This window comes from Emys orbicularis, chromosome 1, assembly GCF_028017835.1.
Source record: "Emys orbicularis isolate rEmyOrb1 chromosome 1, rEmyOrb1.hap1, whole genome shotgun sequence".
NCBI lineage: Eukaryota > Metazoa > Chordata > Testudines > Emydidae > Emys > Emys orbicularis.
In genome coordinates, this window is record NC_088683.1 from 178,977,936 (window position 1) to 179,122,114 (window position 144,179).

The 144,179-nt window shown below is 44.0% G+C and overlaps 1 protein-coding gene across 1 annotated transcript; it reads right to left on the reverse strand.

Moving 5' to 3' along the window:
• Positions 1-10,385: 10,385 nt before the first annotated feature.
• Positions 10,386-113,140, reverse strand: POU2F1 (POU class 2 homeobox 1). The gene is made up of 16 exons (XM_065408319.1): positions 113,113-113,140; positions 107,102-107,167; positions 91,457-91,557; positions 88,247-88,300; positions 86,495-86,614; positions 84,474-84,653; positions 75,837-75,963; positions 46,903-46,997; positions 43,885-44,058; positions 31,604-31,745; positions 22,540-22,685; positions 19,580-19,759; positions 17,037-17,142; positions 15,760-16,105; positions 14,850-14,938; positions 10,386-10,932 (listed from the first exon to the last, which is right to left on the reverse strand). Exons 1-16 carry the CDS (start codon positions 113,138-113,140, stop codon positions 10,622-10,624), a joined length of 2,265 nt encoding a protein of 754 aa, XP_065264391.1. The 3' UTR covers positions 10,386-10,621.
• Positions 113,141-144,179: the final 31,039 nt, after the last annotated feature.

A 144,179-nucleotide genomic window follows, 5' to 3' on the forward strand; every position in this document is an offset into this window, starting at 1 on the left:
ACCAATGACGGGCAGTTCTGCAGTGCCCCTTTCCTCTCCCTGTTGCAAAATGAGGGTCCAATCCTGCTCCCAGTTCTCAAAAGGTAGCAGAGCTGGGCTATGAGTCTGCATAGGTGTCTCAGCTTGCTGAGATTTCATCCTTCAGCTCACTTGTGCAAAGAAGGTACCAGGACCAACACAGTGAGGGAGACCAGGGGGAAGGACTGATTTTTTTTTTTTTTAAATCTAAACTGCCTTGTTCTGAAGGACACTATCAAGGGTGCTGTGTTTGATTTTTATAAGAGCTTTCATTTCTCAAGGGGGCTGTGTGATTTCCATGGTTTATGACTTGGCATAAATAGTTTCCAGTGTCCTGGATGGAGCCAAAACAGGATCCTCTGTTTAATAATTAGGATTTCTATAGCACCATAGCATGCCAGCGCCATCCATAACATTAGCACAGCTCAGAGAATAATGTTTGTTAACTAGATGCCGCTACAAAAATCAGCAGGGGGCAATACATAATTTTAGTGGGTCCCACAATATTAGATTGAGAATTTTGGGGGAGGAGGAGGAGGTGGTTTAGTTCTTGGGGACAGAGTGGAGGATTAAACATTATTTTATGGTCTATATAAAACTTTGGAAGGAAAAATTCCCCAGCAGACTAGAACAATTTTAAGGTAAATTACATTTTTGGCCTGAGCTATTTGACAATGTCTTGCTTGGTAGAGAGATGAAATAAGGCAGAGGGGGTGCTCCAGTCCTGGGGCAGAACAACTCAGTAGCACTAAGGAATCCCAAAGGATATCACCCTCCCTTCCCTCGCCCAGGTTGTTTCATTTCCTTCCTCAGATTTGTTTACCTTAAAGCACACCTTGTTTTCCACATCTTTTGTTCCAAGTGCTCTTATAATTGAGAAGTCATTTCTTCAATATCCCTATTACCTACCTATAAATCTATCTAGCTCTTTGAAAAGTCACACAATATTAATACCACTTTTACATAATGTCAGAACAACAATTCTATTAGTAAAGCTTTCAGTGAAGTTCTGCAACCCGATTGGTTTCCGGAGGAAGAGTAGCTGGACAATTCATCTATTTTCCACCCTTTCCCTTTCTTCACAAGCGTTCGCCAGGTTCACTGATAAAACAACTCAACCCAATAGCACAATACATGACAATGTACATGGCTATTTTGGGGAGTAAAGAAAGGAGTTTCCTGGGTCCCCCATCTTTAGAAGAGAAAGACAACACATGCAGGATGTTGGAAGGGATTCTGACCTTGGTACCACTGCTTCCATATTTGAAGGGAAGAAACAGTTTTTCCTATTTCCAGCAGCAGCTGAGACCTAGGCTGCTGCATTGAGCAATCCCCATATGCAGTTTGTCCTCACAGAGCCAAGACATCCCTGTGCACAAAAAGGTGGCAACACCCACAGGAGACGAGATCCTTACAGAAAGGGACATCCACCCAAAGCGCGAAAAAGGCCCAGCTTTTCCTCTTATCTGCTCTGACAACAGCAGAGCTGACGACTCATCAGTGCCTTTGGTTCCCTACCAAGCCATTGGAAATTCTCCCATCCCAATGGAGCTCTGAGCTCCTTAGAAATTCACCTCTTTAGATCCACACAACCACTCAAAAACTCACTCACTCGCTCACTCACCTCCTCACCCCCACCCCCCCTTTAGGGAAGTTGGAAGAATGGAAGGGATGCCTTGAAGTCAGGATGGAAGAGGCTAGGAATTCCTCCCAAGTCATCACCACTTCCCCCAGTACTCCCACCCAAAGCCAAGACAAACACCATGAGAGGAATGCACCTCCCTCCTCCCCAAACACCCCTCCCCCCAGACTCACTCACAGTATTTCGATCCTTTCAGGTACACCAGCCAGGTGCTAGGAGCAGGTTAGCTTTCACTTCTCAGTTTGGTTTTTCTTTTGTAGTTTTTGGTCTAGACAGGATTAGCATTGCTATTAGAAAAGGAAGTGTTTAAAAAGTTTTCCACCTATTATCAAGCACTACAAGCCCTACATTCAGTAACAAGACAAGGGGGATAAAAGGAACCTGTTTCATTTTTGCTCTCTCAGTTAGATTAAGATGCAACAACTGTTCTCTCTTTCCCAAACTTAAATGCCATGGCCCCAATTCAGCCCTGGTGCAACTCCACTGGCTAAAATGGATTTATACCTGGGCTGAATCTGACCCAATATCTCCATCTCCTCTCTCCCAAGCTCCCAATATATACACACCTTGCCTAATCTTTAGATCCCTACAAAGGCCCTTATTATTCGTAAGGAAAAGGCAGGAAGGGAGGGGAAAGCAGGTGTGCACCTAAAGGACCTTGAACAGCCACCCAATCAGTAACCTGCATGCCATCATGTGCTGTGCTGCAGATTAGACCACAGATAAACCAACCAAACAACAATCCCAAACCCAGGAGCAACAAAATGTTTCCTTTGGCAAGACAGATACAAGGAAAAAAATTCATGAGCAACATTTTCCTTCTAACAGAGTCAACTCCCTTCGCTCCGCCCCCACCGAACATCCACCCCCCCCCACCCAACCCTATAAAGTTGTAACCTATCAACAGGATCTCAAATACATACAGCATAATCATGTTTATCAATCATAATAAACATCAGTTCAACTAAACTCTACAGCTAGAATTATCTCCACTATTTATAAAGTTTGTTTTTCTCTTCTGATTTTTCAGTTTAAAACCAGTTATGTGACAATGCTAAGCTATGCTGAGGTATTTTATGAAGGTGCCAGAAGCCAGCTGCTACCCACAAGCATTGTTCTCACAGCTCTGTGGTGCTACCTCTTACTGAAGGAGGGGGAGGGAAGGGCAGGAGTGGGACCCAGATTATTCCAGTTGGGGACCCTCCACTTACTCAGGGACAGGAACTGAAATGTCTCCCAAGGAGATTCACCCAAGCAAAGCATGCTTTGCAGGGAGTATTGGCATAAAGCCCAGGAGATGCTCCATGAACAGAAATTTAGTCAGAAAAGCTATATCTGGTGCATTTGACATACCTGACCACACCAATCTATTCTGTCAAACCACATACTCTCTCCTCCCCAAGAATAAAACTATCTGTAGTTCCACTGCAGTCTCTAAAACCCTCCAGATGGAGTCCCCAGGGAATGAATGAAAGAGTAGTCTGTTCATTCAGGGTATGGGCATGCATATGAGAGAAAGAAAAAGGAGGACAGAGTTGGATTAGTACAAGTATGCAATCAGATTGACATCTGAATTGTACTGGTTAGGGATGAAAGCAGGAATGTGTGTACATAGCAAACTGATAGGAAGAATAAATGAAGGCTCAACATTACTACCACCTTAATCATAGACAGGATAGAGTCACAAAGCAAGTGGTAATTATTCCATTTATCCTCCTCGTTGATGATGAAAGTCAGAAGAGAACAATCATGTTTTTATATTGTACTGTCCGTGTGTATAGCTATATGGGTGCATGCACGTGTATACACATTTCATTCCTTTCAATGCTCTTTGACGTAAACTGCTTTTAGGTTTATAGAATCTGATCCTATTCTGAATGGGTGGCAATACATAAGATACTGAACATAATAATTTGCAAATCATGAGTCAAACAAACAACAGATTTGCATTAGATTAGAAAAAAGAGCAGATGACACTATATCCACATGCAATGCCTGTATCTTAACAATACACAAAAAGAAGGGTGGTTGTACCAAAGACATATGCATGTTAAATGCTCTGTAAGATAGGAGATCCATTGTCAAGTGCCAAAGACACTCTATGATCTGATCCAACTCCCACTGGAGGCAAGGGAGACTCCTACTGACATCAATGGGAGTTGATTTTGACTCCTCTAAAGAGCAGAACCAGTGCAACTGAACTTCTTGAAGTGTGAATTGTTTTAACAACTTTCTGGGTCATATTTTTGTAACAACTGGCTAACAAATCCAGAGCAGGCTGGTTACAGATGGATAACTATATAATGGATGTATTCATCAACCAGTCAGATTCCTCCTTTGATAATGTCCAAGAGAGAGTATATAAAAGACAGAACTGAATTTATTCTCAATATATGTGTGTGTGTACACACACACGTACATACAAACTTAAGATAATCCTATTTTTCCTCAAGACAGTAGAATTCAGTTTAACTGGCTATAACACAGTTAAATGGACATGTTAAGCGTTTATATTTAGGATTTTGCCCAAAGATAACCATAAGATAATTGGAAATGCTATTTTTTTTAACCAAATGTCATCAATAGCTAGGATCTGATGTAGTATTTAGTTTGTCCCAAAGCCTCTATTTCCATTACAAAAAGAGCTCCTTTCTGACAATTTTGTAAAGTACGGTTTCAAATTGGGACGAGAACAATTTTATTTAGTAAAATATTAGGTGTTGACAATTAAGGTAAATTGGAAGTTGTTTTAATGGTGCCTCCATTATATGGCTCCAGCTGCAATGGAGCTAAGATGTTCTGTTCTTTTATGAAAAAAATGGTCTCTGTTTTATTGAATGTTACTCTACTCCAAGAATGTGCTTCACAGAGGACTTAGCACTTCTGCACTTTCAACACCTCAATCAGGAGGAAAAATGGAATCTGCTCCAGTGGACTGTTGGGTACCTTCTACTTAAACCAATAGAGGAACAACAAAAATCTAACTCTTCAGTGATGTTCTTTATAATAGTAGCTACTTATTTTCAGAGGCCACAACTTAAAGGTCTGGATGAACCTATGTTTTATGCTGTGTGACCTCAGAGAAAACAGTAAATCACTATCACTGACCTAATCATTGTTACTGATGTGCAGGGAGAATTCTCTCAAGTTGTTTTGGTAACAGACACTCTTCTGCTGCCCCCTGAGAACAAGGAGAGTCTCTTAGGCAACTTTAAAAAAAAATGGAGTAAGTTATTTTGATTTTTAAGAAGTCCATTGGAAAGACACCACCCATAGATCCAAGTTACATTGTTTTCATTTAATCTATAGACTAAAATAACCTCCTCCCACGCTGTACGGGGAAGAAGATCAAGAAAGGGATGAGGGTGGAGGGGCAGTGGAATGCTCAATCAGCACAAAGGGAAGGCCATTATAACGTGAGTTCATATATTGTTCCTACTTCTCTTGAGATTAATATCAAGATTTGTTACCCCAAAAGGGATAACAAATGATTAAATGCATTTCCAAGTAAGTTAACATATGTATTACATACATCCTGAATGTTTTCTTTAGAAATCTCTCCATTATGGCCATAACAGCCAGTTCACTTCCAGGTGAAATTTAAAGGTGTAATTTTTGAAGCCTACAAGGGTATGTGATTCAAATTACTGAAGAGAATGTCTCCATTTCTGGTCTCTATCACAACAGTTAAAATCTGGTGGATGGTTTTATTAGTGACTTGAACACAGATGTCCAGTATTACCACCAGAGCATTTTCATATGAGGACCCTCTACTTTCCATTGTGTTCCCACTGATAGTCCATCAGAGCCCAAGTCTTATGGTCTTCATGGCAAAGTGGTTTTTGGGGTCTGATATGGCTTTTAATTAATTTGTGTGACTTTACTTATTGAAGGCAGAGGATTTGTTTGAGTAGGTCTGGGGCAATGATGTGTTGTCATGAGTCTCCCAATTAAAACAATTTTTTAAATGTAAACTATATTGTACTTAGGCTCTGAGCACGATACAAAACTATTATAAACCAGGATTTTTCTTATGTAGGGAGTATATCTCAGTACTAACTGGTACAGGGCATGTGTATACATACACACACATGCATGTTATATGTAGCATTCCTGCATATACACTAGGTAACAAGTCAGTAAAGAAATGAATACTTTTTTAACTGGCTTAGGATTCCTCACAAAATTCACATTTGACAGGAGACTCCATCTAAGGGTGAGTATGTGCATGTGTGTGAACAGTACATGAATCTTTCATCCCCTAACTACTGGGGCAGAGGTCAACTGGGTGGGTCAGATTTGTCTGAACCAAACCTGAATGAGTTCTCTACCAAAATTCATATGACCACCACCTTTTAAGACTTTTTCCTGAAGAAACATTTGTGTAGCTCCCCTTCTCCATTTGGGAAGGTGTTTATTTCTTGTGTTTCTTCATACATATGTCCCTCCCCGGGCCTAATATACAGATCCTAATTGTCCTTGGAGATGATAAATTGAATTGGTCTCTCACTAGCTTTTACCTGCCATGAGATATGCTTGGAAATGAGAAAACAAGCCCAGACACCTACATATATGGAGTTTTATGGAGTTGTGGTAGAGAAAGATGCACTAGATAACTTGCAATTTTCCCTTCCATGTACAAGGGCTTTAAGGAATTTCTTCTGGTCCTGGCCAACAAAGCCTGATTTTATTTTATTTCAATTTATATATATATTTATATATGTGTGTGTGTGAAATTCTATTGAATTCAAAATTCTCAGAGATAATCCCATAAAACAACAAAGGACCAGTTTGTTCACTCAGTGATGGATTTAAGACAAGGACTATGACATTTGTGGGCAACAGAAAACCATTTTTGCTAAGACATCTATACTGACTTGTATTTTTGGATTATAAAGAGTAAACTATCGTCCTTTGGGGTGGAAAAGTGACCACAACTGCAAAATAATGCCCTCAGCCGCTGTTGGCTAATTTTTGAATCTGCAGGACAATATTTTTCCACTCCAATCCTTAAATCTTCAGTCTCTAATTCTCCAAGTCCATAAATCACCAATCACTATTGAATCTCCTTGTAGACACTTCAGTTTCTGTTGCAGTCATGATTAAGGTTTAAAACAGCAATTTCCACTACATTCCAACACCCGATCATTCATCAATCTCAAGTTCTGAAAGAGTGTGCATGTATAGTCTTACTAGGCAAATATAATGCCGCTGCAACCTCATCTCTGGGTTCTTCTCTTCTCTCCTTTAACTAAAATAGTAGAGGTGACCAACGTTCACAAGAGGAAACAATACTACCAATGAGGAGCAGGGTCCAGGCAGATCAACTGAACAAAAGGGCTACAATCAGACATTGACATGTTCAATGATAGGAAATAAAAACACACTGGGCTTGAGCCAAGGAGGGAGTGGAGGGTGTGGTAGGATATGACAATCTACTGCCAGTTCCCCAGGGCAAAAAGAAGAGCATTTCAGCCAAGCCTCCCTGGACATGTGGCTACTTAAAGTTTCCAGTTTCTTTCAGAAAAGACAACTAAGAAGCTCCCTGGAGTCTGGGGCCCTTAGAGGGTGATTGGGTAGCAGAGGATGAGGGAGGGAGAGTTTAAGGTGCTCACACCAAAGCCATGTGACCAATGCAAAAGGAATCAGGAAAAAAACAATTTTTTTTATAATAAATAACCATCCAAGCTGCATTAGTGTTCCAGATATGTATGCATCACACCCCCCTCTCAACCACAAACCAACAAGAATGGGAAGTTAAAAACCATCCAGACAACTGATGGCGCAGTCCCCTTGAACTGTGGAGAGAGGTTCTGATGCTGATTTAAGGCCCACATTCTTTGTATTTCCTAGATAAATGCACAGGACCCACTCCCCAGTCTCAGATCCATCAGAAAACAGAGGATACAGTGGAGAGGATATCATCCAAATGCCCTTTAACAAAAAGGCTCTTGGTAAATTTTACTTTTACGAGTGTCTGGAGGTGACTGGGAATTTTCAGACCCAAGTGCAAGCATTGTAGCTGCAGCATTTCCTGCCCTCTTACTTGGCTGACTACAAGTCCCATGGGACTGATATTTCCTTTGGTAGAAACTATAGTCAATGCGATCGCCTCTAGACCAACACAGTGGGTAACCAGCATCTCCCCTTCCACTTCTCCCTCCCTGAATCATACCCATCTATACCTTTTACTGCTCCAAAGCTGTTACACTATGGGCAATTTATATTCTATATTATTCATAGCCCTAAAATCTTCTGCACAGACTGAAGTCACAGAGACTTCAGTCACACCAGAATATTTAGATTTATTTAACTGGTAGGGTGGAGGAGTGGGGGACCACTTGGATTAGTAATCACCTGACATTGCCATTCTATTTACACTCCAAAACAAACAAACAAACAAACAAAAAAACTACTTAAAAAAAATCAAGTTAAGAGTCTGCCCCAAGGATATACAAATTATCAATCCCCCCAAAAAAGATTAAAACAAGCAGCAACTTTTATATAAAATTAATAAAAAACAAGACAAATGAAAAAGAAATTGTCAGTAGCATCTATCGCCTCTCTGCGTCTGAACTGCACTTATACAAACTAGTCCATTAGTACAGCAGCTTGCTAGAAATTGACTTTGGTTCAAGCTTAGTTTTAAAAAACAAAAACAAACAAACAAAAAAAAAACCAAAGAACACATTAAAAATGGTGGACGGACATTTGTTAGTTTCCCTGCTTGCAGTTCACTAGTTTTGAAATCTTATGGATAATTATTTTAAATAATCTGTGAAACAGGAAGGTGGAGAGAGAGTCAGACGTGAACAGAGAAAAACATGAGGGGAAGAAGAGATAAGAGTTTCTGCCATTTGAGTATAAATGTAAATCCCACACACTTGGGTCACAGACCAAAATGTATGTTGGGTTTAAGTTGCTGTCTTATTGATCTCTGGTGGTGAGAGATTCCAAGATCCCCCTTGATGATCAGCAAAAGCGAACATAACTGCATAAACTTGCTATCTTGAAACTCCCTGGTGACACCCCCTCGTCCCCCTCCAAAAAACCAAAACCAAACCCAGAGGGGGCGCTTGTGACACCCTCCCTAGCGGAGTTCAAATGTGTTTTAAACACATGGCAGAAACTTTTAAATCCAACAGGAATGAAAAGTTCAAAGTGAACTGCACTGCAGCGATCCAGTCTTCTCTTTAGAAATCTTTTTGGTTCAGATACTCGATTGGTATATTAAAGAATATACATCACTAACCTCTGGAAACCCACTATTCTTCCTCATCCATTCTCATAAGCTCTCTGTTCTCAAATGCTCCTTGCTATGTGGATTGGAAACAACCCTGGAAACACAGCTACGTCAGCAAGCCAACACTGAGTCTTTAGTCAGAGATGCTTATTGCCATTTTGATCAAGGTAGCAACATCACTCCTCAGAGACCACACGAGAACACCAAGATGTGTGCAAAGTCCCAGTGTTGACTAGATTGGTGCTATTTCCCACATCAGGCTGGACAATTCCAGCTGATTGGTCACTGTCTCCTATTTCCAAAGCACCAAGCAGGGTGGTAGAGAAAAAACCTACAAGCTATTTAAAACAGAACAAAGGCGCAAGGAAGTCAAGAGTACTTTCTTATGGTTGTGTTGGCATGAAATTGCAGCAACTTCTGTTCCAATAGACCTGACATCTATCCCTGTAGATAGAAGCACTTGACAGTGGAAAACTGTTCCAATGCAGCTCCCTGTACACAACAAAAAACATGCAAAGAAATATTCCTTTGATTAGAGAAGCCAGTTTCACCTCTCAAAATCCTGTGCCAAGTTAGTTGGTAGGAAGCTTGGACTGTGGATGCCTTTAGATATTAGTGATATTGGCATCCTCAGGTAACTTTGCATTTCTAGGATTTTTTTTTTTTAAAGGGGCAAAATCCTAACAATACAGTAGAACCACCAAAACAGGTGTCTGAAATAGTCTGGGCTCTAAGTGCCAAATCCTGCTCTCTGAAGTCAATATGAGCAATGCACATGCAACTTAGAGCAAAATTTGGCCCTTTAGCCTAAGTAGCTGGGTGAAGGAGAGCTGCAGTATAGAAGTTATCTCTACCTCCCTCACCATAAAAGCACAGACTAGCCTGGAGATTTGCACACAACTTGCTGCCTCTATACCGAGATTCCTGCAAAAGTGGTGAAAATAATCTCTCTTGATACCTCTGTACAAGTCACTGTAAAACAAGTTCAAGGATGAGGAAACTGAGGAACGCTCCCAGGAGATTAGGACAGGAAGCCTCCTTATGTTCCCCTCTCTCTCTCCCCCCTCCTCATGGTGTGGGAGCTCACTGAAAACAATCCAGGAGCAAAGACAAATGCGTCCAAACCATATATATAAAAATAATAATAATAATAATAATAATAACCATAATAATAATAGAGATACACCAGTAATACAGGCCTGCCTAAATTGTACCAGTTAAGAAAGGAACCCCCAACACGATTGATACGATTATAAACACCTTGTATGACATAACGGCCTGTACAACAGACCTATAAAATGATAATTAAAAAAAAAAAAAAAAAAGATATTTAGACCAAAAGAACTAAGAAATCCCCTTCCTATGTTTGAGTTGATAACCCACCTTAACTTGTCATTGTGACTGCTGGAAATGATAAGTAGTCCTTTCACTTTTTTTTTTGTTTTTGTTTTTTGTTTTTTGTTTTTTTACATTTTTGGTTAGAAAGCTCTCCGATCCATGAAGCGATCCTGAAAAGACAGTGTTTATTATAAAATTAGGCAAATGTCTGTCCCAGCTTTAAATCCTTCCTGTTTTGTTTTTATATTTTCCGTCTCTCTCCCTTGTCCCCAGCAACATGGCGAGAGGAAGCCGATCACATTTTTCAGTTTATAAACCCAGCTGGCAGCCAATCCCACTGCAGAGTGAAACAGGCTGGTGGTAGCACAGCTCAGCCCGGCTCACTGTGCCTTGGAGGCAGTAGTGGTGGTGGAAGTGGCCCCACTGGCAGAGGCCACTGTGAAGAGAGAGTTCTGGATGGACTCAGCTGAGGTGGAGGTGGCATGAAGGCTGGCGACTGGTCCAGAGGCCCCTGCGGAGGCGGCAGCTGCAGAGACCAAGCTAACTGGGTTGCTGGTGAGCAGAGAAAGGTTCTGAGGGTTCAGGAACAACGGGGCAGTGACGATGTTAGGAGTACCTCCAGCATTGGCAAACACCAAGTTCCCAGTTGCATCCAGTGATGTTATTGGAAGAGAGCCACCAGATGCAAGAGCTAAAAAGGGAGAAAAGTGCAGGGAAGAGAACATTAGCATTAACAGCACAAAGGAATGCAGCAAAGTGCAACAGAACTTTAGTTTTCCCTCTTATGAGCATAACCTTCTTCCCATGACTAAAGGTTCCTTCCTCTTGCTTCAACCCAACATAAAAATATTCAGAAATCAGTTGAAAATGGGATTTGGCATTATCGAGGCTGGCAGAACTAAGCACGTAAGAGGGAGGATCCTCTCACTATCCCAAAAGAATAGAGAAGGGTCGAAAAGTTTTTTGCTATTCATTTTTACCTATATCTCCCTAACACATTTCTCTATATAAAAGTATTCCAGAGTTTGTTTTAACAAGATATGTCACATAAAAGAAAAGAATAGATGTTATGAAATATTTTAATGCATTATATAGTGTATAATCCTAACTCATTTTCAGACTATCTGCAAAAAACTGCTTTTATCTGCTTCTGAAAAACCAGGATCTGTTCTACAGTAACTGTTTGTTGTCAACCTCACACAGCTAAGTAACTGCGCAAGCATGTGGCATAATTCAACCATGTGGTACCAGATGTTTTTGGAGCATCACTTCACACTACCCAGATCAGCTGCAGTTGGATTTTGGCTGGCAAAGGCTGAGCAGCTGAAGCTAAGCACAAGCTGTTTCTAATTTTTGTAAAAATATAAAAATAAAGTTCCTATCTAGAATAAAAATTAAAGGCATCTCACTGAATACTTTGAAATCTTAAAAATATAAACCCAAGCACGAGTCATCTGATTGTTCTCAGAATTTCCCATCTGAATGTACTCAAAGCATAAGCACAGGGTGAAATGTCTGGCACCAGGGAAACTGCCCTCCACTGTTCTGTCACCCTATAACAGGAGCCAGTACTTATTGAGAGAAAGCTCCCTGAGAGCACTGGATAAGATTTTGCAGAAATTGAAATGGCTCTAAGGGACTGATCCAAAACCAATTGAAACTGAAGGGAGTCTTTCCATTGACTTCAATGTGCTTTGGATCAGGACCTAAGTGGGGACACACTGCTCCATCCTACTGGCCAGAGAAAGGCCTATTCAAGGAACCTAGAAGCGAAAAGGGGTGTAGCACGTATTCACACAGAATGGGAGCCACTACAGTATTTCTACATAGAGTGCTTCTGCTGACATGCACGAGCTGAAACTGTGGAAAAGCAACATTACTTGCCCCATAACCTCAGCTATGCAAAACACAATGCAATCCACAGCCTCAGAAACAACTCTGACATCATAACAAAAAAGGCTGACAAAGGGGGTGCTGTAGTCATCATGAATAGGTCGGAATACGAACAAAAGGCTGCTAGACAACTCTGACGCCACATTCTACAGGCCATTACCCTCTGACCCCACTGAGGATTACCAAAAGAAACTACACCACCTGCTCAAGAAACTCCCTAAAGCAGCACAGGAACGAATCTACACTGACACACCCCTAGAGCCTCTACCTGGCGTATTCTATCTGCTACCCAAAATCCATAAACCTGGTAACCCTGGACGCCCCATCATCTCAGGCATTGGCACCCTGACAGCAGGATTATCTGGCTATGTAGACTCTCTCCTCAGGCCCTATGCTACCAGCACTCCCAGCTATCTTCGAGACACCACTGACTTCCTGAGGAAACTACAATCCATTGGTGATCTTCCAGAAAAAAACATCCTAGCCACTATGGATGTAGAAGCTCTCTACAAGAACATTCCACACAAAGATGGACTACAAGCCATCAGGAACAGCATCCCCGATACCATCACGGCAAACCTGGTGGCTGAACTTTGTGACTTTGTCCTCACCCACAACTATTTCAGATTTGGGGACAATTTATACCTTCAAGCCAGCGGGACTGCTATGGGTACCCGCATGGCCCCACAGTATGCCAACATTTTTATGGCTGACTTAGAACAACGCTTCCTAAGCTCTCGTCCCCTCACGCCCCTACTCTACTTGCGCTACACTGATGACATCTTCATCATCTGGACCCATGGGAAGGAGGCCCTTGAGGAATTCCACCAATATTTCAACAATTTCCACCCCACCATCAACTTCAGGCTGGACTAGTCCACACAAGAGGTTCACTTCCTAAGCACTACAGTGCTAATAAGCGATGGTCAGATAAACACCACCCTATACCGGAAGCCTACTGACAGCTATAATTACCTACATGCCTCAAGCTTTCATCCAGACCACATCACACGATCCATTGTCTACAGCCAAGCTCTAAGATACAACCGCATTTGCTCTGATCCCTCAGACAGAGGCAAAGACCTACAGGATCTCTATCAAGCGTTCTTAAAATTACAATACCCACCTGGTGAAGTGAAGAAACAGATTGACAGAGCCAGAAGGGTACCCAGAACTCACCTACTACAAAACAGGCCCAACAAAGAAAGTAACAGAACGCCACTAGCCGTCACCTACAGCCCCCAGCTAAAACCTCTCCAGCGCATTATTCACGATCGACAACCTATCCTGGAAAATGATCCCTCACTCTCACAGACCTTGGGAGGCAGGCCAGTCCTCGCTTACAGACAACCCCCCCAACCTGAAGCAAATACTCACCAGCAACTACACACCACACAACAAAAACACCAACCCAGGAACCAAACCCTGCAACAAACCCCGGTGCCAACTCTGTCCACATATCTATTCAAGGGACACTATCATAGGACCTAATCACATTAGCCACACCATCAGGGGCTTGTTCACCTGCACATCTACCAATGTGATATATGCCATCATGTGCCAGCAATGCCCCTCTGCCATGTACACTGGCCAAACCGGACAGTGTCTACACAAATCTGACATTAGGAATCATAACATGCAAAAACCAGTAGGAGAACACTTCAATCTCTCTGGTCACTCAATAACAGACCTAAAAGTGGCAATTCTTCAACAAAAAAACTTCAAAAACAGACTCCAACGTGAAACTGCAGAACTGGAATTAATTTGCAAACTGGACACTATCAGATTAAGCCTGAATAAAGACTGGGAGTGCTTGGGTCATTACAAAACCTAAACCTATTTTCCCCAATACTAATTTCCCCCTACTGTTGACAAGAAGGTGTGAGTAACTGTCTGAAATAGACCACTCTCATTACCACTTCAAAAGTTATCTTTCCTCCCTTGGTATCCTGCTGTTAAGTGAATTGTCTCATTAGACTGACCTCACACTTTTTTGCCATGAAATCTGCCCTCAAAGTAACATTCTTCTCTGCTCTTTGTGCACTTGGTACAAGATTTTTTTTTTTTTTAACTGAATAGCTAAATTTAGTTGATAAATAAATGGCCTGATTTTCAGAGGTGATAAGTACCCAAATGGTTCTCAGTAAAGTCAATGGAAATTGCTGGATGCTCCACACACCAAAAAAATCAGGCCACTCACTTAGACATTTAAAAAAGGAATTAACTCCTTATTTTATGGATTTATAGCTCCTAATTAAGGACTTTAGATACACATTTTGAAAGTCTATCTTGGATCTGTGTGTTCAGGTTTCTTGTTCTCTGAACTGTTCTGCTATCGGCCTCGATCAAGGCAACTACACTAAAGCATCTGCTAAATGAGCTGTAAAAAGTAGATCTCTAAACAGCCTGTTAAAATTGTCCCTCCATGTCCACTGAGGGAGGGGAGCAAAACTAATGCAGCACCCACCCACTCCCCGCACCACATTCTTCCTTAACGTCACCACCAAATCCCTGAGATTGTATACTGTCCTAACCTGCCTCCCAACTTTATATCTTACCATTCACAATTCTAAAAAAAAATCTCTGTGCCATCTTTGTAAAGCTTCTGTCCCTGACTACTGAATGTTGGAGTTCAGGAATGTTGCCTCTCTTTTTTTGGTGAGTAAAACACACAAGTAACAAAATCAGTTATATATTAAAAGGAATTTTACTAACCTTGAATAGTTGCCAGTGTACTGTTGCTCATCAGAGCTGGGCTGAGAGCACCGCCTAGCGTCCCTGGATTGAGACTGAGTAAGGCACCTCTGTGATACCAAGAAAATAGGACAGGAGACAGGTCAAGGGAGGTTGTGTTACTATTCAGAGACCATCATACAGAGAAAGAAGGTAGAATTCAAGGGTCTGATTTTTTAAACCTTTCCTGTAGTATTTTAATTTCTCTCATACCACAATGTGGTCTTGGATAAACCCTTCACAGTTGCCTTTCAACACTGTGCTTAACAACAAGCCTGAAGAACAGGCACCCAAAAAGCACAAATTGTAGTGTATTACTGCTGTGAATTACACTCAAAGTGACTTCTTAGGACACTGCAACTCTTTAGAGAGCTATCGGAAGGAAATGAGAATAAAGAGAAACTGAAAGAACTACAAAGCATTTACAGCAATATTTTTTTAGTCACACAGCGTCAACAGAATGATTTCCAATAAATATTCAGGTGTTCTCCATCTCGCTCTCGGTCCAAAGGAACAGAACTGAACATAGGGGAATGAAGGGACTCTAAGATGCCAATTCAATTTAAAGTTAGCAGCATGGGTAGTGTAGTTTAATGGCTACAGCAAGGAAATAGTAGTCAGAGCTCCTTGGCTCTACACCCAGCTCGGCCACTGACTTAATGTATGACTGATCAAGTCACTAAACCTTCCTCATCTATAAAATGGGGATAACATCCCTATAGGGGTGTTGCAGGGCTTAATCCATTAGTATTTGTAAACCCTTTGAGAGGTGTAGGTGAAAGATGCTAAAGTGCAAAACACAGTATTAAAAAATCATGATGAACAGAGCCCAATAATTCTAAGTATTGCTATTTTCTTCATTTATCATCTAAAATGCAAAGACAATCCTTACCCAGCTGCAAACTGTGAGGGTGCCATCAAGCCTGGGTTTAGTCCTGCTGCAGCAGCCATGGCAGCGAGACTTGCATTTGCAGGCAACTGTGCAGCGCCTTGTAGTGCGGCTGCTGCCGCTGTTTGCAACCCTGATGCCGTCACCATCACCTGGCTGGTCCCAAGAGGGGAGGACAAGGGAGTAGAGGTTGTCTGTGTTGTGCTGGTCTCACTGGCACTGGATGCCTCGGAAGTGGAGGCTGAGGCAGAAGGGGAAGGACTCAGAGAGGGTGAAGTCACTGCTGAGGAAGCTGGAGGTGCTGTAGAGATCACGGTTGCTGTGTTGTTGGAGGTGGTTTCTGTTGTGCCTGGAAGGAGGATTCCAGTTAGAACAGTGCAAAGCGCAGGCATGCCTGAACAGAAACCTCTACCACCCGGACTGGACAGCATAGGAAAGAGGAAGTGAGACAGACATGTCTCTGTGGGACTGAAGGGCACAGTGAATTCAAGAGAGGGGGACTGGTGAATGTGGATCTCAGATCACAACGGTCTCTTCAGGAGGAGGCTGGGTGGCTCAGGTGGATAATGGGAGTGCCTTTCGCTTCTAGGTCACCAGGGGGTGCTGGTCTCAGCAGAGAGGCCAGACTGAACAGCCATGAAAAATGAATTACTCCAACATAGGACTGAGGCACATTGGCAGGGCAGTGTAACGGAAGCTTGCATGGCAGTTGCCCACACTGTCATTTCAGTGGCAAAACAGAGGACTTCACTCTCTAGGACTGTCAGTCCAGAGTCTTCCATCAGCACTGAATTGCTTTTTGATTAAAATGTTTAAAAGGGCAAGGTGAGAGTGAGATGAGAGGAAGGAAATCAGACTGAAGTCAAATTGAGTATCTGGGCAGCGAGTAGGGAAATCCTCCGTATTGTTTCTTTGCACCTGTATACCTAAGCTATATTTGTGAGTTCCCAGAGAATCCTTTGCTCCCCACAAAGCACTTCTTTTGTTCTCTATTTTTCACCTTCAGCTAGGCAGGTTATGGGCATCTGAGAATCCTATACAACATGTCTTACAAGGATACAGCAAATCCAAGAGCCAGTTCTCTACAGAGATTTTAGACTGCAACACAGGAACATCAAAAATCTCAAAAGATTGTTGACCTTAAAATCTTTATCTGTTTGATATGTAGACGCCACCAGTAATCCACTGGACTTCCATGCTATTATCTGAATTGGTTATCCCTGACTGCAGGAGTTTTCTGAAAAACCTGCTGTGCTGATGCAGCTTGGGTTATATCTTACCTGTGACTGACAGACTAGTGACAGCAGCACTAGTTAGAGGGAGCACAGGGTTGACAGTCAGAGTAGTAGCTGCACTGCTTGTCACAAGGCTTGGCGTGGTTGCCACCTAGAGGTTAGAAGAGAACATAACTGTGCAACTCATAAGAAGGAAAAGAGTTACCTGACTTGGGTTCTTATCTCCTCATCCTCAACCGAAGATGAGAATGGGAAATGCTATACACTTTTAAAAATTTCATTCAATTGCTTTAGTGCTTCAACAAGCAGAGTCTGGGACCACATTAGTGACATTTGCTCCACTCACGGACCTGACAACGAACAGCAGCAAACCCACCACACACATACTGTCCCAATAGCTGAGTGGTGGTTCATCAGGAACTAACCATCAACATGCAGCATCTCAGGATTTTCAAATATCCTCATTTAACAAGAGGCAAGTGTTCAAGGAGACTCTCTCAGAGAGAGGAAACTTAGGGGACCCAAAAAAATCGTTGTACATGCTTTTTCTGATACTTCTCAAGCTCCAATTCACTTCCTCTGATTGAAGGCACTCCACGCACCAATGCATCCTAGCCTAATTTGTCGTATAGGTGTTTTACCGTAGTGTCTTGTTTCACCTTTATCGACCAAATTATCTGAACTTTTGTGTATTTCCTTGGTTTGAAGGACCTCTTTCAGAGCATTCAAATGAAATGAACTGCCTTTACTTCTGGACAACTTAATGGAAGAAAGCTATAAATAAACTGAAGGGAATTCAGAGAAAATCAATCAATGTGATTAATTGGCTGGAGGGATTGATTTATTAGGAAAGACTAAAAATCAAATATCCATATCAAGGACTAGAAGTGTATGTATGTGCATCCAAGACATGCTAATTGTCTATAAGTATATGAAGCATATATACATCAATGAGGAAAAGTTATCATCAGTTATACCCTCTTGGACAACCCAAAATAAGAATAAGAGATAGCACTAAACAAAATAAAATGTATGTAAATTATCAGGAAATCTTTCTAATAGGGAAATCTGTAAGATTGATGAATATTCTCTTAAAGGAAGTGATTACGGTCGCTTGACATGTTTAAAACTAGGTTGGAGAAGGATGAACCTGTTAGCATTTTGCTCTAACATACTATGAACAAAAAAAAATCCAGCTAAAGCTGCAGCACATCTTCTCATCAACACAGGCTACTGTGAGCACATCAAACCTGTCCACCATGCTCTACACTGGATTCCTATAGAACACAGAGTCAAGTTCAAGGTCTTGATCCTTATCTTCAAGGCTCTCACTGGCCTGGGCCCAACATATCTACAATAGTGCCTAAAACTCCCAGATGAAAAACCAGGGTTGACACTTCGACTCCTCAGGCATAATGTAACTTTACCCCACAAGGTAAAACTTGTGGTTGCAGGCAACAGAATTTTCTCAAGGGCTTGTCTGAGACTGTGGAATGAACTCCCACAGGAACTAAAACCATCACAAACCTCACCACCTTCTGCTCCAAGTGCAACGTGCACGTCTTCCACCTTGCCTTCTCTAACATAAATACACAGCAACATGTACAAAACCAGAAGAAAACCCCTTCTAAAACAACTACATTACACTGCACACACAATTTCATCCCTGAGGAGAGGATGACAAAAAGAACAAACCACACATGACAGATGTTAGTCATGACATTTAATACACTGCTGGATGGTGCTCAGATACTACAGTGATGAGGGCAGTATGAAATCATATGTAGAATAGACTAGCTAGAGGCTACATGAAATCCACAGACTTCATATTATCAGAAGCACAGCTACCATCTCCAGTTAACAACAGACCTCCCTGAACAATGGTGGCGTGGAGCTCAAGGAACCTTGATGAATGCACTTTGTTTACTTACGTTTTCAGTAAGTTTGTGTTTACCTTAGCCAAATATAAGGTTTAGAATATGAGTTACAAAGATTAGCTAAACTCTTTTTTCACTTTGATATACATTAACCCTGCCCAAAAGGGACAAAAATAGTAGAATCAGGTTTGGGTGACTTAGTCTGCCAACTACTGCCTAAAAACTGATAGGATCTATTGCTGATTCAATGCATTAATGTGACTGGAACAAGATGGAAAGGGTGGAACTGGGTAGCATTTTTTTCCTTTTACAGAAAGGAGTTTGGATGAGTACGCCAATCTGGAAAAGAATTCAAACATGAATTATGATTTCTTAGCATATGTCCAAAGCAGTAATATAAACTGCATCTTTGTGAGTTGTATTCAGTCAGTTGTGAATTACTTCCAGATCAAGTTAGGAGTTCAGTTTGGGCATTTAAATAATGCATTCACACTGGCTGATTTGTAACATTTACCTTTTGTTTATAGTACACAGTGGGAACCAGTAAATATAGTATTGAAAATGCCAATTAAGTATCTCAGTTACATTTGTGAACACAAGTCTGCTGCACAGAGCAGATGAAAAATGTGTGTAATTCCCATTATTGGCAGGAGGAGAGGAGTGGCTGATCTTTTCCAATGTGCTGAGCCATCTTCATTTCTTGATTCTTACCAGTGAGGTTGGGCAAGGGAAAATTGCTTTGATGGGAGAGCTGCTGGTTCCACCACTACTGGGTGGGTTGATCCTTTTCTCCTTCTGGCGCCGGTTACAGAACCAAACGCGGATCACCTCCTTCTCCATGTTCAGCTGGTCAGCTATCAGGGTGATCTCCTCCGAGGTAGGCTTTTGGTTCTGAAAAATGAGAAATATTTGAAAATCATGGAAATTACTTTGATGAGTGTTGCATTATGTGTCCAGCATAGCAGGATTCTAAACTAAAGAACTGGAGGAAGGAATTACATATAACTGGAATAGGCCTTCCTGTTTTATCAAAGCAGATGTTGTCAGGAAAGGATTACGCAAAAGTGGGACCTGATGGACCATCCTCCCAATCCCCTAATCTCAGATGGACCCTTCCTTCTTGTTCAGCATCCCCAACACTCAGAACTCCCTTCTTCTCATCCAGCCCCTCCCCAACTAAACAGACCGTTTTTTCTTCCTAGCTGCCAACTCCCAAGTTTGTCATTTTACAGTTCTCGCCCAGCTCCCCAAATGCTCCTTCCTCTAAGGCCTGGTCCACACTACCCCCCCACTTTGGACTAAGGTACGCAAATTCAGCTACGTTAATAACGTAGCTGAATTCGAAGTACCTTAGTCCGAATTTACCGCGGGTCCAGACGCTGCAGGCAGGCTCCCCCGTCGACTCCGCGTACTCCTCTCGCTGAGCTGGAGTACCGGCGTTGACGGCGAGCACTTCCGGGATCGATCCGGGATCATCGATCCCAGAACACCGATTGCCTGCCGTCGGACCCGGAGATAAGTGTAGACATACTATAAGTTGCACCCAAAACCTCTTCTGCTTTGTCAGGAGTAAGCCTTCTCCCTGAAATGCCTCCTTACTACACTTTCCCAACATGACTGCTACTGAACATGGATGTTTCCTCTAGCACTTCCTGAGCTAGTTTCTCTTTTGGGTTCAAGCAGACGGGGTGCCACTTACTGCTCCCTGACATGGGGGCTGGTCTATGCCAGCCCCATCGTTAGTGCGAGATACCTTGGGCCTGCACTAACCTACACCACTTGCCTAGGGACTCTAAGGGACCCTGGGCCAGAGGAGGTCCAGCAAAGTGAAGCTCTGCTATGCACCCGACATGTGCCCTAAACATGTCCTTTCAGAGAGAAGGGAATAACCATAATTTTGGCAAGGCAGAAAGCCAGGGATGAAGCCTGAGACCTTGCAGTAAGGGGAGAGTCTTTTATCATCTCATGGGGAAGGGGGAGATAAAAAGGGCTAGCATCAGTGATGATCAGATGATCTGCAAGTTGTCTGCACCAAGAGCACAACAAAATGATGTTCAGGAGGCACCTGCAGAGGTGAGACTTGGACTCTAATTTATCCTGCACTGTACTGTGACTACAGTACTTAAATTACCAAAGTTACATATAGTCAACTAAGAGTCTAAACATAAATGATGTTTGGTTCTCTTTCCGCCTTTCCCAAGTACACAGACACTTATTTCCTTTCCTTTCCCCCTTCCTGGTGTGCACAATGTCATGGCTTAATCCACTGCTTGATATCCTTGAGTAAGAAACTAAGGGGAAACAGAGCACCAAGAGCCAATGGGACAGCACTTCCATTTTTTAATTTATTAAAATTAGGTGAATACAGATCATTCTGCTTGGTACAATATTTACTATTCCCCTTTCCTTGGTACATACACTTTACTAAGTGGATTGAAAGATTGCCTAAGTATGGCCCTCTCTGAGCCTCTCGCGAAATGATACTCTCATGGGGGCTGGGCCTTGAAGGGAAGTCAGGGACCAGACTACTCATGACAGGCTCCTGTAAGGGAGAATGAGCTAATTTAGTTGCTTGTAGGTAATTAAATCCCTTGGTGGTTGGTTGGCAGCTAATTAATGAGAACGATAAAGGGTTGGCTCCTAGAGACAGAAAGCTTCATGAGAGCTATTTTCCTCAGAGAGCTCAACAGAGCCAGGGGCCTGGAAGGCATGGTCTGAGGGACAGGGAGCTCCCAAACAGTGGCAGGAAGCCCAACTACATGTTGCCCCAGAAAAGAGGTGCAGTTGACAGATAGCCACAGACCTCTGGCTCTGGGGAAGGATTATTCCCAGATAGCGTCAAGAAGTCTAACTCCAAGGAAAGGAGTTCAGCCGACAGAACCTTGCTGTAGGGGAATGGTGGATCCAGAAGTGGAGTGAAGTTTTGCTTGTATTTTCATTGAGCCTTTGGTTAATAAACAGACCTCTCAGTAGAGGTATTGTTTCCTATGTAAAGCTTCATTGAACTTGTTGATGACATTAGGGGAAACTGACGGAGCAACTACAGCACCACACTTGGCCAGTGGAAGCGCTATAGGGCAAGTACACCCTGTGACAGATCTGTTGTAACTGTTTTGCAATACACTTTCACAACTCACTACAGATTTCCCCACCCTTTGACAGGAACAATCTGCCCACAACATACAGATTGATACACCTGCAAATGTATGAACACACAGACCAACACAGCTAAAGATATCAGCAGATGCACACAACAGCGAACTTATATTGTGCTTTTCAGTTGAGGATTTTACAAACCTTGTTTTATATCTGAGGAAACAGAGGCAGAGCGATTATATGATTTGCCTAAGGTATCACAGCAAATCTGCGACAGAACATGAGGGATGAGAACTGAAGAGTTCTGACTCCCAGTCCCCCGTTCCAACAACTAGATGACAGACACAGATTGAAGATATACTAATTTAAATATTTAATGTCTATTATGTTTAATATGCATCTTAAATATATTATTTCTTATATTGTATCCATAACAATCATTGCATATCTTACAATGTCTGCTTAGTGAAACTCCTAGCTGCAGAATTCTTTTCACCTTAATGGACATGTTCTTGAGCAAAGCCACTATTCTTCTTTATTACAAATTGGCTGAGTAGAGCAACTGATTCACTGACCTCCAGAAAACTCTTCTCTAAGGCCACACGTATGTTGGTCTCTATGCTGGTGCGTTTCTTCCTCCTACGGTTCAAGCCCTCAATCCCCAGCCCCGGGGAATTCAGGGCACTTGGGCTGGAGAGAGCTGAATCAGATGAGAGATTTTCTGAAATAGAACAGAAGAGAGCACGTATCAGCAAGAGACTGTGTGTCAGTGCACTGCAATCCAATTAAAGGATCCCACACATTCTACCTGTGTAAGATGGCAGAACGTATCCCATATTCATTCCAGACCTGGGTGGGCTCCTTCACAGCAGAGGTATTAACCTGGTATTACCACTTATATCTGCAATTTACAAGCTATGAATAGGGCCCTGTGTCCTTTATGACAAACAAAAAATGGCTGCTCACCTTGTGCAGTAACTGTGGTTCTTCAAGATGTGTCCCCCTATGGGTGCTCCACTCTTAGGTGTGACAGAGCCTCCCACACCTTTGATTAGAGAGTTCTCATAGCAGCGTCTGTTCGTCCCATGCTTGCGTGACAGTCAGTCTTGTGCCCCATCCCGTCGTTATATAGCACTGCACGGGTGAACTGCCTTCAGTTCCTTCTCTACCATGAAGCCCCATAGCAGAGAGCTCTGAAGCAGATGGAAAGGAGGGCAAGTGGTGGAGCACCTATAGGGGGACACATCTCAAAGAACCAGTTATTGCACAGGATGAGTAACCCATTTCTTCTTCTTCTTCTAGTAGTGTCCCTAAGGGTGCACCACTATAGGTGATTACTGAGCAGTACCATCTAAGGTGGAAGGGGCTTTGGAGTCGAATCCAGTACAGCAGAGAGTACAGTCAAGCCAAATATCATATCGGAGGCAGAGTTGTGGGTGATTGCATAGTGTTCAGAGAATGCATGCACAGAAGCCCAGGTGGCAGCTTTGCATATTTCAATGATCGGTACGTTTTTGAGGAAGGCCATGGAAGTGGCAATGGACCTTGTCAAATGGGTGCATATGAGTGAGAGTGGCTCAATGTTATGAGATCGGTTATAAGAGTCTGAAATCTTCTTGGATGCAGTCTGAAATCCATTTGGAAAGTCTCTGGCTGGAGATTGCAGAACCCTTTGATGTGTGTGCAAAAGATGAATATCTTCTCGGTCTTTCTGAAGAGTTTTGTTCTGTCTAGATAGGAGGTCAGAGCTCTTCTGACATACAGGGTATGTAGTATTGCGTCCTGGGGATTCATATGCTGATGGGGTAGAAGTCAGGGAAGTGAGTGGTCTGACTGATGTAAAATGCAGAAGAGATCGTAGGTAAACATTTGGAGTGAGGTCAAAGCATGACCTTTATCCTTAAAAAACACTGTGAATGGGCTGTATGCAGTCGGGGTCCCTAGTTCACCAACCCATTGCGCTGACGTGATGGCTATCAGGAATGCTGTCTTCATAGACAAATGGAGTAGCAAGCAAGAAGCCAGGAGGTTCAAAGGGTGGTCTTGTGAGGCATTTAAGCACCAGGTTGAGGCCCCATATTGGAGGTGGACACTGGACTGGTGGGTAGAGGTTTCCCAGCCCTTTGAGAAACCTTGTTATGGTCAGGTGGATAAAGATGGACTAGCCCCCTATACAGGGGTGAAAGGTCATGATGGCTGCCAGGTGGACTCTTATTGAGCTCATTGACAAACCAAAAATGTTTAGGGCTTAGGTGCAGTCTAGTATATCTGGAAGTGATGCAGTCCATTGGTGAAAGCTGTCTACAGCCACACCAACAGGCAAAAGGAGACCATTTCTGACAATACGTATAGCAAGCAGGTTGTTTCCCGCTGTCTAGTAGCACTCTTTTTACATTGTCTGAACAGGTTGTCTCTACCCCGTGAGCCATCAAATTAACCACGCTTTGAGATGAAGTGTCTGGAGATTGGAGTGAAGAATCCTCCTGTGCTAGTGGGAGAGGGAGGTGGGGAGTGTTGCGAAGAATGATCGGAGGGCAAGGAAGGTAGCTGTAGGAAGTAAGAAAACAACGTTTGCCTGGGCCATGTGGGGGGCTATTAGGATGACTCTGGCCCTGTCTCTCTCTTGGCTATTAGGGGAGTCGGCGGGAATGTACATGGTAGGTTTGACGACCACTGAAGTTGAAAAACATCCCCTAAGGATTGGTGGCCCAATCCGTCTTTGAGCAGAAGTGGGTGCATTTTTTGTTTGCCTCTGTGGCAAAAAGATCTATCTGGGGGGTGCCCCATTGGTGGAATATGTGGGATCTATTTCCCATTCATGGTCTTGGAAGAATTGTCGGCTGAGTGCATCTGCAGTCACATTCTGGATACCTGGGAGACAGGCTGCTGTGACAGTAATCTGGGTTTGTATGCAAAGTTTGAGTGCCTCATTATAAAGGGAGGGAGATCTGGCTCCTCCCAGGCAGCTGATGTAAAACATGCATGATATATTGTCCATCATGATTTTTATGTGCTTTCCTTTTATTAGTGGTAGGAATCAGAGATAAGCATATCTGACTGCCTTGAGTTCCAGGAGACTGATAGGTAGCGTCGTCTCCTGCGACGTCCACTTGCCTTGGATCACCTAAGCGTCTAGATGCACTCCCCAGCCTAGCAGAGAGGCGTCTGTCATTATAATGACTGTAGGGGAAGGATATGTGAAAGGAACTCCTGTGCACACGTTGTGATGGTTCTTCCACCAATCAAGGTATTGTTTCACGAAGGCAGGTACACAAAGGAGCATATGTAGACTGTTTGGTGGGCAAATAAATGGTTCTGAGCCATCCATGGAGGCAGCATATTCTAAGTCAGGCATGCTCTGTCACAAAGGTCATGGCCGCCATGTGGCCCAGTAATTGAATGCAGTTCCTGACCATGGTGTGTGGACTGAGTTGAATCATGTTCGCTATGTTGGAGGGGGCCATGAACCTGTGCTGAGGAAGGTAGGCTCTTGCTGTCACTGAATCGAAATGTGCCCCTGTGAACTCTAGGCTCTGTACTGGGGTCAATGTGGATTTATGTATATTCAGTTGTAGACCCAATTGGAGGAAGAGGTCTATGGCCTTGGAAGTTACCCAAGACACCATCTCTATGGAGCAGCCTTTTAGTAACCAATTATCTAGGCAAGGGAATACGAAAATATCTTTCTTGTGGAGTTAGGCTGCTACCACCAACATGACCTTCGAAAAGACCCTGGGGCAGATGACAGATCTAAGGAGAGCACTCAATATTGGAAGTGATTCTGGCCAACAATAAAACGAAGGAATCATTTGTGGGATGGGTAGATAGCAATGGGGAAATACACATCTTGAGTGTCGAGGACTGGAAACCAATCCCCTTCCTCTAGTGAGGGAATTATCCTCTACTGTGGGCATCACCATTTTGAATTTCTACACCTTTACATACGTGTGGAGTAGTCACAGGTCTAGGATGGGTCTCCAGTCTCCACTCTTTTTTGGTACCAGGAAGTACCTTGAATAAAACCTCTGTGCTGCATGGGGACTGGTTTTATAGCTCCCCAACATAAGAGAACACTTATTTCTTGACACAGTACACTCTCATGAGTGGGGTCCCTGCAGAGGGATGAGGAATGGGGGTGGTTGGTGGAAGTTCGAAGTGGATTGCGTAATCTGTGGAGACAATCTCCAAGATCCACTTGTCCATAGTGATCAACTCCCAAGACCGCATGAAGTGGTGAAGGCGGTCACCTGGGAGGGGTGGAGGGAGGGGGGCAGGTGCAGTGGGAGAGGATGAGGATGGTAATTCAGACCCTTGACCAACATGTCAAAATTGCTGCTTGAAGATGGACAGGTCCAAGGCAGAAGGCTGAGAAGCGGATGGTTTCCTTCTCTGGAACCTTTGCCTTCTTTGGTTCATATGCCTTCTAAGGGAGGAGGAATTGGGTTGGGGGGGATCTCTGGGCTGTTTGGGACTTGATGAGTTTGCTCTTGTATGAAGGGGCGTAAATGTCAAGAGAATGCAGTCGCTCTGGAATCCTTCAATGTTCACAGAAACTCATCCATCGATCTGCGAACAATTTAGAACCGTTGAAATGAAGGTCCTCGACTGTGATCTGAACCTCCTTAGGCAAATGAGAGAGCTGGAGCCAGGAGACTTCTCATTACCAATGCTTTAGCCATCAAACAAGCGGTGGTGTCAGCAGCATTGAGGGAGGCATGCAACATTGTTCTGGCCAATAGCTGGCCTTCCGCCATAAACGCTTGAAACTGCTCCCTGTGTTTTGCAGATAGGTGGTCGACAAAGGATGCGAGTTTGATATGGTTATATTTTGCCATCAAGGCCTGATAATTGGCAATTCTGAATTGAAGTGAGGCTGAGGAGTAAGACTTTCTCCCGAATAGGTCCAGATGCTTGCGGCCTTTATTGTGAGATGTTGATTTCGTGTGGTGCTGCCTAAAGCTTTCATTCACCACATCTACTACCAGGGAGTTAGATCAGGGGTGGAAAAATGAAAACTCCAAGTGCTTTGCTGGGACATAACGCTTTTTGTCCGTTCTTTTACACGTAGGCGGAATGGACACTGTACTGGTGTGTGCCAAACAATCTTTGCTGGATGTAAAAGCCTCATTAACAGGTAATGCTATACAGGCCACTGACGGTGAATGGAGGATATCGAGCAGCTTATGATGAGGTTCCGTAACCTCCTCAAGTGGAATCTGTAAGGAGTCTGCAAGTCTCTTGATCAGATCCTGGAAGTGTTTAAAATCATCCACCAGGGATGAGGGGAGACATAGCTGCTTCATCCGGGGATGAAGAGGAGATATTGGCTGCACACGAAACCTCTTCATCAGCTCTAGCCTCTGGCTCCTCAAAAGATTCCTCCTGAGGGTCAGGTCTTCTTGGAGGGAGTAGGTGATGCCAACTGTTCTTGCCCATGGTGGGTAGTACTGGATGTCCTGGAGAACTGTTGACTATAAACAGCCCGAAGTCCCAATATGGCCAAGGAGGAGAAGCATAAGGCATTGGTGGAGGCACCCAAAGGTGCTCATACCAGTAAGGCACTGGTGGTAATCATGGGCCGTGAACAATTGCAGCTTCAGTCAAAGCCTCTGGAAAGGGACCTCTGAAGGAGTGAGGAAGAGAGCCCTGGACTGACACTTGTCAGATTGAGGTGAGGTCCTCAACAGAAGCCTTTTCCTCTGGTTCACTCAGGAATGATGGAGCGCCTAGAGAAATCTGAGGTGAAATAATCGATGCCAGGAACACCTCAGGTGATCTGGATGTCCTCGATATCGAGAGCATGTCGGAGCTGAGCAGTCTCCGATACAAGCAGGTCCCGAGGAACATGGAACTCCTGCACTACTGCGAGGGGCATCAGTACTGAGGCTGACAAGTGTAGTACAGTAGTTGTGGCTGGGGGTGTTGTCGGTGCTGTAGACTTTGATGGTGCCAAGTGCTTTGTGCACTCTGAGGGAGGCGCAGTTGGAGTCCGAGCAGGCTTCTTCGGTACTGAGGGAGCAGAGGAAGAGCTCTTCTTCCTGCCTTTGTCGGATGCTGGTACCAAGGGTGTCTCTGAAGCTGAAGCCCTGCTGCCATGCAGGCTAGCTGTGCTCTGGGTACCAGTGGGACCAGGAGTCTCGTTAGTACCTAACTGGAAAGCCGGTGGTGCCAGGGTAGCAACAACCTCGGCTTTTTAGAGGTAGAATCTCTACCAGGCGAACCTGGGGCATGTTCCTTCGAGAGCTTGTGAGAGGAGTCCTGTATCTTCCTCTTGGCATCCTGGAAGTGTGGTGCTCCAAGACAGCAGACTTACCTGGGGACTGGTGTACAGTGGGGGTCCCTTGACCTGTATCAGAGGCTGGACGTAGAGAGCTCCCCATCATAAGGAGGCGAAGCTTAATTTCTCTGTTTTTCCTGGCTCTTGATTTCAATGCCAGGCAAAAGTTATACTTTTGAGTGACGTGCGACTTCGCAAGGCCCCGGATACATCATGAATGTCTGATGCTAACTAGGATCACCTCCTGGCATGATAAACAGCGTTTAAAGCCTGGACAACCAGGCATCGTCATGCAGACAGAAAATGTCTAACCACCTAAAACTTATCTAAATATAGTATAGAAAAGAGATTTTTTTTTTTAAGGAAAGGAAATTATTGACTATGATGAAGTAACATTAATATTAACACAACCACTAACTAACAGTAAGGTTGAGGAGATCTGAAGGGACAACTACTAGAGGTCAGTCTCAGGCCAAGGTGATTGAGAAGGAACTGAGGGTGGTTTGCCTGCACAGTGCTATATAACAGGACGGGGCGCAAGATTAATGCACACATAGTCTGAACAGACATTGCTATGAAAAATCTCTGATTGAAGGCACAGTGGGTGCTATTGCACCTAGAGTGGAGCACCTGTAGGTACACTACTTGAAGAAGAACCCCTACATTCCACAGCAAAGTTAATTCATTGAATCTCCATGAAATATCCTTCATTCCCATCCCTCATGCTTCAAACACACATTACTATGGCAGTTAAAATATTCATTGATGTACAATTCATCAGTGATTATTTTCAGCAATAATTCTTAATAATTATGGATTTTTTTCACTATTCCCCACAGCCCAGCTCTATGAGCTTCAGCAGTTGTCTGAACAGCCTAGCACAGAATCTCCTTCCCCTGCTCCACGTGTGTTTGGGAAGGAGGGAACTAGTAGTCAGCTTCAGTGGCTCATCTCAGCTATCAAGGTGTTGTCTGATGCTATATTCGCTAGACCAGGGGTTCTCAACCTTTTTCTTGCTGAGGTCCCCTTCAACAAACTATAAAAATGCCAGGGGCGGACGGCGGGGAGAGCGCGGGGCTCCAGGGACCCTTGGGCATAGGCATAGTTTTACTTCTATTGGGGTTGGGGGAGGGCAAGGGCTGGTGGGGCTCGAGCCAACTCCGCTTGAGTTAAATGCTGGGGCTTGGGGGAAACCGGGTTTTAGCCGTGGGGCTCCACGGCCCCCCTGAAAGGGCTCATGGATGCCCAGGGGGCTGCAGACCCCCGGTTGAGAACCGCTGCTCTAGATAGCCCAGATGGCCATCACACACTTCTGGCTCTCTCCCTCTCTCACTGAAAGCTGGACTTGAGCTCTGGCTCCCTGACCTCCCTACCCGCCTGATTCTATAGAACAGTGAAGGAAGCACTGTAATCCAGTTAATTCCCCATTGTTGGAAAGGGTGCAGGACAAGAGGCAGCTGAAGGCAGGTCAGGTCAGGTCAGCTAGGAAGCAAAATGCTGAAATAATAATAAATAATGAATTCAGCTGCAGAATCATGGAGTTCACAAGCCCCGAGTGAGATGAAAAGGGCAGCTCACACCACTCAGAACTACTGTTCTAGGTTCCTTGCAGACTCAGATGGGCATCAATTACATTCAGTTCATGTTTCCAAGATTATCTTTGCAACTATGAGGGCCAGAAACTTTCATTTAAAAAAAAAAAAAATGTAAGCTGAAATCCTGGAGTACAATTTTGTAGCAAGTTGCACAATCATGGAATACACAGGGCCCTGGCTGAGATGCTACATCCTTCTATGTACTTCTACTTAGGTTCCAATTAAACTACTGTTGAAGTCAATGGGAGTCTTTCAACTGACTTTAATTGTAGCTGGATAAAATTCTAATGCAGGGGTTCCCAAACTTTTTGCCAGCATGACCCCATTTTAATGAAGTATTTCCTGCCAGGACCCCAGACAACATGGAGGATGCCATTTTGCTCTACAAAATGGCATCCTCTGCATAGCGTGACCTCACACATCTGGTGTGTGCAAAATCACGCCGCATGGAGGATGCCATTTTGTAGAGCAAATTGGTGTCCTCCACACAGCGTGACCTTGTATGTATGGTGCACGTGAAGTCACACTGTACAGCGCATGCCATTTTGTAGAACAAAATAGTGTCCTCTACGCACCGTGACCTTGCATGCAATGTAGGTGTGAGGACATGCTCTGTGGAGCAAAATGGCATAATCTGCACACTCGGGATTGCTGCAACACCATCTGCTGATGGTGCGACCACATTTGGGGTCACAACCCACAGTTTGGGAACCGCTGCCCTAGGGGCTTGGAGCACCCTCTGAGAAACCTTGGTGTTGGATGCCACAGAACCAGCCAGAAAAACTTTTTGCTGACATTTCTTTGTTCACCAAGCAAAGTGAGGCCCTACATTAAACTGGATGGCATTTTTGTTTGTCTGTAATGCAATAGCTTTTGAATACTGCATTCAATCAATTCCAAAATTTCAAGTAACGTTCTAGGCATGAGTGAGTAGAATTCCATTGATTTTGATGAAATCAAAACTAGAAGGAAATGGGGGACAAATGGTTAGAAGACCTCTCAGCTTCAACCAGGTCTGTTATTGTCTACAGATTAAAGAACTAGTTCATAGCAGCCATTAACAACCTCAAACATAACAATGCCCCCATCTCAGCTCTGCTCACTGTCTGAGTTTAAAATGTCAACACCCTGAATGACTTATCTCCCATAGAGAAAGAAAAGGAGAAATAATATTATGTGGTGGATGGTGTGTGTGTGTGTGGGTGGGTGGGTGGGGGCACACAGAGCCCCTAGCACGGAGAGGGGGAGAAATGGAGGGGGCACAGAGTCCATGGTATGGGAAGGAGGGTGGCACACAGGGAGCTTGTGGAGGGACTGGATGAATCTAGAGAGCTGCTGGTGTATGCAGTGAGCTTGGCCTGCACTAGCTATGAAGTGTGCAACCCTCCTGTAACTACCCAACTGGGAAAGGAATCTAGAGGACAGTTAGAAGTTATATGCATGCGCGCGCGCACACACACACACACACACACACAGCATGTGGTGTACACTCTTCCCTCACGCCAGCCAATGATTCCACTGACTGCAGAGCACATATCCAAAAGCTATATGGCAATTGCTTCAAAGGCCTGTTGACCCTTGGAGTGGTTACCAATGCTATTATTACTCTTATCCTTGTGAATTACCTGTCCCAAGAAGAGATAGGGAAGCTTGATGGAATTTGTAACAAGTGACTTAAGGCCCAAACCAAAAAGAAGAGTAAAGCAATTTTTCAAAATCCCACTGGATTTGTGGTGGGATTGTGAAGAAGTTCACAGACTCATTCACCTGCATCATTGAGCCACTTTTCCAGAAGTGGCTTTAACTTGCACATGTTTTTAAAGCTGAGGTTCAAGGCTTCAAAGCGAGAGATGGTAGTTTGGCTGAAGTCATTTCCATAGAGTTTGCCCATAGCGAGCCCAACATCACCCTGCACAGAGAGAAAGATAGAGGGATTCATTAACATATGCCAATCCAGATGATGATAAAAAAGATTCAGTCTTTCCAAGTCTCACACTCTTTAATCTGAACTCTTTCCAGGATATCTCAGGTGTCTTTGGATAGGTCTCTACATTATCACGGAGCACCACATCCCACCAAATATTAATTCAAGCATTTACAGCAAACACTATAACTCCTGGGAGCAGAATTGAAGATGTACCTACTTAACCCCAAAAAAGAGAAATTCAAATAAAAGAATTGGGAAATACTAATTATTTCAAGGCAACAATTCAGTGTAACATCCTGGAGATGGTGAGAGGATCAGATCTGTCCATAAACCAAGGTGCTCATCTCAACTTTTACTGGATTTTATATTTTGAGGTTCAAACTGAGCCTCTCCAGCAGATCTGTTTCAGAAAAGTTAAACTGTTCTCAATAATGGTCAACTATTCCATCAACATCACATGTCTGTCCAAAGAGAAGTCAGGAAATTTGCAGCCAGCCAGACCATCATTACCACTACATCTGGAGTTATTACTTTTCCAAACACAGGGTTTTGACTCTGTATCAAGCATTCTGCTTGCACTAGCATTTATACATAAAAGGATCTTAAAGTGTTTTACGCACAGGGGTGGGCTCTTATCAAATTCAATTAAATAGTAGGGAGTCCCATCAGTAATTGGACTGGAGACCTCCAAAGAAAACCCAGTGTGGCCTGATGCCTCAGAAGAAGATGTCTCTATCCTTTTAGTAAGTAGTGAGTTACCCATCTTGCAGGTGGCTCAAGAGCACTATTCTTCAGCAGCTATCATTTTAAAGTTTCATTGGAAAATTTAATTCCTGTTTGTGGTCACTAAAAATCCTTTGGCAGTTTTTGCAAGGGCAAAGGTCCTGCCCATGGTATATACTTTAAACCACCTTAAAGAAAACAGCATGGTATAGGAGTAGTTAATATAGTTTAAATCTACAAAATTTAAAACCCGTTTTACAACAGAGCTGAAAAATCCTTAAAAAAAATAAATAAATAAAAAAATAAAAAATAAGAGATTGAGGGGGTTGGTTGGGTTGAACACACTGTAGTTTAAAAGTAGTTTAGTTGGATTGTGAACAGTGCTTACTGTATTCTCCTCTAAAGCTAGTCCCACAACCCAGCCTCATACCAACAAACCTAGGGAATGAAGAGTAGCTACTTCCAAGCCAGGGAAAAAGAACAGGCAGTCTGGTAAATTGCACAATGCATGTAAAGGGAAAAAAAAAAAGATACCAATGTGGATTTGAAACGTAGACTAAAACGACTGATGGTTCACCAAGCTACGTGGTCAGAAGAGGAAACCTGTATGAATTGTGAGATGCTACCTCATATGTCCCATAACTCTGTGTATTCCAAAGCCCATTAACTGGCTCCCACAGAGGCAATGTGGATGCTCTAGCAGTGTTTATGCAGCTGAAACCTTGCTATTTCAACCATTTTGGAGATGGCTCTGATCTGTGCTTAGATTGGACAGATTTATTAGGAGGTTTGTGACAGTCCCCTGAACAACTTCCAACTCTGCTATTTATGCTCTTCCTACCAATATTTGCCCTTTGGTTTAACTTAAATAAGGAATGGTTACCTACCTTGTACAGTATCTGGAGTTCTTTGAGATGTGCGTCCGTATGGGTGCTCCACTTCAGATGTGCACACATTTGTGCACTCTTTACTGGTGATTTTCATCAGCAGTGTCTGTGGGTCTGCACCTGTGCCCTAGATATCCTTATGCTATGGTACAAGGATATATGGGGGGTGGACCCACTGCCACTCCTGTTCCTTCTCAACCAAGGAAGTCCAATGAGAAGAGACTGAGACAGACAGGAAGTAGGGTGGGTAGTGAAGAATCCACAGGGGGGGACATCTTGAAGAACTCCAGTTACCGCACAAGGTAAGTAACCTCTCCTCCTTCTTTGAATAGAGTCCCTATGGGTACTCCACTTCAGGAGTTCCTTGAGCAGTACCTCAGTTATGGAGGAGGGTGCTGATGAGATAGAATGAGTACAGACTATAGAATGGCATCACTGAAAGCCACATCAGCTCTGGAAGCAGGCACGATAGCATACTGCTGGGAAAACGTGCACTGGAGATCAGAGGACTGCGCTGCAAATGTGAGAAATGCTTTTCTCACATTTGCAGAGCATGCTTTTCGGTAGGGCCACAGAAGCAGACTCAGCCTTGGTGAAACAGGCAAACACTCTAGAAGAGGGACAGGTTCCTGAAGCATTATAACAGGTCAAGTTACATCCCAAAACGTATTTGGACAGTCTTTGCGTAGAGATAGGATGCCTCTTCATTCATTCTGTGATCAAGATTAGCTTAAAGGGTTTAGTCTGGTTGAGGTAGAAGGCGAGAGTTTTTCCTACACTGAGTATGGAGGCTTGCTTCTTCTCTTGACGAGTGAGACTTGGGATAAAACACCAGTAGGTGAATTTCCTGATTAATGTGGAACTGTGAGTAAAGATTGAAAACCTTTTGGGGAGGGGGAAGTGAAAGACTGCATGGCAGCCAGGTGAACCTTAATCAAGCTCAGCAATAAATGAGTGTTTTTTAAATTTGGAATGTAATCGAGAATGTGGGTCAGGCAGGACTGGAGAGGAGCCTGGAAGCATTTCCACTTCTGCAGACAAGTCTTCTTTGTTGTGGGTTTTCTACTATTAAGCAGTACTGTTTGTACACATCTGGGGAGCAGTCCTGTTCTATACGAGAGCACCATTTAGAAGCCAGGTCTTGAGGTGCATGATGAAGCATGACTCCTACATGAGGAGATTCGCTGTCCAGGAAGGCAGAGAGAGGTGGTTGCCAAGACACGTAAACCAACTCTGAGAACCACATCTATCACAATCACAATGGTGCTATAAGAATGGCTACTAATGTTTCCTGTTTCAATCTGTTTAGGATCTTGAGAAGTAAAGATGTTGGGGGATAAGTGTATAGCAATACATGAGGCAAAAGGATGACTAGGGCATCTCTCGTTGAGTTGCGTCTGTGCCCTCCCCTTGAAGAGAAACATCTGCACTTTGCACTGGATGATATCATGGAGAGATCTATCTCCGGATGACCCATGGTAAGACATATCCTTTTGAATACCTCATTATTCAGCTCCCACTTGTGGTTGATGTGGATATGGCTACGGAGAGAGTCCACCATTGTGTTCTGCAGTTCTGGTAGATAAACCGCTAAGATCTACATGCACTGTGATATGCACCAGTTCCATAGTCTTATGGATATGGCACATAATGACTGGGATCTTGCTTCTCCCTGTTGACTGATATAGTACCTTGCTGCTCTGTTCAGTATTATTTGTATTGTGTAGCCCCTGATGTGGAGTAGGAAGATCTGGCAACATAGTGAACCGCTCTGAGCTCTAGTATGTTGATATGAAGGATTGGCTCCTGAGAGGTCCATATGCCCATAGTTGCTAAGTTCTAAAAGCGTGGGCCTCAACTTATCAGAGAGGCGTCCATTTGTGATGATCGCTGTGGGCAGAGGCTGCAAGAACAGAACTCTCACACATACTTTTTGTGGCTCCTTCCATCAGTTTAAATAGAACCAAGAACCCTTGAAGGTATGGACACCTGCTTGGATAGACTATGCTTGTTGGGAGATTGTAGACAGTTCTCAGCCACACTTGAAGACATCGGGAGTGTAATCTTGCTAAGGCTATCACAAAGTACAGGATACCAGAGGGCTCAGAAGTTGTAGGCAAGTAGTTGCTGTGGTTTGAAGGCTGGACTTTGGGGGCAAACTTATCTGTGTGCAAGTATGCTCTGACAGTGGATGAGTCCAGAGTGGCCCCAATGAAGTCAATGCATTCAGTGGGTGAGTGACGATTTTTCCACATTGAGGCGGAGGCCCAGGGAGTGAACTGAAATAGGAGCTTGCTGGTTGCTTTCTGTATCTCAAGAAATGAATGACCTTTTTAGGAGCCAATTGTTTATGTAGGAAAAGAAGATTATTCCCATCTGGAGAAGATGGGCTGCATCTGTTGAGAGAACTTTGCTAAAGATCCTTAGGGCAGTGGAGAGGCTGAAGGACATGACGCAATACTAGTAGTGGTCCCTGCCCATCACGAAATGTAGGAAAAACCTCTGCAAGGGGCCCATGGCTATGTGAAAATAAGCATCGTGAAGACTGAAGAAGAAACCAATCTCCCAGATCCAGGGAGGGAATTGTCCCTGCTAGGGTTACCGTTCTGAACAACTGTGCATAGATGAAGGTGTTCAAAGTCCCAAAGTCCAGAACTGGTCTACATCCCATTCTTATTCGGAACGAGGAAGTATCAGTTATACAACCATTTCATGATAAAGTCCAGTGGAACAGGTTCTATCACCCCTATTGTTAGGAGGGACTGGATCTCCTGCCTCAAGAGACACTCGTCAGAAGGGCCCTGAAGAGGGATGGGGAAGGATGGGGCAAGCGGGAAGGAGATGAACTGAATGGAAAAATGTACAGAAATCACCTCCAAGGTCCATCTGTCTGAGGCGATGAGCTCCCAGGAAGGTAGAAAATTGGAAAGATGCCCCTCATAGTGTTGGAGGGGAGATAGACGCAGTGTAGGATCTGGAGCAAGAGACAGTTCATGACACTAGACCAATAGGTCAAAATAGTTGTTTTGAGGATGTTGCCCACTGGCAAGTCATTGTAGAGGTTGCCCTCTTTCTTAGTGACTCTAGGCTTATTTTTGCCAGGTTGAACTGGTTTCATGAGCTGGTAGTGGACTGGGCGAGAGAGCTGAGCCATCTGTGATACACCACATTTTTTCTTTGTTGCAGGTGTATAAATGCCCAGAGATCATAGTGTCACCTAGGAGTCTCTAAGTGAATGAAGAGACTCGTTTGTGGCATGACTGAACAACTTGGGCTCCTTGAAGGGGTGGTATTTTTGTACCTCCCTGGGGAGACTGGAGGACTACAGTCAGGAAGCTCAGTGCAGGACTACTGCTATAGTTATGGAACGTGCAGCTGTATTGGTGGCATCAAATGAGGCTTAGAGAGAAGCCTTGGTGATTGTCTGGCCTGTTATGAGGGCTTGGAATTGTTCCCTCTGGTCCTTTAGCAGGTGTTCAATAAAAAAAGAAACCTTGGAATAGTTTGCAAAAATCGCATTTTGCCATCAGGTCTTGATAATTGGCTACTCTGAACTGCAAAAAGGCACAGGATTAGCTTTTGCAGCCCAATGGTCTAGCTGTTTTAGCTCCTTCTCAGATGGAATCAAATGGGATCGATGTTGTCTATTTCATTTGTTGACAGGACAAAGGGGGCCAGTCATGAGAAAACCCCTAGTTACCACCTGAGATGGCTGCTGGAACTAACAAGGACAGTACCTAGGGAAAGGATTGGACCAGACTAGGAAGGAGTTTAGTCTGTGAAAGAAGCTTATTGGAACACCTCTGAGGGTGAGATATTATTTGTAATCAGTTTCTTAATGTATTAGGTTTAGACTTGCGTGTTTTTGCTTTATTTTGCTTGGTAACTTACTTTGTTCTGTCTGTTATTACTTGGAACCACTTAAATCCTACTTTTTATAACTTAATAAAATCACTTTTGTTTATTAGTAAACCCAGAGTATGTGATTAAGACCTGGGGGAGCAAACAGCTTTTCATATCTCTCTATCAGTGTTATAGAGGGCAGATAATTTATGAGTTTACCCTGTATAAGCTTTATACACAGTAAAACAGATTTATTTGAGGTTTGGATGCCACTGGGAGCTGGATGTCTGGGTGCTGGAGTCAGGTAACCTGCAGAGTTGTTTTCACTTAAAGCCTGCAGCCTTGGGGACGTGGCCCAGACCATGCGTCTGTGTTGCAGCAGGCTAGCGTGTCTGGCTCAACAAGACAGGATTCTGGAGTCCCAAGCTGGCAAGGAAAACGGGCTCAGAGGTAATTTCAGCACATCAGGTGACAGTCCCAAGGGGGTCTCTGTGACCGAACCCATCATAGTGGTGTTTCTTCTTCCCCTGCTGTCACTAGCTCTTCTACAAGTTGTTCCTGTGGAGCAGGGTCCAAGGATGGTGGTGGTGGTTTTTGGTGCGTCCTCTTATGAAACGGAACATTGTAGGAGTTAGTCGCCATAAGAGACCGATGAGCTCCAATAAGACCACTGAGATAGGTCATAAGAGAAGGGGCAGTACCCAGGGTTCTCCTTGCCAGGTTTGCCAGCTGTATGTCCTGCAGGGGGTTTCTTGCTCAGGGTGCATCTCAAGGGAGGGAGGCTTATTGGGGAAAAACTGATTTCAAGGCCCTAAAATAAAAGGCGCCCCTCAAAAATGCAACAGGTAAAATTACTAGCAAGGCTTTTTAATAATTTACAAGCATGATGCTAGAACTCTTGAGCAAAAAAATCCCCTAAAAACCGATGTTTGAAGATGACAAGAAATGCTGACAGAAGTCATTGTGTTCCCTCATAACTTACCCATTGAAATAAAAAAATAAAGGTTAACGAATCATGTAGAATGGCATGCTTGATACACATATGCTGATTTATGATACTGAAATATTAAGATGAAGAATGGTTGAACGGTAAAAATAGGTTGAATAGGTTGAGTTTGGATATGATAATATTTGTGCCAAGGTCTTGGCCTAGCTTTTGCCTGTGTGAGTGTTGCCTCTCTTTCTATTATATAGATTTGTTTAGATAATACTTCTTGCTGATTGGACAAAGGTGATGTTTTGTTAGTGTGCTGGAGGAAGTTAAATAGCGTAATAGAGTGGTTTTCAACCTGTGGTCCGCAGACTCCTGGGGGTCCGCAGACTATGTCTAAGATTTTCAAAGGGGTCTGCACCTCCACTTGACATTTTTTAAGGGGTCCGCAAATGAAAAAAGGTTGAAAAGCACTGGTATAATAAATACACAAAATGCAATGCTAAAAGTCCCTATTACTGGGACAAACAAGAGCAAGGTGATATGAGGACATAATGACATAAAAATAGTATAAACAGCGAAAGTTGTGTAAAAAGCTTTCACATGCATATTGTATGGATTATGCAAGATACAATGCTTAATGTTGATTGGGGGAAAGCTGATGAATACATAATATGAAAAGGTATAAAAAACCAAGTGAATAAGGGCCCAAGTCCAGATTGCCAGTTCAGAAACTAAAGGAATGAGACTGAAGGACTGGACCGGAGAACAGGGACTGACCATGAAGTGCAGGAGAGCTTCCTAGTACCCCAGAACTTGGTAACTTGGGTCCCTACCTGTTCTGTCTTATCTGTTTGTTGTCTGGCATAAATATATGTTGAGAAACTGTCAGAATTATTGTCACTTATAATTTATAAATAAAGATGAAAATTAATTAAGCCTAAGTCGGGTGTACTCGGGATGCTGTTACTCACTTCTTACAGGCTGGACCAGGAAAGTAGAGGAGCATTGTATGGCCACCTCAAAATCAGATGAGATGTCATCCCTGTGTCCATCAGAGGGGCAAGTGGTGTTGGTACCAGGGACGCCGGAACCTACATAGAAGTAGAGGGCCCCACTGGCGTCGGGACAGTGGCCCAGCCCCCATTCTTCCTCTTCTCCTGGAGCCCTGTCCCCTGCTCCTCCTCCTCCCCTTGAGGCCCCAACCCCGGCCAAGCCGGAAGCCAGAGCTGGGACGTGGTAAGAGCTGCCCCGGGAGCCAGTACTGCTGTGGGGAGCCCTGGACCCTCCATTTGCCCTTGACGGGGAGCTGGGGTGCGCTGCCCAAGGCACAAGGAGGGTCCAGGGCTCCCCACAGCAGCTTGGGTTCTCTGGATGGCTTTTACCATGGTATGGCTCTGGCTTATGGCCTGGCCGGGGGGTGGGGCCTCAGGGGGAGGAGGACCCATGGTGGTGGTGGTGGGGGGCCGCTAAAGCCCACCTCAGCCCCCTACCGGGAAGAGACTGGGGATCACTTTATCAGCTCTCCTGCTGTGAAGCATAGCCCCCTGCCACCGCCACTCCACGCCTGCCCATGTTAAAAAATGGGCAGGCATGGCCCTTCCACTTTTAAAAGTAGGGGGGCTATAGTAGTCCCCCTGGAGTCCCCTCCCAACCCCGGTATAGGCACCTGTGGCTGGGTACAAGGGATCAAGTGGGCACTGCAGACCAGAGAGGATCTTGTAACTGCATCAGTACCAGAAGTAGAACCTTGGTTGGCTGGTGAGACAGTACTGGAGGATATGTCTGTACCAGCCAGAAACTCTTCTCAGTATGCTCCATGGGTTTGTGTGGAACCAGTGACCACGTCAGTACTGAGGATGAGTCACCATTATAGATAGTAGGGTAGGTCAATTCCAGGAGGTAAGTTGGTACTAGCAGAGAGTATCTCTTAGTAACTCTGAGCAATGACGACTCAGGTTCTTCTAGGATCCAAAGATCCTTGTGGAAAAGGAGCCTGGACGGTACCGGAGACTCCAAGTAAGGACCGTCAGGTGGCACTGGCACTGGGTGGCACTGGAAATGGTACTGAAGTGCTATCTGTGCACTCTTCTCTGCTGGCTGTGGAAGGTAGTATCAATGAAGATTTCAGCTTAACTTTAAAGTCATTGTGTTTCAGAGGTGCTGGGTCCAGTGCCAACTCTGGTGTTTACAACATGGCTTCTCAGTACGTGGTGTGGTTTTCCTAGCCAGTACCAGGGTCTTGGTACCAGAGGAGACAGGGGCCTCAGAAGAACCCTTGTTTGGATGCAAGGTCTCCTGAGAGCTGAATCAACAGGGTGAATTTTTCCTTCTTTGACCCCATTTTGGGGAACAGAATCTCTTGGTTTTTTATGATCTGAGCAGTTCTGAGGGGTCCCCAAGATGTTTGTTTACTGCAGGAGCGGTGATGGTCGCCGGGGCTCTTTGAGTAACTGAATCCAATATATAGCAGGGGGAAAGGCAGTCTGACTCAGACCCTGCAGGTCCCAGGCAGGGGAGTTTTAGCCTGTCGTCCCTCAATTTTTAGGTCTACTTTTAAATCTTGAGCAGATACATTTGGAGGGGATGAGAGTCTCTCCAAGGCAGCGGAGGCAGAAGCATCTGTTGCTGCAGGGAAAAAGACCTATGGCATGCGTGGCAGGGCTTGAAGCCCAGGATCATGGACATAACCTGTTACTCAAGACCATGAATTGAGGCCTAAGAAAAAACAAACGAGAATGGAAGGAGCACTCCCCCAAATACAAACTGTGCTAATACCAGAAAAACAAACAAAATAAACTACTAACAGAGTAAGAAAAAATAAGCAAGAGAAATAGCAAACAGCTTGGCAAGCTAACAGATTCTACAACATTCTCTCAAGCTGCAGGCACTTGAGAAGGACCTGCAGTGGTGGTGACTCTGCTCCCCCAAATATCCCCATACCGGAGCAGAGGGATATCTAGGGCACAGACAATCTCCAATCACGAGTGCACGTGTAAGTGCACATTCTGAAGTGGAGCACACATGGGGATACTACCTGAAGAAGTAGTTATTCATTTCTTTGTGAACAATTTCCCCCAAAGCTGGTATCATTTCAGTGATAGGTGAAAGCATTACTGTATGGGAATTAGCAAAGAGTCACCCACCTCTGAAGTAGAGGATAAAGATACTTTGCAATAAACAAGTTTGATCCACTTCATAGAACGACTGAATCCTCTTACAGACCAATGGAAACAAATATGGAGCACAATATGAGCAGTTACACTTCATTAAAATAGCGTCATTCGTGCCAGAAGAGAGGTGACAAGAGATAATATTCCAATCCGTTTGTATTACATCACAAGATATTATAACATGTCAAATCATAAGTTTCCATAATAGGAACACATCTAAACTAGTCAGTGTGGATGTAGGTATTGTCTGTATTTCCAGGATTATCAGCTATCTCAGATGGAATACTTTGCTTGGATTTAAATGCATCAAACATGCAGCTATTTTTAAAAGAAATTGAATTATATAAAACCCCTAAATTAATCTGTTTTGGACACTTACTTTAAAATGATAAAGAACTATCGCAAGTCAAAACCAGTTTATTATATTACCCCAAAATGGAATGTAATAGGAAATTAATGTACAATGCAAACTAGATCCTTGTAATCATTTTTGAAAAGAACAAAAGTAAATCCGATGAGTTTGAAAATAACCTACTATGTCATTGGCAATGAATTTTTCTGTTATCCTTTGGCATGCAATCTAATTATGTGACTATAGGAAACCTTAGTAATAAAATCCTTAATTACTACACAATTATGTAATTAGGTAATAGTTATCATTAAACACTGCCTAAATTATGTACATATTTACTCAAAGAATAAGAATGGATCAATCAAGTAAATACTATGCCATTTAGAACAGGTTTTTTTTGTTTTGTTTGTTTTTATTTAAACAAAGGGAAATTTAATACAAAGAGCTGCCTTTGTATTATACTGGAATTGTGATACTAAGCTCAAAAGCCAGGGCTGATCTAGAATCCTTGAGTTATTGTATCTGCTTTTTCCTCCACAGTACAAATTCAGGACAGTGTCAGTAAGGAGAGTTAACCCTTAACTTAAAAATCCTGGTTTCTTCTGCATAATCATTTCACAATGACACAGCAAGGCAGGCTAATTGTCACAATTGTGGGATGAGCACAAACTAGAAATCCTCGGTCAAGCAACAGAAGCTACTCTATTCAATATAGGTTCTTATACCATGCTTATCACCATAATATCTGAGTAACTCCTTCACCTCATGAGGGAGAGACTGAAGTATGCTCATGCCAACAAAACACTCTTCATCTTACGAAAAACAACCTGTTCTTGTGCGGTAATGAAAATTCTGGCAGGAACTTGTATTATGAACCCAGATTTTTCAGGCATTTAGAATGTTGTCGGAAAAATAAATCTGACCTTAGACATATGCTTTCAGCTACAGCTGGTTCACTTATTCTGAATTCACAAAAAATTGGATTGGCTGATTTGAATTCAGACTTCTGATTTTTGTTTGCTCCTTCCTCTAGCAAAACATGCTAATGTTTAACAGCATGCTACCAGACTTGTTGATAGGGACAGAGGATTTTAATTTTTAAGGGGAAAAAACATTTAATTTTGATATTTTCAAGAAGGAACTCCTGGATCCAAGCACAGTGTCACTTAGCAACAAGAAAATAGAACATATAATCATACTTTGCACTACTAATAGCACCTTTCATCCAAACATATTCAACATATTCAAAATTACTTTCTTCAGCCTCACCCTGATGGGTTCTTGTGTTCTGACTCCACCCACCTAATGGATTTCACCATCAGGCTTTAGGTAAGCAGACAAGTGAACCTTTGCTCTGATGAGCCCTATAAGGTGGAAGTTGCTTTCCCTTAATTTTGCTTTATCCTCACTTAAACACTGCTAAATACTTAATGGCAAAAGTGGGTTTTGTTTTGTTTTTTAAGGTGGGTTTTTAAGAACTCAGGAGTCCGGGCACCTACTTCTTTGCTCTAACCCTAAAACAGTTCCTTCCTTATCATCAATTGTTTACATATGAACTTGGTGAAAGAAAGATGATTGATAAGCTTGTCTTCAGAGTATTCAATGTGGACACTATTCCAGAGTGGTGATCAAACCTCATATGCTTTCTTCAAGTTTATTATTTTCTTATTCAACTTGTCTTTTCAAAACTTGTTTCTGAATCATCTTTTAAGATTTCTCCTCTGCCATTTGAGTTCTCATTTGCGGATCCTTGCAAGCCTTAAACCTCAAATACAGAATCACTAATATTTAATAGGAAAATTAGTTCAAATGATAAAATTATTTAAAAACATTTAAAGCAGCTTTAAACACTTAGAACGGTGCAGTGTGCTATATGACTTTAGAGGTTGCATTTCTGAGGGCAGCTTTTAAAGTGTTTTGACCTATTCTTTTTAAATCTTCTAGGCCGAACAGCGCACATTCAATGACAGCCTGAGCTGGTAAATGCATGCACCTGCTGGGAAAATGGCTACCTTTTGAAACCAACAAGGGAGCAAGTAAGATGTGTATGGCCTTTTCTGTTCTTTCCTAGAACCCTCATACAGAAGGGAAAGACAAGAACTTAATTCTATTTAAGAAGGCACTGCTAAGAGGGGGTGCTATTGTCCCCTCTCTTCAGATCTGAAAACTGATTTAACCCTATACTGGGAGGTATAGTGTTACTCAATTTTACCTGAGTGAATCCAAGTTTGATCCGTCTTTGTTTGAAAGTCTTGGCAAACTGCTCAAGCTCCTCAAGGTCACTGGGCTCCTCCAAGCTGGGAGTGTCAATTCGCTTTGGTGTTGATTGGCTCTGTGGAAGTGGCTGAATGGGGGTTGCTGCTATTGTGCGTGTTGGGGTTGCTGGCTGTTGAGGGCAGGAGACAGGAAGAGGAAAAAAACAAACGAAAAGATTTTTTTTTAAACACGAAATAGTGGAAATAAATCTCACTCGGGAGTCCAGATTCCCACAGGAGACAGGTTAGATACTAATATATCTACCATTTCTAATAAATCCCAAAGTGCTCTCAAATTTATTGACATTGGTCAAATAAAGGCCATCACAATCCACTGTACTGTATTAGTATACAATCTTTCAAGAAGGACTCTGTCAAAACCAGCCAAGGAAAAACAAAAGATACACTGTACCGGTTTACCAATGCCTTCTACCTGCTCCAAGAACAGTTCAACATTACTCTTAATACATTTCAATACTTTTGGAGAGTTTGGCATTCATCCCCTTTAATTATTTTAAAATTCAATTTACTGTGGGTGCAGTATCAAGTTGACAGCTCTACAGACTCAAGTCCTCTATTTATCCTCAGAACAAGCTCAGCAAAGGCAGCAGCAGCACAAATATCCCTAACATTTCCCCTTGTGAATGTGACACAACCTTGACCAGGAGGAACCACTTTGGGGAGGGGGTTGGGGAGGGGAGAAGTTTGTTCTCCTTGGCACCTCTGCTGAGGCTGCTCACAAGAAGAGTATTTATAATGGTGACATTATATGGCAATAATTCCTCTTAAAAAATAAATAAAACAACTCGCAGAAAGGAATTTCTTTTAGGTCTCTGATTTTCCCAGCATAACCAGATAGTTTCCTAGGAAACTACTGAAAAGTTTGCTATTCCTGACAATTAGGCTATAAAGATCATTTCCCAATATAAAAGTAGGAATACAGGGCTTCAGTAAGAGCCTGATATATGTCTGTGCGCTATGGAAACCACACTCAGGCTAGGTTTCACACAATCAAAATATATTAAGAGAACATCAGGGTTGCACAGTTAAGGTTTTGCACACAATCTGAATGTTGGAATTTCCTGAAGTTTGGGTGCTTTACTCCACCTCCTTCGGTGTATGCTTTGTTAAAATGCAGAGCTGAATCCTCTTCTTTGGCCAAATTCTGTTCAGTGCAGCTGAGGGGCTTGGGCAAAGATGGTTTTATGCCATTTTATGCCCTCGGCCCAATTCTGATGCTGTTTATGCCCCCAGTGCAACACAGAGAAGCCTCAATATCGCTCTAAATTGCGTTGGTTGGTAATAGCCCCCAAATGGCCATTCCATAGCGCTTCAGTGCTACAGCCATATCTCCTACAAAGCTGAACCTCCAACTGGCTCACTAAGGTGGCTTTCTACTTGGGTTAGCGCTAGTGATATTCTGCAATGCAGAACAGGTGGTTCGGGGGGGGAGAGGGGAGGAGAGAGGATTTAGCCCACTGTCTTTAATTACACAATCACGTATTATTGCTCAGATAATATACAATCTTTTCAAGAAGTGTAGATACATATGTCGCACACTTTCCCCCCCCCCCCCAGTATTTTAAACTTACTTAAGCTATATTGGACTATACAAACATGTCTGACTTCAATTTTTATTGAAGTTCTTTTTTTCCCTATGTTACATATTAGAGCAAATCTTTGTTAGGGACACGTGAAGCTCCCCAAGCTGTGAACTAGAATAGCTAATTTCCACTATTCTGCATTGTATATAGAAAATGTAGTAAGCAATACAAGTACAGTTACTATGTACTTTTCATATATGGGACTTTCACAGACTGTAACAGACGCAATAGTATGTGCTACAAAATACTACCTGCGTTAAAAGAAAAACATGTGATAGTTATTCTGTTATTTCAGAAATAATATGTGATCATATAATTAGAGACTATTGTAACGCACAAACACAAGCAAGCAGAGTTAAAGCTGCAGGCACTTTAACATTACTTTTCCAGAGTTTTGAAAGCTTAACCGTAGAGCTTGAATAGGCTATTAAAACAATTTTTTAAATGTTTTTCTTCTTTTTTTTTTTTTTAAAGAAATAAATAATGGAAAAACAGCTAAAAATTAGCTTTACTCTTCTGCTGACTTGCAAAAGATTGGCAACAATATAGAATTCTTCAGCTAGAAAACAGACCACTTTGCCCCAGGATCTTTGGAAAACTTCCAGGAGAAACCCTCTCTTGCACACTTTAGGAAGCCCTCAGCCCTTTTCCTGCAAGTTTTAGGAACTCTGAGAACCTTATAAAGAAGTGGAGGAATTGATGCTAATGTTCCTATGGACATGTTGCCTTAAACCCCACACATCTGCCAAGTAAGCAGCTAAATTAACTGCACACTCCTGAATAGTATAGCCTCTTTTAGCTGTGTAAAGTATATGCAAAAATTATTCTAACTATAGAACATGAAGTCTTCAGTCTTATAATTTAGTCAAATCAAAAATATTTTTCACTAGAACAGTTCAAGGCACTTTTACTCAATGAGGGCTATTTCCATGCCAAATATCAATATATAGCCCTTAGGTTTTAAATCTATTAAAAACAAGGTTGCAAAAATGTTTAATATAATGGGAAAAGGGTATTGTTCCACCACTCTACTTGTACTCAAAATTGACTCAACCATTTTTCTTCAAACTACTAAAAACTTCCACCTTTAGGAAAAGGCCAAGCATGGAAAATTTCAGTCCAAAGAGTAAAAGTTTTGGTAAATTATGAGTGAATGAAAACAGGGAAATCTGAAGGGAAACTATTCTGCAGCCTTAATATGAAGATAACTATCACTGCAGCTGGCACTTCTGTTGTATTGTAGTCATCTAGAAAAGTTAGAAGACTAAGTAGCTTAAATTCCATTCTTAAAACAAATATATATGTGCCCCTCTTGCACATTAGTTTGAGTCCCCCAAAGAACTGCTGAAAAGCTGCAGGAGGAAAACTGACCTGTGAGGTGAGGGTGATGCTTGGCTGAGACTGCAGGAGGTTGGCTTGGCTTTGCTGAGGTAGTTGCGTTAAGAGATTCTGCGCTTGCAGGAGACCTGAAAAGAGGTGGTTTGGCAAATAGTTTCAGAAACTTTAGAAGCAGACTGATATGAAACACTCTTAAAAAAAAAAAAAAAAAAATAGACGAGAGGCTGACATCTCCAGTGTCTTTAATTCTCAGTCCACAATTCCCCTGCATTCCTCTAAAGCATAGGGAAATTCAGCATTACTTTGGCTGTGATGCAGACACAGTAAGTGCTGACTGGGGCTGCGCTTATATTATATGTCGGAAGTGTTTCATCTAATGACAGTACTATCAGCTTAATGCCTGGGAGGTGTCACTTGGCCTTCCCTTTCTGGTTTGGTACTTAAACAGTTAGTAGACAGCTGAGGGTTGAAGAGCCAAGTAAAAATAAACTGAAGCCACTGATGAAGGTGATTAAATGTTACACTCTGCACAATACATTTCAGCTGTTGGAACATCCTTTTAGAATGAATGAAGAATGAAATAGCTTTAGCAGACTAAAGTAGTATAACACACACAAGAAACATATCCAATCACTTGCAAATACAAAACAGAGAAATAATTACTCCTTTCTAAAGAGTCAGTCTATCTCAAATGTTAGGCCTTGGCTACACTTGCAGATGTACAGCGCTGTGAGTTAAACCTGACTTCGTGCAGCTGAGTAGGGAAAGCGCTGCACTCTGTCCACACTGACAGCTGCCCAGCGCACTGTTGTGGCCACATTTGCGGCAATTGCAGCGCTATTGGGAGCGGTGCATTATGGGCAGCTATCCCACAGAGCACCTTTTCCCATTCTGGCGCCGTGGGTTGTGGGAAGGGGCCGTGGGTGCGGGGGATTCTGGGTCCTGTCCCAATGCCCCGTGATGCATCGCTTCGCATCCCAGAAATCTCTTTGTTTCCGTCCACCTTTGGCGCCATCTTTCAACGGTTCTGTGCAGCGCGATCTGTCTGCGGGAAATGGAGTCCGAACTGCTGAGGCGTATGCTGACGAGTCTCGCCAGCACGTCACGTTTGGTTGTCGAACTATTCCTTAAGATCCAAAGTGAGAGTGAGGGTGAGGAGTCCGACGATGCTATCGAGCCGCGTAACGCGTACGACACGAAATTGCTTGTGGCATTCACAGACATGCTCAGCACCGTGGAACGCCGCTTTTGGGCTCGGGAAACAAGCACCGAGTGGTGGGATCACATCGTCATGGAAGTCTGGGATGACGAGCAGTGGCTGCAGAACTTTTGGATGAGAAAAGCCACTTTCATGGGACTGTGTGAGGAGCTTGCCCCCACCCTGCGGCGCAAGGACACGAGATGGAGAGCTGCCCTGCCAGTGGAGAAGCGGGTGGCTATTGCAATCTGGAAGCTGGCAACTCCAGACAGCTACTGGTCGGTCGCAAACCAGTTTGGAGTGGGAAAGTCGACCGTTGGAATCGTGTTGATGTAAGTTTGCAAGGCCATTAATCGCATCCTACTCAGAAGAACCGTGACTCTGGGTAACGTGCAGGAAATATTGGATGGCTTTGCACAAATGGGGTTCCCTAACTGTGGAGGGGCAATAGATGGGACGCACATTCCTATTCTGGCACCACCCCACCTAGGATCCGAGTACGTTAATCGGAAGGGGTATTTCTCTATGGTTCTCCAGGCGCTTGTGGATCACCGTGGGCGTTTCATTGACATTAACACAGGCTGGCCCGGAAAGGTGCATGACGCACGCATCTTTTGGAACACTTGGCTGTTCAGGAAGATGCAGGCCGGGACTTTTTTCCCAGAGCGGAAGATCACGGTAGGGGAAGTTGAAATGCCTATTGTGATCCTTGGAGATCCCGCTTACCCGTTAATGCCGTGGATCATGAAACCCTACACAGGGAGCCTTGACAGCAGCAAGGAATGGTTCAACTACAGGCTGAGCCAGTGCCGAATGACTGTGGAGTGTGCCTTTGGCCGTTTAAAGGGCCGCTGGCGATCTCTGTATGGGAAGCTGGACTTGGCCGAAAACAGCATCCCCGTGGTTATATCCACGTGCTGTGCCCTCCATAATATTTGTGAAGGGAAGGGTGAAAGCTTCACTCAGGCATGGACCTCCGAGGTTCAACACCTGGAGGCTGAATTTGCACAGCCAGAGAGCAGGGCTATTACAGGGGCCCAGCGCGGGGCTGCAAGGATTAGGGATGCCTTGAGGGAGCAATTTGAGGCTGAAAACCAGCAGTGATATCTGGTGCCCTGCACGGGAGTGAAGTGCAGTAGTTCCAATCTTTAGGAATCAGTGTCTGCTTAGCAGACAAGCAGACTTGCAGTGCCTGTTTATTTCCTGGGCTAAGGAGTCTTTTACTTTATGCAATAATAAAGAATGTTTTCAAAGCCAAAGAATCCATTTATTGAAAAGAAAAAAAATTTATTTATTGAAAAGAAACAAGGGGGTGGAGTGGGGAACAGTACAATCACAGATTCGCGTATGTCCTGTCTGGTGTGCTGTGAAGTGAGTGCTGCACTTCAGGACAGCTATACTGCATGGTGATGGGGGTTGAGTGCAGAGGGTAAGGGTCGTGGTTTTCAGGGCTGGGTGGTGAAGATACTGGTGTTGGAGGCAGCGGGTGGCGTGAAGAACACGGAAGTTGGGGAAAGTGGGTTGGAGGTGACAGTGGGGCACAATGGAAAGAGTTTTGGGACAAGGGCTGTAGGGGGGGGTGGCGTTTGCATTTGCGGTACTGCTCCTCTTTCTGCATGGCTACCAGCTCCTGGATAGCATCTGCTTGGCGCTCCAGGATGCCTATGAGCCTATCAGTGCTTTGCCGCCGGTGCGCGGTGCTTTGCCGCCGGTGCGCTGCTTTCTCTCTCCCTCCAGTCCTGTGCTTTCTCATTCTCTTTAATAGATTACCGCATCACTTCTTGCAGCATGTCTTCTTTGCTTTTTCGCGGTCTCTTCCTGAGTCTTTGCAGTCTCTGAGCAGGCGATAAGAGGGACGGCTGAGGTCTCAAGGTTGATGCAGCTGTATAGGCAAAATGCAACATTTAACAGAGGCAGTATTGTTTATACCAGACAGAGTAATGATTCCCCCCGCACTTAAGGAGTAGAAAACACACAGGGTCTACACAATAGCATAATTTCCCCGTCCGAAACAGAACACACATATCCCACGGGAGCCTCAAAATGGTGAGTAAGGGGGACTGATTGTTTCAGGGCTGCACTGTCCTCTGGGTTTCTGTGCCTTGGGGAGAGCCAACAGCTTCAGGGGGCACCTACACTGAACGCTGTCCCAACATTTTCCACAGGAGTTCGTCCTGGACGACATCTCGCTGCTGAGGGTGACCTGGGAAGCAAGGGAGGGTCTTCTACTGCAATGCGGCTTCCGCCCTGGCCCATATGCAGCTTGCCTGTGTGCAGCAATGGTCCCCCCGCCCCTCGCGGCACGGACACGTTAGCCTGGCTGGGACAAGGACCACGGTGGCTCTCCCGATAAACCTGCGCAAGCGCATTGCACACGTTCTGGATGAGACATTCAAGGAGATTACCGAGGCCGATTACCACAATGTGATAAACCACATCAATGCACTATTCCGCATCTAGGCATGCATGCCTAACCCTCCTCTCCCAAAGAGCCCGCACCGAAAAAATTCCTTCCCGAAAAAAAATCGCTTACCGGGAACCTGCTCTTCTGTTTGTCCTCCACCAAGTACCAGCCGCTGCGACTGGCTACCTTCCTCCTGGCTCGAGAAGAGCTCCTGGCTGCATGGCTCCAGGGATTCCGGGGTGTCTCCATCCGGCCCACCACCATCACTCCCGTTTTCCTCCTCCTCTTCCTCCTCCCCCCCCCACCGGCTCTGAAGTGTCCATATGGTGGTGCCCCAAGTATCGCATCCAGCTCTTTGTAGAATCGGCAGGTCACGGGGGGAGCACCCGAGCGGCTGTTTGCGTCACGGGCTTTGCGTTAAGCACTCCGCAGCTCCTTCACTTTAATCCTGCACTGCAGGGCGTCCCGGTCATGGCCCCTTTCCATCATGTCCTTTGATACCCGAAGGTATCGTAATTCCTATGGCTGGAGCGCAGCTGGGACTGTACAGCTTCCTCCCCCCAAACACTGATGAGTCCAGCAACTCGCCATTGCTCCATGCTGGGGCTCGCTTGGCGCGGGGAGGCATGGTCACCTGGAAAGATTCACTGATAGCACTCCACACCATGCCGGGCTGAGCAAACAGGAAGGGGATTTTTAAAATTCCCGGGGAATGTAAAGGGTCGGTCACATGGTTGGTTACCTGAGACCAGGGCAGTAGAGTTTGAACTGATGACCAGAGTGGCTAGAACAGGAATTGTGGGATACTGCCGAATAATTCTGGAGGCCATTTACAGCGCATTGGGCGGCCACACTGGCGCCGCAGCGCTGCAGCGGTAGCGCAATACTTGCTATTCCTCTCGGAGAGGTGGAGTACATGCAGCGCTGCAACCACGGAGATACAGCGCAGCAAATGCCTTGCCAGTGTGGACGGGGAGTGAGTTACAGCGCTGGGGGAGCCTTTACAGCACTAACTCGCAAGTGTAGCCAAGGCCTTAGATAAGGTACTGAACATTCTTTAGGTTGCACCACAAAAATTGAGGTTACTTATCTGTAACTGGAGGTTCTTTGAGATGTGTGGGCCCTATCTGTATTTCACAGGTGGGATACGCATGTGCACCATGAGTCCGAGTTCAGAATATTTTGCAAATAGTGTCCATGGGCCCACATGTGCACCATAGCTCTCCTCATGCTCCGAACCAAGGGCATAAAAGATGGCGTGGGCCAATGCCTCTCCAGTTTCCAACCTTACCACTGTTCAAACAATCCGCAGCAGAGGGGATGGAGGGTGTGTACTGGAATACAGATAGGGACCACATACCTCAAAGAATGTCCACAGTTACAGATAAGAAACCTCCATTTCTTCTTCGAGTTAAGGTCACTATGTGTATTCCACATGCGGGAGATTAACAAGCAACAGTCAACAGGGGGTGGGTACGAGGACACGGAAGTGATGGCTGATTGTAAGCACTGCTGTCCCCACAGCTATATACACAGTTGACGACAGGAACAGAGTGTAATATCTTGTGAAGGTGTGGAAGCAGAAAAAGGAACTGTCAGAAAAGAGTGAGAACTCAGTTTTTCTCCGACAAAGGTATGCAAAGAGTTCCAAGTAGCTGCCCTATACATCTCTAGGAGAGGTAAATCTCTCAGCTATGCAGTCTAAGTAGCTTGCCCTCTAATGGAATGAGTCCCTCAGGTGTGTGTGTGTGTGTGTGTGAGGGGGAGATATGAGCTAGTTGGTAACAACCAGCTCATATCCATTTTGAAAGTCTCTGTGCCAATACAGCTCGACCCCTTGATCACACTGCTATGGAAACAAATAGTTTAAGGGGTCTTCTAAAATCTTTTGTTCTTTGCAGATAAAAGTTCGAAGCCCTTCACACATCTAGAATCTGTCCGTCTCTCTCCGTCTGAGGCATGTGGGAAAAATACTTATAAGTGGATTACCTGACTCATATGAAACTCTGAAACTACTTTAGGAATGAATCTAGGGCGGAGTTGTAATGACACCTTTTCTTTTTAGAATGTAGTATATGGTGAGACCACCATGAGCGCTCCCAGCTCACTGATTCTTCTGGCTGATATTGTGGCTATTAGAAAGGCCACCTGCATGGACAGATGGGCCATAGACCATATGGCTGGAGGCTCAAAGGGGGGTTTAGTGAACAGTGATAATATAAAATTGAGGTCCCACTGAGATGTGAACTTCACAAATAGTGTTAAGGATCTGAGAATCCCCTTCAGAAATCTAAATGTGACAGCGTGAGTGAATATTGTACCGTTATCCACAGGAGGATGGAAAGTGCTGATCGTTGCTAAATACAGTTGCAGAGAACTGAGAGTGTGAGACCCAAAGATTTAAGGGTAAGTAGATACTCTAAGACAGGGGTAGGCAACCTATGGCATGTGTGCCACAGGCAGTACGTGAGCTGATTTTCAGTGGCACTCACGCTGCCCGGGTCCTGGTCACCGGTCCTGGCCACCGGTTCGGGGGGCTCTGCATTTTAATTTAATTTTAAATGAAGCTTCTTAAGGTTTTTAAAATGTTTATTTACTTTACATACAACAATAGTTTAGTTATATATTATAGACTTATAGAAAGGGACTTTCTAAAAACGTTAAAATGTATTACTGGCATGCGAAACCTTAAATTAGAGTGAATAAATGAAGACTCAACACACCACTTCTGAAAGGTTGCCGACCCGTGCTCTAAGATGATAGGAATCCTGGTGGATTCTGGAGACAGTTGAATTGGTGAGCCCAAGAGGAGAAACATTTCCATTTTGCTGAGTAACAGCTCCTTGTAGAGACTTTTCTGCTTTGGTTAAGGATGTATTGCACCCTTTTAGAACATGAGTGCTCTATTTCTGATACCCATTCAAATATCAGGCCTTGAGTTGCAGCGGTCCTGGACTGACGTGCTTGAACCTGCCCTTGTGCTATGTTAGAAGGTCCAGCAACATGAACCGAGAGCTTCAACAGATCCGTAACGAGAACTGCCTCGGCTAGTTGGGTGCAATCAGGCTGACTCAAACTCAGCCCCGGTGGATCTTCCATAGAACTTGTGGTATCAATGGGACGGGAGGGAAGGCATACCCCGGGCAACCCTTCCATGACACCACCATGGCATCTCCCATTGAGCCTTGGCTCAGGGCAGCTCTGGAGCAATGCCAAGGAAGTTTCCTGTTCTCCCACAAGGCGAAAAGGTCCCAGGTTGGTGTGCCCCATTGGGCAAAGGCATCATCGAGAACCAAATTATGTATTGCCCATTCCTGATTTACAGCAAAATGTCTGCTTAGGCAGTCTGCTAAGGAGTTTTGCACCTCTGATAAATATGCTGCTGACAGGGTTACGCGATGGCTGATACACCAATTCCAGATGAATCTTCTCCAGTTTTGTTCTCTGGATGAGTGTCAAACTTTGGGCAGAACTGTCACTTTGCTGTTTATTTTGAACTTCTCTAGTGAGTACACAGAGAGAAGCCAGGCTTGTAGGCAGCGAAGATAAAGCCTGACAAATGGTGTCATGTGTGCATGAGGCCAAGTGGGCGAGGAGTGAAAGGCAAGTTCTGATTGACGTCCTAGGTCTGACAGTGACCTGATTCATGAGAGTGCTAATGGCATGAAACCTCTCAAGAGGTAGATACGCTCTTTCTGTAGTCAAATTCAACTTCACCCTATAAAATGTATGAACCTCATGGCGGTCAATGTGGATTTTTCATGACTGACAGATACCCCGGGAAGGCAGAAGACTGAGCAGAACACTGGTTGCTCGCTGGACTGTCTAGAAAGAACTGCCCATCAGAAGCCAGTTGTTAAGATAAGGGAAGACTATAAATCCCTCTCTTCTCATCGAAGCTGACACTACTGAAAAAACTGTTGTAAAGACCCTTGCTAGACCAATAAAGAGGACTCTGAATTGGCAAAGCTCTTGACAGAAGAGGAACTTCCAGTGAGAAAATGGAGGTTTGTGAGAAAATATGCATCTTTCATATCAAGAGCAGCGAACCGTGTGTTCTCCAACAAGGAAATTATTGATGCCAAGGATATGTGAAATTTTAGTTTTTGAATGAACCTGTTCAGCTGTCTCATATCGAGAACTGGCCTCCATCCCCCATTCTTATTAGGGATGAAGTAGGGGTAGGATTTTACATTTGTATTAAAGGTCATAATGTAGTACGTATTAAATGTATTAATGTATATCTTGAGTTCATCCTGCCAGCCACCCTTTTTGAATAGCAGAAAGGAATGACTCTCTGGGGCACTGGTAGAAACGCATCTGCCAGACTGTCAGTGTCTGTACTGACGTTAAGGCAGGAACAGACCAGAACAGTCCTTATGACTGATTATGGTCACCCTTTGTTTTAGGATAAGTTGTATCATAAAAGATGGGGTCTTGTTTCCTATATGCATTACAAACTAGGCCCTCTGGTCATTTCTTTGTTTAAAGGTTTAGCGAGTAAAAGACAGGACCCTTTTATTGTGTCTATGTTAATTAGATTGGAGGAACACTGATGGCCCAGGCCACAATGTGAACTGTTTTGACCACAAGATTTAGTAAAGTTTAATTTACAATGCCTTTCTTGCTCAATATAAAACACTGCTGTTTGTATACCTTTGAAGGTCTCTGTAAAAGACTGTTTGTGTGAATAAGGAGTGTATGCATCAGGAAAAGATAAGGTGCGAAGGCCATTGTTGGAGCCAGATGGTCAAGGGAGGAGGAGGGAAGAGACTTAACAAGACTTATCGACACCAGAGAACCATCAACGCGCATCCATGACTGAAGGAAGGCAGATTGACGACCCTGAGGCGGAGACTGGCACCTCTAAAGACAAGACAATTGATTAAATCAAAACCAGGACAGGATGACCCTCTCGGAGGTGCTTTGGAATGTTAACGTCAGAAGATAACACCAATTAAGGAGTAACCAGTCATAAACTGACACAGCAAAATCCACAGACTTCAACGGAGAAAAAGGACTATAAGAACCGGGTGCTTTGCCATGGGGCTTTCGGTTCATCTTGCCACAACTCCAGGACCATCGGATCGCGACCGACAGAGCCCGGCTCCCCTCTGCGACCAATCTGGCTGGCCACTAGATTGATGCAGACTCGGGACTGGTAACTTTAAACATCGACTGGCAGGACTCTCTCTCTCTGTGTGTGTGTGTGTGTGTGTGTGTGTGTGTGTGTGTGTGTGTGTGTGTGTGTGTGTGTGTGTGTGTGTGAAAAGCATATGCTAACTGCTGTATTCTCAATAAATGTGGCATGTTGCCTTCTCCCCTATAAAAGATCTTGTGTACTTTGTATAAGCATAACATCATAATGGCCTCGCTGATGGGGAGGGCCACTCAACTAGGACTGGAAGGCTGCAGAATGTCTAAAACTGTGGTGAGGCTCCTGGACTTCTTCAAGCTGAATCTGTAGTTCTGCAGCCACCCTATCCATGAGCTCTTGATACTGTTTAAAGTCATCTGGAAGGGACAGAGAAGACGGAATAACCACCTCATTTGGTGAAGATGATGAGACTGCTCCCAGAACTGCTGGACCTGACTCACCTTCCCCTTCCAAATATTCCAGTAGGGTTGGCTGTGGATGTCCAGGCGATGGCAAATAGAACTCCTGCATGAATCCTGGGTGTCACTACAATGGATTAACTAGTGGAGATGGACCTCTTGGCATAAGGTACCACCTCTCTCTTGGCCAACTGTATTTGGTCGGAGTGTGGAACCCTGATCTTCTGGGGCTCCTGTCTCATACCACCTCTGTCTGATGTTGAAGACACTCCTGCAGGGGCTCAGCCTCATTTGAAGAGAAAGCTGGATCCCTTATCTTTGGCAGAACTGATGGTACTGTTAGTTGCGCCTCAAGACTGGGAGGCGGGATAGGAGAATGACTTTGCCTGATTGGGAAATTCCTTTCTTTTGGTGTATTAATGTCCTGGAATAGAGACTGTTTCAATCGGAGGGTTGAAGGCAGACAGAAAAGACCAATATGTCCTCTGGGGGGATGCAGGTCTCTGATCACCCTGAGGTATGAGAAGAGTCCATTGGTGGAGCTGTCAGAACTGGAGCTTCCCTGGTCACTGTGGCAGTTGGCTCCCTCCAGGGCAGGGTTGCTACTAGTATCACATTGGCAATAGAAATAGATGGGAACACCAGGAGCTGTTTATCCCAAACCTTCACCATTGGAGCTGACATCAGAATCATTGGATTCATACCTTTGAGTGCCTCCTGTTCCTGTTGAGAGGATTTACTCATGACAAAGGTCTTAGTGCCCATATGCGCTCCCGATTCTGATGGGGTTGGGGAGGGACCCTCTCTCTTTTGGAGCAGTTTTAGATGAAGATGCTCAGATGCCTTGTCCTTATGCCTATGAAAGTGACCTTTGCTGTGATGTGAAGCCTTCTTCTTAGGTGTAACAGTCTTAGCCTCTGTTCCTGCGCTCATGCTCAGCAGTGCACTACCAGCCTGGTGACACTTATGCACCGGGCAGGGTCCCTGGCCCAAATCTCATGGGGCCTCATTGCCTTCTCCATGAGGTGTTTTCTGAGTCTCAGTTCCTGACCCTCATGAGCTCTGGGAGGAAAAGAGTGGCGGATGCTGCACTTCGCAGAAATATGAACCTCACCCAGACAGCAGAGGTACCACTGATGTTTGTCGCTCACTGTAAAGGAGCGAGGGCAGGAAACAGTTTTTGAACCCTGGAAATAAACCCAGACTTTTTGGGGGATGGGGGGAATCCCCAAGTGGGAAAGAAAACTTTTTAAAAATGAAAATGTAATTGGAGAATGTTTAATTTGTTAATTAAAACAAATTAAATATACAGTGGCGATGAAATGTTCAGGGCTGATATTCATGGAGAACAAAGCCCTCTGCTTATGCGTAGAAGAGGTTCAGCATAAGCAGCAGCGATCCAAACTTCCCCAAACACCTAGTCAACGTGCTTCAACCCTGCCCCTCAAGGACCACTGAGAGCAAGAGGGCGCAATTAATCCATCGTGCCTTTGTTGAGACTGTCCAATTAGCTCTAATTGTGGTGGTGGTTTCTATGATGTGGATATCTGTCTAAAAATTTGACTGAAACTCCAGTTGCAATTAATAAATCACTCAGCCAGCTGACAGTAATGGACTTTTCATTTTTACTGACCTGCAATGAATTCCAACTGGTGACCTAAAGATGAAAGGCTCAGACTGGTCTGGTGATGCCACCTGCCGATATACTGATGACGGATAAAAATTAGGTGTCCATGCTGACGTCATCAGATCTCTTAACTGCCTTTAACACCACTGACCATGAGTAGAGTTGGCAAAAAAAAAAATTGTGAATATATAATTTGCTGAAAAATGCATTTTTCAGAGCACCAAAACTAATCACAAATTCAGGTTCAATTTGGCAAAAGTTTCGGTGACAAAAATTCTGAATGTTTTGTTTCAAAATGTAGCTAATTTAAAAACAAAGCTAAGGTAAAACACACCCCAAAACAACCTGAAATGACCCACTGAAAAAAATTAATTTTGGGTTAAATTAAATGTTTTGTTCAACCCAAAACATTTTTGATTTTTTTCAATTTCAGCAAGAAAAACTAAAAAAAAAATAAAAAATCAGTTTTGGTTTAGAAACAAACCAAGGTAGCTGGTTTTTCCCCACCCCCTCAGATTTTTGGTTCAGTCCCCAAACAACAACAAAACAAATCAATTATTCACTCCGTCATAATCATGAGGCTTTTACTCATCTGGTGACTGTAGAAGTAGATTGTACTCGTCTTTTGGTGATTATGTTATTTTCTCTCAAAAGAAATCCTGGGGATTAGGCCTGGTCTACACTACAGAGTTTTGTTGACGAAAGTCAGCTTTCATTGACAAAACAGTGGTGGTGAACACATGACAATGCTTTTGCTGGCAAAACTCTCCTGCTTTGCCGACAAAATAAAACAACCTCGACAAGAGATGTAGAGCTTTTTGTGGCAAAAGTTGTATAGACAAAGTGTCAGTGTAGACACTGTGCTTGGCTATGTCGCTGTAAATGGCCTCCAAGAGTTGTCCCACAATGCCCATCCTGACCACTTTGATCAGCAGTTCGAACTTTGCTGCCCTGCACCCAGGTACATAGGCTTCTACCCCTCCCCCCTTGAAGGCCCGGGAATTTTTGAATTGCCACTTTTTGTTTGCTCGGCGTGGACAGCTCACATCGCATCTTCCCAGGTGACCATGGCAGTTCCACGCAGCAAACGCTCACCTGCTTCAAGCACACTTGAGTTCTTGGATCTGCTAGCACTGTGGGGAGAGGAGGCTGTTAAGTCCCAGCTCAGCTCCAGGCATAGGATCTTCAAAACCTACAGTCAGATTTCTCATGGCATGTTGGATAAGGGCTATGAATGGGACACACATCAGTGCCATGCGAAGATAAAGGAGCTGAGGCAGGCATACCAGAAGGCAAGGTAGTCAAACCGTCACTTTGATGCTGCGCAGAAGACCTGCCACTTCTATAAGGAGCTGGACACCATCCTCAGCGGCGACCTCACCTACATCACCAAGAGCCCCGTGGATACTTTGGTGGGGCTGGAGACAGCGGACTCAACCCCAAGGACGAAGTCGTGGACGAGGAGGTCGAGTTGGAGGATGATGTGGAGCACATGTCAGGGTCATCTGGTGGTGTGGCGAGTCAGGACCTCTTTTCCACTCCGAAGGGTCTAGTCAGTCCCAGCAGTCGTCTCTGGTGCATGTGATGCAGGAGAGGAGAGCTGTGGTAAGTGATCTTTTTGAGTTGTTGCTGCTCGGTTAACGAGGTAGAGCTGTCCTTTGCTTTGTATATTCTAGACGTGGATGATAGGATAGAAATGTAAAGACTAGCTGTGTTGCGTGTACTTCACATTCCCCTGTGTAGCTAAGCAGTGCAGCGGAACAGCATGTTAATGCACACCAAGATTTCACAAGAATCTTCCAGAAAGATCTCTAGGAAACTCTCTGGAGGCATGCGCCAATCCTCTGCTGAAGGTTCCTTGGCAGAGTTGCTTTGTTCCTTCCCCCGTTTCAGGAAACTTTCCAGTGCCAATTGGCAATCACTTGTGCAAGGATCAAACCGGCACACAGGTGAGAAGTATAGGGACCTGGTCTGAAGCCGCACACATGCAGGAGATGCACACTTGCATCCTTGCTTACCCTTAGGAGTGAGATATCAGCTTCAATGACTCCCACCAGTGGAAAATGGTGGCAGAATTTACAATATTGTCCCTAGTTGCCTGCAGTGATCCCCTTAAAAAAATCTGAGATCTTTTGCCCTATCTTGAGCGCTCCCCAGGCCTAACTCACCATGTTTAGGGCGTTCGCCAAGCTCTCTGCTTGCCAAGGGACAGTGAGAAACTGATTTGTATTTAAAAAAAGGTGCATTTTACTATAATGATTCGATGCTGTGTGCACACTAGCAATCATGCTTCTGTTTATTGTTTCTTGTGCTTCTGCAGATGTGGCCTTCAGGGGAACCCCCTAAACACTGGCCGAGTGCCTCCGCCAGATAAGGAAGCGACCAAGGAGGACATGTTTCGAGAGGTGCTCTAAATAATCCTCAAAGGCTGAAAACCAAGAACACAGGGTGTGGAGAGAGAGAGAGAGAGAGAGAGAGAGAGAGAGAGATTTTAGAAGAAAATTGTAAAATAGACAGGCAGGAGAGAAAGGAAAGCCAGGAGCGAATTTTAATGGGCCAGGAGAGGATGATAAAAGTGATGGAGGAGCAAATGGAAATGTTGAAGTCCCTAATCATGCTGCAGACTGTGCTCAGTGCCCCCTGCAGCCGATACAGAACTGCTTTCCATGCCCTCCCCAAACTCCTCCTACACATTCCTTGCAACTTCCCGGCCCGTCTCGGTATTCCATTCACTTCACCCCTTTGGACAGCTTCCAAAATGATAGCTGGACTTACACACAGCTATAAGAGCAGACCCTGCCCTTCATTGTTATCTCCCTTCCCACCAAGCCTTGTGTGTGTGTTGTTAATTGGTATTTAATAAAAACACTCTGAAAGATAACCAACCTTTATTTGTCTCCTACACACAGTGGATGCTGATGGAATGAATACACAGTGGCAATTTGATTATTTGCTGAGTACAAATCATGGTCAGGAATCATCAAAATTTTCATACAAGATGGTAATTAACAAAGCATGGCTGAGTGCTGTATAGAAAGACATATTACTGGAGCTCATTGTCAAAATGGTGTCTCAAAGCCTTCCTGATTCAAATAGCTCCCTGTTGTGCCCCTCTAATAGCCCTCGTTCTGGCTGCTAAAAATCAGCCACCAGACAATCCACACTCCATGCCAAGGGAAACTCTTCACACTTAGCCTCACAAATATTATGCAGCACGCAACAGGCTGCTATGACCATGGTAATATTTTCCTCATTTAGGTCTAACCTGTGATAAAGGCAGCGCCAGTGTGCTTTTAATCTGCCAAAGGAACATTCTATGATTATTCTGTACCTCCTCAGCCTATGGTTGAAGAGCTCCTTGCTGCTGTCCAGGTTTCCCATGTAATGCTTCATGAGTCATGGGAGTAAGGGGTACACTGGGTCTCCAAGGATGGACATTTCAACATCTCCAATTGGAATCTTCTGGTCAAAAGAAAGTCCCTACTTGCAGCTTTCTGTACAGGCCAGTATTCCTGAAGATGCATGCGTCATGAACCTTCCCTGACCATTCCGCTCTGATGTCAGTGAAACGGCCATGGTGATCCACACGCATGTGCAATACTATAGAGAAGTACCTCTTTCTATTGATGTACTCCGTTGCAAGATGGTGTGGGGCCAAAATTGAGATACGAGTGCCATCTATCGCCCTGCTGCAGTTAGGGAATCCCATTGCCACAAAGCCATCCACTATTTCACGCACATTGCCGAGAGTCACAGTTCTTCATAGCAGAATATGATTACTGGCTCTGCACACTTGCGTTAATGCAGCCCCAACAGTGGATTTCCTGACTCCAAGCTGATGACCGACTGGTAGCAATATGGAGTTGCCAAGTTCCATGCAGCAATCGCCATGCCCTTCTCCACCAAGAGGGCAGCTCTCATTTTGGTATCCTTGCGCTACCGTGCTGGAGCGAGCTCCGCACACAGTTCCAGGAAGGTGGCTTTCCGTATCCAAAGGTTCTACAGTCATTGATCATCCCAGACCTGCATAATGATGTGATCCCACAACTCAGTGCTTGTTTCGTGAGCCCAAAGCGATGTTCCACCGTGTTCAGCTGCTCCGTGAATGCCAAAAGTAATCTGGTGTTGTTTTTTTCCATGGCACACAGAAGGTCAGGCACCTCTGCTTCCTGTTCAGATTGGGTACTCATAATATACTGCATGACTAGCCACGATGTCTTCATAACAGTGACCACAACAGTAGACAGCAGCGCAGGATTCATCCTTCCAGACAGAGATGGCGGGCGCACAGTAATCTGGGATAATTGAAAAATGCCGCAAAATGCAGTCAGAAGCCCGTGGAATGATGGGACTGAAAAAACTGCATCATGGGATGTTGAGCCAGCACCCATGATGCACTGCAATCTATTCTGCCTTCCCACAACTTCTAGCTATAGAAGGTGGTGAGTAGCACAGTGGGATAGCTATCCACAGTGCACTGCTCTCTCTGTCAATGCTAGAGCACCAACCCTGGATGCACTCTGCTGACAGAAAAGCGTTGTGTGAACATACACAAGCAATGTAATTATACTGGTTTTTGATCGTTGGCATATGTAGCCTTATAGGGCTAGCCTGCTTGCTTGCCTATATATCTTTTCTTATAGGTTTCTTATTTTCTTATGGGTTTGATTTTCGTTTTATTATAATAGGTTTATATTAGAGTATGTTTTGGCTGTAATGCAAGGGATCTACAGGCCACATCCTATATGTTGATCTAAGGCAAAGTTAGTGTACATGTGTTTGGGACCTTTCACTTAAATAGGTGGTGATGAGCTAAACCATAAGGTCCATATAGAACTGCGACCTTTAACACAGATAGATATAGGATGAGTTGAAGCAGGGTGGCATAGGGGGCTTACTAAGTTCATATCCTCTTTCAACTTAACAGGTACACAAGGAAAGAACCAGAATAACCTATTAGGACAGAAATAACACATGTGAGAATGAGCCAATGTCATTAATATGTATGTACAATACGTACAAATGTACCAGCCTATGGAGTAAGTGTACCCTAACATTTTGTGGGTGAGGCAATTAAGTATGGACACAGAAGGAGGGCTCAAGTGCTTGAGGTCTATAAGACCCACTATGCCAACTGAAGGTTTCAGTTTTCTAAGCTTCTGAGCTTCAAAGCTTCTTCGGTCTTAGTTCTTTGTTTACTAGTCTATTAGTCTGTTAGTTCTTAACTAACTAACAAACTTACAATTAAGTAAAACTCTAAGTTAGCTTCTTTAGCTCTTAGCTCTTCAGCGTCACCTAAACTCTGCACCTCCCACTCAAGAATTGAGGAACCTGGACCTGAACTCTTTTGGCATGCCAGAGGCGAGGCTGGTCCTTTGTCTCTTACCACCAAGTTATCAAGGGTGTGAGCATATTAATCAAAAGCTTTATTGTACATATCATCACATGTACTTCAACAATATTATTGCCTTTGTAACTCTGATTTTACCATTTGATTACTATTTCATTTACCTTAATAGAAGTCTTTAAGGCTATATTTGTCATACATGTTCTTGTCATACATCCCGAGGGTCCTTCCCAACTGTGTGTAGCCTAATTCTGGGACAAGAACCTTATCTTCTGATCAGATTAATTGGTGAGCCTATAATCCATATTATCCAAAATAATAATATTAACCTCCTAAAATCAGGCAACACAACTTGTATTGACAAATCTTTGTAGCGTAGACAAGGCTGGTTTTGGGCAATATATCTTCTGCTTCAAGGACATTCTACTGAAGGGTTCAACACAATGCCACTCTCTCCCTCATCTTGTTCTTATCTGCATATGATAGAAGAGTTAGTGAGGAGGCATGAACTGAATGTTTTGAGTATACTGAGTACACCTAAGCTTTCTATATTCACTTTATCCAACCCAAAAGATGTGATCGAGCATTTCTTTGTTTCTGGTAGAGACGGAGAATGAGAGAGAGCAAGCTGGTTGAAGCTGTCTGGATAAGACTAAAGAAATAATGGTAGGATGGGGGAAGCAACCAAAGAGTATGAAAAAGATTATACCTGTCCCTTTGACTGAGGATCTTTCAATCAGTTGTCATGAATTCACAATTTGGGGGTCTTGTTAGAGTCTCTGGTCAGGAAACTAACTCATCTTTCGGATATCAACCTCACTACCATCAATCCAGTCCTTTATTACCTTGAGATTAGATTACTGCAACACATTCTGCACAGAGCTACACCTAAAAGCCATTCAGAACCTGAAGCTGAGCAGAAGGTGACACTGTACTTGTTAAGTGGAGCATCTTGCCATGAACAGTAACTATACCAGCACTGCAGGATCAGCACTAAATGCCTGTTGATTTCTGGCATTTAAAGTTCTGTCTTGACCTATAAAGACAAAACAGACTAGGACATGTCTGCTTGTGAGACTGGCCTCTCTTTACACAATATTGCCTCACTTGCAATCAGCATAGATTCAAGAGCTCAGCCCTTTGGATATGAAGAGTGAGCTGCTAGCAGGGCATTCTCCAGGAGGGCCTTTCAACATTGAAATTAATTTCCCACTTTGGTCTGAAATGGCATACATTTACTGACCTTTGGGGCACACTGCAAAATCCATCTGTTTGAGACGACATTCTGGGAAGGCTTAAGGTGTGTGAAACACCGGGCTTTCTGGAAGCAGTTTTGTAGATGTTTTGCTTTTTGACTGCCAGTTCCTCTGCTACTATTTTTGTTTTTGTTGCAGTTTGCATTTTAAAGAATTTGTAAGGGTCTAGAGCCTTGTGTCATTTGTTGAAACCAAAATAAACAAGATGTTTGTCAAGCATTCAGATTCTCTAATTAATGGCATTTAATTATGTACAAAATATTACTAGTAGTATTACATTCTGGAAATTTCAGGGAATCGGGTTATTTTAAATTTATTTGTTGGTGGTTTGTCTTTTGGATCCACACAAGTTTTCAGTCAGCTTATTTGACTGTATGATTTATTTAATCTTTTAGGAGATAACGTATGTAACAAAATGCACCCTTTATGTAACTGCTGTGATCCTGTGCATTTCAAACTCTCCTGTATGCTTTAGGTAGTTTAAAAGTAGGAAAAAATCTTCCCAAAAGAAGAGCAAATTAAGATTTTCAAAGACACATCATTAGGCTTTTCACTTAAAAATGAATACTCCAACTCTAACATAAGATTAGAAACACAAACCGTTTTTGATTAGCTCTCACCACAGATGTTAAGAGCATGATGGTGTGATTGCCATTACAGTAGCAATGCCTATCATAATACATATGGTGCTCTAATAGAATGAATGTGCTTGGGAAGGTGAGGGTGTTTGAGAGATCCTTACTTTTCATTTTAAAAGAATTAAAACAAATTTAGCTACCTCAGCTCACAAAATTTCCTGGAACAGTTAATGACCAGTGGGAATTAATAGCCCAAGGCAAAAACTCTCCCTGCCAGCTAGCAATCCCCAAGGAACAATCTGAAACTCAGTTGTTACTGTCTAAAATTAACACAGGAAAATTAAACTCATTCTTCTGTAGATTTTCATAGAGTAATTTTTTAAAAGGTAGCCCAGATGTGTAATACATATAATTCACATATCTAACTGATCTCGTAACAGAGGGATATTTTCCATCTAAAAAGGAAAAAATCCCCTCCCCCTTCCTCTGTAAAGCCACTAGATTTCCTAGTGGTCATATCCCAGAGGTTAGCTTTCAAGACAGCATTGTGAGATTGATTCACAACAAAATTGGGAAATATCTGGTGGGAAAAGAGGTTCTGTAGTACACTTTATACATTAGACACTTATCTGAAGCATCTCTGCTGAGTGTAGTCGTGTTTCAGGGTGAAGAAAGTGGTGGCCTTTGCTCTAACTAGGTTCCCTATTCCATTAAGGTATGTCAAGATTAGGACCAGGTCCTTGAACAACCATATCTGGGACTGTATTGGGAGCCAGATAGAGGAGCAGAGTACTGATCTGATGTGTTCCCATCAATCTGCTCCACTGAGTTGACAAACTATTACATGCTGCACGATTTCCAATTTACAAGTGTCCTTTAGGATCAGATCCTGGCAGAACGTGTTGCAGCAGTCCAGCCCAAAGATGAAGAACTGCTTTTTGATGGAGACCCAAATACAATGCAAAGGGAGAAGTTGCATTGCCAATCTAAGATGAAAGGCAGCATTTCTAGCCACTGATACAATGTGGATGCCTAGAAGCAGTGAGGATTCCAGCAGGACTCCAACACTGAGCACCTCTTTGAAGACTTGAGGCAGGGGGATAAAAAAGCACCTAAAATAATCTTTTTTTTTGTTTAGATCAGATTTTTGTTTAAATTAACTACAGATTTTTTTAAATAAACCTATGTAAAATTGATTTTGAAATTATGCCAACTTATGTTAAGACCTAAACTTATTTAAATGATTTATTACATTATAGTAAAATATTAAGCAGTGCATCTTTGCTAACAAGTTTTAAAGAAAGTTAAACTACTGAACTGATAGAGATCACTGGCTGCTTCTTCTTGTGTTCTCATACTGCTTCCTGCTACATCTGTGCATATGTGATTGCCTGATCATTGAACTCCAGCATGTCACTGGAAGAGCACTCACGCTCAAGCACATGGCATTGCATGAGATACTTCACATTTTGAGGGTCTCTGCTGCCATCACAGGTATTGGGGCCAGTGGTGTAGCCCCACTTGTCCACCGTGTCACCAACCAACTCCAGTGCAGAGTCGATTGAGGCAACACCGTATAGTCCAGGGTTGATGTGCACCAGGTGGTATGTGCTCAACAGGCAAGAGCCAGAGTTCACAAGCTACAGGGTCATTCTCTACTTGTTTGCCATAACTGATCCTTTGTGGGGGACAATATTAGGGATTTAATGGTGGCAAGAAAACTTTGCCAAGACTTCAGTTGACTCAGTCAGTGTTATATCATACACTGTATGTCTTGGATCTATGCAATATCTTGTGATCTCCACACTAGTAGTAACTTCCTGGTGTATATCAGGAGGAGCAACACCTATGAGGATGTAGAGGCTGTTGATGTGAGTAGGCTTAAGGCATCCTGTAATATAGCAGCAGACAATGTCAAGTAGAGGGTCTAGCTTCCTTGCGTGAGGGGATCTTGCCAACATTGCAAAGGCATATTCAGCAGAGAAGCAGCAAAGTGACAGTGCTGTTGGATCAGATTGGACATGTCTGCACCTCACTTTTATGTAAACAACTTGCTGAGAATGTTGTTTGGTATGCTAACCTTGGGTTCAGTTTTCTTGATGTGAGCTCTAAAGAAGAGTATGTGGTCAAGAATAACATCAAGATATTCAGGATTTATGGAATAAGTAAGTTTCATATCAAGTCCTCTGATGTTGAGTTCACGTTTGGCCTCTCAGTTTTTGAGATGGAATGCACTGACTTGGCATCTTAGTCACTGGCTAAGCACCTAGAACTAGTAGATAAAGCACTAAGCCAGCTTTTGCTAGCAGAAGCCTCTTCTGCAGGAACAGACTATTTTCTTTATTTCAATTTATTCAACTAGTTCAGTTCAATGACTAATTCATACAAAATTAAATTGGCAGTTGAAAAAGCAGAAAAGTTTGTTTTCCTCTTCCAACCTATGAATTAAAAACTAGGTATGAGAGAATGAGATCTACTAGTTCTAAAATCTTGACAACATGGTGACCAGAAGTAATCTGTTCAACTTCCTAACTACAAAAAAGTAAGTCCTTTGTTTAATAAATCAATTAGTTTTAAATGCAAATCAGGTTTTGATAAACTCATACTTTTTTTCTTGTGCATCCAGTACATTTAAGGGAGTTTTATTTAGCTAATAAAAGTCACATTTTAAAATGCCAGTTTTGTGCATTTTTAATTGAATTTGACTTTTCATCTAACTAGAGCTTGACAGAAATCAAGTAAAAAAATAATCTAGTAAATAAATGATAATTTTCTAATGCAATAAACAATGTAAAAATTAAGAATCTGAATAAATGTAAAATTAAGCTATATAATTGCTTAAATGTGTATAGCTATAGCATATCCTCCTGGTTAGCAAAAAGAAGCACCAAATCTAGTGTAAAACCAATATGTTTTAATGGTTACGGATCCAATCAGAAGTCAACCTCTCTAGCAAAATAACTAAAAAGTACAAATGCAAAACAGATTAAAAGTGATGCTTTAAATTAAGATTTCTCACTTGCTGATTTAAATCATGACTGAAATTGATGATTTTAAATTGCTCTAATTTAAATCAATCCACTCTGCTTGAAGATAGGTGCCTTCAGTGATAGGAGAGGTCAAAATTTAAGCAATTTCTTCCAAGTGCTTCCTCTTTCCATTTAACACCTCCTTCATTTTACTTGTAATGATCTTGAGCCACTACTTTTCATCCAGGTTCCCACTCATTTGCTGTGTCAGCAAATAAAAAGCATTAAGAGTTTGGTGAGGTGAAAGATCTGGATAGCCTCATCTGCATATTGATGGCACTGAACTCTATAGTTTTTATTCACTTTCAGCAGGCTCACATATATAATAGTAAAATGAGAAGACTGAGCCCCATGGGATTCTGCAGGTGCAGGCTCTCAGAAGGGTAGCTGTCCATCAGAACTCTGACACAGCTGAGCAAAATGAACTGACAGCTTAAAATGCCTTTTTCCATTCCTGACATGTTCTATAGCACTTCATGTAACAATGGCACATAGCCAATCTGCAACAGCTAGCAGCAAACATCTCCAGTGGCTGGTGATGGGATACTAGATGGGGAGGAATCGGAGTTACTACAGAGAATTTTTTCCCAGGTGTCTGGCAGTTAATTCTTGACCACATGCTCAGGGTTCTAACTGAAGGGTCTATTTGGGGTCAGGAAGGAATTTTCCCTCAGGTCAGATTGGCAGAGACCCTGGGGTTTTTTTGCCTTCCTCTGCAGCACGGTGCTTGGGTGACTTGCAGGTTTAAACTAGTGTAAATGGTGGATTCTCTGTAACATGAAGTCTTTAAACCCCGATTTGAGGATTTCAGTAACTCAACCAGAGACTAGGGGTCTATTACAGGAGTGGGTGGGTGAGGTTCTGTGACCTGAAATTGCAGATCAGACTAGCTGATCAAGATGGTCCCTTCTGACTTTAAAGTCTATGAGTCTATAAGAACATAAGAACGGCCATACTGGGTCAGACCAAAGGTCCATCCAGCCCAGTATCCTGTCTACCGACAGTGGCCAACGCCAGGTGCCCCAGAGGGAGTGACCCTAACAGGTAATGATTAAGTGATCTCTCTCCTGCCATCCATCTCCACCCTCTGACAAACAGAGGCTAGGGACACCATTCCTTACCCACCCTGGCTAATAGCCATTAATGGACGTAACCTTTATGAATTTATCTAGTTCTCTTTTAAACCCTGTTATAGTCCTAGCCTTCACAACCTCCTCAGGCAAGGAGTTCCACAGGTTGACTATGTGCTGTGTGTGAAGAACTTCCTTTCATTTGTTTTAAACCTGCTGCCCATTAATTTCATTTGGTGGCCCCTAGTTCTTATATTATGGGAACAAGTAAATAACTTTTCCTTATTCACTTTCTCCACACCACTCATGATTTTATATACCTTTATCATATCCCCCCTTAGTCTCCTCTTTTCCAAACTGAAAAGTCCTAGCCTCTTTAATCTCTCCTCATATGGGACACGTTCCAAACCCCTAATCATTTTAGTTGCCCTTTTCTGAACTTTTTCTAATGCCAGTATATCTTTTTTGAGATGAGGAGACCACATCTGTACGCAGTATTCAAGATGTGGGCATACCATGGATTTATATAAGGGCAATAAGATATTCTCCGTCTTATTCCTCTATTCCTTTTTTAATGATTCCTAACATCCTGTTTGCTTTTTTGACTGCTGCTGCACACTGCGTGGACGTCTTCAGAGAACTATCCACGATGACTCCAAGATCTCTTTCCTGATTAGTTGTAGCTAAACTAGCCCCCATCATATTGAATGTATAGTTGGGGTTATTTTTTCCAATGTGCATTACTTTACATTTATCCACATTAAATTTCATTTGCCATTTTGTTGCCCAATCACTTAGTTTTGTGAGATCTTTTTAAGTTCTTCAGTCTGCTTTGGTCTTAACTATCTTGAGCACTTTAGAATTATCTGCAAACTTTGCTACCTCACTGTTCACCCCTTTTTCCAGATCATTTATGAATAAGTTGAATAGGATTGGTCCTAGGACTGACCCTTGGGGAACACCACTAGTTACCCCTCTCCATTCTGAAAATGTACCATTTATTCCCACCCTTTGTTCCCTGTCTTTTAACCAATTCTCAATCCATGAAAGGATCTTCCCTATTATCCCATGACAACTTAATTTACGTAAGAGCCTTTGGTGAGGGACCTTGTCAAAGGCTTTCTGGAAATCTAAATACTGTACACTATGTCCACTGGATCCCCCTTGTCCACATGTTTGTTGACCCCCTCAAAGAACTCTAATAGATTAGTAAGACATGATTTCCCTTTACAGAAACCATGCTGACTTTTGCCCAACAAGTTATGTTCTTCTATGTGTCTGATCATTTTATTCTTTACTATTGTTTCAACTAATTTGCCCGGTACTGACGTTAGACTTACCGGTCTGTAATTGCCGGGATCACCTCTAGAGCCCTTTTTAAATATTGGCATTACATTAGCTATCTTCCAGTCATTGGGTACAGAAGCTGATTTAAAGGACAGGTTACAAACCATAGTTAATAGTTCCGCAATTTCACATTTGATTTCTTACAGAACTCTTGGGTGAATGCCATCTGGTCCAGGTGACTTGTTACTGTTAAGTTTATCCATTAATTCCAAAACCTCCTCTAGTGACACTTCAATCTGTGACAATTCCTCAGATTTATCACCTACAAAGGACGGCTCACGTTTGGGAATCTCCCTAACATCCTCAGCCGTGAAGACTGAAGCAAAGAATTCAAGACTGAAGCAAAGAATATGTCCGATGTTACTGAAGGTCCCCAGTGTATACACCAGTATGAGTATGGATGGATGTTTAACCTCTATCCATTGTCCTAAAGAAAATTTTTCAGAGCTACAAATGAAGCCTTTGTACTGCTTCCATGTCAGTAAAAGAATTGGAAAGGGTCTAGAATATTTAAAGAGGATGTTACTGGAGTTGACCTGCCATCACGGTCTCAATTACTTTATAAAGAGAGATTAACAGCTGGGAGGTAATGAATGAAATCTTTGGCAATAAGTGATGGTTTCTGGAGATCAGCCTGGTTATAGTGTATTTAAGGCTTACAATTGCATGCCCCCATCATCTGCCTATATAGATATTAAAACCATGCTTTATCACAATAGTATGCAAGTTTTGTCCGAAGGCAATTAGTCTTCTATGTGGTGTTGATTTCCCCATGCCTTGTCAACCTTTGCTTGCTGGATTACACTAAACTCCATTAGATGAAAGACAGCACAATATCCCCCTTCTGCTCAGACTATTACTATAAACCTAGAGAGACTCTTTCATGCAATCAAATCTTTTCTGTATAAAAAAAATGGATGAAAGCTCATCACAATGGAAGATATAATTTTTTATTATTTTTAAAGAGAATTTTAGTGATAGTGAAAGCTAGCATACTGACAATTCCAAAGATGGAAATCTTCTATTACTAACAGAAGAGTCACAGAATGTGCAAAGACTGTGCAAAATACCATCACATTGCCCTACCAGTGTGCTTCAATAAAGATCTGGATAAATAACCTCCATGGATAAGAGTATTCCAAATTTCCATTTCCATTCAATCTTTGGCTCATCTTCTGAGAATGGATACAACTATGACGTATTCACCTGTCTGCTAGGAGAAAAAAAACTCCACCAACTTGTTTCATATAAACCACTCAATTAACGGTAATCAGACAGAAATTGATCTGTTGATTATACTAGATACATGGTAATGATTTTATATAGAAAATTTCTCATCTGCTGCATGTTGGGGAAGTTGAAAAATACAAAGCCTAAACAAATTAGACTGAATGTTTGGGCGCTAGATCTTGTAAAAAAACTTAAAAAATAGAAATCTGAGTTTCTCCAAAACTTAGTCATGCAGTTCAGTTTGAACAGATAGACTCAATAACCCAGTTGTGGTGATTGATGATGCTACTGCACTTTTTTCAAGAGTAAACATGTTACCTTTGGTGTACAGATTCCCCAGTAAGCTTTGCTTGGAGAAGTTATTTTTCACTTTCTCACCTATTGCAAGTCGTGTCAACAACACAGAACGGCTGCCATGTTTTTCTTCATAGTGGCTAAATGATGTATTTTATTTACACACAAACACGCACACAAACAGATACACACAGTTTGTAAAGCACAATTTTCTCATGGTCAGAAAGTGCTTTACATAAATCGAAAGTTATTCTGTGATTACTAAAGGGGTGGATATATATATACACAAAATGCAATAGGGGTTTCTCTGAAGAAACTAAAGACAGCTTCTGTAATTAGTCCTCGCATTCAGAGCAGAAATATTCCATTGGCTTTTTATGAGACAGAATCTCTGCATACTGCACTAAACTGTGTCTAAGATGCCTGTCACTGTGTTGTCTAAGTAACACTCCAGATGGTGAAGGGTTATCCACTGAAGTTGCTTTCAGCTTGCTTTAAAGAAAGCTCTGAATCACCTCTGTGTTAATGACCTCAGAAGTAACTAATTTTGTGTTAAGAAATTTCCTGATGGAGCAGTAAGATTAGAACAATGCAAAAACCCAGCTTAGCAAAAGGCAGTTTCTGAGTCTGCCTTCCCTCACAATTGTGGGGGAAGTGTTTGAGATGTTCAAACTGCTGCCTTAACCCTGAAACTCTGCAAAAGCCACCCCAAAAATATGAGATAAAGGGTATATTTATGACATGCATGTTACTTTAATTTATTTCCATGAGCAGTCAGTGGTAGACATGTTCAAATATTTCAGTTATTAACTATGTCGCACTCTAACGGCTGAAGATCTAAAGAGAAAATGTAAATCCTGTGTTTCTGAAGCAGTTCTGTTGTCTAGGCTGCAGGTTAATACTTAAATGTGTGTGTGTTTATTTACAGGGTCACAGATAACAAACAGAACATTAACTATAGATGAGTGGCTTGTGAAGAAACTTATTTTGATTTTCTTGAAAAGACAATACCAAATTATTTTCTGATGGAAGTTCCACCTCAGAAACATAAAAAGAAAATTTCTTTAACAGTTTTATCCTTTTCCATGTGGCAAACAATTCATTTCAAACTCTCCCCATATTTCTAAAAGTCAACATAACATTTGATTAGATTCCTTGTTTGTGAACCATTTAAACAGATTTATTCATTGCTATTATGAAGGCATCAAAAGCCACATGAAAACTGTATATATAAACAGTGACTGATGTAAAAAAAAAAAAAAAATCTCTAAAAGCAGTGGTTTTGTGGATATTTTCCCCTTAAAAGGGAGATTATTTGGATTCTGAGGCTCCCTTGAACCAAATTTTGGAAGTTCTAAGGTAACTCAAATTCTGTGCCCTATGTTCTCTGAACTGTGTCCCTGTAGCAGGTCTTACCTAGTCTAGCTTCAGGCTCTACCACTATCTCAATTTACCTTCTGTCTTTCAAACAAAAACTACATCTGATGTTTTAACAAAACACCTCTGCTTCTGATTTGGTTTATTAGCATAAAACAACATTCAAACTTCCAGCCCTCTTCCTCAGGATCAATTAGTTCTTTCAATCGACAGTGGGCTTCAGTATCCACACAACCCGCCTTCTAGGCTCAAAAGACTTTCTAGTCCTTTAGCAGAGCTTCCCCTTCCTTACAGTAGGGCTACCATATGTCCCGATTTCCCCGGACATGTCCGGCTTTTCGGTCTATAAATAGCCGTCCGGGGGGGATTTTTAAAAATCTAAAAATGTCCGGGATTTCCCCCCGGTCGGCTATTTATAGACAGAAAAGCGGCGGCCAAGCGCCGCTGGGCACCCAAAGCCCCTTCCCGGCTCCCCCCGTCCCCTGCAGCCTTACCACGCTGTCCGGCCCCACAGCTGTCTTCCCCCTCCTCCACTCCCCTGAACGCTCCGCCCACCTGCTCCTCCCCCTCCCCTGCTTCCTGCGAATCAGATCTTCGCGGGAAGTCTGAAAAGAAGCAGGGGCAGGCGGGCAGCAGCAGGTAAGCTGGGGCGGGGGGGACGCGAGGAGGAGAGCTCTGGGGAGGCGCGGCCCTGGCCGAGCGGCTCCCTCTGGCCCGAGCTGAGCGGCGCCCGGCGGCCCCAGCGGCTCCGGCCCAGCTCGGGCCCCAGCAGCTCCAGCCCCAGGACGGCGACCCCGGTTCCGGCCGAGCACCCCCGGCCCGGCCCGGCTTGGGCCCCAGCAGCGCCGGCCCGGCTCGGGCCCCAGCAGCGCCAGCCCTGGTTCCGGCCGAGCGCGTCGGCCCAGCCCCGGCCGAGCACCTCCGGCCCGGCCCCAAGCCCCGCAACCCCGGCCAGAGTGCAGCCCGATTCCTGGGCTCTTTAAAGCTGGCCCTGGTCAGGGGACAGGGAGGGGGGGGTTGGATGGGTCGGGAGTTTGGGGGGGGCTGTCAGGGGGGGCAGGGGTGTGGAGAGGGGTTGGGACAGTCAGGGACAGGGAGCAGGGGGGGTTAGATGGGTCTGGGGGGGCTGTCAGGGGGGCAAGGGTGTGGAGAGGGGTTGGGACAGTCAGGGACAGGGAGCGGGGGGGTTAGATGGGTCTGGGGTTCTGGGGGGGCTGTCAGGGGGGCCGGGGTGTGAATATGGGGTGGGGGTGTGGATAAGGGTCGGGGCAGTCAGGGGACAGGTAGGATCGTAGGGGGTTCTCAGGAGGGGGCAGTCAGGGGACAAGAAGCAGGGTGGCTTAGCTGGGGGTGGGGTCCTAGGGGGCAGTTAGTGGCAGGGGTCCCAGGAGGGGGCAGTCAGGGGACAAGGAGCGGGGGAGGGTTGGGGGTTCTGAGGGGGGCAATCAGGTGGTGGGAAGTGGGAGGGAGTGGATGGGGGCGGGGCTAGAGCGGGGCTCCTCCCCCCCCTCCCAGTGTCCTCTTTTTTGCTTGTGGAAATATGGTAACCCTACTTATAGCCCTGCCTCCAGTTTGCAGTCCTTTGCAGCCCTTATAGCCTGGCTTCTCACCCAGCAGGCTCCTGCTTCTTGTAGGTGTTTCAGCTGAGGCTTATCCCTCAACAGGCCCCGATCCTTGCCAGTCTCTCTCCTAGGCCTTCTGCCTACGAGCTCTGGGGAGTCATCACCTGTCTTCTTCCCATCAGGCTCTCTCTCCTTGAACTCTTTCTGACTGAACATAGGCTGCTTTCATATTCCCCAACAGGTCCAGCTTTTAGTAACATGACTCCCATCATGTGACCCCTTGACTCATTCCTTTCACCTGGGAAGGCAGGATTCATGTAGCACAGGCTGAACCCCAAATTCTTTAAAATAGGGTTACCATATTTAAAGTTTTAAAAAAGAGGACACTCCACGGGGCCCTAGCCCCGCCCCGGCCCCAACTCCGCCCTTTCCCCAAAGTCCCCGCCCCAACTCCGCCCCCTCCCCTGAGTGCCCCGCATTCCCCCTCCTCCCTCCCAGCCACGCGAAACAGCTGCCCGAGCGCTACCGGCTTCACGGTTTGCCGGGCAGCCCCCAGACCTCCAGACCCTGCGCCCCCGGCCGGGTGCTTCCCCTCCCGGGCTCCGGCTGCGTTGGGGAAGCGCCCGACCGGGGGTGCAGTGGGTCTGGAGGTCTGGGGGCTGCCCGGCAAACCGTGAAGCCAGTAGCACTCGGGCAGCTCAGCTCTTCAGCTGCACAGAGCTGAGGTGTCAGGGGGGAGCAGCAGCAGCCGCCGCAGCGGGGAATCCGCCTGCAGCTCGCAGCCTGCCGGAGCCGCTCAAGTAAGCAGGGGACTGGAGCAGGGATGCCGGCATTTTCCCGGACATGTTCGGCTTTTTGGCAATTCCCCCCGGACGGGGATTTGAGGACCAAAAAGCCGGACATGTCTGGGAAAATCCGGACGTATGGTAACCCTATTTAAAATTGCCAGCTCACGCTGTGACACTCTCCCTAAACCCAACACTGCTATTTCCATGAAGGAATGTCAACAATGGGGGAAAGACACAAAAAGGACCCCCGTGACTATTCTTACTGAACCCAGCTCTGAATTTTTCCCAGAAAGGTCACACTCACCCTGCTGCCCCTGCGGCGTTTGTGAGATGATAAACTGTGCTGGCTGCAAGCTGGTTGTTGGATGCACCAACACAAACTGTTGCAGGTTGAGATTCTGCTGTTGGAGCTGCTGCAGGTGCTGCAAATCCTTAATGAAATAAAGAGGTGTGCATTAATCATTCAAATCAGTCACAACTCCTAAAACATTAGAAATATCTAGGACTTTTCTCCTAGCACTGGGAGATAAAAGGGGATCTAGCACCAGCATGCTAGCTACTGAATAACTTAGTTTTTTCTTTCATTTCTAAAACAGAGTAACCATTACAAGTGCTTCATTGGCATACCTGGAACTGCACACAACAGTTTACTAAATGCCCCAGTAAACGACGTCCAACATTGTAAAAAATTAGCAGCATTTATATAAGGTTATGGGTCTGTTAGCACTTCCATGGTCAAACTTCTGCTTTTCTGAGGTTTGCAGAATCTGCCATCACTTACAGATGAAATAAGGGTTTAGTCTGGGAACTAGACTAGTCTGGGGTGCAGGGGGTTGTTTAGTTTTTTAAACACAAATTTTAAGAAATCTGGAATGGCTATTTTTTGAGTTACAGGAAGGCAAAAAGAAAACAAAACTAGAATTTGTTAGTTTGCACTTTGATCGTTAAATATTGGACAGAGTTAATCCATAAAGTGGACTAATCTATTTGAGTAGTTTAAAACAAAATTGCTTAGGTTACTATAGCAGGTATGATAGACATACCTGTAGTTAAGGCTCAAGAAAAACACTTTCAACTATTATGATTCCTGTGTTTTCATTTACTCATTCATTTTGCAGGGTGAAGATTTTGCTGGTTAGTCTCTGCCTGAATAGGAATTTTTGAGGAATATCTCTTGACCTGTTCGAGCTGGAGTGTGAAAACATACAATATAGCTGCTTTAAAAAAAAAAAAAAATCTAGCTTCATTTTCTCTTTTATTTCAACAGTGATACACTAAAAGCAACTGAAGTTAGAAAGTTGAAGCCTGGCATGCAGATAGCCAAGAGGCATACTGCTGACCTTCTAAATGATTTCTGTTATTGATCTCATCATTACTAGACTGCCTTTTAAGGATTAGTGCTTTTGCTGAGTTTGAAAACAAATTGCTTTTGATTCCACAAAGTTAAGAACATTTGAAAATTGAGTATTGAGCATGCAAAATAAATTTTATCATTACACTGAGAAGTATGCACTTTAAACATACATGCGATGTGTGGGTGTGCAAAACTCAGGAAGTGAGCATGTTCCAAAACTGCAACCTCCCACTTCTTGGCCAGCCTTCTTAGGGTACGTCTATACTACCTGCCAGATTGGCGGGTAGTGTTCCATGTATCGGGAATCAATTTATTGCATCTCGTCTGGACGTGATAAATCGATCCCCGAATCGACGCCCGTACTCCACCTTGGCAGGAGGAGTAAACGTAGTTGACGGGGGCGCCGTGGCAGTCGACTCGCCGCCGTGAGGATGGCCAGTTAAGTCGAACTAAGATACTTCGACTTCAGCTACGCGAATAGTGTAGCTGAAGTTGCGTATCTTAGTTTGAACCCCCCCGCTAGTGTAGCCCAGGCCTTATTGTCCCTTTGCCCATACCAGCATATAAGATTAATTGAAAATTGTTAAATTAAAAATAAAACAAAATCAAACCAAATTACAACCACAATTTGGGGGACGAAGGAACAAGAGTTCTTACAGATATTTTGTCAGCTGTGCACTTATAAGGCTATATACTTGTGCACTCATGGAAATGAGTTCCTAGTCTACATTACAAACACATCCTAGCCATCATTTGGCCAACTTGTTCTTGGTAAGTCAGCAAGTATGCAATTTACCAGTGAGGTAGATAAACACTAGTTGGCACTGACTAAATGATGCCTGTTATACAATTGTAGACTTTTACTGCAGTATTTAAATTGTGATCCCATTTTCACCACTTGCTTTCAGGAAATTCTGGAAGCACTGCAACCACCTCCTCTGGTTCTCTGCCAAGTTTGCTTGCTCCAATTTTGCCAGAGATTCAGTTCATTTCTGTCCTCATTTAATAAGGCTATGATATCCAGGAGTGCTGGTAAAAGAAAAATCTTTATTTCTTGGCCCCAGACACATGATATAGGTCAGGATAACATAAGGTTAAACCTTTGCCACATGACAGGGGTCAGTATCCAGGACTCCATTGGTTACTTTTACAGAAAGGAATAAGCAACTTGGAGAGAGCCTCAAGACCACTTGGGTGTGAGGAGCAGATGCAGGGGAAGGAGGAGGTGAAGAGTTACAAGGCGATGCAGGAAGCCAAAAACTCTTGGGAAAAGACACTCCAGGGGAAATAGAAATCAAGAGAGACCAAAGGATGGGAGGTCCTGGGAACTGAGAGAAATAGGACCCTCAATTAGGGGTGTTGGAGAGAATCTAGAGAAGGGGGTGTGGACAAAGGAGTGCAGGGAAACACCAGAAAAGAGAACAGGTAGCCCACCTCAGGGGAGTTGGGGAAGAACCAAGAACAGAGATCTCAGAAGTGGGGAGCATTACATTTAAGGAAAGAGTGGGAAGGAAGAGAACAAGGCAGACAGCACTGAATCCAAGAGGCAGAGAGGTAAGAAAACATATGGATTTATTTCTTGCCTATGCTATGAAATCTAGCAAGGGTGAGACTCAGTTAAAATATGGAAGCTCCTGTTGACATGGTTAACTTAAAACACTGTTCAGTCTCAGTGAAGACTGGAGTAAGCTGTGTTTAAACTACAGATCTGATTCTGAACTCGCACCAGTTTTACCCCAGTGTAACTCTACAGATGTCAGTGGAGTTACTTTTCATACACAAGTGTAAACCAGGCAGGACTCAAGCTCATCTTGTTCCCAAACTGCCCTACACCCTTCAACTAGACTACTGTACTTTGGGAACGTGGATTAACAGAGTTTAGCTTTGCAACTGTAGATGGGACCCAATTATATTTTCTATGTTCATCTCATGAAAAAATATATTAGGATGTTTGGGAGCCTGTGACTGCTCTTCTTTGCACCTCCCCACAGAGTGTATAGTAGTCACCTACTTTTTTTTGGCTGGCTATGATCTTGGATAAGATCTGTTAGGTCATGCAATCTCTTTCTCTGCAAGTGCAGGATTGTTCCCTACAGCATATACTCTATTTCTCCAATATAGCTTTAAAAGTTCCAAACAACAGGACTTCCAAAGCCTAATAAACTTTATGTCAGAGAGTTTGAGATATTTGGCATAAATTTTCCCTTTGACAATTAAATCTCATTCCGTCTAGCCTCATCTATCATGCTAGTTCCAGGTCTCACTCTAAATAATTCCTCTCCATCCTTGGCATTTAAACTCTTTACAATGTTTATAAATTTATCTCAGACATACAGGAATTTAAGGATGGGACAGAAAATGTATGTACTATTTTATAGTATGAACTCAGGTAATTTAAGACTGCATTATAATGCCAGGAGGAAGAGTTAAGGTTGCCCTTTCAATAGTAATTTCCACATTTCATCATTTTTGAATGCTTAATTGTGCAAACTTAAAGTTGCATTAAAACAGTATTTTTGGATTTAACTGTTTGGAAATCAGTTTACATAGTAACATTTGAATTGGCACAAAATCTGGAAACTGCACCAAACAAATCATATCAGTGGCCAATGTAGCAATGTCAGAAGTTGCACCGAAGTATGTGATTTGTAGTATTGTTCTATTCTTCTCTCTCTGCTCAAACACACACAGTAGTGATGATTTATTTATTATAATACTTGACAAGTTTCTTTTGTCATATGCCATTGGAGCCACTATGGTGCAGCTCTACATCATGGGAATGGCATAAAGAGCCAGCTATCATAAATCCAGGACAGGCAGTAACCTTGCAAACCACCAGAGGGTTAGGAGAGCATAGGTGAGAAATAGTCTTGCTTTGAGTCATCTTAGCTGAGAAGATAGAAACTTGATATAATCAGTGCCATTCTCCCAATCCTCCTCTTGGTAACTAACATCTTGGCTGAGCCTTCTTTGAACTGGGAACCTCACCCTAGCTATGTTGCTGGTAATGCTGGTTGGAAGAGCTTGCTGAAGAGATGTGCCTCTCGGACTCATTCAAATTCTGTCATTTATGTCTATTCCTAATGCAAGTATGTTTTATTTTTCAGGTAATTATAGCACTATTATAATTCTCACTTTAATGACTAAGTAAACAACCACTGATCATGTTTTCCTATTCAGGTCTCGTTTTTCTCTATGGCAAGTTTGTATTACATCAGCACGAGAACAACAAAAATTAGATGGGAAAAACACTTAGTAGGTCATCTAGTCTATCCAACCAGCCAACACGATGGTTTGTAGAGTATACAATTTATGATATTTTGTCAAATCTGATGCGACTTCCATCACTTCCTTTAGGAGACTATTCCATGACTACATAGATCTTGCCAGGATGAAGCTATTCCATCTGAAGTTCTCTGAGCTCCATACCATTACTCTTACTTATAACCCATGTACTAACCTAAATATTTCTCTCCCTATTTGACATTTATTTCATTCAAATGTTCACCACAGATCCCAACAGAAGATGAATAAAAGGCCCAGTATCTAGGTACTCAAAATTTGGTACAATTGTTAGTGGTACTTCTGCATCAGTTCAGCAGTAGCGCCAACAATCTTACCCACATCCCTGCAGTAGATTGCTTGTGTTGACTGCAGAGCACATTAAAGAAGGCATGCTTGTGCAATTAGTTAATTAAAATAAATACGGTAATCCCCCGGCTGCAGAAACCTGCCAGTTAATCAATTATTCAAGAATCATCAATTAAAACAAACAGTCGGCTATTTGGGTAATCAGCTCTGTGTTTACAATAGCAATGCAAATAAGCAAACCTGTGTGCTGTTTACAGATCAGTGTCAAGATGGAATGGAGAGCCTGGTCTCATCCATCTGCAACTGTAGAGGATACAAGTTTTCCACAGAGTCTCTCAACTATGCCCAACACAGGGCTGCACTTTCATCTTACCAGGAAGCCAAGGGTCAGACCTACATTTTTTAAAGAGGATAGAATGCAGTTAATTTATAATTACATACCAAAAATCTATGTTAAAAGAACATTAATTGTAAAGTCAACAGTCAGGAAATGCCAGAATTAAGATTGCCTGTGCAATCCAAATTCAATCCCCTGGTGTATATGCATTATGATACAGTCTTTACTTGCATGATCATATACTACTTCTTCCATAGGACTGCGGCCTTATTCAGTGCACAAGATGGACCGTGCTTGATTGATGAGCAGCTAGTCAATATTTTGTTTCCTCCTTGGTCAGTGTGTGGCTGAAGGTCTTATTTACTGCACACTATTCAAATCCTCCTCTAAACACAGAATTAATTTCTACAGGGGCTATTGTATTGTGCTCATCACTATAGCATTTAAGCACTTCACAAACTTGAATTTTTATAGCACCCCTGTAAAATGAGGTGGTGGTATTATCCACATTTATAGATGGGGAACTCAGGAACAAAGAGATTAAGGTAAAAAGGTACCCATCAATTTTTGGTACCCAATTTTAGATGCCTAGAACCTAATTTTTCAGAGTACCTAGCATTATATAGCACTTCACATGTTCAAAGCACAGTTCAGAGTTGCACCTGATGTTAATGGGAGTACTCAGCACTTCTATAAATCAGTCCCCATGATCGCAAGTTCAGCACCCACAAAATGAGAAACAGTTAGTGATCACCTGCAAAAAATTTGGTTTAAGTGACTTGCCCAGAATCACATAGGAACTCTGTGGCAGAGGCAAGGATAGACTCTAGAATTCAGTTCTGCAGGGGGAGCATTCAGCTTCCTTAATCATAATATTGTCCTTTCTCTTCCTGCAATCTCCTCCCTCATTCACTATCCACCACCTTCCAGCTTCTGCAACAAATGAAGCAGGGGTCCTACAGACAGCAGACTCCTTTATTACGCAACCAGAGCAGTTCTATCCTGTGCACTGAATGAGACAGGGGTCCTGCAGAATAAGTGGTTTGCAATCATGTAATTAAAGACTATATCATAATGCATATGCACACTAAGGAAACCTTAATACTGGCATCCCCTAATTTCTGAGTGTTTATTTTTGCAGTCTTAATAATGTTCTTTTAACATAGTTTTGTATGTAAGTTCCTGAATTTTCACTGAAAAAACCCCAGAAATTCCATCATGTGGCATCATATTGACACCCACATGGGTCATCAGCAGGGCTGCAACATTTAGATCCATTGCACAGACCTTTGCCACTTCAGATTATGGTTTAACTGATAGCAGTAGTAGGTTCTCATTCCCTATGTCAACCAGTACTAAAAGAGGAGGGGACACTATCAGTGGGTTTCACAGATATTTGCTGATAGCAGAGGAATGGTGAGTGTCAGGAATCTTGGGTCCCATTCTGCAGTGGGGAGAGGAGTATGCTCTAGTTTGCACAAACTCTTCTGCCCACTGCCCCCAAGTGTGACCTCTTCTACCTAGTCCCCTCCAACCTGTCTCTGTTCCGTCTCTTCATCCCAGACCTATTCTCATCTAGCCAGTCCCAATATCCACTCAAGTTTTTCAACCCAGTCGCGTTCTCCTTGCCCATCAAGTCCTAGTCTGACCTATCTGGACTCCTAGTCTCCTCACTCAGCCATTCCCAGTTCCACCCAACCCCCAGCTCTTTTTCCCCAGTCTCCTTACTCAGTCAGTCCCAATCTCCTACCCCCCTCCTTCCTGGCTCACTTGATCGGTTTGTCTTCACCACCTGTCCTCCAATCTCCCCTCCCCCACATTCTCTATCCCTAATTTTCTCACTAGACTCCTCATCCTAGCTAGTGTCCTGTCCATCTGCCCACCCAAACTCCTTGTCTTAGTCTCTTTGCCCACTAAGTTCCAATTCACCCCAGCTCTTTGCAGATCTCCTTTCCCTCCACTCTACTCATTTGCAGTCTAAATCTCCATGCCCAGCCACTCCCAGTCCCTGCAGCAGACAGGCCCAGGCCCCACACCAGGCTCCCAGGCCCAGTCTCTCTCCCCGAAACCCCTTGGCCAGCCTCCAATCCCAATCTTCCCCTTCCACCTCAATCAGGCTCTTTGTCCAAATTACTCCCTCCAATCCTCCCCCAGGTCTGGCTCTTTTCCCCTCTGCACTCAAATCAGGCAGCTTCCTCCTCCATCCTCAGCAGGGAGTGATTGAAAACATAGGAGAGAAGTCTCTGGGCTCTCAGTTTCAGTGACCAAGCCTAGACCCAAGATAGCCTAGTGTAGCCCAGAGCTGTAGAGAAAGTCCTGCCCAGCCCCAGGCTGGCATATGTCAAGTGTGGATGAAATCTCTGGGGAACTGAACTGCTAAAATCTAAAAAGTCTACTGAGCATGTGAGAACTGCAATTTTTCAAACGCTGATAACTTGCCCAAATGTTGACAGATTTTCACAGAGGCAGCAACCCTCCCCCCCCCCGAAAAAAACAAACTAAAAAACAAAACACATCTGTGACCCCACTTCCAAATTTCAAGCCCTGGCTCCAAAGCATGGGGGAGCTACGGATTTTCAAAGAAAACGTCAGCAAAAATTTTTAAACCTGGGCTCAGAAACAGCTGCACAATAAGTGGTGCTACCAGCCGGTGCAGCGTGTGGAGACTATAGGACGTGGCATACCATGCAGCCAAGTTACTCAGATCAAGATAGAATATTGCATGCTAGGAACTATAATTTCCAGGAGACTGGGCCTCCATGTTGAAGATGAGGCCAGCAACAGGTTTCATTAGAGAACCTTGTGATCCACATTTGGTTACTCATGTCTGGAGGGATCTAGAGACCTCCACGCTGTACATGTTAAGCACAGAATCAATGGTGCCAGGTCCTCCACAGTGGACTATGTCATCCTGGACAGATCCACTTCACTGTCACTCCTGCCAGGCACATACTCACTTTGGTTAGGAGTTCTTCAGAAGTAAGGGTGCCAGACCCTCAGTACAAGACTTCAACCTGGATGGATCCAGACACCAGAATCATTTTGGCAAGCAGTTCCCCAGTGACAAAGGGTGCTGGATCTCTGATGCTGGACCTGATGCACCAGGATGGATCCAGGAACCTTAGAGACACTGGCATGAAGCACACAGCCGGTGAGGTGAGTTAAGTCCAGCACATAGTTGACTTGGCATGAAGAGCCTTCCAGGTCAGTGGGGGTACAAGGCCACCCTCCTGCTCTTGTTGGTCCTACAATTCCCATTCCATATGGGTATCATTTCTCTTCCCTCTTTCTTAAGAAAAACTAACTAACTACAAACAAAAATAGGCCCCAAAAAGAAAGAAAGTGAAAAACAACGAGGGAACTGTTGAGGACAAGGTGTGTGATAAAAGTTTGTGGCACCATAAGCAGTGAAATAGAACTGAGGGATAGTTGGGGACACACCTTTTTAGATTCCCTGAAGTCCTCCATGATGGGGTGAGAAGAAGAGAGGAATGAGTGATCCCAGTGGACACTGCTCAACACAAGATTCTGGAAGCCTACGGCACAGGTGCCTGTGATCCCACAAGTGAAAATATATAGAAGCCACTTGAAGAACAAGTGGATGTGTTTTTTTCAGGTTAAATCTGCTTCCCTCAACCCACACAAGCCCCAGTTCTCACCTGTGCAATCTGTATTGGCTGAGAAAGAGGAATCTGCGTCATCGGCGTCGCAGCGGAGGCCGAGATGGTGGCGCCTGCAGCGCTGTGCTGCTGGCTGGCTGAATGCTGCACTGCAGCCGCCAGCAACTGTGCCTGTGCCTGTTGTAATAATAACTGCTGCTGGGCTGGCGTCAACGTGAGCTAGAAAAAATTAGAACAAACAGTCATTAACACCAGAAAGAATCGTTCCCATTACAAACTACCAGCTATTAATCAGGTAACAGACATTGGCCAACCTAGGCACCTTATGTAAGGGCAGCTGGCTACTCAACATAACATAGCAATCAACCTACAGCACAATTTTGGTAGAAGCATTGAAACTTTAAATGTTATGCTGCAATCAGAACCTGAGGAATCACGCAAGCTTCTCCACAGCTCTACTCCAAGGTTCATGCAAAAAGGTAATTAACTAGCAGGCAAAAAGAAAGAATCAGCCCTGACAGGATTTGAAAGGAAATGTACACCGAACAGAACAGCAAGTGATTAGCCAGATGAAAGAAAAGCAGGAGTGCTGGCTATGGCTACTGAATGAACTGATAACACCCCAGCTGCTTCACATTAGCATGAAACCCTGCCATATTCCATCATTTTCATTATGCCTTAAGATATAAGTGAAGAATATGAGCTCCATTTGTTTCACTCCAAGTCTCCCCTCCCATCTGCCTTTTTTTTTTTTTTTTTTATAAACAGAATAGAGTTGGCAAGTTTACATCCCTTCATCTTCCAAACACACATTATCTCTATGAAACAGGTGGCTAGTCTCTCCTTTACATATAAATGAATCCTGATGTCCACATTTAATACAATCCCCATCTACACAAACCTGGAGTCTTGAATGTCTCAGTACCACAGACATTCATCAGACAAAGCAAAAATGACTTATTTAGAATAGGTTTTAATAACTTTCTTCCACCACGTAATTTTTGTTGTTGTTGAAAGCAAATGTACTTTAAAATAGTAAAATACAAATTAAATTAAACAAAACCCATTAAATGTGGGCCTGGATAATTTACACAGCTATTCTACTTTGAGGATTCCGCAGCAAATTGGATTGAATTAGACATGGCACCATTCAAGTTTGCAGGTGACATCACCCAACAATTTAAATCACAGACCCAATGCATTGATGGAATAACCTCCTAATACCCCATTCCTGCGCAAAAACCTCAATCTGAAGAGCTGATGAAATGGAAATAACCTCTCCAACCAAACCAATCCACTCTCAAGTTTGTTCTTCTAATTCATTTTAAACACTTCTGGCGGTTGCAACAATTTAAGCACAACTACCCTTTAAAAAAAACAAAAAAACCCCACCAAACTTCCACCCCCCAAAAAACTTTACTATTTAAAACAAACAAAAAACTCTAGAAAAATCAGGACTGACAGGTTAAATGGAGGGGCTGAATTCTGTAAGCATAAGCAAAAACGTTGATGATTTCTAAAGATCGAGTTGCTCAGAGAACACAAACTTTATGCCCTTTGCAAAATATTTAAAAAGTTAGGGGATATAAACTGTAATAAAGTTCCCATCACTTTTGCTACACATGTACCCGCATTTTGACATGGTGTTTCCCTCTCATGCTTCTATATGGTCCCACAGTGAAGTCAAAACGTTGACTTTCTGATATCCATGACTTCTACACCAGTCTAATGTCAAACCTAGAGTTCTGATTTCATTGCAGGGTCAAATAGGAGAAAATGAACAGGAACCAAGAAATTCTAATATTGTAATACTAATTTCTCCAACAAACACCAGGCACTAAGAACTACGGACAAGCAGACTGCTTTTTATATAAAAATGTTCTCGCTCCCCTTGCCACCTGTGTGAAAGTTCCTCTTTAATGAAATTCCTCTTTAACGAAGTGACAGTAACCTTGGACAGCCACTCTACTATCTGTTGGTGGGCGATTCTAATTGGATGGCGAATGATGGCAGTACTGCCAGACAGGAGGCTTACTACAATTCTCTTGGGTAAACCTTACCCCGGTGATCTGTCCTCCGGCCAGCATGAGCTGGGTCTGGGGTATGGCCGCCTGCACTGAAGGCTGCTGGGAAGGCTGGCTTGGCTGCTGGGTGTCCCCAGATTCTTCATTAGATTTAGACTAGGAAAAAAATATAACTCTTTATAGTGTAAAACAGATGTTAATGTGTACACTACTATCTCTACACTGTACATCAAAATCTTTCATCTGCATACAAAAAGCCCTTGGGTTCATTTTAAGAGTGGGTTTAAGAAATGGCTCTTTCTGCCCACCATCTCAGCTATGACTGCTCCAACATGTGTAGCTAACACAGCTTAGGGTTAAAACAAAATAAAACACCCAGTTCTTTTGTACCTGAAATATTTTTAGATCCCACTTTGTTTGCTGCAGCATCACTGATGCTACTTTTTAACACAAAGAAAAAATATTTGCCCACCACAAAGCACTTAAAATGATTCACGGACTAAAATCCAGAACAATGGAGTGAAGGGAGTATATGTTTTTCAAACATCTGCATTAAGGACATTAAGTCAACAGAATGCTAGCTAAATGGGCGACTGGTTTGAAATGCCCTCATATGCTTCACTAAATCTAGCAAGAAGCCCAACACAAATTGTCTTAAAATAAAAAATTAAGCATTTATATAGCTGTGCAGTGTGTTTTACTTAAAATTAGGTTTTTTGTTTTTTTTTTTTAAATGGAGAAGAGAATACTGCAGCCATGAGGGAGGAAATGCAAGAGAGTGTCTGAAGAGGAAAGAGAGGGTTTTATGGTAATTAAAACTGGTTATGCACAGCATTAAAATTCTGCATAGATTTGCATATTTTCCACCACCTGTTTTGGGGACTGCAGAGCAGGCTAATTAACATAAAGCCTCTGATTCATTCTGCCAGTCACTGAGAGATAATTACAGCATAGGACTGTAAACATTCTGCACTGGTGATACAGCCTGTTTGCCAACATCTCTCTCAGGGATGGAAGTTTACCATGGCAACCAAGGCAATTTTCTGCCTCCTTTCTCTTAAAAAGGAAGATCACAGTATTTCCCCTTCTTTCTAAAGCATCATCACATGTAACTGGGTCCATGTTCTATTTGGCTTCATGGAATGCACTATCCCAGTTCTTTAGTACACTGCAGTATTGAAACCAGTTTTCAATAAAACTACATCCCTTTCCCCTTTCGGCATGTTGCTTGAATATTGTATTGAAAGGAAGCAGTAGGTTGATTGAAATGCTATGGAGCATACTGCATCACACAAAGTTTGAATGCTTTGCTATACCATGCAGATCAATGAGGAGCAAGTAGCCCAGTTTATTTTTAAATTACTAGGTATAATTTATTTGATGTTGGAGGAAACCCGAGTGATCCACACCAGCAACCTTAAAAATCAATGCTACATTGGCCCCCTATGTTCAGATATCAAACACAGCTTGCAAAGTAATCTATGATTAAAATAAGGCTGGAATCAAGGAACATGTGAGATTATTGGAGTTTGTAATGCAGCATGAGAACTATTTACAACTGCTCACTAACCTCTGACACAAAATTATTAGCACCAATGAATTAACCAGCTCCTACTGCTGACCATCACCCAATCTGTTCTGCAGCTGTGAAACTATTACTACTCAACCTCTCTTTTATTTTACAAACCCAAACAAATGTAATTAGAATGGGACAGCTCGCAGCCTGAAAACTATCTTTAATGAAACAGATACTTGATGGAGAATGGGAGAATGAGGGGCAGTCCTTACCTGTACATTTAAGGACTGAGCAGCAGCCTGTAAACTTGTTCCAGCGAGCTGGACCTACAACACAGTGCAAAGAACTGAGATGAAGTGAAGTAACAGTCATATAAAGCTTTGAAAGATGAAACACAGACCCCCTAAAACATTCTGCAGTAGCTGAAAGTAGGGGTAGTGCTGAGAAATATTAGACAAGTCCATATGGACCTTGCACAGTGTTATCTGTCCACCTCTTACTGAGAAAAGATTGTCAGTTTAGGACCTCTGGATGTTGATGTGAATCTGACTATGAAAGGAGCATTTTTGGGTGGGTGAGTCTTCTTTGGGAAATATAATTTTTATGCAGAAATCTCCTACGTTCTTAAAATGAAAACCCTATTAATCAACTTCTTAACTTCAGAACAGGCATTACCCCAAATACGCACGCTGCATTCACCACATTCCTTACATCACACAATGGGAATTTACACATGCAGCAGGAACCTCATATACCACATAAAAACTGTTCTCACACATCAATCCACCACCCAAGCACTCTCACTGTCCCTAAACACTGCAAAAAAAAATTACATACAGAGGACGGGGATACCCTTAACAAGGGCAGCGTTGACTGACGTGTACTCAAACTCAAATTCAATTTTTGAGATTGATGACCTGGTCCAATACTCCCAAGAAAGTGTTGGGGGGGGGGGGGGGTGCATAGGAGGCAGGAAAGTTAAATGAAAGCAACATTCCAGAACTTGGGATTTTTAAGAGCAAGATAGAGACAAAATATTATGAACAGGAAAAAGATTCTCTCTCCTGTTACCACATAAATTATACGCTCATACACTGTAGTCAGCTTCAATAACCCTCTTCATGTTAACATCATCAGCATCACTCCTACTACGAAGGAAGAATGTTACGTAATTGCCAATTCTTCCAAAGGGCAGGATTATAGCCTGTAGAATATTTCATCACTGACCATGCTTGAAATCCACTGCTTTACTGGGAACCAGGAAACACATAATGAGTACAAGAAAAACAAATGATCAAATGTGGCATGCTGTCCTTTAAGAAAAGGAAGACATCCCTATACTGAGATGTGTTGCATGAGAGTGGTAACATATTTAACTATACTTGCTTTCCTGTTGGCTCTATGTGGGTTGGAGAGCTTTAATTCAGATCCAGATACAAAAATTCCATGCTGTGGCAGCTCTGACCTTACAGAGCTATCTCTTGAAATGTTTCATACCTTCCTGGGTGGGATTCTACAAGATTTTCTGCATTTCCTGTCGCCAAACAGAGTTCATCTCTAGAAGTTAAGTTTAATTTGCCTTGCCTGTTGTGTTCTGAGATTTCAACAACATATAGCCCAAACAGCCTAATCAAACCACTATCCTAGTGAAATAGCCTGGATATAATTATTTTTACCTTTCTCAGCACTAAAGGTTGACCTTACAAATTTAGGTCTCTTAAGTGCAGCCAGCACACACTTGAACATAGATCGTGTTGTTCTCTCTCTCCCCACCACCCATCTCCATCCCCCTATGCACACACTTTCCTATTAGAGTATTTTAGAAGACAGTTTCTGAATGGCACCTTGTATTGTATTTGGCATTGGTCAGATGTAAAGCACTCCAGCTTGAGAGTAATCACAGCTGTCACCACTAAGAATTCCTATAATGGACATGCGTCTGACGAAGTGGGTATTCATCCATGAAAGCTTATGCTCCAAATACTTCTGTTAGTCTATAAGGTGCCACAGGACCCTTTGTTGCTATAATGGAAGACACTAATAGTTCATATCTAAGGTGGTAGCCAGTCTGACACTGGCCATTGCCAGATGCATCAAAAGAAGGCTTGGAGATTTCTTGAAACTAGAGATTCAAGAAATGCAGCATACATCGTCACAAAAAAAGTTATGGTCTTAGCAACTTTTTAAAAATACTTTTCAGGGCAAGGTGACATAATACTGTACTGATAAAAGTTATTGATTTCAGGTAAGTCATATGACAAATGAACATTAAAACAAGCTGTTCTGGAAACACAAAAGACCTTCAGAGCTCCTGAATTTGCATACCATACTGACACGCACATTCAGGGTACTGAGAGCGAAGTGTGCAAGAAAGGCATTCTCCAACAGCCTATTGGTTCAGTGTACTCAAACATTCACACTGTTATTCCACAGGTCCTAGGTAAACCTCTATCCTCTGGAAAATTATAATTTTGTGACAAAAAAGTACTGAATGCTCAGTACAATAAAATGGCAGCTCTGCGCTCTTAAAAGTGAACATAAAAGCCTGAGTACCTCAATTATACCATAACAATTGTGTAACCCCAGACCTTGAACACATGGGGTCAGCCAATTATTTCCAGTAATTTTAAGTTTAAACTTGGTGCCAGGGAAGGGAAAGACATTTGTTCTCAGACCCTAAGTGTGATCAGACACCTTACCTCTGAAGTATAACTTTGACTCCGTAAGAATAGGGGCTGCAGAGAAGCAATTAAGGGAAATAGAAGCCTGAATATCCTAAGGAAAACAACTCCATGAAATAAATCTTCCTAAAAATGACTCAGAAATTTGTAGAAACATATGCTTGTCTAGTTCCATCATTTTAAGCTTTCCTTGAGCATGGGAAGCAACAGGAGGACTTGAACTCTGTACTGGTAGCCCTATCACTTCTCCTTTCTTTAACTAGGTATTGACAAGTTCCAGGTCCATGTTGGGACAGTTATTGGGCAAATATAATTCTTAAGAGAAGAGACCAATTCTGGCCTTGTCTTTGGACACCTGTGATTCTAATGAACACTTTTCCAAAGAGGAGTAAACATTAAATCCCAGTGGCCTGTACAGTTCCAGAGTATTCATTTCCTACGCCCTTCTCCAGATTTTTGAAAGAACTATGAAAGGCATATGGTGTTTTAATTATAGGTACTCTCATCTGTAATATGGCCCTGTGGTGGCATCTGTTATCTAAAAGTTCCCAAAAGAGCTATTTCCCAATAATAATTCTCAGTGTATTTGATATGTGGGCTACAGATCAGTACAATAATTCATGACTAGCCTCTAACATTTAGCAGGCAGGAAAAAAAAAATCTCACATCTACTCAGGATGACAGTGCTCCCCTACACTACTCATGGATTCAGCTGCCAATTGTACAGGGTGGGGGGGAAATCTTTCCCCATCCACTTCTTTCCCAAACCACCTCCAGTTTAAAAAGTGTCTTGGTTTTTACCTGATGAAGGTGTCCAAGGAAGGCCTGAGCCTGGGCTGTAGAGATTGCCCCTCCAACGGGCACAGGCTGCTTCTGAAAGTCCAGGCCATTTGTCTGTGTGCCTGAAGAGGCAGAAGAAATTACAAAACTGTTGAACAGGACTCAAAAAGAAATTATATTAAGAAATTTTAAATTAATTCTTGCTGAAGTCTCCTGCTACTCTGGACTTCTAACTCTTAATTCCATGAAACGTCCTCCAATAACAACAAGGGTTTGAGTCCCCCCAGAAATGAAAGCAGCACTGTCACTCCCAGCAATTAGTATATACTCTGAGCCAGTTAAACGCAAGCAATTTCATAACCCCCTTAATGCCTATCATCTTGATCACCCTGCTCTATCAGTGCTGACAATGGTTTCACAACAGGATGCTCTATAACTGTATGTGCCTAGGGTTAAGCTCATAGTTCAGTTTTGCAAGTACCCTCTACCTAACAGCTTGCTGCTGATGGCAATTTTGAAGTTCAGACTTCTGCAAAAAACAAGGATCACAGTGGTAATAACACAATCCCTATTTCTTTTTCATCATTAGATCTCAAAGCGCTTCATGCTTAAATGTATTTAAGGAAAAAAAGGATTCTTTTCAAGAAAGTGAAGGGGGAGGGGAGAAGGCAACAGGGAAATGGTAGTGCCACATGTGCATTAGAACATGGGGACATAGTCCTTCTGATAACTATATACCAGTGTTCCGATGAATATTTGTGCAGAGGTCTTGTTACACTAGATTGCTCTTGTTCTATTATCTTTTATCCACTTTGAAATAATTTAGAACTGATTGCCTCTTTGCACTCTTCTCCCACCCAGGCCTAGAAGAAGGAAAAGCCCAAAAGCTAATGCTGGCACATCTGGTTGAAGAGTATCGGAAACTTTTCTCCAAGATATTGTCAAAGCTTTTCTCTTCTGCTAAAAAACAGCTGTACTGTGGTTTCAGGAATCATTCCTCCATGTTACGTGAAGGCAACAGAATAAGTATTGTAGACAACTGTTTTGGTACACTGTTGATATTATTTCCACCCACTACAACATCCTCCTCGACTATTGGTGACTATGGGAAAGGATATTTCCAATTTATAAAATTGCATACAAGTTCTGTAGCAGATGATACAGCACATAGATTCCAAGGCCAGAAGGAACCACTGTGATCATCTAATCTGACCTCCTCTTTAACATGAGTCATAGATTTTTCACAAATTCCTAGTGCATATTTTTTCTAAAAATCCAGTCTTGATTTAAAAATTGCCAGTGATGGAGAATCCACTAGGATCCTTGCTAGTTAATTTTTTTAATGGTTAATTACTCTCAATGTACACCTTATTTCCAGTCTGAATTTAACTAGCTTCAAATTCCAGGCATCAGCTCATGTTATACCTTTCTATACTAGACTGAAGAGCCCATTATCAAATATTTGTTCCCCATGTAGGTACCGACAGACTAATCAAATCACACTTTAATCTTCTCTTTGATTGAGCTCTTTGCGACTATTACTATATAAAGCATATTTTTCTAATCTTTTAATCATTCTCATGGCTCTTCTCAGAACCCTCTCCAATTTATCGGCATCCTTCTTGAACTGTGGGCACCAGAACTGGACACAGTATTCCAGCAGCAGTTGCACCAGTGCCAAATACAGAAATAAAATAACCTCTCTACTCTTACTCAAGATTCCCTTTTATACATCCAAGGATGCATTAGCCCTTTTTGGCAACAGCATCACACTAGGAGCTCATGTTTACCTTATTATCCACCAGGACCACCAAATCTTTCTCAGAATCCCTGCTTCCCAGGATAGAGTCCCCCATCTTGTAAATATGGCCTACATTCTTTGTTCCTAAATGTATACATTTACATTTAGGTTATTCAAATACATATTGTTTGCTTGAGCCCAGCTTACTGAGTGATCCAGATCACTCCATATCAGTGACCTGTCCTCTTCCTTATTTACCACTCCAATGTGTGAGTCATCTGCCAACTTTATCAATCATGATTTTGTGTTTTCTTCCAGGTAACTGGTAAAAATGTTAAATAGTGTAAGGCCAAGAGTCGATCCTTGTGGGACTCTGAGAAACATACCCACTTGATATGATTCCCCAATTACAATTACATTTTGAGACCTATCAGTTAGCCAGTTTTAATGTATTTAAAATACACCATGTTGATTTCTTATCTTTTTAGTTTTTTCCCCCCATCAAAATGTGGTGCGGTACCAAGTCAAATGTCTTACAGAAGTCTAAGTATATTACATCAATACTATTACCTTTATCAAGCAAACTTATCTCATAAAAAAATATATGAAGTTAATCTGAAAGGATCTATTTTCCATAAATCCATGTTGATTGACATTAATTATAATATCCTCCTTTAATTCTTTATTAATCGAGTCCCGTATCAGCTGCTCCATTATCTTGCCTGGGATCGATGTCAGAATGACAGGCCTATAATTACCCTAATCTTCTAAGAAATGGGGTGACTAAAATGAGAAAAGACCAACATACTTAGATTTGGAGGAAATTTCAGTAGGATCACTGTACTGCTTCATCCTAAAAGCTATAAGATTTTGTCTACCGGTGATGGATAGGTGCTCAAACAATGCATGACTGCCCATGGCTTATTATAACAATCCCTAATCCACTAGCCCCCCTTTTTGTCCTATGACTACAGTGATATTAACAAGCCACTTCACCTTGAATGGTCCCTTAGAATATGTGCTAACTACTTATGCTAATCTGTTCGACCTTGTATTTAGCTGAAGAAGAGCTCTGTGTAGCTCGAAAGCTTGTCTCTCTCACCAACAGAAGTTGGTCCAATAAAAGATATACCTCACCCACCTTGTCTCTCTAATATCCTGGGACCAACACAGCTACACCACCACTGAATACCCCCCCTCCCACTCCCAGGGCCACATCTTATTCCGATTAAAAATTATGGCTAGCAAATCTGGGTTATCGACTAAATGAAAGAGATGCAGTTGTTATATCATGGGACTTAGGCATCACTTTAAAAATCCATGAAAGCAAATATGGCTTATTTTCAGGAAAATCAAGGAGGCATACAGTTAGGCTTGGGAGGATTAGATTTTATTGGTAAATGTCTGTAAACATCAATTTCACCATACTGATGAAAAAATATTTCCATTGATAATAATAGAAATTTACAGTTCGGTAAAGTAAGAAAAATGCTGCTTGAGAATTTACTAGAATTTGATTTAAGGATATTTACTTTGTATATTTTGACACGTTGATGACAACTTGTGTTTTAACAGTTATAAAGCTTTACCTTTTTGAATCTCAGCATCCACTGTCATTAATTATTTATTGTCTAACACTCTCATAATTTCCTGCAACTGTGAAAAGTTAATTAAATAAAAATATTAAAAAAGCCTTAAAAATAAACACTGCTATTATCCAGTGAACTTTTTAAAAAAAGAAATGGTTACTCACCCTGTGTAGTAACTGTGGTTCTTTGAGGTATGCCCCACTACGGGTGCTCCACTCAAGATGTGCTAGTGCCCCCTGCACCTTTGATCAGAGATTTTTCATAGCAGTGTCCATTCAGCCCGCATATGTATGCTAGTCAGCCTCATGCCCCATGCCACTGTTATATAGCACTGCGCAGGTGAACCACTCTTAGGGCAGGTCTACACTACCGCTTATGTTGATCCAACTTCTGTTGCTCAGGGATGTAAAAAAGCCTCCTCCCCCTCCCAATGCAAGTTTTGTGCTGTCCACACTGGCGCTATGTCGGCGGGAGACACTCTTCTGTCGACATAGCTTCCACTTCTTGCTGAGATGGAATAATAATACTGATGGGAGCGCAGAGGGAGGGAGATCTTGCTCCTCCTTGGTGATTGATGTAAAACATGCATGATAAGTTGTCCATCATGATCTTTATGTGTTTGTCCCTGATAAGTGGTAGAAACTAGAGACAGGCCTACCCAACCGTTCTGAGTTCCAGGAGGTTGATGTATTGCACAGTCTCTTGCGATGTCCACTTGCTCTGGGTCGCATGAGTGTCTAGATGAACTCCCCAGCCTAGCAGAGAGGTGTCTGTCATTATGATGCAACCTAGATGGAGCTACTATAAGGTGGTGCAAAACTGGTTGGAAAACTGTTCCCAGAGTAGTTATCAGTGGTTCAGAGTCATGCTGGAAGGGCATAACGAGTGGGGTCCCACAGGGATCAGTTCTGGGTCCGGTTCTGTTCAATATCTTCTTCATTGATTTAGATAATGGCATACAGAGTACACTTAAAGTTTGCAGATGATACCAAGCTGGGAGGGGTTGCAAGTGCTTTGGAGTATAGGATTATAATTCAAAATGATTTGGACAAACTGGAGAAATGGTATGAAGTAAATAGGATGAAATTCAAGAAGGACAAATGCAAAGTACTCCATTTAGGAAGGAACAATCAATCAGTTGCACACATACAAAATGGGAAATGACTGCCTAGGAAGGAGTACTGCGGAAAGGGATCTGGGAGTCATAGTGGACCACAAGCTAAATGAGTCAAGAGTAATGCTGTTGCAAAAAAAGCCAACATCATTCTGGGATGTATTAACAGGAGTGTTGTAAGCAAGACATGAGAAGTAATTCTTCCACTCTACTCTGCACTGATTAGGCCTCAACTGGAGTATCGTGTCCAGTTCTGGACGTCACATTTCAGGAAGGATGTTGACAAACTGGAGAGAGTCGAGAAGAGCAACAAAAATGATTAAAGGTCTAGAAAACATGACCTATGAGGGAAAATTGAAAAAATTGGGTTTGTTTAGTCTGGAGAAGAGAAGAATGAGAGGGGAGATGATAACAGTTTTCAAGTAGGTAAAAGGTTGTTACAAGGAGGAGGGAGAAAAATTGTTTTTCTTAACATCTGAAGATAGGATAAGCAGCAATGGGCTTAAATTGCAGCAATGGAGGTTTAGGTTGGACACTGGGAAAAACTACCTGTCAGGGTGGTTAAGCACTGGAGTAAATTGCCTAGAGACTTTGTGGAATCTCCATCATTGGGGATTTTTAAGAGCAGGGTTGACAAACACCTGTCAGGGATGGTCTAGCTAATACTCAGTCCTGCCTTGAGTGCAGGGGACTGGACTAGATGACCTCTCGAGGTCTCTTCCAGTTCTATGATTCTATGATGACTGTTGGGGGAGGATACACGAATGGGACTTTTGCACACACGTTGCGATGGTCTTTCCATCAGCTGAGGGATTGTTTTATGCAGGTGGGTATGGAAAGCAGCATATTTAAACTGTGTCTGTTTGGTGAATAAACAGTTCTGAGCCACCCTTGAAAGGCAGCACATTCGGAGTCTTGCTTGTTCTATGATGAAGGTGCTGACTGCCATGTGCCCCAGCAACTGAAGACAGTTCTTTATCAGAGTTTGGGGACTGAGCTGAATTGTGTTGGGGCCAAAAATCTGTGCAGAGGAAGGTAGGCTCTTGCTGTTACTGAATCGAGATGTGCCCCTATGAAGTTTTGCATAGAAGTCAAAGTGGATTTTTGAATGTTTAATTGCAGGCCAATTCAAGGAAGAAATCTGTGGCCTCAGAAGTTGCCCGAGATGTCAGTTCCAAGGAGCGGCCTTTCAGCAGCCAATCGTACAGGTAAAGGAATACTACCTTTCCTATTGAGCTGTGCTGCTACTACTGACATGCCTTTCTAAAGATCCTCGGGGCAGATGACAGGCCAAAGGGGAGCACTTGGTATTGAAAGTGGCCCTGACCAACAGTGAAACATTGGTATTGTTTGTGGGATAAGGATTGCTATATGGAAATATGCATCTTGAAGGTTGAGGGCTAAGAACCAAGCCCCTTGCTCTATTATCGCTGCAAGAGTCACCATTTTGAATTTTTGTGCCTTCACACAGATGTTGAGTAGCCTCAAATGTAGGCTGGGTCTCCAAACTCCACTCTTTTTTGGTGTCAGGAAATATCTTGAATAAACCCCCTTCCCTCTGTGCTGCATGGGGACTGGTTCTATAGCTCCCATGCGTAGAAGAGTCTATTTCTTGATGAAGCAAGGTCTTGTGAGAGGGGTCCTTAAAGAGGGACAGGGAAGGGGGATTTGTAGGTGGAAGCGTAGTCAAGTAGATGGTGTATCCTGTGGAGATGATCTCCAAAACCCACTTATCTACAGTGACTGTCTCCCAAGCCTGCCAAAAGTGGTAAAGGCTATTGCCAAAGGGAAGAAGGCAGGTGGATTGGTGCAGATGATGAGGACGGTAATTCAGGCCAACTAGCCCATCAAAATTGCTGCTTGGAGGTGGAAGGGTGCAAGGTGGAAGGCTGAGAAGTGGACAGTTTCCTTCTCTGGAATCTGGGTCTCTTCTGATGCGGTTCACATGGCTCCTGGGAGGTAAGAAATTGAGCAGAGCAGGCTCTCTGAGCCATCTGGGACTTGCTGAGCTACCTCTTGTAGGTGTGTTTATATAGATACCAATAAAATGCAAGGCAGCCCTAGAGTCCGTAGGGATGAACCATAGATTCATCTATGCTGTCCAAAACCAACTCAAACCCACCAAAAGGAAGCTCCCCCACTGTATTCTGGACCTTTTTTGGAAATCTTGAGAGTTGGAGCTAGGAAGCCCGTCTCATAACTACTGCTGTAGTGATCGAATGGGAGGCAGTATCAGCAGCATCAACAGAGGCTTGTAGAGATGTCCTGGCAAGTAATTGGCCCTCTGTAATAATTGCCTGGAATTGCTCCGTGTTCCGTGCTCTGCCAGTAAGTGGTCAACAAAAGAGTTCAGTTTGGTATAGTTTATGTGATAAAATTTTGCCATTAGCATGTGGTAATTGGTGATTCTAAATTGTAAGGAAGCGGAGGAATGAGATTTCCTACCCAGTAAGTCCAGACGCTTGTGCTACCTTCCACGTACATTAACTGCGTTGAGTATCAAAGAGTTAGGTGAGGACGAGAAAATAAAAATTTGGAGTCCTTTGCTGTGACATAATGTGTCTTATCCATTCTCTTGCATGTAGGCAGAATAGTAGCTGGAGTGTGCCAGATGATCTTTGCTGGGTCCAGAAGGGGTTTGTTTATGGGCAAAGCTATGCAGGTAGATGAGGGTGAATGGAGGATATCAAGCAGCTTATGATGAGGTTCTTTAACCTCCTCAAGAGAGATCTGTAAGGAGTCAGCAATTCTCTTGACCAGATCTGGAACTGCTTAAAATCATCTGCCAAGGATGGCGGAGGAGGCACGACAGCTTCATCCGGAGTTGAAAATGAGATGTTGGCCACAGAGAGACGACCTCATTGGCTCTAGCTCCCTGCTCCTCAAAGGATTTATCTTGAGGGTCAGGTCTCCTGGAGGGAGCAGGTGATGCAGGTTGCCTCTCTCTGCAACAGGTTGTGCTCAATGCCCTGATGGCGATAGGCAGCCCAACGGTCCCAATATGGCCAAAGAGAAGTATAAGGCGCAGGAGGGGGCAGCACCCATACCAGTGAGATGTTGATAGTAATCTTGTGCCACAAGTAGTTATAGTCTCAGACTTCTGGAAAGGGGCCTCTATAGGAGTGAGGGGGAGAACCCTGAATTGATATTTGAGACACTGAGGCAAGGTCTTCATTAGAATCCTCTTCTTATAAATCTCTCTGGAATGGTGGGGCATCTGGAGAGATCTGAAGTGAAACCATTGGTACCAGTTGACCTTCAGGAGATCTTGACAGCACATCAGAGCCAAGCAGCGGAGAACTAGGTGTCTCAGATACAGTCAGGTCCCGGGGAAAACAGAAATCCTGGGGTAGTAAGTATATTATCGGTATCAAGTCTGTGGTCTGCACCGAGGTGATGATGGTCAAAGCCACTGATGGTACCGTGAGTCTCCAGCACTTTGAGGGAAGTGTGGTCGGAGCCCAAGACGGCTTCTTTGGTACCAAGGAAGCAGAGGAAGAGCTTTCCTTGCTGCCTCAGTCTGCCAACTGTACCAATTATCTCTCCAGGCCTGAGGCTTTGAAGTCTCTCAGTCTAGCAGTACCCTGGGTACCTGAGGAACCAGCAGCCTCATGGGTACTTGATTGAAGAACAGATGGTGCCTAAGTGGCTGAAGATACTGACAACCTTGGCTTTTTAGAGGTAGATTCCCTATCTGGTGAGCCCAAGGAACAGGGGCGAACTGCCCTCAGTTCTTTCTCAGCCGCCTCGGCCTGAGACAGAGCTCTGACAGTTGTACCCGTTGAGATTTCCTCAATGTTGTACTCATTTCTTATTCAAGTAGTTAGTTGTAGTAGTTCTTAGCATTACTCTAATTAGTCAGTAAGCAGTAGTAATTTTAGCTTTCTAGTTTAAAAAAAAAATTATCTCATATATAGATACTAGATAGTAGTTCTTGTTCACTGGGAGGTTTTGCCCAGTTCTCCCGGCTTCAAATGTCTGTTGTACGGGGAGGCGATCCTGGTAAGCGATGGGCACTCCCACTACATCCATTGCCTCGGGGAAATCGCACGTTTCCCAGAAGTGTACCTTCTGTCTGGCACTGAAGTCCAGAGCCAGAAAAAACAGGGAGATAAAACTGTCTTCTTATGATGGAGAGGGCTCGCCATGCCTGACTTCTGATCCAGGCCAAGGGACTGTACACCAGTCTCCAAGCAAACCAGTCTCCACTATAATCAGAGCCCCAAACCTCCAGGGCCTCTAAAAGGAAAGGCCACAAAACTCCTCCAAGGACTGTTCCTAGGGCTCACCAGGCAGGGAATCTATCTTTAAAATGCCCAGGTCATTGGTGTCTTCAGCCACTTTGGCACCATCTTCAAAGCCGAACAACAGATTGATCTATTCCCTCCATCACATTCATTGCTGCATTAATCAAACCACCATACGGGACATGAATGGCACTCACTCAGATACTCCGGAGTTAGCAATGGAAGATCACTGATGGATATTGGAGAGACTTTATACCAGGAATAATAATAATTATACTATGCATCTGTTTAGTGCCTTTCAACAGAAGGAAAAGTTTTACAAAAGGTGTACAAATACAATCACTATTTTACAGATAGGAAAAACGTAGATACAGAAAATAGCCCAAGATTACACAGCAGTTCATTTATAGAATCAGGACGTCTAGATTCTCCTTCTCATGCTCTAGACACCAAATATGCTGTCTCCCCTCTACTTGCACCTCTCTTATAATACACAGATACAGTAGACTAGCATCCAGGAGCACTGGAAAATTGTAGTTACAAGAAGATTATGGATTTTGCAATTTTGCTCTTTTCTACAAATTTACAACGTTTATTCAAATATAAGAAAGCTTTTATAGTACTCTCCACTGCACAGTTACTGTGAAAAGCCTGAATCAGAAAACAATTTCTGGCCAAATAGTGGTAGCAATTTAAAAAAAAAAAAGTTTGTTATGTTCAAAGGCCTCTGTGACAACTTAAAATATTAAAATCTTAACCTCTCTGAAATAATTTACTTCAATGAGCTATGAAGTTTAAAGACTAGGGGTCTGATGACCGTCTTTCTATTGACTTGAAGGACTTTGGATTAAGCCTTAGTTTATGTTACTAACATTAAGCATGGCAGTCAAAACAACTAGTAAAACAGCAGCAAAATGAACTTATTTTTAAAGCTCACCTCTTCTTTTCTTCAAGCCTACTGGTGGACCTCTGCTAGACCTCTAAACCAGAACTTTCCTGTTTGTCAAACAGCCTAGGCTGGAATGAGGCTGGGGTCTACCTTGCCTTTTAACCTTCATGTTTGTTCAGTTTCCCCTCTGGGGGGGAAAGGTGATAGAGAAAATTCCCCATATCCTTATATGACCAACTAAAAACTGCACTCAGCTGACCTTTGAAATTTCAGATCTGTTTTTAGAATTCTTACAAGTCTATAAGGCATGAGTGTTTGGCTTTAGTTTCTTAAAATAAAAATCCCTCCACAATTTCTCAATGCTCTATGCATATCAGACAATACAATTTCCTGAGAATAATTTCTTTGTAGCAATTACAGTGAAATGCCTTCATCTCCAGCCTGGACAATGGACACAGATTCCAAGGCCAGAAGGGACCAGGTGTGATTATTTAGTCTGACCTCCTGTTATAACACAGGCCATAGAACTTCCCGAAAATAAATCCAATAGCATATATTTTAGAAAAACATCCAATCTCGCTGACTCCTCTGTTTCAAAGCTTCATAAATATCACTTATTAAAAGGGTGTTATAAAATGACCAGACCTCAGTCTTATATTTGGAAATCCAGCAGAGTTATCCCACTTTGCTGCCTGATTATGTTTTATGTGAGCTGTTGCATAAATGATTAAGCATACTTGATAATGTAGCAAGATTAATCGATTTGTCAATGTGTGTATATATAAAATATCTTTGTTTAGAATGTATAATATTGGTTAAAGATGAATTACAGATTATTTAAATTGTATGCAAGTTCTATTTTTCTTTGGGAACAGACATGTGCTCAACAAAAAGTCCATAGTCACCCTCCCTACTTTATGACAGCAGTGAGCAGTCACTTTGTTTGAGGGCAACCTGGTTCAGTCCCACTGGAAACAATAGGGGACTGCAGCCATCTTTGCAGATGGTAGATAGAGGCTCCCCCAGTAAAGGATGTAAGGCATCTCCAATTGCCTCAGTTCTTTCCACTAAACCGCACAATCCTATTAGAGTAGAGCTCCAAGGAAGAGGAGAAGGTGCTTTGGGTAAGCGTGAATATACACAGGCAACACTCCTGACAAACCACTATTGTAATTAAATAACAAACCATTTATTCTTCCTTCAAGGTATCATCTTGCATATCCCCTCTTGTGAGACTCTACCTGGCAATATATTCCCAGGAAGGTGGGCTGAGGCGTTCTAATTAACTGTCCCCTCCCAAAGAAAGCATCAAATCAAGATTCTATGTTAGGAGATAACTGCTGTGTAAATGTGTACACAGGACTCCAGGTAGCAACCCTACAGCTTTCTAAGATGAAACTATTATGGAGGCATCCCATTAATGCTGCCTTAAGCTCTGGTAGAGTGAGCGCCAAGACTCTTAGGTACTGACTCCCTAGCTAATATATAACATGTCTCAATGCACGGCTTACTCCATTTAGACAGGTGCAGAGCAGAAATGGCATTTCCTTGATAGCGATCCTCAAAAGGCTACAGAAAGTCTTACTAACTTTCTTAGTCCTATTCAAATAAAAACTGGAAGCACTCTTGACATCTAGGGTATGGACTCTTGTTTCTCCTACGGGTATGGACTTTTGTTTCTCCTATACTTAGAATGCAGTTTTGGTTTTGGGAAGAACACTAGGACCTTACTTGAGTCTACTACTGAATTTCCAATTTGCCACAGAAACAGAGAGGGTGGTGTGGTGTAGAGGGTCGAAGGGGGGAAAGTGGGGCCTTGCCTTAGATTTTTAGTCCAGTTTGTAGGGTACACAGGACCTTGCTCCTAAGGTGCTTAGAAGTGGGGCTCCACTCCTGTGAACCTCAAGAAGTTCATGAGAGAGCTGGTGAGATGAGAGTGTAGCTGGCATGGATTTTGAAGATCAAGAGACCAGAAGGGGCATGAAGGGACCACAGAGTCTCAACTCCTACTGTGCTTAGGAGCTAAATATGGAAAACTAGTGCTGCTTAAAGACAGCAGACACGGGGCCCAATTCTTCTGAACAATAGCAATTACTATCCGACCTCTCTACCCACATGTCCTAAGGTGTGTGTGGGTCGAACTCTCAATGCCTCCATGCCATCTTGGTCGGTGTGTGTGAAAAGTGACAGTGGATATGGAGCTGGGGAAAATGCCACAAATCCAGGGTGCCCTAGGTCTAATGTGCTTGATTGCACATGTCTACACTGCAAAAAAAAAAACAAAACACAAAACCACCAAGGCTACGTCTACACTACTCGCCGGATCGGTGGGTAGCGATCCATCTATCGGGGATCAATTTATCGCGTGTAGTGTAGACGTGATAAATCGATCCCTGATCGCTCTCCCATCGACTGCTGAACTCCAGCTCGGCGAGAGGCGGAAGCAAAGTCGATGGGGGAGCCGCGGCAATTGACCCAGCGCCGTGAGGACATGAGGTAAGTCGAACTAAGATACGTCGACTTCAGCTACGCTATTCTCGTAGCTGAAGTTGCGTATCTTAGGTCGATCCCCCCCCGCCCCCCCCGCCCCCCCCAGTGTAGACCAGGCCTAAGATTGGTCATAGGAAATAACTTTGGAATGAGTGATCAGGAGTTTATTCAATTTAAATTAAATGGAAGGATAATAAAAACCAAAGTCATCAACTGTGATTTTTTATTTCAAAAGAGCAGACATTGGGAAATATAGGGCATTAGTTAAAGCAGTAAATTGTACTGAAGACCTCAGGTAAATTTTATGCCATACTCTCACTCTTTATAGGACAAAAAGAGGCTCCCAATTTACCATTAGGTGTCTGGATAGAGGTTAGGAGAGATGTCCAGAGGCTTGCTATTCTCTCTATCCTTCAGTGCCTCCAGGGGACATCCAGTTAGCTTTCCTGGCCAAGATTGGGGTTAAGAAGCAGGATTTGAGAAGAAGTTTGCAGAGTTTTGTTTAGGGTAGGGAGGAATCCCAGTCTGAGGGCAAGTGATCATCACAAGTTCCATAACTTCAGCAGCAACTAGCTCCTTTTGTGCCTGAGAAACTTGTATGAGATCCCTACTAAAAGTTACAGTCCCATTCGGGCACATTGCTGACACTAACCTGCATGAGATCCCCAAAAGGTGCAATCTACTTTATGCATTCTATGGAGACTGTAGTCTCTGCAGGGGACCTGACTGAAGTTCCAAAGGTTTAAAGTATCAAACTGCAATTTGTCTAATTTCTAACTACAATACTTCTCTAACTTCCATGAACCGTAGCTATTAGTCGCATAGCAAGGTATGTTAACTTTACCAACAATTATTGCATTTTTTCTGAAGTTACAATCTCTGCCAAATGTAAATTCCATACACCTTAGCTATTTCTGTCATAAAATTTATAAGCTCCATCAGCTCATAGGATTTTGATACACGATTCAAACAGAGAAAAACAGCAATGATTCATTGTGGTTAAGAGATCTGCTGGCAGTGTACACATGAGAGACTCACATGAGTTACAAGCGCCACTGGGAAACCAGCAGAGTTTGTAACTTCTTTTAGCCCTGAAAGTGATAAAAATAAAATTCTCTGAGATTAACATCTGCCAGCTGCCTGGTGGTGCCTGTAAGGTGTTTGAACCCTGGATGGAATGGTTCATAAATGTTACTAATTACTAGCTTCACTGGTTTGTGAGCATAAAAACAATGAGACCTAATACAATAAATAAAGAGAACCCTCCAAAATTCTGGGTTCTGTCATCTTGCCTACTGAGTTTATAAATTATGAGCCTAAAATGAACAGCTCAGGAATATTTTAATTTACTAGAGATGATACTTATAAAGGTCCAAAACACATGCCACTGCAAAATATAAAAGTTTAGCCTCATACAATACAGTGATTCCCATCATTAGGGAACGTAAATGAGGACGTCACAGAAACTATAGCCCTATGTTGTTGCAAAGACATCCATACACATCTCCATAAATTAGCAGGTTACCTTAGGATCTAACCCCTCCAGAGCTGATCACCTATTTGCCTCTGCCTCTTCTACAACTGAGCTAGGTTGTTGCTAAAACAGCTATATATGAGAGGAAGAACAGCCCATGTACGAACCATGTCACCCTCTTTGGCTGCATACTTTAGTCAAAAAGAGGCATGATAATTGTTTATAGCACCAAGTTACATAGAATACACTGCCAGATGGCAGTGCATTCCGTCCAGTGTATCTTATCCACCACACTTCTGTGTTCTGTTCCTACTCTGAGGTTGTGCTATAGGCAGGAAGTTGCTGTGACTGAAGTAGAACCCCAAATTTTCCTCAGGGCTTTCACACACCTCCAGCTCCAGTGCTTCTGGAGGAGAAAGGGAGAGTTAGAACCACTGTCCTCCTGAGAAAGCCTACACAGTTCCAAAGTAGGGCCACTTGAGAGGATCTGAAAGGGATTAGAACTTTTAAACCACACCGGAGAGTCTTTTAAATTCATAATGGATTATTTTTATGTACAGAAAAACAAAACTCTTAAGACTCAGGGTTAGTCTACACTGGCAGTGCTTTAACATGGCTTGTGTAGTCATGGTAGAGCACTGAGAGAGAGCTCTCCCAGCGCTCAAAAAAAACCACCTCCACGAGAGGCGTGGCTCTGAGCACTGGTGCATTGTTTACATTGGTGCTTTACAGCGCTGAAACTTGCTGCGCTCAGGGATGTGTTTTTTCACTCCCCTGAGCGAGAAAGCTGTAGCACTGTAAATTTTCAGTGTAGACGAGCCCTCACTCTAGCATCACCACTACTGTGGACGTTACAAAAACTGAAAATGCAGTAGCAGGGAACAGACATGTGAATGAGCTGAAAAAATTTGACTGGTTCCACCTATTGACAGGAAAACATCCATCAACCTTGGATTAGTACAGGGAACACTCAATTGTCCTTAGATGTATTGTTATTAAAGTCATGCACAAAGAACATAGAGAGAATCAACAATATAAAATGCTGCAAATTGCCAGGTTCATTACAGTTCCTAGAGTTGAAATAAAGGAAGAATACTCTTATTATTGTTATTGAGGAAAGTGAAGTGAAAGAATTATTGTTTATCCCATTCAATGAACCCAGACTTCTCTAAAAGCAATGAGAAATGATTTCTTACAATTAAAATTTCCCCCAACTCATAACCTGGACTTGTCTGCAGAGAGAGGCTAATTCTGAGTTATTTCATCCTATTTACTTTTTCATTTGGAGTTCTCATTTCTACTCCTTGTTCCCAAAAAGAATTAGTATATTAAATGGCATCCAGAAAGGAACTAGTAGCACAAAATAGTATTTTTTTCAATCTACCTAAAGGTAAAAACATGAATTATGTTTTTAATACAATTTTAATTTTAAAATAATACATAATGAACTCTTTACTCTCCATCACCTACAAGCAGCTCTTTAGGGAACTCTTTCGTAAAAGGTTCCTAGGATTGTGGTATTAGGGAAAACAGAGAAGAACCTAATAGGTGTCAAAGTCTACATCAGCTCCCATCAGCAACCCTATCTCTCTATAGAGGTGACATTGCAAGAATGGGGAAAAAATTATTATTGTGTATGAGGAAACAAAGATCTGCAAAAATGAACAGTTAGATATACTATAGTTAATATATTAAATGGCAAGCAGGAGTCCCTAAGGATATGACTACACTGCAATGAGACACCCGTGGCTAGTCCATGCCGCTGACCTGGGCTGAAGGGCTGTTTAACTGTGGTGTAGATGTGTGGGCTTTGGCTGCCACCTGAACTCTGAACCCTCCCACCTCACAGGGTCCCAGAGCTCAGACCACAGCCCAAACCCACACATCTACACCACAGTTAAACAGCCCTTCAGCCTGAGCCCCACGAGCCTGAGTCAGCTGGCACAGGCCAGCCACAGGTGTCTAATTGCAGTGTAGACACACCCTAAGACTAAAAAAAAACCATAAGAAATGTACACAAAACAGCCCAAGTATTCATACACAAATAAAGGAGATTCTCCCTTTTAAAGCCATCCAATTCTCCCAGAAGGTCAGATCTGAACACTAAATATTCATTTCTTACCTGTGTTCCCATCCCCACTCTCCATTGGTGGTTTACTGGTTTCTGACGGATTGTTCATTCTTGAGTCTGGATTAAAAGAGAGGTAAAGAGATATAAAGTAATAAAGTGGAAAATATTGATGCTGTCTTTTCTAACAAGCTAAGTATAAAATATGACAAGCCTGAATGGCATATATCTCACATACAATGATGATGATCAGGGATGGGATCACAGAAACGTAGGGCTGGAAGGGATTTCAAGAACACCAAGGGATGCAATGGCAAGCCTTTCAATCATGGACTGGGCCATTGTTTTAAAGAATAAATCTCAGCAGCCACATACACAAATCAAGAAAAAGTTGAGAGAATAACAGAAAGGATTCAACAGGGCAAGGGTGCCCAATACTGTGAAAGAATTATAGAAGCAAAGGTCTGGTGAAAAAAGCAGCAATTTATAGATTAAAAAATGCTGGCTTATGCTATGTCCAAATATATTTTGTTTTTCATAAATAAGGAAATTCAGTCATTACAAGGAGAACTATTTATCTAGTCCTGCATTTTTACTTCATAGGAATGTCCAACAGTGTTAAATTATTTTTTTATGGTCTCTTTTCAGTCTCCCTGTGGGTCAATCTCAAAGTGTGTGCTCCTAATTTTCAAGTTTGTCAATTTAATATGGTTAGGCTTGGCAGAATTTGATTTTTAATTTTGTTTTATAAAACTTTGACAAATAACGTAGGTTTATTATAAAGCTTTTTTATTTTTATTACTTTAAATTTCCACAGTTCTGGATATTATGGGGGAGGGGGGCTTTCAGAAGGGGTCAGACAATTATTTAATGACAGTAGATATTGAGATTGAAAGTTAAAGCTTTATAACCATTTAAGCACAATTTGTCAACATCACTTGTCAATACATAAAAAGTAAATATCCTTAAATCAAGCTCAAATAAGTTCTCAAGCAGCTTTTTTCTTACCTTACCTATCTGTAAATTTCAATTACTGTCAATGGAAATATTTTTTCATCAGTTTGTGTGTATGGTGAAACTTACATTTACTGATATTTATCAATAAAAATCTGATCCTGCCAAGATTAAATATAGTGAATGCAGCAGAGAGCCTTCCCAGGTGGCAGGGAGAGAATACAGTTTCGAGTATCTAACAGCTGCTGTCAGCACAGTATCAACTCTAACTCAGGCCTTCTCATATCTTGCTGGTAACCGCAGCATCTCACATTACCATAGACACAAGACAAGACAGACTATGTCAAGTGGTTAAACAGAATAATTTGGACAGAGAAAAACAAACAAATCCTCAAACGCATCTTCCATCCTCAATTAGCTCAACATAAAACTTTGGATTCAGGGTGTTCTTTTGATGGGTGTTTAAGAGGGTTGCTCCTGTAATTGGTTTTCATTAAAGCAGCGGTTCAAAAACGATGATCCATTGATCAATGGTCTGCAGAGGGCTGGCTACTGCCACTACCTGCTCTAGCTTGTTCCAGTTGCTTCTACAGGCGTCCAGGATCTTTGCTGCCTAGTGGACTGAAAAAGCAGCTGGAAACAATGAAATGAAGCCGGCCTGTCTGTACTTGCATCAGCTACTAAATAGCAGAGGAAACTGGAGCTACCCTCAGATACCACAACTACCATTGGTACTGAAAATGACAACCAGCAAAAGGAAAGGCGTGCCAAGAAGCGCAAGAGAAAGAATGATCAGAGCTGGACAGCATGTCCAGCTAAGTGGGGAAGAAGGGAACCAGCCACAGAAAAGCTTGTGTGGGAAGAAAGGAAAACAAGCAGACCAGGCAGCAGAGAAGCATATGCAGGGCTGGAGGAGAAGAGATAGGAAGGAGAAAGTCAGGTGAAGAGCAACAAAAGTGAGTGAGTAGTTTTTTGTTTGTTTTTTTTAAAGTCAAAAGTCATTAATTCAGTTAAAAATACATCAATAACTTTCCAGATGTAACTTTTCCATGTAAATAACTGATGTAGTTCACCTAGGTATGGCTTGAAAAATCCAGTCACCTATAACAAGTAGGAACCTTTCCCAAGTGAGGGGCATCAGCTTTTACAGAATCTCAATGTTTGTTGGGTTTTTGTTGTTGTGGGTGGTTTTTTTGGGGGGGGGGGGGAGGGTTGAGGATATTCTAGCCTGTATGGCTGAGATTAAACCTTCTGAATTTGAGCCAACTGTAATGGATACGCTGATGTCTGCCTGAGCTGGCTGACACACACATCCAGAGCCAATGTCATTGAAGGGTGTAGGAGGTGGCACTGCCTCTTAGAGTGTCCAGGAGAGGCCCAGCTGCCACTGTCAGGGAGTAGGGAGCACTGGTGTGTGTCTTGCAACATCCCCCATCTCCTGAAACAGGAATATGTCAGTCCCACTTTTGCAGTAATGGGTATGAGGAGAGAGAACACTCCAGCAGAGGGCTATTAGTCAACTATCCCAGTAGAAGGGTCTATGGCAGGGGTGGGCAAACTACGGCCTGTGGGCTGGATCTGGCCCACCAACTGTTTTAAGCTGGCCCTTGAACTCCAGCTGGGGAGCGGGGTCTGGGGCTTGCCCCCCTCCGGCGCTCCAGAGGGGGAGCAGGGTCAGGGGCCGCTCCACGCGGCTCCTGGAAGCCGCAGCATAGCCCCCTCCAGCTCCTACGCCTTCCAGTGGCCCCACTCCAACGGCCCCCTCCAGCACTCCAACAGAGAAGGGACATGCCACTGCTTCCGGGAGCTGCTTGAGGTAAGCGCTGCCTGGAGCCTGCACCCCGAGCCTCTCCCCACACCCCAGCCCTGATCCCCTTCCCTCCCTCCGAACCCTTCTATCTGAGCCCGGAGCACGCTCCTGCACCCCAAGCCCCTCATCCCCAGCCCCACCCCAGAGCCCGCACCCCCATCCAGAGCCCGCACCCCAACCCCCTGCCCCAGCCCTGATCCCTCTCCCACCTGCCAAACCCCTCGATCCCAGGCTGGAGCACGCTCCTACACCCCAAACTCCTCATCTCCAGCCCCACCCCAGAGTCCTCAGCCCCTCCCTGCCCCAGACACCTCCCGCACCCTGAACTCCTCATTTCTGGCCACACCCAGGAGCCCGCACCCCCAACCAGAGCCCTCACCCCCTCCCACACTCCAGCCCCAATTTTGTGAGCATTCATGGCCCGCCATACAATTTCTATTTCCAGATGTGGCCCTCAGGCCAAAAAGTTTGCCCACCACTGGTCTATGGGATGTGATTGGAGGGTTCCTTCAAGCCCCTTCCCATCCATACGGCCATCAATTTGGTGAAGTACTGTCAACAAGACCTCCATCCCAATAAAACAGCCCTCAGCTAGGTGGCCAGGAGAGGGTCTACTACCACTGGTCTTCAATTGACTGGGGACTGGCTCCTCAAGGCTGTAACTCCCCAGGGAGAACTAGTGTCAGTTTCTGGAAGAGGGAAACCTCTGTTTACTGACACCATAGCAAAGAGCTGTTTGTATGCCCCCGCCCCGCCCACCTCTCGCAGATGGATCTGTGTGTAGGACCAGCATACATGGATTTACTTGGATGGGGCACTATCCAGCACTAAATTTGTTGAGGGAAAGCATTGGAAGTGGCAACTGGCATTAATTGCAGGCTCTGATTTTAGTCAGCAAGAGACTGGAGACTTGATCCAAGTAATGATGAATGCATGACCTGTAGATGACTAAGCAAGAGGACTAGAAATACCAGTGTATTTCAGTGTAGTGGCAGCCTTGGGCTAGCAGGTTTTCAAGTCCTGAATACAGGGGATGTTATGAGTTCATGAATGGGAAAGAAGTTGGTCAGCATGATCACAAGTGGAAGGGGCAGAGGTCAAAATCATTTCTCTGTTAAGCTGTGGTCCACACTATGAAAAAGGATTGAGCCTCTGCATGAAGGAAATAGCACTGTGCTTCCCATAGGACTTCATTACAGAGATTAGCATTGGGGCCCCGATCCTGACTGGGGCCTCTAATGGCACATTATTATAAATAAATTGTTATTATTGAAGCTACTGAAGAAAATTAATTGGGTACAGTGCACTGCAGAATATAGTGGACATTCTCCCTTTCTTTTTACAGAAGGCTCATGCAGCAAACCTTTGAAAATATTTTGCTCCATACCTAGTGGATGATCAGTAGTTTGTCTTTAATGAAGCTGCAAATACCATTCCACAGGGCAACAAGAATAGTTTTTGCCAGACTGCACTGGGAAATCAAGGCTTCAGAAAGAGGTATTTAGTGGTTGTTTAGTGTTAAATGTATATGGGGAATTTAGGCAGGTCGTAAAATGTGCTTGCAGTAAGAATATTTTACTATTAAGATTCACCTCTGGCAGCAATATATTTGCAATGTTCTGTCTTCCATCAAACCCCCAAACACTATAACAAGTAAAGAGAAACTCGCTGTAGAAACTTCCTGCCAGAACTGCTTTGAACCCAAGGAAGAATAAACCTTCATTACCTTCACCAGCTTGAACAAAACCTTGGTGGGTGTGTGGAAGGTGATGTTCTATGTTTATTTTGCACAGAAAGGGTCAAGCACTCTATAGTGTTTCCATTGCAAATAGCATCACATGCATCTGAAGCACAATACTGTTATGAACAAAATAGACACTTATCTATAGGGCAAAGACCTACAATAATGTAATTGTTTTGTAGATTAATTGCAAAAGAAAATTCTTTTGCAATTAAAAAAAATAAGGGTGTTAACACCTTCTTTCCCTCCAACACCTTTTTCCCCTTTAGACTTTTCTTGAGTTTTAAATAAAGGCTGGGCTGCAAATTTCTGTCAATAGCACCTAAAAACAAACCTCAAGCACAGAAAGAAAGATTGAAAGCAGCAGGTGCATGACTGAAATCAAACTCAAAGGAGCTTTTACATTCATTCTTGTTACTCTGATAGCAGAGTTTGAGTGTAACACAAGGCACTACTATGCTAGGCTTTCACTGCCTCTCTGATATTTCAAAAGGTATTCAGAAAAAAATAAAAAGCAGAGGATGGACAAGACTGGAATGATAGCTAAATTGCAAATTAAGCAATGTGTACATGTAAAATCATCTTAATATAGAATTTCACGCACTGTTTCCCCTCACACCCGTTCAAGGGAAACTTCCCCAATACTCCATCAGAACCAGCATAAATAATTCCCTGAGAAACATAGGTCAGAGGGATTCCTCAATGCCAGCAAAACACCAAATGGGTCACTTACATATGAATCTTTGACTCAAACTTGCAACTGCTGCATATCTGGAAATATGCATGTTCAGATGTCTCCTTAAAAACAAACATCAGACTAACGATGGTCCAGTTATACCTTTTATTGTAGAACCAAAAAGGAAATACCCTTAGGTTCAATGTGTGGAATTCAGAGCTCTGAAAATAACACACTACCTATTGCAAAAAACCAACAAACAATTATTACAATAACTTTTAAAATATAGAAAAGGGAAGAAATATGAGCACAGGACTGACAGGCTGCTAATGGAAATACGTTAACTCAGTACCTTAAGCATAGCTTGCATCAGCATCAATGGCAACTGTGACCTCCACCCTATTTTCCATTACACAAGAAGAAACCTTGCTATTATGTCAGAAAAACACACACACACAAACTATAGGCCATGTGAAGAGTTGATATGAGTAAGCGGTTTGAAATCGGAATTTTTTTTTTAAATATAAAAAAAAACAACAACAAAAAAGAGTATATGGATCTGCCATTCAAATCCTAAATCTTAATGTCTGTCAGAAGTCAAATGATTCTCAGAATAAAATCCCAAAAGCAAAAAGTTCTGTATTGAATATCACCCAAACCCAAGAGCAAATCTATTTTTTCCAATGCCGAAGAGTACAATTCTCCTGAATCAGGAAAAAACTGAAATAGCAGGGTGGCACTTGCTGTTGATTTACTGGCGAGCTTCACCTTTAAAATGCTTTCTGCAAACCCTGCATATGTGATTAAGCCTACATGCATAGTCAATCTCACACCCTCTATTTCCATATTAAACGCTTATAAGAAAGAGCAGAGCTGGTACCCACCTAGAACGTAGTCACTGCAGTCCAACATTGCTGTGAAATCCTCTACAGGTTCAGATAGTCCAAGGAAAGAAAAAGAGGGGGAAGACTATTTCTAACAAATTTATGCTACTGCTCTCAACAGAACAAGAAAGGGAGTAGGGGTGAGGGGGAGAAATACAACTTCAGTTACACCATAGCAATCTTCAACTGAACAGGGAAACTTCAGTTGCTCTGTGGAGTTTTAGTCTCTCCTACTAGCTGTGTCTGACATTGTCAAGGCGACTGAAGCGTGAAAAGTTCCCCTTTTTGTAATAAAACAGAAACAAAGATTGCAGCTGGCAGTTTCCATAATGAAGCTTAATCAGTATGCGCCTGATTAGGGCCTTATGCAAATCTCCCCTCGTTAGCACAGCAGCCAGCACTTTGAAGTCCATGAACAATTCATTTGCAGAGTACACTGAAAGCGTTCCCTGCATAATTTAAATCATGGTATAAATATTTATCAGCTCATTTGCATATTAATTGGCAGTGCATGAAGGGAAAAATTATCTCCCAAGTGCCAGCATAATAATTAGGGAACAAAATGAAATCTCTTCCAATAGCTTGGCTTCTCAGACCTAACTCAAGCACAGTACTGGTGGAGCAGGGAGGGAGAGAGACAGAGTTCTGTTAAAATGCCACTGAAATGACACATACAAATTAGAAACAACTCTACAGACTTTAGCACCTTTAATCTTATTCCTGCTGGCAACAATAACTTCAGTAATAAAGGGGATTTGGAAAAAGCTTTAATCCAAGAAAACAATTAGCAAGGTAGGAGCTGAACATAGATGTCAACCTGGTGTTTTCCAAATGTTAACATGAACTGTCACGAGATGGTCCCACTCAAAAACAGAAGGCAACATTAGGGGCAGAGAAGCAGCACATTTCTTTTTAAATGGTCAAAAAAGCCTGGTGATTCATTATCTGCTAATAGTTTTGCAACACTAGATTAACAGCAGTGTATATGTCCAGTATTGTGTAACATTTGACACCCATTAATCTATCCCATGTGACGTTGCAAATAATTTTTACACTTTCAAATGATTTCCAAGTAAAAGCTATTAATCCCTTCTACAAGTGTAAACTGAGAGCTAAATAAAGCTTACTCTGGAGCTCGAATTCCAGGAGGGGGATACTTGAGATCAGGGTTGTGGTCCTTGGACTACCAATGATTGGCAGAATCTTGCCCATCAGTCTGCAGAATTAAACATTTTGAGACCCAAGCAAAGAGGGAGTGGAGATTGGGAGTGGTTGTGGTCCATGTAAGGATATTTCTTACAAAGTGGTCCACAGAATGAACATACCAGAGAACCACAACTTTAGACCAACTCTATTAAATAAAATCTCTGATATAATATACAAAATTCAATTTCCAAGACAGCAAGAACAAGATATGTCTCTATGGTTCAAGGGATAAATGCATAGCCTGGATGTGAAAACTCAGCAGCCCATTGTCTATTCAGGAATAAATGAAGCTATGGTCAATACTGGATGAATGCAGTCATGGCCACTTTCAGGTACAAATGTATATGAAATTGCAGAAGGAAAGGTACTTCTTTAACTAGTTGCTCTTCTTGGTCCTTTATGAAGTGGAATTCAAATCCCACCCCTCCACACCAAAGAGAAAAGAAGAAGAAAAAATATTTCTAATTCCTGTACTACTGACTCAAATTTATTTTCACTCTGGACCTCTCCTGTTCAGCCTCACATCTCTGTCTACCTCTCAGGGTATGCCCACACCTCAGAATCATAACGGACAGCATCCACACTACAAAGTAACAGCTGTGTTCTGGATGGGTTGCTGTAACAGTGGTGCTCTACTTGTTCCTATATAGCACTAAGACTTCTGGAGGAAAACCCCATGGTTCAGAGAGTTTCAGTAAATGGCACTATTCTATTAATGTTTTTGCCATGTATTGTGGGAGAACTATCCATCTGGGGATCCTAGGCAGAAATGGCACCAGCAATCCATTAAAGCAAGTCATTCCTGGTGTCTACCAGCCTCTGGCCAGCTGCCAGCACAGTGAGATGCCCTCTTTGGGACCATTCTCAAAGAATGGAGCTCCGTATCAGAGATTGATGAGTTCAAGTGCTGATACTGGAAGGTGCATGTGAAAAGGAGAATGAATGCTAAGACTCTGGGTCAGGAAACAGGGAATAAGTAGACGACAAGAAAAGACCAAGGGGTTGGGTACCTGTCATATTGTGGGAAGGCACTGGAGGATTAGTGCCCCTCAGTTGTTGTGTCACAGGCTAGCCTGTGTCCATGCTACAGATATGACACGTTGGCAGTTGACAAGGGAGGGTCACTCAAGGTCTGCCCTATATTTCCAGTTGTGCTAGCCAACTTGCATTACTACCACCACAAACAAAGGGTTTGTGTGTAGGTTCAAGGGGTCAAGATAACAGTACTTGAGCTGTAACCTTGTGTTAACTTACTAGTGAAAACAAGCCCTCGGTTATCTCCTCCTCAAACTAAACATGTCAAAAACAGAACTCATCTTTCCTTCTAAATCGTCTCCACTAAACCTCTCCATTCTCCAGTGATAATTGTGTTACCTTCCCTTTCACACAAGAATGGAATCTTAATTCAAAATAGCCAGAATCAGTCAGTTGCCTTTATGGCATGTTACTAAAACCTTCTGTTTACTAAGGTTTTGGGGGAGGACTGAAAGCCTGAGTGTGATGAGATTTGGGGTGGGGTACTGTAGAATTTACTGCTTCCAAATTACGGGCTAGTTAAGATCATTTAATTTTGTATTTGGGTTGCGCCATACTGCAGGGTGGTTATTCCTGCATGGATTGCCATTCTGAAGAACTGTCCTGGTGTCCTGAGCTGTGAATAGCTTTTGTGTGTGTGTGTGTGGGGGGGGGGGGGGGTATTTAGATCTAAATAAAATAACCATTTCAAAATCCTGTCACTCTTTCCTCTAAGAGTACGTCTACATCAAGAGAAAAGGTACACCCCTTTTCCTAGCGTAGACATACCTTAAATCATTTCCAATACGTCATCGCTGCAAAGACTGGTTCTCTCTCAACTTGACAACTGTAACCTTCTCCAATCTCACGTCACAGCACAAAACAAATCACATATGACTTTTTCCTGGTTAATCCTTCCCTCGCCCTGGCTTGCCATCTTGCCAAATTTAGACTGTAAAACAATACGCTCCTCAACGGCACTGCATAAATAATATATTTTTTAAAAAAGATAGTTATAAAGTAGAAAAAAGGCATCTTAATTCTTATTGTGAAAAAATCCAAAAATACTATTGGCAGAATAAGAGGCAAAATTATTATCAAAGGCCTCCCATCCCACATGCATTTAGGGGGAGAAAAGAATCTTCATTTTTACTCACACAAGTTTTGATCTATTAGTAAAATGTCACTTACTACGTGCCCTCAATGACAGCTAGGAAGTTTCTGTTAGGTATCTCCATTTGACAAGCGTGATCTTTACAAACTTCCCAGGCACAGTTCCTGCCCCAATACTGAAAGACTAGTCTTGAGGCCAACAATACATTAGTCTCACTCCTGAGCATGGTACTGTGAATCCTACTGGGAAAGTGAGTCAGTAGCGTAGCTAGCGGGGTGCAGGGGAAGCAGCCGCTTCCCCCGCCTTTCCAAAAGCGACCGGAGAAGGGGGAGCATGGCATGCGGCCCGCAGCACGGCCCGGCAGCCGCGGCCGGAGGAGCGAGGGGGGGCGCAGGCTGGCGGCCCGGAGCACGGCCCGGCAGCCGCGGCCGGAGGAGCAGGGCGCAGCCTGGCGGCCCGCAGCATGGCCAGCAGCCATGGGGGGGTGGCGGGCACGGCCGGAAGAGCGGGGGGCGCGCAGCATGTAGCGCGGCCCGGCAGCCGGAGGAGCGGGGCACAGCCTGGCGGCCCGCAGCATGGCCAGCAGCCATGGGGGGGGTGGCGGGCACGGCCGGAGGAGCGGGGGGCGCGCGGCATGCAGCGCGGCCTGGCAGCCACGGCCAGAGGAGCGAGGGGGGGCTCAGGCTGGCGGCCGGCAGTCATGGGGGGGGCGGCGGGCGCGGCCGGAGGAGCGGGAGGGCGCAGCATGGCGGCCAGCAGCCACGGCCGGAGGAGCAAGGGGGGGGGGGCGCGGAGCGGCCGGAGGAGGAGCCAAGGGGGCGTGGCCAGAGGAGGAGCCATGGGGGGCTCCTTTTTTATATTTGCTCCCCCTCCTCTTAGAAGCTGGCTACGCCACTGAAGGGAGTATGGCATCAACCATAACACATATCTCCCTTCTTAGTATCTCAAACTCCAGCCCAGTTTTCTCTCTCAGTAGCCATGCAAAACACTGGATAGCACAAGATCTGAAAATAGCCCTGGTAAGTATACACTGTGTCAACTAACACCGAAAATCCCCCGAGGAAGACTGCTTTCCACAGGTCATATCAGCCAAGAGTAATATGCTGGAGCCTGCCCTAGTCTCTAAACCACACATCAGAATACAAACCCCCCCCCCCACATTTTGAGGCCTCAAACTCCATTCCTCAAATTAAGTGATGAGATTTCCTGTTACTTTTCAAACAGAACCCCAATGTATTGTGAACAGAAAACACTTATGAGCAAAACAAACCATTACTTATGTTAGCTCAATCCTCAGAGTAATTAACAATGAACAATAGCCTCTTCATAATTAAGATTACAACTAGGTTCCATTATACATTCTAATTTTAGCTCCAACCCATGTTTTGGTTCACAAAACTAGTTTGATCTAAAAATTGCTAAGTCCTGGTCTACACCTAAAACTTAGTCAACCTAGCTACGTCGCTTGGGAGCATGAAAAATTCACAGCCTGAGGCTAGGTCTACACTACAGCGGGGGTCCGACCTAAGATACGCAACTTCAGCTACGTGAATACCGTAGCTGAAGTTGCGTATTTTAGGTCGGCTTACCTGGCGGTGAGGACGCGGGAAAGTCGACCGCTGCCGCGCTGCCGCCGACTCCGCTGCCGCCTCTTGCCGAGGTGGATTTCCGGAGTCGACGGCAGAGCGATCAGGGATCGATTTTACCGCGTCTTCACTAGACGCGGTAAGTCGATCCCCGATAGACCGATTGCTACCCGCCGGATCGGCGGGTAGTGAAGACATAGTCTCAGACACGCAAGTTAAGCAGACCTAAGCCTAGGTGTTGACACCACTAGAAATTCTTCCGTCAACCTAGCTACCGCCTCTGAGGAGATCAATTACCTACACTGACAGCATCTGTAGTATAGACATAGCCCTAAGTTTACTCTGAAGGCTAAAGAGCAGTTTTCTGCAGAAGTCAAATAAAACTGATCTGTTAAGTTACAGGTCAAACTTGCTATGATTTGAAATTTTTAAATCTGCGTCTAAATTTTCTGTCCTCCCCAACTAGCTCAAACAAAACTCACTTCAAACTTTCCATATAGTTAAATCTCCTTCAAAATTCTTGCACATACCATATTTCAAGAAGATTAAGAGAAGACAGTTACCTGTTCCGTAACTGGTGTTCTTCGAGATGTGTTGCTCATGTCCATTCCATATTAGGCATGTGTGCTCACCACATGCACCGGTGCCGTAAGTTTTTTCCTCAGTGGTATCCATAGAGGACCGGCTCTGGCGCCCTCTGGAGTGGTGCACACATCCTGCAGTATAAGGGGTGTCGTCGGCTCCCCCCACCCTCAGTTCCTTCTTGCTGGAAACTCCAACAGTGGGGAAGGAGGGCGGGTCATGGAATGGACACGAGCAACACATCTTGAAGAACACCAGTTACGGAACAGGTAACTGTCTCTTCTTCTTCGAGTGCTTGCTCATGTCCATTCCATATTAGGTGACTCCAAAGGAGTACCAATGGAGGCGGGTAGGCGTTCATGGACATGTAGATTGCAACACAGCTCTTCCGTACCCAATGTCATCTCTGGCCTTCTGAGTGATGGTATAATGCGCAGTGAATGTATGAACCGAAGATCACGTCACGGTTCTCCAAATGTCCTGGATGGGAATGTGAGCCAGGAAGGCTGCCGAGGACGCCCGAGTTCTGGTCAAATGAGCCCTCACTATCGGTGATGGTGGGATCTGTGCTAACTCATAACAGGTCCGGATGCAGGAGGTGATCCAGTTTGAAATCCTCTGCGAAGATACTGGAAGGCTCTTCATCCTGTTCACAGTCGTGATGAAGAACAGGGTTGACCTGCGGAAGGGCTTGGTACGCTCCAGGTAAAACGTCAGGGCAGGTCTGATGTCCAGGGCATGTAGCCTCCTTTCCTTAGTAGTGGCTGCAGCTTGGGACAAAACACCGTGAGGAAGATGTCCTGGTTGACGTGGAAGGAAGACACCATTTTTGGAAGAAGGGCCAGATGGGGTCGCAGTTGAACTTTGTCCTTGTAGAACACCGTATACGGCAGCTCCAATGTCAAGGCTTTAATCTCCGACACTCGTCTCAGCGATGTTACTGCCACAAGGAATGCGACCTCCTATGAAAGGTGGTAAAGGGAGCAGGAGGCCATAGGTTCAAAGGGCGGGCCCGTGAACCTAGAAAGAACCAAGTTAAGATCCCACTGTGGGGCAGGAGCCCGGACCGGCAGGAAGTCTCTCTCAAGGCATCTCAGGAATCTGAGCAACATGTCATGCGAGAACACCATCTGACCCTGGATCGACGGGTGAAAAGCAGAGATAGCTGCAAGGTGCACCGTGATGGAAGAAAGGGCCAGCCCCTAGTTCTTAAAATGAAGCAGGTAATCTAAAATAGATTGTAAGGAGGAGCACAACGGAGAGATGCTATGCCCAGACGCCCAGTGGGAGAACCTCATCCACTTGGCCAGGTAAGTTGCTCTGGTGGAAGGCTTCCTGCTTCCCAGGAGGACTTGCTGGACCTCGTTAGAGCAGGCCCATTCCTCTGGGTTTAACCATGCAGCATCCACACCGTGAGGTGGAGGGAGGCAAGGTTGGGGTGTAGGAGGCGCCCGTGATCTTGCGAAATCAGATCCAGTCGGTCGGGAAGGGGCCAGGGAGCGGTCGCTGCCAGGTCCATCAACGTGGGGAACCAATGTTGGCACGGCCACACCGGGGCGATCATAATGACTTAGGCCTTGTCTCTCTTGATCTTTGACAGGACTCTGCTGAAGAGCAGGATCAGCAGGAACGTGTATATTAGGACCTCTGACCAGGGAAGGAGAAAGGCGTCTGAGAGGGAGCCCTTGTCCAGGCCCTGCAGGGAACAGAACTGATAATATTTCCTGTTCTGTCTGATGGCGAACAGGTTCACTCAGGGAGTTCCCCACCTCTGGAAAAGCCATCGGGCTACCTCTGGATGGAGCAACCACTCATGGTGAGAGAAAAAGGACCTGCTGAGGCGATTCACCAGCATGTTCCTGATGCTGGGGAGGTTACAGGCCTCCAGGTGGATCACATGCTTGATGCAGAAATCCCACAATCGGAGAGCCTCTTGACAGAGAGTCTTGCCTGTTGATGTAGAACATCAAGGCCATATTGTCCGTCAACACTCTCACCACTTTGAGTGACACATACGGTAGGAAGACCCTGCAGGCTAAACATACCGCTCTGAGCTCCTTGGCGTTTATGTGCAACGTCATCTCCTCCAGGGACCACGTCCCTTGATGCGCTCCCCAGCCGATGTCTGAAGCGTCCGATATCAGTTCGACCGAGTGGCATAGGGTGTCAAACAGAACTCCTTCCAGGACAACCTTGGGGTCCGTCTACCATTACAGGGAGGTAAGTATCATCGGTGGGATAGTAACGACTTTGTCCAGGTGATCCTGGAGGTGGTAGAATCTCCATCTTTAGAGGTTTTTAAGGCTCGGCTTGACAAAGCCTTGTCTGGGATGATTTAGTTGGTGTTGGTCTTGCTTTGAGCAGGGGATTGAACTAGTTGACCTCCTGAGGTCTCTTCCAACCCTAATATTCTACGATCTCTGGACTGGGAATAGATTGTTGCCAGCCACTGCTGCAAGGGTCGCATTCTGAGCCTTGCACTGCGGATGACATATGTACAATGCTGCCATGTGGCGCAGCAAACACAGACTTACCCAGGCTGGTTAGAGGGAATGCAGAGACCCCCACAATGAGGTCCACCATCGTCTGGAACCTCACGTGTGGCAGGAAAACTCTGGCGCAAGTGGAGTTGAGCACCGCTCCAATGAACTCTATCCTTTGCACCAGAACTAAAGTTGACTTCTTGTCATTCACCAACAGGCCCAGGGACCGGCATGTGACCTGTAGCACCACGTCGTCCCTTTGGACTTGGGACCTGGAGCAACCTTTGACCAGCCATTCATTGAGAAACGGGTAGATCTGAATAAGCCTGAGGTAGGCTGCTACCACCGACATATACTTGATAAACACCCTCGGTGCTGTTGCTAGGCCAAAAGGGAGAACTGCAAACTGGTAGTGGTCCAATCCCACCGTGAAGCATAGGAAGCGCCTGTGCCCTTGAAAGATCGCTATAAGAAAGTGCGCGTCCTTCAAGCCGAGGGCGGCATACCAGTCTCCCGGATCCAGGGAGGGGATGATGGAGACCAAGGAGACCATGCGGAACTTCAACTTTGTTAGGTATTTGTTGAGGTCTCGCAGGTCCAGGATGGATGGATCTTAGACTGCCCTTGGCCTTTGGAATTAGAAAGTACCGGGACTAGAACCCATTGCTCCTGTACTCGCAAGGAACTTCTTCCACCGCTCCCAGTTGCAGCAGGCCCTTCACCTCCTGTGCAAAGAGACTTTCGTGAGAAGGGTCCCTGAAGAGGGACGGGGGGGGGAGGGGAGGAGAAAGAGGGGGAATAGAAAGAAACTGTAGAGTTTAGTCCTGGGCCACTGTGTTGAGGACCCAAGGTTATCACAGTCCATTCAGGGAGGAAAAAAGAAAGGCGGTTGGAGAAACACAGGAAGGATCTTTAGGATATAACATAGTGTGTGTTAAAGTATACACATCAATGACCATTTTGCATCTTTACAAATGTCTCTTATAGATACCTGAGCCAGAATAGCTGTGGAAGCTGCTTGAGCTCTTGTGGAGTGAGATACCACCCTGCTTTGTGGAGGCATGTTTTCGTAGCATAGCCTTACGCAGGATGAAACCCACTATGAAACTGTGTTGCCTTTCATCCTGTCCACAACTGAAATAAACAGCTGGATAGACCTTCTAAAGCACCTACTTCTGCCCAAGTAAAACACCAGCTCCCTTCTAACATTCAAAGTATGAAGCCTCTCTTCATTCTTATGAGAATGTGTCTTAGGGGGGGAAAGGATGGTAAGTATATGGCTGCATTAGAGTGGAACCCAGAAACAACTTTACCAAGGAATTTTGGAAGAAAATATATTATAATTGCTGACTCTCTCTCTCTCTCCAGCAATTAGGGAACGTAACTCCTCCAACCTCCTCGTGGAGATAATGGCCAAAAATGCTACCTTTATAGATCAATGTATCAAAGAAGCAGTGGCTATTAGCTCACAAAGCAGACCCATCAGTTTAGCCAGTACCAAATTCAAGTCCCATGGAGGAGTGGGATTCACTATATGGGGTACAGTCTGTCCAAATCCTTTAAGAATTTGAGGGTTAGAAAACACCAATCTGCCCTCTGTTGGTAGATGGAATGAGGAGATACCACTAGAACGCAGAGAACAAAGAGATCTTGATGCTTCAGGTGAAGCAAATCCAGGATATGATGGATAGTGGCCAGGATCAGCAAAATACCATTCCGCTGGGACCAGCTGGAGATTCTATTTAATCAGGTAAGCATATTTGTTGGACAGCTTCCTGCAGTTTAGAATGATGTTTTGCAGTCCACAGAAAATGCAGCCTCTTGAGGTATTAACCCCTGAGTATCCAAGCCATAAGATGAAGAGTGCACAGGTTGAAATGCAACATCTGACTGGGATTCTGGGATATTATGTCAAGTTTCTAAAGTAGTGGTACTGTACTCCTGATAGAGAGGTTCAGCACACTGGAGAAACAATGTTGAAGAGGCCAGGGTAGCGCTATCGGGATCATGCAAGCTTGGTCCTGTTTGAGCTTGCACAACACTTTGTGGATCAGAGGAATAGGAGGATAAGCATACAGCAGCTTTCCCTTCCACAAAAGAAAAGCAAGAGTCCGGACTGTGCCCCGCCATGCAACAAAACCTGGTATTTTCAGGACAGCCAAGTGGCGAATAGATCGCTCTCTGTGACCCCCCATGATTGAAAGATGAATCTCAATGTCTGGTTTGAGAGCATTCATGGTCTTTACTGAACATTCATCTTTGATGATCTGCCAAGCTCTTCTGAACATCAGGAAGGTGGGAGATTATGAGATGTACTGCACTGCAAATACAAAAAGTCCCAAAGATCTACTCTACTTGACAGAGCTGAATTGATCGGGCCACCTCACTGTCTGTTCACATAGAACATTACAACAGTGTTGTCTATGAGGATATGCAAGGTAGCCCATTTGATATAAAGGAGGGAACCCTGACATGTCTGGTGAATTGCCCACAACTCATATTATTTATGTGTAGGGCAAGATCTTGATCTGTCCACAGACCTTGAGTCTATAGACTCCGTAGGTGAGCTTCCCAATCCAGAGAAGAGGGGTGAAGGGAACTGCCATCCACCAGTCTAGAGAGGCTACGATTCCTGCAGGTAAGCAAATCAGCATGTCCAATGGAAGATGAGATGGAGAATAAGCTGACTTCAACTTTCTGAAGTGATGTCTGGCATGCCAAGTCATGTACGTGCACAAAGCTATGTGTCCCAGAAGTCTTAGACAGCTTCTTACAGTTTTGAGCAGATGGCTTTGAAATTCACACACGTAGCACTGTCTGGAACAGGGGTCGGCAACATTCAGCACGCGGCTCGCCAGGGTAAGCACCCTGGCGGGCCGGGCCAGTTTATTTACCTGCTGACGCGGCAGGTTCGGCCGATCGCGGCCCCCACTCGCCGAGATTCCCCGTCCCGGTCCAATGGGGGCGGCGGGAAGCGGCGCAGGCCGAGGGATGTGCTGGCCGCGGCTTCCCGCTGCCCCCATTGGCCCGGGACGGCGAACCGTGGCCAGTGGGGGCCGCGATCAGCTGAACCTGCCGCGTCAGCAGGTAAATAAACTGGCCCGGCCCGCCAGGGTGCTTACCCTGGCGAGCCACGTGCCGAACGTTGCCGACCCCTAGTCTGGAATCTGGCTTGTGGCAAGAACCCCCTGGCTACTGTAGAGTTGAGGATAAAGTTCTATCCTCTGCCCTCGAGAAAAAACCGATTTGTCCTCATTGATCCCCATGCCCAGATACTGGGAAACAGACTGGATTTTGATGAGACTGACTTCCACTGGTGCTTGGAAGAATCCGAAAACGAGGCAGTTGTCCAGGCAGGAACCCACTTGCACCCCTGCTTTTCTTAAAAAATGCTGCTACCACTGCAATGCCTTTTGTAAAAACTCATAGGGCTGCCCAAAGGCCAAAGGGCATGACTGCAAATTGATGAGTGTTGTGAAGTCTTAGGAACTTCCTGTGACTCTGGTGGATAGCCATATGATAATATGAGTTCCTCAAATCAAAGGCAACATACTGGTTGCTGGCACCTAGCAAGGGGATGATGGAGGCCAGGGTGACCATAAGAAATTGTGCTCTCTCTGTGTATTTGTTTAAATCTCAAAAGTCCAGAATGGGCCTGAGACCTCCTTTTGCCTTTGAAATCAAAAGATACCAGGATTAGAAACCCTTTCCCCAATGGAGAGGAGGAACTTCTTTTATGGCTCCACTTGTTTAAAAAAAAAAAAAAATCTCTTGGAGAAAAAGAGGCTTCCGAGAATGGTCCCTGAAGAGGAACCAGGAGGGGGTGGTGAGAAGGAAGGCAAGAAAAACTGCAGAGTATATCCCAGTTCCATGCTGCTTAGAATTCACCAATCAGTGATAACAAGGGCCCAAGCACATAGGAAACCAGATCACCTGTTGGAAAAAACAGGGATGGGAGAATCTCTAGGTTCTGTCCTCAACAAAATAGTCTGAAAGCTGGCTCAGAGGCCACAGCATCCGTCAAAGAACCTGCATTAGAAAGAGGCGGAGGAGGTGGTCATCTCCTCCTGTGTGTCTTGTCCCATTTTCTGAACTGATCAGGGTGCTTATGTAGGTAAAATGGGTACCTCTGAAGAGTAGAATTGCTTCCTTTTAGGAAAAGCCATGTCAATACCCCAGGATTTCAGCATAGCTCTGGAATTCCTGAGACCATGTAACAACTCATCAGTCTTTTAAGAGAAGACAGTAGGATTCTAAGAGAAGATTCTGGATTCTCTGCTGAACTTCTAAGCAGGAGACCGGAAGACTGCAGCCACGTAAATCTGCACATAAGTTATTCCGGATGCTGTGACTCTAACCACCGAGTCAGCATGAAGGAGGGGTGCTTGCTGCGAGGTTCTAGCCCCTAGTTCAATATCCTCTATCATGGCCTGAAAGTCATGCCTGGTCTCCTCTGGCAACTTATCCAAGCATTTTATCCCAAAATGATCAATCGTATCTAGTCAATAAAGCCTGGTGGTTGGAGACAGGATTCTGATGCCTAGATGTGGAATAAACCTTTCTAACAAAAAGATCTAGTTTCTTTACTTCTTTGTACTTTGGGGTAGAAGGTCGATCCTGCCATAACCTTTCATTCACCACTGACACCACTAAGGAACCTGGTGAAGAGCATGTGTAAAACTGTTCACACCCTCTAGAACGCTCCAAAGGTGGACAAAAGGGAACCTCCATAAGAACATGGGGAAGTCTCACCTCCCTATCCCTTTTTGTACATGGCTGGAATTCTCTGTACAACTGGCAGCAGTCTCGAACATGGCTCTCACCTAGACATTTCAGACAACTGGAGTGAAGGTCACTCATCCGCCTAGACTTCTTGCAACCAGCACAGGACTTAAAGCCTGGAGACCAAGGTATGCCCCAGTACCAAGAGTTAACACCTGACCGTTAAAAGGGACTCAATGCCAAACAACCAAGAATGAAAGAAAAACTAGACACACTATAAGGCCTGGTCCCCACTAAGCCCCCACTTTGGACTAAGGTACGCAAATTCAGCTACGTTAATAACGTAGCTGAATTCGAAGTACCTTAGTCCGAACTTACCGCGGATCCAGACGCGGCAGGCAGGCTCCCCCGTCGATGCCGCGTACTCCTCTCGCCGAGCTGGAGTACCGGCGTCGACGGCGAGCACTTCCGGGATCGATCCGGGATAGATTTATCGCGTCTAAACCAGACGCGATAAATCGATCCCAGAACATCGATTGCCTGCCGCCGGACCCTCCGGTAAGTGTAGACGTACCCTAAGAATGAGTACCACTAAACAAAGATACAGAAAAAACACTGATAAATGGGGAAAAATTTGAACAAACAAGTCCACAATCTCAGTCTCCAATTATGGGTGGTAAGGAATTGAGAGGGGTCAGGGGCTGCTCTGCCCTTTATATCATCGGTCAATAGCAGGGGTAGGCAACAGGCGGCACGCGCGCTGATTTTCAGTGGCACTCACACTGCTCGGGTCCTAGCCACCGGTCTGTGGGGCTCTGCATTTTAATTTAATTTTAAATGAAGCTTCTTAAACATTTTAAAAACCTTATTTACTTTATATACAACAATAGTTTAGTTATATATTATAGACTTATAGAAAGAGACCTTCTAAAAACGTTAAAATGTATTACTGGCACGCGAAACCTTAAATTAGAGTGAATAAATGAAGACTCGGCACACCACTTCTGAAAGGTTGCCGACCCCTGGTCAATAGCATGAGCCTGTTAAAGGTGCATGCACAGCCCTGACAGGTACCGCTAAGGGAAAAGCATCTCTGGCTCTAGTGCACAGGGTTCACACACACCTGAAGTGGAATGGACATGTGCAATCACTCAAAAAATATTTACGTTTTTTTAAATATTTTTATTGATTTAAATGTTCACAGTTGGGCAACATTATGGTTTTAAGTCCTTCCCCCCCACTATTTTTATCAATTTAATTTTTCACTGTTGTGGGAAAATAAAAGGGGGTATCAGATTATTATTATTTAATAACATTGAGATTCCAAAAAGATAATAAAGTATTTAGTTACTACATTAACTATATTCTCATCTTGATTTTTTTGCAAACCTCCCATTAACATAAGCAGATCAACTGACTGTAGCCTGAGGGTAACGTAGTCCTAAATTTATGCCCCAGTTATGGACCATAATTAACAATGGAATTCAGACCTCTCCAAAGAACAGAGGTTGACACACTGATGTAGGGGATCACAGCTGTCCCATGATTGAAGTAAAGCAGAGTTTTATTTTGCAGCACAGCGAGGACCTAACACGGGGCGGGCAAACTTTTTGGCCTGAGGGCCACATCGGGTTTTGTAAATTGTATGGAGGGCCGGTTAGGGGAGGGAGTTGTGCCCCCCCCGGCTGGGACACCTGCCCATCCAACCCCCCCCGTTCCCTGACGGTCCCTCTGGGACCCCTGCCCCATCCACACACACCCCCGCTCCCTGTCCCCGGACCCCCGCTGCCCCATCCAACCACCCCTTGTCTCTGTCCCCTGACTGCCCCCGGAACCCCTTCCCGACTGCCCCCTGCTACCCCATCCAACCCCCACTCCTTCCTGACTGCCCCCCCGGGACCCCTGCCCCCATTCAACCCCGTTCCCCCCCCCCGACCACCCCGACCCCTATCCACACCCCCGCCCCCTGACCACAATCCCGAACTCCCCTGCCCTCTATCCAACCCCCCCTGCTCCCTGCCCCCTTACCATGCTGCCCGGAGAACCAGTGGCTGGGGGTGCTACAGCCGCGCCGCCCGGCTGGAGCCAGGCCATGTCACCGCCACCGCCACCACGCAGCACAGAGCACCGGGTCAGGCTGGGCTCTGCAGCTGTGCTGCCCCAGGAGCTCACAGCCCTGCCGACCAGAGCATTGCGCCGGCGGCAGAGCGAGCGAGCTGAGGCTGCAGGGGAAGGGGGACAGCAGGGGAGGGGGCGGGGGCGAGCTTCCCGGGGCAGGAGCTCGGGGGCCGGGCAGACGATCCCGCGGGCCGTATGTGGCCAGAGGGCCGTAGTTTGCCCACCTCTGACCTAACATGTTGTAACCACATCCCCATCACCATGCGCACGCCTCTTTATTTAAACATTATGAAAGAATATGCATCCGAAGAAGTGGGCTGTAGCCCACGAAAGCTTATGCTCTAATAAATTTGTTAGTCTCTAAGGTGCCACAAGTACTCCTGTTCTTATTATGAAAGAAAAAACTTTCTATAAAAGATACCTAGGTATCACTTGTTTTGCCTTCTTTCCCTTTTCCTTCTCTCTACTTCTGTCATTTTTACATTGTGCTCCCAGTTTTCCTCTCTTTCAGGGACTGTTTCCACTCCATTTACATGCCAGGGCTACAGAACAAGTATGGTAAGGTTGGCTAGCATTGTGATGTTTCTGCAAAAACATTTCTATACCAGCAAAAGCCCTACTGTTGATACAGTTATACCAACATACATGTGCTTTAGCTGACATCTTCCTTTTTTGCTTGGGAAACTAATATATCAGCAAAGGCACTTTTTTGTGTATAAGCTGTGTCTACATTAGGAGAGTTTGCTGGTATAGCTATTATCAGCAAACCTTTCCTAGCATAGACTTGGCTTAAGAAAGGAGACGGATTCCAGAGAATTCAAAGAATGACACAGAATTATTTCAAAACGGGTACTAAAAGCTCTACAGTTGCACAATGAAACTACAGCAAATCAGACAGGAGGATCACCTTGAAAAGTCTGTATCCCAATAAAACAACTTAATTCTACAATAGGGATATTAAGAATTGAAGTCTGAATCCTACGAGGAATCAGGAACCAAATTTGATCAGAACAATAAGAAAAAAAGTTCAGGATGCAGCGTAGAGAACATGTACAGGCAGACTAATAATTTCCTCCAAAGCCTAGCAGGAGTTTACATTTGGCAAAGGTGGAGAGGGTATCTGACCTTTCGCCAGGCCCTACAGCCCTGTCAATCTGGTATTTAAAAAAGTCTTGAACATAACAACCCCAGTGAAGGACTAAGCCAACTTGTCAACCCTACAGCACAACTGCAACAGCAGTTTCACCTGCTAGAGACAAAAATCAGCAGAGGAAAAACACAAAGAACAAGTCAATGTACAGTGTTAGTCTGCTCAGTTGTATCCAATCTCCACCAGTCAGTAGGAAAATCACGTAGTCCAGAATTGGCACAGGAAGGCTAAATGTGCAAGGATTGTGAAAGATCGGAGAAGAATCAAAGTAGCAAATCAGAGACGCCAACCTACCACCCCTCTGCCTACAGAAATGGTATGGTGTCTGGAGTCAGGCAACATCAATGTCTGAACATAGCTGCTGACCATTCAAATAGGCAGTAGTGGTACTGGCACCTCTTGGAACCATTCCACTGCCCTCTCAGTAAGAAGTCATGATGGTCACCATTGAGGGAGGAGGGATTTCAGCAGTAAACGGGGAAGAGAAACGTAAAAGAAGATTCCCCCTTAATTTCCCAGCAGTACTTGATATCACACTAACATTCTAATGTTGCACTGAGTTATTGACTGAAATGCAATTTCATAAAGACAAAAAAGAAGACCTGTAACCCATGCTCACTTTGCAGTCCTTCCCTGCCATTCTGAAATCTCCTATTAAAAATGCAGAGCATATAATGAAGTTTGCTAGGATTTAAGAAATGAGAGAGAATGGTACAGAAATATGTGAAACTGCAGCAAATTTAATCTCAAAACCACTCTCAACACATGGTCAAAATCCACATACACATTCCCAAAACGTCTACCAAATTCAAACCCCTGCGTGGGTTTGCAGGAACTTAGATGAATAAGAACAGCTTTCCTGTCCAATGCGACAGTCTCAAAATGACAAGCCTTTTCTGGCTGCCCAGTGGCTAGTCTATGCTCCCCGTTTTTTTCTTTTGAATTTCCCACAACTTAAATTGAATGCAAATAAGCCAGGTGTGGTCCCCAGAACAGCAATTGGCAGATAGTCCCCACTGAGTTCCCATAGCAACATGCACAGCTGTCAATAAGAGAGAGGTTGCATCTGCCTCAGATTGGCTAGAAAGTTAAACACTGAGTGAAATGCCAATTATAGTATCTTGTAAAAAACAACATTTAATAAAAAACCCATCCATCCATCCTTCCTTGACTAATATAGCAAAATAAAACAGAGTATACTGCTCAGTCTAACAAAGAATGATTATTTGGAGAAAACTAGCTGCTAGAGAAGTAGCTTGCACTTAGGCAGTAAAAATACTTAAGTTTAAGAATCTACTGTGTTTAGAAGATACTTGTGGATCGGTAAAATGTAATCATAATTATATAGGAGACTGAAGGAGAGTTAGGAACCAAAGTATACCACATATTTTAATAGTAGCATTTCCTGTCCAGTTCTAGAGACTCTTTCACTAGACACCCTCTACCTCTGACTGCTACTATTATTTGCTTTCTACGCTAACTTTAAAATTTATAGAATCAAACCCAAGATGGATCAAATCTGAAAGCCAACAAGCTGCTCTGCTAAAACAAATTAAAACAAAAATGGACTGGTGACCAGTCAGTGGTGCTTGAGCTTCCTTTCCAAAATGACTGCACAGAACATCATTGACTTAACCAGTTGCCAGATCGCTTGTCAAAAACAGTAGGGCAAACGCACAGTGCAAAACTCAGCCTGTTACTGTACAAGACTGCCAGCAACTCCTCACTCTCGCAGCGGAAGACTGACAAGCATTTATTCATTTATAAAAGAATAAATTATTTGCATGAGAGGAATTTAATGTGTGTGTTAGGATGAGCCATGAATTTTATCTGTACATCACCACATGTACAAATAAAATACTAAAAGCCGGTAAGCTTTATCTGTTACCCCACCTGTGGCAACAATCCCATAATCCATCACTACCTTGAAAGCTGCGCATTTGCTAAAGGAGTTTTAGTTTTAATTTTCTACTATACTCACTCTCTCCATTCCCTTCAGGCTAATCAGCAGCGCTTCAAAGCTGAGCTGGTGACAAAGTGACCAGAAACACACAGAGATTTAATGGGGCACAACCACTGGGTAAGTGAAACATGCCATATGCTGTTAAAACTGACGACTGCAAGACCACTGAATAGAAAGAGTTCTGCAATTCATCAGATAAAATAGATTGCTAATTCCCCTTGGTACAGGGCTGGTATAATTCGAACACTCAGAACCACATTACAACAACATTAAGGGTCCATCTTAAACTGACAACAGACAGGAAATTAAAAATGAAGGCTCTTATCTGTAGTGCCCTATACAGTCGGCCATATGTTTATATACACTAGGAATTACACGGACCTTATTCAAATAGGTGGAGCTTTGCATTTGAGGCAGAAAACATGTATACCGTTGTCTTCTGTGTTTTACTACCTTTTTCTTCTCTTTTTGGACTTCTGAAGAAACAGAACAATTCCACTTGGAGTCTGTGAATCATCAATAAACAGGCTCAGAAGTGTCGTACTTTTCCTTGGGATTTCACTCAGATTTTGGTTTCCCTACTAAAAAAACGATTACCACCTTTCATAACTGTTGTTCTTGGAGATGTGTTGTTCATGTCCATTTCATTCTAGGTATGTGCGTGCCCCCGTGCACAGTTCTCGGAGATTTTTATCTTAGCTGTATCCCAGGGTCAGTTGTGGCACCTAGAGTGTTGTGCTCTTGTGTCGGTATATCAGGCACCACTGGCCCTACACCCTCTCAGGCCGTGGCTACACTCGAAACTTCAAAGAGCTGCAGTTACTCCACCTCCACGAGGGGATTAGCTTACAGCATGCTGCCAGCACTGGGGCACTGTTTACACTGGCGCTTTACAGCGCTGTAACTTGCTGCGCTCAAAGGGGTGTTTTTTCACACCCCTGAGAAAGTTGCAGCGCTGTAAAGTGCCAGTGTAGCCATAGCCTAAGTTCCTTCTTGTCAGCAACTCCAACAAAGGGGTAAGGAGGGAGGGTAATGGAATGGACATGAGCAACACATCTCAAAGAACAACAGTTATGAAAGATAGGTAACCGTTTTTTCTTCTTTGGGTGCTTGCTCATGTCAATTCCATTCTAGGTGACTCACAAGCAGTATCCAGGGAGGGGGGCTTGGAGTTCAGTCGTGCGGCTTGTAGCATTGCGCTAGCGAAGCCAACATAATCTTGGGCTTGACAGGTAAGTGCAGTGTGAGACGTGTGAATGGACGACCAGGTAGCGGCCCTGCCGATATCTTGAATTGGCACCTGGGCCAGGAAGGCCGCCAAGGAGGCTAGTCCTAGTGAAGAGGGCAGTTACAACTGCTGGTGGAGGCACTTTCGCCAGTTCATAGCAAAATCAGATGCAGGTTGTGATCCATGATGAAATCCTCTGGGTGGACACCGAATGACCTTTCATTCTGTCTGCCACTGCAACAAACAGCTGCGTTGACTTACGGAACAGCTTAGTCGTTTCAATGTAAAAGGCTAGTGCTCTCCTGACATCCAGAGAGTGCAATCTACACTCCTCCTCAGACTGATGAGGTTTTGGGAAGCACACAGGCAAGAATATGTCCTGGCTCACGTGAAACTGTGAAACAACCTTGGGCAGGAAGCCTGGGTGCAGTTGCAGCTGGACCTTGTCCTTGAAAAACACCGTATAGGGTGGCTCCAAGGTAAGGGCCCTGATCTCAGAGACCCTCCAGGCAGACGATATCGCCACCAGGAAGGACAGCTTCCAGGAGAGTAGAAGCAGGGAACAGGAAGCCAATGACATGAAGGGGGCCCCAGTCACGCCAGCACTAAATTTAGGTCCCAAGTAGGGACAGGGTCCTGGACATGGGGGTAGAATCGCTCCAGACCTTTTAGAAACCAGACCATCATGCCATAATTGAAGATCAACCTGCCCTGGAATGGATGGTGAAATGCCAATATCTTGGCCAAGTGGACCTTAAATCGATGAAAGGCACAAGCCCTGGAGCTTGAGATGTAGAAGGAAGTCCAGGATTGGCAGCAGTGAGGCCTTTTCAGGCCTTATACCCTAGTCCGAGGCCCAGCATGTGAACAGTTTTCATTTGTCCAGGTAGGTCGCCCTGGTGGAGGGCTTCCTGCTGCCCAACAGAACCTGTTGGACATGGGCCGAGCACTCCTGCTCCTCCGCATTCAACCATGCAGCAGCCAAGTCATCAAGTGCAGCGCTGCCAGGTTCGGGTGAAGGAGACTGCCGTGGTTATGGGACAGAAGAACCGGCCAGAGAGGCAGCTGCACGGGGCTGCCACCAAATCGTCCAGCAGTGCGCCAAACCAGTGTTGGCGAGGCTAAGCTGGGGCTATCAGGATTATCTTCGTCCTGTCCTGTTTGATCTTCATGATGACCCTGTGGATTAATGGCACTGGTGGGAAGCCATACATCAGAGCCCCCAACCATAGGAGTAAGAAGGCGTCTGACAGGGAGCCTTTGTCAAGCCCCCAAAATCGAGCAAAAGACATGGCATTTCCTGTTCTGATGAGTCGTGAACAAATTCACTGGGGGAGTTCCCCACCTTTGGAAGATCATGCTGGCCACCTTGGGATGGAATGACCATTCGTGGGGAGATGAGAAGGTGCTGCTGAGGTGATCTGCTTGTATATTCATGGTCCCCGAAAGATGCGCAGCCACGAGATGAATGGCATGGTGCACACAGAAGTCACAGAGCCAGAGAGCTTCCTGGAAAAGGGCCAAGGAGCTGGCCCTGCCTTGCTTGTTGTCTGTCAGGACTTGTAACCCTCCAGGTGGGACCGGAAAGCCTGGAGGCCAAGCGAACCGCTCTGAGCTCCCTGACATTTATGTGGAGGGAGTGATCATCCCGCAAGCAGCGGCCTTGTGTCCTGAGCTCACCCGGATGGGCTCCCCAGCCCAGGTCAAAAGGCATTGGAATCCAGGGTCAGCGATGATCCTGGGGCCGCAAAGGAAACTCCCTCCAACACCAACCCCCATTCCAGTAACAACCGGATGTGGACCGGTACTCTGACTACCAGGTCCAGATCGTGCTTGCAGAGGCCGGAGATGGAGCCGGGCATGAGAGACCACGTAAGTGCAAGCTGCCATGTGGCTTAATAACCTCAGGCAGGTCCATATGGTGGTAAACAGGTGTCCTTGTATATGAAAGATCAAGTCTGACATGGCTTGAAAACAGGCCTCTGGAAGGAAGGCTCTGGCCTGCATAGAGTCGAGGACCACCCCTATGAATTCCATTTGTTGCACTGGTATGAGGGTCGATTTCTTTTCGTTTACTAACAGGCCCACGTCAAGACAGGTGAAGCACACCAGATCGAGATTTCTCTGCACTTCATCCCGCCATCTGCCCTTGATGAGCCAATTGTCGCGATAAGGACAGACCTGGACCCCTCGACGTCTCCGGTAAGCGGCTACTGGAGCCATGCATTTCGTGAATACCCATGGGGCTGACAAGAGACTAAAGGGTAGTGCCATAAATTGGAAGTGGCGCTGGCCCATCATAAAAACGGAGGAACAGTCTATGTCTGTGGAAAATGGAAATATGAAAATAAGCATCCTTGAGATCGAGAGCGGCATACCAGTCCCCCGGATCCAGGGAGGGAATGATGGAGGCCAGGGAGACCATGCGGAACGTCAACTTCTTGAGATATTTGTTGAGTTGTCGCAGGTCCAGAATGGGTTTTAGGCCCTCTTTTGCTTTTGGGATTAGAAAGTAGCGGGAGTAGAACCCTTTCCCCCTCATTTCCCAAGGGACTTCCTCCACCTGCAAGAGGTTTATGACCTCCTGAACGAGGAGTAGCTCATGAGAAGGGTCCCTGAGGAGGGATGGGGAAGGAGGGTGGGAGGGGGGTATAGCCGAGAACTGCAAGGTGTGGCCCAGAGATATGATTTCTAACACCCAGCGGTCCGATGTGAATTGTGACCAGGCCAGTTGGAAGGGATGTAAATGGTCGAGAAAGGGGTAAGGCGGATCCACGATGACTGGGGTGTCGCTCTCCAGTGCACCATCAAAAGGAGCGCTTCTGGCCCCCCAGGTGTTTTGCTGGGCCAGGCTAAGCTGGTGAGCAGGAGGTGGAGGGATGGTAACAACTGAAATTTGTATCTCTGTCCCTTCTCCTAGCAGAGCCCTGCCGAGATGGCCAAAGCCTAGGAGGCAGGGGCAGCCTGAATTGTTTCCTCGCCGTCTGTGGCATATGTATGCCCAGCCAACGGAGGGTGGCCCGCATGTCTTTGAGCCCATGCAGCCTCACATCTGTCTGCTCTGCAAAGAGTCCGTTCCCATCAAATGGGAGGTCCTGAATGGAGGACTGCATCTCTTGTTACAGGCCTACAGTTTGAAGCCATGAACTGTGCCTCATAACCATGGCCAATGCAACCACCCTGGCCAGCGCGTCGGCTGTGTCCCAGGCCATCTGGAGAGAATATCTGGCTGCTGTCGTGCCCTCCTCTACTAGGGCTATGACCTCTTGGGACAAGTTCTGGGGCAGAGAATCCTTAAATTTTCTTAGGGAGTCCCACAGATTAAAGTTATATCTTCCCACAAGCACCTGGTGGTTTGCCACCCTGAATTGAAGGCTGGCCGTTGAATAAATCTTCCTTCCAAAAAGGTCCAGCCTCTTGGCCTCTTTATTCTTAGTGGTAGAACTGGTCTGCCTCTGCCTGTCCTTCTCGTTGGTCACAGACACACCAGTGAACCTGGGGGCGGATGAGTATAGAAGTATTTGAACCCCTTGGCCGGGACAAAATACTTCTTTTCGGCCCTTCTGGAAGTGGGAGGGATGGAGTTTGCTAGATGACTTTAGCTATTTATAGGGCACCTTCGTATACTGGCAGCATAACTCGAGGGGGAGTGCTGCCAAAAGCACATTAAACAAGGTGTCAGATTGCTCCGTCATCTCCTCCACCTCTAAGCTCAAGTTCGTGGCCACCCTTCGGAGCAGGGCTTGATGCTCTTTGAAATCATCCGGTGGTCTTGCATGTGATGGTCCAGCCATTGCCTCGTCGGGTGACGAAGAGGACGACTGAAACGCCAAGGGAGGGCCTGGTGCATCATCCCCCATGGGAGAAGGGGCTTTAGGGGTGGATATTCGGTCCTCCACCCCAGTGTCCGATTCCGCTCCATGCACCGATCCTGGTGCCATCAGTGCCGGAGGCTGTTTTTCTGAAGCATCACTGAAGAGTGGTGCGAGAAGGGCATTGGCATAAACAGCATGCCCCATGCATTCCAGTAAGGCCACTGGGCAGGCCACTGACCCTGCTGCCAGGTCGGCATCGCAGAGGTCGATGCGGTCTCCGATGTCCACATAGGCCACTGCTGCCTTGGCGAGGGGCTGAACTCCCAATCTAACCCGGAAGAATCTCCTTCTGGAGACCATGGTGGGGCCATCCATGCCTGAGTTTGACAGCTAACTGTCGCTGTAGGTGAGCAATACTTTGCATAGAACTGTTTTCCTGGGGATTGGTGCTGGTAGTGAGATCGGAACCACCCCGGAGATCGTTCTCGGAGTCTGGGAGACGGGGATCTGCGTCGTGGAGTCGGCGGACAGGAGGATGACCGGCGCCGGGCATATCATGATCGAAGTATCCATCTGGTTGACCTGTTTCTAATCGACGGAGACTGTGAACGCAGTGCCGGTGATCTAGGTCTGTCAACCGGAGACCTCCGCTGTGGAAACTGAGATCTCTGTCACGGAGATGGGGAACTCTGCCTCAATTCTGGGGACCGACAGCCTTCGCTAGCCCTCTGGGGGGCTCTCACAGCTGGCTTGCCCTCATAGGGAGCCTTTGCCAGATCCAACACCATGCGGGGTGCCAGCGGCGTCGGAGGGTCTCTCTGCTCCCTGGTCTCCGGGAGGGCCTGGGAAGATGGCAGCCCAATAGTGAGTCTGGGTCCTCTGTCGATCCTGGGAGCCGGCAGCAGATTCCTGAGGGGACTAGTGGGTCCAATCGGAGAGGCACCCTCACGCGGCTCTGGGGTAGGCAGGTGGCCCGAACTAGGTCCCTTGCCCCTTTTTGCTCGGTGCTGACTAGTCCCACTTTTTTTTACCACTTCTTGGGCACCAGTGAGGGGGAGCGGTGCCGGGAGTGCACTATGCACCGAGACGCTGGGCGTAGAGTCCTGCTGGGAGGGCTCCGACACTGGGCGGAGTGCAGCCTCCATGAGGAGGGCCCTCAAATGAATATCACGCTCCTTCGGGAATCTCAGATGAAAGTTTTTATAAATCCAACACTTGTCTCACATGTGATTCCCCAAAGCACTTTAGGCAGCTGCTATGGGGGTCACTCACAGGTATAGACCTACTGCAGGCAAAACAGGGTTCATCACCTAGAGACCCATGCCCCGCCCGGGACAAAGTCCCACCTGGAACTCTAAACTCCCTAACTACACTACTTAACAACTACTTATTAACTAACTAACTGTAAATGAACTATTTACAGGGCACTGAGAAACAAAGAATGCAAGAACTGCTATCCACTAGCTAGGCAAGGGGAAGGCACTCCAAGGTACTGTCACAGGCCGTAAGAAGGAACTAAGAGGGCGTAGGGCCGGTGGCACCTGATATACCAACACATGAGCGTAGCACTCCAGAGGGCACCACAGCCGACCCTACAGATACCACTAAGGCAAAAATCTCCGACAACTGTGCACATGGGCACGCACACACCTAGAATGGAATCGACATGAGCAAGCACTCAAAGAATAATAAATTTTTAATGTGATACTTACCTGCACTTTAAAATTTAGAAACAGTTTTGAGGTAAAAAACTTCTAACAGGTAGCCTAACTATGTTCCAGATGTGTGGATAGATATGGACTTCAAAGAACTAGTGTGTCACTATCTTCAGTCTTCAAAAAGATATCTTTGGTGTGTACAGATGGCATTGTGAGGACATATTCTTTAGATGGTTGAGACTGATTTCATACAAGATTAACCTATCAGACAATGGCAGAAGACAGCCAGAATTACAACAATGAGCTCCTTTATCAATAGAACAAAGATAAGCAGGGGAATTTTTTTTAAAAAGGATTCTGGATACCCTACCAAAGCTAAATCCTATTTTCTTTTTACAATGTCAACCTGTGGTAACTGACTATGGAGCTTTTTTATCTGAGTAACTGTCTCAAATACAGTCCAGGGCAATAGTTATCAAAAGTCACTACAACCCAAATGTTGAATAACCTATATCAAGTGAGTTTGGGGAGTTTTAGGAAAAGAAACTCCATTCAGCAAATCCTAGTAGACAGGTGTTCAGATAAAAAACAAAAAAACACCCACCACACTCAGTATAGCACTAAATTATTCCCTTGATGACAGTCTCAAAGGAACCAAGTATTGAATGGGTCTGGGTGGGACAACATGAAGAAACTTCCACTGAAAGTGCTCATGCATGGTCTATTCGGTAAAAAAAGAGAGGACTTCATTTGGCAGGACTGTTAATCTGGCACCTTTCACCAGCACTAAATCTACCTCTATTCATTTACAAAATCCTTAAGAAGTTGTTGGATGGAAAACTAAGGTTTTGGCTCTGAAGAGGGGATATTTGGGCCTTTAGGCACCTGGAGAGATACAAAAGATAATCACATTACCTGGATGCTTCTGTTAAATTAATCAAATTAAACTACTCAGATACTGCTATGATGAAAGCTGTATTAGAAACATGGACATCAATGAAAAAGTTAACAGTGTTGTTTGTAGTGTTGCTGTAGCCATGTTGATCACAAGATAATAAAGAGATAAGGTAGGGGAGGTAACAATCTTTTGCTGGACCAACTTCTGCTGGTGAAAGAGAAACTTTTGAGCTACACGGAGCTCTTCTTCAGGTCTGGGAAAGGTACTCTGTCACAGCTAAATATAAGGTGGAACAGACTGTTTAGCATAAGTAAACATATTCTAACAGACCAATCAAAGTGAAGTAGCTCACTAACACTGCTGCAGTGTACTAAATGCACTTAACTATGTGGGTGAAACAAAACAATCACTACACTCTCAAATGAACTCACACAGCAAAATGATAAAAGACAAAGATGCCATATCACCAATGGACGAACACTTTTCACAAAATGATTAATCCATACTTGACCTCTTAGTCCTCATCCTCACAGGAAATCTGCTCAACACCTTCAAAAGATGTGTCTGGGAGCTTCAATTCATAACTTTGCTTGAAACAAAAAATCATGGTCTTAATAAAGACACTGGATTTATGGTTTATTACAACAATCTGTAACCCACTAATCCAGTGGTCCCCAAACTTTTTGTGTCATGTCTCTCCATACCCGTAATGTAATCTTGCCCCCCTACCCCGGGAGTGGAGGCAGGAGCTAGGGCCAAGGCTGGAACTGCAGCTGGGGTCACAGCCGGGAGCAGTAGCTGTGGTGGGGGGTCCGAGGCCAGGGCCGGAGTGGAGCTGGGGGCAAAGCAGGGCTGGATAGCGCTCCCTCCTCATCCCCCATGGGAGCTGGCCTGGGCCCTGCTGCACCCCCTCCAAACACTCCTCCGCATGCCCAAGGGGAGCATGCCCCAGTTTGGGGACCACTGCACTTACCCCCCCCTTTTTTTGTCCTCTGACTGCAGAGAAGTTAATGGACCACTTCACCTTTAATGGTCCCTTAGAATATGCATTAAATATATATGATAAACAATCCATTCCACCTTATATTTAGCTGTGACACAATGAGTACCTTTCCCAGATCTGAAGAAGAGCTCTGTGTAGTTTGAAAGTTTGCCTCTTTCACCAGCAGAAGTTGGTCCAATAAAAGATTAACTAAAGAAACAAAGTGGATGAAGTAACAAATGGTCACAAATGGTGACATTTTAAGGCGAGATTTTTCATAGATTTTTGAAGACCAGAAGTGACCATTATGGTCATATCTAGTCTGATCTCCTGATAACACAGGCCTTAGTCTCTGGTTGAACTAGAGCATGTCTTTCAGAAAGAAATCCAATCTTGATTTAAAACACTCCAAGGAATGGAGAATCCACCATTTCCCTTAATTCTAATGGTTAATTACCCTCACTGCTTAAAATGCATACCTTATTTACAGATTTAAAGTTTTTACACAAATTCAATTTTCAGCTGTTGGATCTTGCAATGTCTTTGTTTCAGCATTAAACAGCTCTTAATTATCAGAAAGCTTCTCCTTGTATGGGTAATTGAAGACTGATCAAGCCACCTCTCAACCTGTTCTTTGATAACTAAATAGATTACTCTTCTTAATTTTCATCTCTTGGTAAGGCAGGATTTCTAAACTTTGAATCACTCTGGTGGTCTTTTCTGAAACCCCTTCAATACGTCAACATCCTCCCTAAAGTATGGATACCAGAGCTGGACACAGTATTCCAGTAATGGTTTTACCAGTGGTAGAATTGTACCACCACCACCACCTCTCTAACACCAACTGATACTTCCCTGTTTATAATCCAATAATCATGCTAACCCTCTCAGCCATTGCCTGTAACTGGGGGATTGAATTCCACCTGAATACATCACAATTCCAAAATTCTTTTGGAGTTGTTACAGGATGGGGGACTCTATTCTGGAAAGTAAGTGGGATCTATGCTCTTTGTTCCTAGACACAAGCTTGCATTTGACTGAAATTAAACGCAAATTAGATTAAGGCAAGGTAACAAGGCAATCTGGACTGCACCAATCTATGTGTTATCTACAAACTTCACCAGCAATGATTTTATATTTTCTTCCAGATCATAGATAGAGTTATTAAAGCACTGGACCAAGCATAGATCCTTGGGGAACCCCATTAAAGGGGAGGGGCGAAGTTGCCCATGACGCCCCTCTACCCTCTTCAAGCAATGCCTCAATAAACACATACTAACACTGGCGCTTGGCACTATAAGATTCAGGAGGTTACAGATCCTGGCGTACACTCTCACAGTTGGCCAATTCCCCAGAAAGAATACCACATGCATACAATGTAAGAACCACTTCACAGCCTTTTACAACTCCGTTACACTTACTCACAGGATACCATCTCACTTTCACTTAACCAACATTAATTTAAAAGTGTTAGAATCCTCTCACATTCCACCTTACTGCTGACAGGATCTTTTATATTAAAAGATCTATGTCCTGCTAACAACATAACCTGCACAACTCCACACAGAAATGATGCATACAGCATCCTGAAGGTACGTATAGACCTCTTCCCTTTTCTCACACAAAGGGGTGGAAAATATAGATCTCATCAGTCACGTCACACACCTCAAAGTGATCCACAAATCTCAGAGACACACCTCTACCGCCTCCACCGTTCAATACAGTTACACCGGACACTGACCATACTCACTTTACCTAAAGTGCATGCAGATAATAAATGCATAGACTGCTCTCATAACCCAGCTTGCGCCTGACAATACCCTGTGTAATAAAACACTTCTACCCTGATAATTATATAACATACACGATTCTACACTGAAATTATAAATACTTGATGCTGAAGGTACACATGCAGCTCTTCCCTTTGATCACATGCATCGGAGAGTGCAAAACATAGATCTCCTTATAACATAATCACAGATACAGAGGGTCCTGTGGCACCTTTAAGACTAACAGAAGTATTGGGAGCATAAGCTTTTGTGGGTAAGAACCTCACTTCTTCAGATGCAAGTAATGGAAATCTCCGGAGGCAGGTATAAATCAGTATGGAGATAACGAGGTTACCTCCATACTGATTTATACCTGCCTCCGGAGATTTCCATTACTTGCATCTGAAGAAGTGAGGTTCTTACCCACAAAAGCTTATGCTCCCAATACTTCTGTTAGTCTTAAAGGTGCCACATGACCCTCTGTTGCTTTTTACAGATTCAGACTAACACGGCTACCCCTCTGATACATAATCACAGATGTCACACACCTCAAAATAGGCTACCCTTACCAAGCAACCCCAACTAACCTATACAGTATTTCTTCCCTGAACTTCATTGCGTGTCCATTAGAAAAGCCTGCCATTTTTACTCATCTTGAAGAAACTGCATAATATCTGGAATGCATTAAAGAGTTTCAAAAAGGAAGTACTACAAAGTAGTTGATAATTACACTGTCAAAGCTCCCCAACATACAAAATATGATGTAATAGTTAAATGCTCGGCATAAGTAGAGAAGTTGGTGACTAGAGTAATTTAGTACACTACATTTGTTGGCCATAGCAGCTGCTATTGGCAATGGATGCCAGTTAATGGTTTTCCTTCGCTACTACTTCACTGGCAATGGTTGTACATTACCTGATTACCCTTCCTGGTAATGACAGTAGTGTGACTCCTACATCCCAGAAATCTCAAACTGGTGAAATGTACTATCCCTTTCTACCTCCTCAACCCATTCTGCTAGAGAAAACTTCCCCAAGTTATCATAAATATTGTCAAAAAGCAACATGTCAAAACAAGATCCAGGGGCAGTCGTGGTAGACATTTCCACCTCACCCCAAGACACAATCAGCCGTTATTTGTCCTGAAGAGGTAGCTTAAGGATGCCTGTCTGTTGGAATAATCTGGTTAAGTTTTACTAGACCGTGGATCAATTAAGGAAGTTCACCAAGTCACTTTTTGAACAGACACTTATGTCAGTGTCCACAGTGTGTTGTGAGAAGAGCATCCCTGTGCTAAAGACAGAACCCATGTTGATGGAATTTAAAAAATACAAAATAACTTTTGTTTCAAGTTTGCCAAACATGGCAACTCAAGCTATTAAGTCTTTTTTTTTTTAACGGAGTAGTTCAGACTCTCCTCAAAATAGGTCTGCCTCAAAACCATTCAAAAGCAAAAACGAAGAGTGGATTCATTTGCCCCTACTTTTCAGGTTTCTGCACAATCTACCTCCTTCCAGGTCTCTCCACCTGACAGCAAAGGGAGCATTCAAATCCAGCATATTTACCCCAGATGTCTTGCCCTAGTCCAGGATTACAACCTGGCTGTCAGGAAACCACATTTTCCAGCAATCCTGCTCCACTGGATTACAGAGAGAACTGCTGGGAACTAACCTGAGCCAGCCATATTCCTCACCCCTGATCAGTACAGCTTGTGGGACTTTGTTCTCAAGTCTTAAAGCCAGAGTCTGCAATCTAGGTTTTTCCCCAAACCGCACAGTATCTCCCCTAGACCTTCTCTCCTAGTGTGAACATCTCCTGTACCACAGGTATAAAGGTATTTCTTAAAGAGACAAACTCTGGAATGGGGTAATGCTATACCAAGAGATCCCTAAACAAGCTTTCAAGAGCTAGAACACGCAGTTACAGTCACTGGTTTCAGAGTAGCAGCCGTGTTAGTCTGTATCCGCAAAAAGAACAGGAGTACTTGTGGCACCTTAGAGACTAACAAATTTATTAGAGCATAAGCTTTCGTGGGCTACAACCCAAGAAGTGGGTTGTAGCCCACGAAAGCTTATGCTCTAATAAATTTGTTAGTCTCTAAGGTGCCACAAGTACTCCTGTTCTAGTTACAGTCACTGTTCCTTCTCATAGAAGTGAGCTCTTCAAATGCTGTTCAGCTAGCCCATGGAAATATGCAGCAACTGGCCATCAGAGAATTGCAGCACAAAAAAATCAGTAGTCATTAGCTGATATACTGATGTACCTAAGGAACAATCCATTGCACACATACAAAATGGGAAATGACTGCCTAGGAAGGAGTACTGCAGAAAGGGATCTGAGGGTCATAGTGGATTACAAGCTAAATAAGAGTCAACAGTGTAACGCTGTTGCAAAAAAAGCCAACATCATTCTGGGATGTATTAGCAGGAGTATTGTAAGCAAGACATGAGAAGTAATTCTTCCGCTCTACTCTGCACTCATTAGGCCTCAACTGGAGTATTGTGTCCAGTTCTGGGCGCCACATTTCAGGAAAGATGTGGACAAATTGGAGAAAGTCCAGAGAAGAGCAACAAAAATGATTAAAGGTCTAGAAAACATGACCTATGAGGGAAGATTGAAAAAACTGGGTTTGTTTAGTTAGTCTGGAGAAGAGAAGACGGAGAGGGGACATGATAACAGTTTTCAAGTACATAAAAGGTTGTTACAATTTTTCTCCCTCCTCCTTGTTCTTCTTAGCCTTTGAGGATAGGACAAGAAGCAATGGGCTTAAATTGCAACAA

What these genes read in the sequence shown, in the direction of transcription:
- POU2F1 (XM_065408319.1), bottom strand. Translation starts at nt 113,140, where the DNA reads ATGTTGGACTGCAGTGACTACGTTCTAG. An exon ending in AACGCCGCAGGGGCAGCAGG is followed by an intron (nt 46,998 to 75,836) that starts GTGAGTGTGACC and finishes ACCTCTTTTCAG; the next exon opens with GTCTCCTGCAAGCGCAGAAT. An exon ending in TCCCTTGCCCAACCTCACTG is followed by an intron (nt 17,143 to 19,579) that starts GTAAGAATCAAG and finishes TCTAACCTCTAG; the next exon opens with GTGGCAACCACGCCAAGCCT.